This window comes from Mesoplodon mirus (genome assembly GCF_964341445.2).
Source record: "Mesoplodon mirus genome assembly, chromosome: 5".
NCBI classification, from domain to species: domain Eukaryota; kingdom Metazoa; phylum Chordata; class Mammalia; order Artiodactyla; family Ziphiidae; genus Mesoplodon; species Mesoplodon mirus.
In genome coordinates, this window is record NC_138980.1 from 102,501,402 (window position 1) to 102,645,580 (window position 144,179).

The window sequence follows — 144,179 nt, forward strand, 5'->3', positions numbered from 1 at the left end:
GAATAAAGACGCAGACGTAGAGAATGGACTTGAGGACACGGGGAGGGGGAAGGGTTAGCTGGGAGGAAGTAAGAGAGTGGCATGGACATATATACACTACCAAATGTAAAATAGAATAGCTAGTGGGAAGCAGCCACATGGCACAGGGAGATCAGCTTGGTGCTTTGTGTCCACCCAGAGGGGTGGGATAGGGAGTGTGGGAGGGAGATGCAAGAGGGAAGAGATATGGGGATATATGTATATGTATAACTGATTCAGTTTGTTATACAGCAGAAACTAACACACCATTGTAAAACAATTATACTCCAATAAAAATGTTAAGAAAAACTTAATTGTTCAAATATGGGAAGGGGAATCTCTTGAGTTCCACTGAACCATTATCAGTCATTCAGAAGTGTTCACCTCTATGTATCAATAAAATGTGCTATACTTAACAAATTCAGAAGCAGCAGCATTATACAACTGGAGAGGTTTTTTTTTTTTTTTCCTAGGCATTTAAATCTGTCATGTATTCCTATAACTAGTTCTTGGTTTGCTTTAGTTTTGCTGTTGGTGGATTTGTTTTGTTTTGTTTGGGCCATGTGAACCGTTTCGCCAAACTTAAAGCTTAATACATGAATTAAACCCACTTTGCTCTTGAAGATTTTCATGTTGCAACTTTCCCATTAGAGAAGACAATTTGACATTGTGGAGCTTTAGATTATTATGGTCACACTGAAGACTTATGTCCACTACTTTCCTTTCCCATTTCCTGTTCCAACAGTACTGATCTACCCCAAAGCTCCTGCATTTTATTCCTCTCTGTGTATACATACTCTTTCCTGTGCTTGCAGTGTTCTACCCTCCCTCTGCCTGGCTTACCCCTCAGTTTTGCAAACCCCAGTTTATGTGTGCCCTTTCCTAGGAAACTCACCTTCCTTGCTCCCCAAGACTTAAACACTCTATCTGCTTCCATCCAGTAGCTTACCCAGATACAGGATACGTACTTCAAATGCTGCTGTTAGTTCATGGTGCCGTACTGCAACTTATTTTTATTTATTTATTTTTCACAATCTGTCCCCCTCTGAGTGCGTGATCTTTCTGTCTGGTTAGATGCTGTATTTTATTCATCTCTATGTTCCCATGCCCACATGTATTTTCTGTCCCATAGTAATTGCTTAAGAAATGCTGGATGAATTTAATTAAGTGATACATATTACTCCATCAGCAGCAGCAGGTAATGTTTTATTTGAAATCCAGAATATATTTGTTTACTGCTTAAAAATCAAAAGTTAACCTAGAGAAGTTAGCATCCTAACCATGCATTGCCCACCCCCCCTACACCCCAGTACCCTTTTCACTTAAATAAAAAGCTGTTTTATTCTTGCAGTTTCTGCTAAATGAGAAGGCAGTGTGATCGAGCTGAATTAATACAAGTGGGATTTGCCTAGACATCAATAAACTCGAAACGCTCCCGGTAGGCCACTTGTAGTGTCAATAAAGGTTCATAATTACTTGCTCCTTTGAGTATTTTAGACCCAACCTCCTATTCGCTCTGCTGTGAGCAGAGACCTGAGAGGTTCTTAACTTTCTACATCTTAGAGGAAGAATGGCAAACATTGCCAGGGCTCTCGGGTTTTCAAGCAAAGGTGTTGGCTGTTATCCTTGTTATTTTAAGCTGTCAAGGAACTGGAAATCGGAATAGCCACTCTTGCGCCCCTCCAGCAGAGGACTGGGGGTGAACCTCACCGTTTCTGGGTTTAGGAAGGTGTAAACCCCAGGGGCCAAGAGTGGATGACAGCTGGAGACACCGCTCAACCCGAAAGAACAAGAAATTGAATTGAGAGGCTCTGGGGGAAGGGGTGGAGGTGGAGAGCTTGGGACCCGCTCAAATAGATGGGGGAAATCCTGGCTTCCAGGCACTATGTCACCCGAGAAGTGGCTCCCGACCCACCTCCACCACCCCTCAGTAAAAGCCAAGCCAAGGCATGGTACAACCTGAGTTGCAAGCTTCTCTCTGGGTGAGGGCGGAGATCCAAGACTTGGAGAAGGACTCTGAAGTCTAGAACCTAGGACGGGAAAAGTGCCCCTGCCACACAATACAATAGAACTAAAAAACAAAACAAAGAGTAAAGGGGAGGAGAGGGTGAAAACCAGGCTAAATGCACATTACTAAGACTTTCAGAGAAAAGCTTGCTCTTCTATTTTTTTTCCTTCTTTTCTTCCTTCCTCTCTTCCTTCATTTCTTTTCTCCTTCCTTTCTTCGTGTGTGTGTGTGTGTGTGTGTGTGTGTGCTGTGCGTGTGTATAGGTGTACTTGCATTTGAAAAGGAGGTCCTACTTTTCTCAGAATCCTGTCTCTCAGCAGGGAAGTTCAAGTGGGATTGGAGTTTCCTTGACTCCTGCGTGAGGAGTTTCCAAATGGCAATGAACGAGTCACATAAATATCCATGAAGTCCCTAATGACACCTCTGTCATCAGTTGTTTCCTGCAGAATCCTGAGTCGGGGTCGTCATCCACCACCCACGCTGAGTGGGCGATCGGCTGATCTGCTCGCGTGTGTATTTGTACTTTCCGGATTGAGCGGTGCACGGAATATAAAAGGTCCTCCAACTCCTTCCCCCTCCCTCCCCGCATTCACTCCACTTCAGAGGGCGTGCGTTTGTGTGTGTGCGCGCGCCCGTGTGCGTGCGCGCGTGTGTGTATATTTAGCAAAGACGCTCGGAAGAAAGTACCCCTCTTGCTACCCACCACCAGCTCTATCCGATAGAGCAGGCGTCTCCGATCTGTCCCCAGCTGAGGTGTCCTCTCCACGCTGGTGCGGACTATCTCGGTGCTTCCTTGTCCACAGAGCTAACGCTTTGGTGTCCCGAGAGGGCGACCTGACTTCTTAGTGCGCTGCTCTCTTCCCACGGTGTGCGAGCACTGGTGCGTGCGTGTGTATGTGCGTGTGTGTGTACACGGCTGTGAGCTTGTGAGCTTCCTCTCTCTGCACAGTTCAGGCGAGGCCGGCGACGTTACTCTCCAAGCAGCCGCCAGCGACGAAAAGCAACAGCAGCCTCCGCCCCTGAGTCCCGTGATTGGCTGGTTTTGTTCATCATTTCCATGCTAGGAAAAGGGAAGGGCCAGTGACGCCCCCGAACCCGGCTGCAGAAGCGGCCGCCACCTCCAATGTACAAGGTGTCTCTTCGGAAAAAAACCTGAGCCCCAGGGAGGCGGCGAGGAGCGAGTTAGGGCTGGCGGGAACCGCGAGAGAGTGCGCTGGGCAGCGCTCGAGGACCAGCGGGAGCTTGGCCGCAGAGGACCCTCGAGACCTGCTTCTGAGATCCCAGCTCCACGCTCTCCTCCCATTTTACAGATCCCCCCCCCCTCCCCGCGACTACATCTCCCCAAAACGGAGCCTTTATATGAAGAGAAGGTGAGGGAGCTGGGGCAACCAGGACTTTCCCGGGCACCCAAGATGCGCTCCATTAGGAAGAGGTGGACGATCTGCACGATAAGTCTGCTCCTGATCTTTTATAAAACAAAAGAAATAGCAAGAACTGAGGAGCACCAGGAGACGCAACTCATCGGGTAAATGCAAAGCTTCATTTTAGGATATGATAAAAAGTCAAGCCATAAATGAAATGTGAATATAGACGACAGAGTGAGGGTTGGGGTAGTATTTGTGTTGGTGTCAGCTTGTGTTTAGCCTCGTGAATTAAATAACAAAGGCTGTTGTTGAGGTGTGTGTGATTCTCTACAGCGGGTTCTCAGTACGAGTTCAACTTGCCCTGTGCGGTGATAGTGACAGTTGTGTTGGTGCTGGGGCTCGCACGCCAAAGAAGTCACTGCAGAAGTGTCAACAAAGAATGGGTGCCCTTGTCCTTTTAGTCCCAGGGCAGAACTCAATCTAGATTTTCTTTATTCACCATCTGGTTGCCCTTCCTTCTTTCTCTGCCCTATCACTCTAGGGAGGTACTAGAGAAATCTGGCTTACTGAAAGGCTGAAGTTAAAGCTCAGAAAGCAGGAAATGTGTCTCCTCTGTTTCTTTACAATTCTTTGGCGTCGGGTAGATCTGTGTATCATAATTTGATTAGAAACTCCAGGTCAGCCAACGGTACCTCCTTATTTGCTGTCCGTGGGTAAAACCCATGGGCGTCATGGTTACAGTTTTGGAAACTGGGTGCTGTAGCTTCACACAGACTATATTTCTGCTCTTTAGTTTGTCTAGATGAGTTTAGAATCTTCCTCCACCCCAGTAAGTTCTCTAAATATCACACTTCCTTCCTCCCTCCCCCCTGGCCTCTGTGTCTTTGAAGTTTACCCAGGAGGTGGTGGCAACTTTGTGTTGCTTACATAGATTGGAAGCGTTTTCTGAGGATGTGAACCTGGTTGTCAACTCTGTTCAAAGTCCTGTTTCGGAAATCCTGCCTCATCCGGAGGCGTCTGCTATCGTTATCGGAAACTCCACACTGGCAGAGATGCCAGCCTGGTTTTTATTTTCCCTAAGATTTATGAAAACCAAGATAGAACCCTTGCCGTTGGGGCGGGAGGGGTCGGGGGTGGGCGGTGGACAGGACTGCTAAAACGTGTGCGCGCGTGCACACACACACAAACTTAATTCACTCCGTTACTTAATATTCCTGCTCCTCCCTAAGTAATGAGAATTTAAGGGAGCAAGACGCCGGCTTATCTTTACAGAAGAAATTGTTATTTTATAGAAAATTAACATAGAAGTACAGTCGAAAGGGACGGGAAGGGAATGAAAAAGCTAATAAGGGATGGGCTGGCTGATTGTTATGCATCAACAAATCTCTAAATGGTCTATGTTGGGGGGAAAAACGCCGAACTGTATGATGTTAACATAGGAAGTGGGTGGGTTGAAAATTCAGCCTAGCTCGATTGTCAGAAAAGAAGGACTCTGGGCGGGGGTGTGGGCACCCCCGGTAGACCTGTGCTTCCCAGGCAGACAAAGGGGTCTTCAGGAAGGTGGTGAACCGGCGCGTGGGGGAGAGGCGGAGGCTGGGGCGTGGGGGTCGAGGCTCTTTGTTCCCTTCCCGGCTGGTGGGCTCCGAAGATATGCCTGAGCCCAGACAAAGCGGCCAAGCCTCGCCAGGACTCTGAGGTTCGGGCCCTTGGCTGGCAACCCTGGAGAGTGAGAGTGGGAGGGACGAGGGAGGCGAGAGGAGGCGCCCCCGCCCCCCAGGCGTCCTCTCCGGGCCTCCCTTAGCCGCCGGCAGGAAGGAGGAGCGCATCCCGAGTCCTCCGGGTCAAATAACCGACCTGGGATGCGCCTCATTTCCCGGGCGACGGTCCTCCCGTGGCCTTTCCTGGACGCCGCCAGCCGGTGGGCGCTGCCCAGGGCGCCGAGGAGGAGTAGGAGGCGGGCGCAGGCAGGGGCGCGGCGGTCGGGCCAGCTGGGGGTGAGGGGTTTCTCTTGCACCTTTTTCGGGCTGAGCCAGCTTTCCCTGCTCCTTCGAGATTGCGCGGGGCGGGCGCGGGTTGATCAAACAGAAGGAGAAGTGCGTGGCGGAGCAGCTGCTGCTCCGCGAGAGCTGGCCGCGAGGGTGGAAGAATGGTGAGGAGACGCGGAAGCCTTTACTGCAGAAATCAGGCCCCCTTTAAAATTAAAAAAATATATAATAACTGCTGCTCAATCGGCAACCGGGCTCCTCCTTCCTAATTAAATCCCGCAATTACGGCCGTGCAGGGCGAGGCGGCGCGCGTCTCCCGGTGCCCCGCAGCGTCGGGACTGCCGCCGCCAGCTCTTCCCTGAGCCCTTGGGGTCGGCGCTGCCGGGGGCAACGTGAGGACAGCTAGTTCCCCCTGAGCGCTGTTTCGCTTTTCCCTCACATGAAACGTTCAGAGGAAAAGCTTGTGATACCAGTTTATCATTTCGTTTCAACTCCAGAATAGTGCTTCTGGTGGAGGAGTTGACTCATCAAACGGCCTTCTTCTCCTTGACTCTCTTTCTACCCAAGCCACGTGGAGGAACTCGTTTTGAGATGAGTAAACTAGAGTGGCGGTTTGGCCCCAGAACCCAGGCCAGTAATCAGCAGTGACGTAAACGGCAGTCCCTGACCTTTTGGGTCAGCCACTGCGTGCCTTGCGAGTGGGCAGCGGATTCAATTGAGGACAGTTCCACAGTCCATGTATCTTAGAACATCCTCCTAGATTCATATTTAGCTTCCCTGCTACCATTTGCAGTAGGCAGCAGTTTCTTTATCTATTCGACCTGCCTCCCGTTTTAACGCTGGAGGTCCCATCTAGAGGCAGTGTAGCAAGGTTCTTGTATGCAATATGGAGCAGTCATTCCACAGAGAAGGAAAAAGAACAGCAGCCCAGCTTTCCTACCAACCATCCACATTCTCGTATCTCCAGAGGAATACTAGCAGCATGTTTGTAATAAGGAATTATTGGAGAATAGGTCAAGTAATAATTGGACATTTAAAACTGTTTCCTTCGAAGCTAACCTATCAATTGCCTGGTCTGTTGACTAGTGAAGTTTAACTGAAAGGGCATTAGGGGTATGAAGTGGTCTATTCTTAATTGATATTTTTTTCTTAATGGGAAAAATGGCACTTGCCTCACAACTGGCCTGTAATTTTACTGGCTCTGTGTGCTCTTTGGTATAATTAGAAATATGTTCACTTAAGGGTCCTACAGGTAAAAATATGTGGGTATATGCATTTAATGAAATAATGTATTTAAAAGTGTAACAAACTTTAATACCAAATAGACGTTTGCTTTGATTATTATTCCTTAAAACTTGCTACATACTCTTTTCCTGGGTGACTTTAAATGACACTTTAACTTACTTTTCTTACTATCTACAGATTTCCTTTTTAATTTGTGTACTTTAGGTTGTCTCACTAGATGATCAGCAGTATTAGTTCTGAAACTTATGATAGAAGTGACAGTGGAGATAAGCATTCATACTTAAAGTATTATCACTGTTAGCAATGTTAGTTCCAGTTTGTTCTAGGGTGGAACACACTCTTGTAACTCAGGAAACCAGAATCTGCATGTTACTTCATATGTTATATTTGGAATTCTACTAAAAGTCTAGGCTGTAAGTTAAGGTAGTACATCGCATCTTTATTTTTAGTTGTTTGGCACTTAAGGAATGAAAACACAAAATTGCCTGCTGTTTGTGTTCAGGCTTAATTTGATGCAAGTTCTTTTCATTTAAATGACTTAAATTTTAATATTAAAGAGAAAATTTAACCTAAGGGAACACATTTATTCAAAAGCCAAGTCAAGAAGAGCTTACAGTGGGGTTCATTCCTGGGCTTTGGGGGACCTAATTTCATGAATGAAAATTAATCTTGTGTGTTATGTACTGCAGAATTAATAGAATAAATTGTAGTGATGCCTGGCAACTCATATTTCAAAGAAAAATATTTGTAAAGACTAGTAATATAACTGCTGATTAGCTTCTGTCACTGGTATCGCATAGATGACCATCTAACTGGGTTTTTCTTAGCTCGATATAAGCAGGGATACTTTATAATATATGTTGCTTTATTTCTTTTATATGTTGTGTAATTATCCCTTTAGAAGTACGTGTTGAATCTTCCTGTATACACCCCATCCGAGAAATGTTTTCAGTGCAGCTGTTTAGCACTCGTGTCTGATCTGGGATGAGAAACTAGTAGGGGGTGGCAACATCCTCCATGCCTTGCATTCACAGGAAGGAAAAGCCTATTCCAGACCGAGTACTACCAAGGTCACAAGCAGAAAAACCCCTTGGGACTCATTTAACCTTATACAAAGAAATTTGCTCCAGAGCCTCAGGTTGCTGGCAGCCTGGCCTTCTCACACATGAATTCCATTGACTTCAAGAAGTGTGACTCGTTGTAGCTATTTTCATTCAAAATTCTTTCCAGTGGTAAAAGTTTGAAGTTTGACTTATCACCAGTTCAATGAAAACAATTCAAATAGCAGAGTAATGTGGTAGCATTTCATTAATATAAAACTGATTTAAACTTTTAAAGCACTTTTTTTAAATCTTAGAGGTTTTGAAAAGCCTCCATACAATATCATAGCAATCATTCTGCCTTATAAAAATGTATCTTTATCTACCTGTCAGTAAAGCAATCTCCCACAGATATTTAAAATGCCAGCTTACTTCTTCTGTAAAAGTTTATTGGTGGTGAAAATAATTATTTTAATTGTAGCAATCTGTGGTTAGAAAAAGATGATATTGACAGGACAGTTAATTATTAATAAGATGAAGATGGGGAAGGTCCCTACCCCTAGAAATGGTGAGAATTTGTGTCCATACTCTTGAAGGCGTATCTCCAAAAGTGTGAAGGTTAACTCTGTATATCCACATTTTCATTCATATGTAATAGTTATTATCATTAGACGTGTAATATAAAAATTGACTCGGGGCTACTGAGTAGTAATGGCACCCTATGTTTCCTTGCATCCTAAATGACCTCTATAAAATGACTATGATTAGCCATGCATAGGCATGCAAATGTATCATTTTCATCAGTAGGACAGTTTAAAATATTAATTTTTATAGAGTTCTAAATTTCACAGGGAGTAGTTGCATTTGATGCTTTGAGTTGCTTCAAATTGGAACTACATGTTTAAAAAAGAATGCAAACCAAAATACCAAACTATCAGCCTCCAATTACAGAATTCATCCAGCAGCTGTTGCACAGGCAATGTTTCCATTGATAGTAGGGGAGGATTGCCTACATAATAAACACAGATTTAGACTTTGTGACTGAGCAAATAGTCATGTTACTTTTTAACTATGTTTTTGAGATTCTAAAAAATTGAGGTGACATGTAAAGAAATACAGATATTGAAAGGGCTATGCCATAGAGAGGTGGCTATTTTATTCTCTGAATCCGGGTTTACATGTATAAAGTACCAAGGAATAGTCTACTGAACAATGAAGAGGTTCGTCTATAAAGGTCCTAATGGTATAAATGCGATCATAGGTGTCTGTCGCCTACCACCAACACCCCTGCTAGTAGCATGCAGCATGATACACTTGCCTGTTGCTATTAATTGGTGGGGATAAGCATAGTTAATTATTTGATATAACAGAAAATACCAGTAATAATGGCTACTGAATGAGTTTCCCCCCCATTGCAATCTCTATCTCCTCACCACCGACTATCAGGGAAGCATCTCATTGTTGAGATGTTTTGAGACCGATGTAATTTTAGAATTAGCACTTCAATTGTGTTTTATAAATTACTTTCACATGCAGAGCTCCACTTCTCACAAAGTCAAAGCATATTAGATAATGTTTTTGCAATTTTCAAGGTAAGGTAAAGTCACAGTGGCTTTACCACCGTGAAAGAGAATATTGTCAAAAGACATATGGGCTAGCAAGTGATAGAATCACAAACATGCCCAGATCACCTGATATTCAAAGTCTTCTTACTCCAAAACAAAAGCTCTTTCCATTATGTCTGTATGTCTTCTGTGACAATCTTAGGAGTCACAGTTACACAGATGCAGGAGAACTGGCCAAACATCCTGTCTCTATTGTTAAACACAGCAGGGGAGGGAGGGGCTAAAGGGGAACAGAACTTCGATGAGAATTTTTTTCCTAAATACTGCAAAGGTCTTTTCTTTATATAAAAATAGTTTTATTTCAAAAATAATAAGTAAAATAATAAGTGTAAATGATTCTCCTGATAAAGTTATATTCACCTAATCTTTATAATACCTTTCATCATGCTCATACTTCTTCTAACAGGTAGAAAAAGTTGTATCTACAAGTTGTCACCAGTAATCTAAATCAAATTATGTATTATGCTGTTTATACAAAATGCTTCTTACTTTCACAAAGCTGGCATTGTGATTTGTTTCAGAGATGGTGAGCTGTGTTTGAGTCGATCACTTGTCAATAGTTCGGATAAAATCATTCGAAAGGCTGGCTCTTCAGTCTTCCAGCATTCTGTAGAAGGTTGGAAAATCAATTCCTCTTTGGTCCTAGAGATAAGGTGAGTTTCTTTAATAAGACATAATAAATTTCATATCATGTTCTAGAATACATTGGGCTTGGCAAACTTATATTGAATGCTTGATTTATAGTTTAAGTATGAATACTTCAGTAAGGGTGAACAGGCTCTTAATGTTTCTCACTGAAGGATGTGAAACTATAAAACTGAAATCATTATACAGCCAGAAATATAAGGATGAATATGTGAGTTTTTAATATACTGTCTTTATACTAATGAAATAAAATGTTCGACAGAATCCTAATGTTTAACACACTTTTCTTTATTACTCAGGATGGACGTATATTTTGAGAATTATCTTTAACTTCTCTAAAGTCTTCATACTGATCTTGTGTTTTCTCACACTGGATATAAGTAGAGCCTATTCAACTGCCATTTAGCCAACAATTATAAATAAATTTGACTTATTCTATGAAGGGGTATTTCTATGTGTGCTCCTGTAATAAAAGTCTCAATAATTATACCTTAAATAGGTAACAATTAGCAAATAAGGCTTCTAGAGTACAGGTTTATTCTCTGTAAGATTCTGATATTTTTGCTTAGATAAGCTCTTGAAATCAAACTCAATGCCTACATATATCCATTATATCTTGTTTTCTTCAATTATAATTCTCTAATAAGAAAGTTATGGCCAGACCTTCCTAATTATGGAGGAAGCAAGCAGATCATTTTCTCTATAGTTACGTTGCTGCATTGGTTGGTATGTTTAAATCAGCATTTCAGTAAATCAGAACTCTTTAAAAAAGCTCAAGAGAACAACTGTCCTTTACGTAATAAAATCATTGCATTTTTCTAGTATTGGCAAAATGCTAATTACTCCATGACTGGATATGAACACACAGATTTTGTAAGAGTAGGTTAGTGGTTAAGAGGGTAAGCTGCTGATCTGCTGGAGTTTCTACCTCCTCACTTCTTGGATCACATGTACGTATAATATAGATTATAAGCCCCTTTTAGGAAGAGTCTACTGTCTTCATCTTTAGAGTATGCATCGCAATTCATAGAATGCATTGCAGCAAAAGCAGTCACTACATGTTGAAATATAGTTGAAAGAATGTCTGGAAATTAAAAAGAAATGGGCGCCATGGAAATGCAGGAATGGTTAGACTACTTTGTTTTAAAGCTTTCAAAGTGACTGGAATGGAGACAGGAATCAAACCATGGCAATGTCAAGTGGTGTATGTTTGGCTGTTTTTAGTTTAGGGTGAACTTTATCTATTTGTAGGCAGAGTGCAAGAACAGTGAGATGAGTAGCGTGTGATGTAGTGCAACTCTGACAGAGTTTATAAATTGGTGTCTTTTGTGTAGAATATGTTCAGCAAGCAATATTTATTTCAACTGGGTAAAAAGAAACTTAAAGCAGTACTAAAAAATTAGCAGATTTCTTATAAAAGTACAGATTTTCATATACTCTTAAGAAATTTTAAAATGTGACAACTCTGGACCTGTGTTCCTCCTGAGAACTCTTTGGCTGAAGCCAACACGAACCACGAGCTCTCCAGTTTGACAGTTTTACAGCTGGAGCTCCCTTTTCTCATGATACCTACCTAGTGTCTTCCTCACTAACTCATACTCCTATACCTACATTTGAATTTAGAAACCCTGTAAGAGATGAGATAATTATGAGGAAAAAGCTATAGGATATGGAACTAGATGGGGCCATAAATACAGTGTGGTTGAGCTTAGCAGAGAGTAAGGATTTATGTTTCTTAGAAGTAGATTGGAAAAAGAGAAATATGGGTGATTAAAAAAGAAAATATTTGATCTCTGAGGATGCCTAGAAAGAGAACTTTCAAGTTTGAATGATTTGGCAAGGAAGTTGTCAATTATGTAAGGCTCTGTGGATCAGGTAAAGGAAAGTAATAGAAGAAAATAAAGTAAAATAAGAAATTGTAACAGTTTAATATACCTAGCCATGCTAAATAATGTATCAGATAAGTCTAATAAATAAATTAAATACATAATTAACAATAGTTTAATCAATATATCTGGCCATGCCTTCCTAGTATCTATGAAAAAATGAATACTATAGATGTGCATGAGGCTATATCTATTGCTATTTTTAAGATATTCAAGCTAAGGGTATTTAACATAAACTGACCCAAGCAATTTATTATTGCAACTTTACAAATTAATGAGGGTTGCATTCATATCTTTGAGGGTGATTTATTTTCAATTATAACAGCTAATAATATGAGTGAAATGTTAGTACTCTTCATTTGGTTCTCCTTAACACATAAGTAAACAATAAAACAGTGAGCAAATATTGAATAAGACATACAAAGTTGTCATTTCCTTACAAGGAAATAATAATTTGTAAAACCATTACCGTACAATGTACAAACAGTTCATAAAAATTATAATTGCCTGTAGCTGTAGTGACTAGTAAGTATCAATCAAGTTGACACCTATAATAAAAATATAGAATATAAAAATACCTGATTATTGGCTTAGCTTTCTTTTTAAGTCATACCTGAAACTAATCTTAAAGTATTTTGGTTATTTTCCTTTGTTTTTTCCCCACATCTATAGCATTTATGAAGAACCACATTACTTTGTGTCTTTGAGGGGGTGTGGGCATATTTTACAAGTGTTTTCAAAATTCTACTTTGAAGCTTTTGATTAAGATGTTACAACCAATCATTTTTGATCTTACATTATTGAACTATGCTTACAAATCTTTCTCATTTAAAAAATCTCATTAAACTTAATGCACTTGTGATATTCCTAATAAATTATTTATCTGTTTGCATTAAAATGTGAAACAGTCACTGAAGATAAATTGTTTTTCCCTACATTTGTAGACATGATTTTCTTTCTTATTACTGATTCTTCCAGCCCTATATGCACTCTGCCGCTTTCATAAGCACATCAAGAATTGACTCATATATATTCATCAAACAACTGTACCTCTGGGGAGTTGTCTGAGAGAGACAATTTCATGTATTAGTTCATTGTACTTTGAAAATTCATCAAGATTTAGGGAAGTTCATGCATTCCACAGCTAACTTCACAATTAAACTAATTAGCTTGGTTAAAGGCTTGATGTTATTGGTAGTAGTTCTTTATTATTGTAAGCTAAGAAATGATACATTTAAGATGTATCAGATGTTGTGAGTATATCTGTGAACATTGTACTGAGAAATTATCTAGTCATGTCCAACACTTGTGACTTGACCTTTTTTCATCTTTGGGTTGTTTGTTTCTTTCCCCCTCATTTTTCATATGTTGGATAGAAAAACCTAAAGAATTACGTACAGTACCAGATATGGATGTATAGAAATGTATGAGCTCAGCTACTCATCAGGACCAGAATAAGCACATCATAATTAGTCAGTAAAAATATTTTCAACTCTTAGTGTTATCATATATCGAAGTTCTTAACCAAATAAGGTTTGCAGGTTGACTAAACATAATTGCAAATTTATATGTGCTTCACCTGTCAAAAAGAATTTGCTGTTGCATGCATTGATTTACTTTAGAAAAAGGTCCACATACACTTCAATAGCACACGTCATGGGTCACACAGCTTGTTAGTCCCAGAGTCAAGCTTCAAAGCCAGGCCTGACAGTGGAGCCAGAACTCTTATTATGAGATAAATCTTCTGGAAGACTATTGTTTAATACTAAAAATGCATACTATTAAAATGCGTCTTTATGAAGTACAGAGAAGTTGAGTTTTTTACTCTAAAATAATATAAGATAGTATTCATCCAATATTACCAAATGCTGGGCCAAATATCAAATGTCTATCTGAGGTGTAAATTAAACTAAAAAGTACTTTTCTTCAAGCTTTTTTTTGAGACAATTTTGCCTTTTCATTTGGTTGTGTTCAGGGTTTTTCTTTTAATACTAACTAGAATATTTTTCCTATAACAGCTAAGACCCTTAGCTCAGAAGCCCTAACAAGCTATAGGTTATGTTTTTTTTCAGAGCTTCGAGGCATGTTGTCTTGCAGAAATAATCTTTTGAGGACAAAAAATTGTGTTCTGTCTGCTTTTTGTAGGCATAATGAAACACTTGGCATTTCTTAAACTTTTTTTTTTTTCTTTTTAGTAAACTATGTCACTAACAACTGAATTGATTCACTGATTTTTGTCTGGAGTCAAAAGTTTGCAAAAACTGATTCCTAATATATGTATCACTACCTAATTTGTTTCTCAACTTGTGATGCATTCCAGCTGTAAGATTTGCTTCACAATACTTGCTGATGGAGTCAACAATGTCATTTAGATTAATTTTAGTTGCCACAGCACATGTGCTTGTTGTTGACAGGAAACCTACAGAGAAGAAAGAGTGGCACCTGGTGATAGGTTAGCTATACGTAACATTTCACAAGTGAAAACAATGTTTAGAAAATTAATTCCCCAGGACTCTGCAGCTGCTATTTCAAGTGGTGGGTGATGTTGAAAGGGAAGTTCTACCTGAAAATTCAGCTGAAAAGTTTCTGTATAGAATCTATTCCTGTCAGTTTCACAGTCTAAACCAGTCTTTCAGTTTAAGCCAGCATCGCCTAACAAAAAATATAATCATTATGACTAATTTTTTAGTCTTACCAAAAGTGAAGCATATTTCCTGATTTCTATCAGTTATCTTTATCGTTAAAACAGTTGCTGAACTTAGGTGTTTGCTTTTCGAATAGGGTTTCAAAAGTTACATTATGCTTAACAGAATGACAGAGACCTGTAAGGAATCTTTTGTTGTTAATGTTCTTTTAAGTCACACACAGAAAACACAATCCTCTGCTTTAAAAATCTGGTAGTAACTCGACCACATATTACAAAAACTTATACTGGTACAGCCTGCATATTAAACATCGGCTTTTGTTGATTTATGCTTCCTTAGAGCCCAGAAGTTAGAGTTTTCTTTCTATCTCTCTCATTCTGAAGTAATTTTGTTTAACTTGCTGTTTTCATTCATATCAAGTACCTTTTGAGCAAAGCGTATATGTTCTCCTTGGTAGTACTTAACGTGTTGTTTCAGTTCAGCATAAGTATAAGAGTTTTTCAGGCTTCCAGTGATATTTAGTTAATTACATTTAAGCTCTAGTTTTCTTCTTTCTGTTTTTTTTAAAAATAGATTTACAGTCTGAACAACAGTTAGACTTAGCAAATCCATAGAACTTTTACAGTCCATTAAATCTATAATCTAAAAATACCTACAGCCTACTAGGGAGAAAAAAAAAAAACTAACTTTACTGTTACCAGAAAATATTAAGCATTTTATCAGTATATTCACTCATAGTAATTACTTTCAGTCTTTCTTGCATCCTACACCAGGAATCTTAGCTCAGATAGTTTTCCATGTGTAGATTTAAGCCCTAGAATAGAAATGAAAGTTTGGTTCAATGCAGGAAAAAGAACAAACTAGAGACATTCAAGCCCCCCCCCCCACCGCCGCCTTTACAGTTTAAAAAAGCAAATTCAACACTAACAATTGTTCTGAGTTTTCTCTAAGAAACTTACATTTTATACTTTGATTAGTCTGTGTGAATTGGTATTTTGTATTCTGTCTTGGAAAATACTTTTACTATTTTTTACTGCTTCCATTTAAAAAATAAACTACTGTTGAGCCTGTAAGACAGCATTGGAGTAATACATGCAATAGTATCATCTGTACTTAATAATTATTTATCACATTTAGCATTATTTTCTTCCTGAACCCTTACAGTCCACTTTTTAAATATCAATTTTCCCTAAGAATGAATAAATTAAAGGTGTTCTCTTATACTCAGATTTAAAAGATGTATGTTTGCAAATATTTTTGCTGCTAACTTTCTATAACACAGCAAATGTTCTGTGATTGCAAAGTCCCTCTTGCTATCAGTTGACAAGCGTTTAAGTGTTAACTTTATGAGTAAGGGGATTTTCCTTTTTGGATTTCCAAGCTAAAGAGTCTTCTTTGAAATCTGGACCTCTGTTCACTTCATGCTTGCAAACATGCCACTACTTGTGAGTTGCATCTTCAAATACTTACAGCAACCCCTTTAAATTATGTTCAAAGGAAAATGATAACACCATCTAGTTTGGCGATCTGACCACATCCGTGCAGTCTTCATTTTAGAGTCAAGCTTGTCATTTTCACAGGAAATGAAAAAAAAATTTTTGTTGAAATACAGGTGTCAGGCATTATTTAATTTTTTCACCAAACAAGTAAGTGGTAGTTAATTTGTACAAACGTTGATTGCTGCTCTTGGTGCTAGCTGTTAACTTTTGTGAAGAATCGCATGTGCTTAACATAATGAAAGAGTTCTCAATTTTCTGCAATTCATATGCTCTATGGTTGCTGATTTCACCAGCAATTCTCTTCTTAGGTAGTCTGTACTTTGTTAAGATGATTATTATAATGCCTGATAATTTCTATTAATTTTAAAATTTCATTTGTAGGGCATTTATATAGATTTTCCTGTACAAATTTTACTCCTTGCAAACCTGATAATCCAAATATTTGAGAAAAAAAAATTTTAAATGGTCTCTTTTTCAGAGAGCTGATGGGTGTATTCCTTGTGTATAAAATCTGGCCAAATAAAGTATTCAATCATCTGCTTTCCTAATTAGGTTACACGTTAAAGTGGGACCTATTTAAAGCAAACCAAAATAAAGAAAACAAAAGGAAAGATGAGTTAGTTATTTTACATTCCTCCTTGCTAGTCATGCTTCTGGCTTATGAGTATGATTTGGGGAATTGCTCTTTTTTTCTTTTTTTTTTTTTTTTGCGGTCGCGGGCCTCTCACTGCTGTGGCCTCTCCCGCTGCGGAGCACAAGCTCCGGACGTGCAGGCTCAGCAGCCATGGCTCACGGGCCCAGCCGCTCCGCGGCATGTGGGATCTTCCCGGACCCGGGCACGAATCCGTGTCTCCTGCGTCGGCAGGCGGACTCTCACCCACTGCGCCACCAGGGAAGCCCGGAATTGTCCTTTTGATGGAGTGATAGGAAGAGATCATATTTTGTGCTTAATAATAAAATTTATAAATAGTGATGGAGCTTAAACAATAATAGTCTTAGAGGAAAATGTCTATCCTATCATGAATGTTATAATAATGACATTGTTTTGAGCATTCTGAAAATTCAAGCTTGCAGTTAAGAGCCCTTCAGTAAGTAATATCCAAATTCCAACCCAGAAGACTGCTTTCTCAGATTGCTTCTGGGTGGTATATGTTTGGTAGCTTGAGGATCAAGCAATCCCAAACTTTTGTAAGCCAGATTCATAGATTTCTTTGTCAATATAATTCTCTCAAAAACGTATTAGGCTTCTGAGCTATTTCTTTGGAGTTTGTTCCTGGTATGAATAACCCCACCTAAAGATTGCTTCTGAACACAGTTCTTTAGCCTTCTGATTCTCCCCTAATTATTCTGACCTAACCCTACTTCTCTTCAGTTTATTGGCAACTACTCTTAAGACGTTTGAATCTATAGACTTAGGGGAGAAGACAATATCCTTGCTGCTGGCATGGTTCTGATTTATAGTTGTATCTCTTGCTAATTGGATTATTGGAGTCATTTAGGAGGTCCCAGTTACTGGACTCTCACACAGTTTAGATTATAGGCCGTTGCCAGAGATATTCTCCTCCACTCAACTTGCAACTTGGCTATTTCATGTCTGACTTTGGCTCTTAGTTCCTTGCTAAAAGGAGTAACCAACATAAAACAACATACTAGCACCTTTTAACCAATTATCCAAGAGCAACAAGCTTATTACATAAGGGTATGACTCCTAAGTTATTATAGACCACAGTTTTATAAGGTGCTATTCTGTATCATGCCAAGAGTCACCAGCTTTCCAGGCAGCCATATCTATTTTCTTATTTTCCATCATCTAACTTAGCATGTGCGTATACGTGTATGTAGTATCTCATATCTTTTATCAATTTCTTTATTAGTTATGGGATAGGCTAAGCTTCCATAAAAAAGGAGACTTTAAAATACAGTGAATCAAACAAATCAGAAGTTTATTTCTTTCTCCTATAGTGATACACTTGATCCACTCATATCCTGTTTAAGAAAACTAATTCATGTGACCACACCCAGCTGCACTTGGGTTTGGAAACTTGGAAATGTTCTAGCTGAGTATCAGTGTGGCCAAGTAAAACTTAGAAGATTCAAATAGGAAAAGAAAGAAGGGAAGAAAGAACACTGAGGAACAGTTAGCTATCTCTGCCCTGTAAGGTCCAATGTTTTATCTGTCCATCTTTTCCTCTAATATAGCCATCTTATTTCCTGGATTCTTGAGCTTGGAAGAAAACTTTCATATATATATATATATATATATATATATATATATATATATATATATATATATATACACATATACATATATATATACACATATATATAGTGCTATAGTTTAACTTTACTTCAAATAATTATAATATACACATGATTTCGATAAATGTTAATAATTTTATTGGAACATTCAATCCTTTTAATAGAGTTAACTAAATTATGATTCTTAACAATTTCAAGTTTTTCTATTCACCTTAACTAGACACCACTGAACAAAATAGATGATTATAGATAATTAAGTCTGGCAGAATACTATCTAGCTAAGGAAAGTCAAGTCATGGCAATAATATTTCATTTAATAAACTTTTCTATAAATTTTGATAGGGGGTCTTTTTCACTCCACAGATAGGTGTGTATACTATATATCTATTTACAAAATCATTGAAAAACTATGTGCAAATGACGTTTTAAAAATATATTTTATTTCCTTTAGCATCTACTTAATTGGTTGGTTTAGTTACCACCTGAATATTAAATGTTAGTGATTTACCAATTTATATCTTATCATATGTTACTTTGTAAATGATATTACCAGTCCTTGGACATGTTGTCATTAATGGAAAACTTTGCTTGTATCTCAAATATAGGAAGAACATTCTTCGTTTCCTAGATGCAGAACGAGATGTCTCAGTGGTCAAGAGCAGTTTTAAGCCTGGTGATGTCATACACTATGTGCTGGACAGACGCCGGACACTAAATATTTCTCAGGATCTGCATAGCCTCCTACCTGAAGTTTCACCAATGAAAAATCGAAGATTTAAGACCTGTGCGGTTGTTGGAAATTCTGGCATTCTACTAGATAGTGAATGTGGAAAAGAGATTGACAGTCACAATTTTGTAATAAGGTGAGCTTTCTTTTGTTCCTAAAGATTATAATTTCTTCAAAGACCCTTAGGAGTAGAACACTGGCAGAAATGTTTAAATCTAATATTAATATTATGAATTATTGAAATCTCAAACGAATATTTATCTTTTATGTCTTTATCTGTGTAGTATCCAAACTTACACTTACCCTGGAATGTAAAATTAAAATTATTATATCATTGAAAGAAAAGATGATCTCATAGCAATAAGATTCACACCATCTTTCCTTTTTGGCCAAATTACAATTTTATTAAATATAATACACAGAAAAACTATTTTATTCACTAATAGAAATAATTATTTATTTCTATTAGTGAATGAATTAATTCACTTAATTAATTATATTCATAATCCTATTTATAGTCAATAAATTATATTATTTTATTTATTCATAAAATTATGAACATTATTATACAATGATGTAACATATAAGGTAATATTACTTTTTTAATGTCAACTAGTTAGTGTAGTCTAAGAACATAATTTAACAAGTTTATATTTGATACCTTGGACCAAATTGCTTTCATCACTCTTTATACATGGTACTTGTGTATGGTAGTATATTTTAGTCTTTTAGTTTTCTCGCAAAATTAAACATAGCTATTTGTTTTTCATTGATGGTCAGCAGATATTTGATGAGTCATGTGTTTAGTTAGCTTTTGATTAACTGAAAAAAAGACAACAGTAGACTTAAGGTTGTAATGACAACAGATATTAATTAGCACTTTTTAATTCTCAGTATATCTAAATAGATTTTTTGGCTTGTTTTAGTTCTTCAGAAATATTTGCTGAATAAATGAAATGTGTATTTTGAAATATGAAATACTGCAATATAAAGATAGATAGGAAAGTATGCTGATTTGCCATGTTGACAAATAACTTGAAGCCTTGAAGCTATGCTGGAATCCAGCCTTTGAAAGTATAGATCTTGAAAAAATTCTTTTTAACTATAGTATTAAAAATAAATACAATTATATAAGTATTAATCATAAATAGGCAACAGTTTTTTATAAAAGAATAATAACCGTGAAAAATCATAAGAGAATACTCTCAGGGAATACAATTCATAACAATGAATATGACTACAAACATTTTGCCATACTATCTTTTCTCAGTTGGATGCAGGATCAGAGATTGATTTGACATCAGTTGAGCCTTTAAAAACCTGAACTTTTAAATTGATTGAACTGAAAGAAAAACCTTGTCAATATGTAGATATACCAAGAAAATTGTGTCCAAAGAGGAGACAAAAATATTTGATGAGGGAATGACAGTGGAAGTGGAAGTAACGAGCTTCAAACTTTGAAGTCTGTGTGAAGTATGGCTATGACGGAAGAGTAAGGCTTCTAGAATTTCTGAAGAGATTAAAATCAGGGGGCAGATTAAGTGAAGAGGAAAAGATTTTAGAGCACAGTAGAAATTGTTGCAAGGTGAAGAAGAGAATTTGTAAGGTTGATTAATCCAGGAGGGCTACAGGATCCGAATGTGACTGACTCCTTGTTCCTACACCCCTTTAAGCTTTAGCATTGGGATCTACATAACCCACTAGATTCAGCCTCACCTTTAACTCTGAAATTAAGATTGTAGTGTCAGTTAACACCTCAATCAGATCACATAATTATCTCCTCTCTTTTTTTGTGGTGAGAACAGTTAAGATCTAGTATTCTAGCAACTTTAAAGTTGATAATACAGTATTGTTGGCTATAATCATTAGGCAGTGCATTAGATCTCCAGAAGTTATCTGTTTGTTGTTAAGTCACTCACTGGTGTTTGAGCATAATCGAACTTCAAGAGGTTCTTTATACTTTTCTAAGCTATGATTATCTTAAAAACTTATTTAACAAGAGCACAATAGTGACCAATCCTGAGTCTATAATTGTTATGCTCTTACCAAGAAGTATAAAAAAATGAGGATAAGCATCTTAATGAAGGCATGAAAATTATTGCCGTAATTGTCTTTTTCTTCTTTTCCTCCTATTTTTACTGCTTTCCAAAATTAGAAGTTGGAATGTTCTAGATTAAAGTATATATTAGGGAAGTGTAGCCCAGAATTGGGATTCTGATTTTCCAGGTAAACTTTGGCAGGAATACATTTTGCATTAGAAACAAATAATCCCTGGAGAAAAACCTTTTTCTTTTGTAATAATATCCAGTTTGGAAATTCATCCCTTTGAGTCTCATGGACAAAAGGGACATCAATGACATATCACTACCAGACCTCCATCCTTCCTAAAATTCTAATCTTTCTCATGGCATCTGACTCATCATCTGTGTGTCAAATATCTTTTTCTTCCCCAAGAGTATATGACCTTTTGTTACTGTACATGTGTCTATTCTACTCTAGAACATCAAAGAGGACTTTTGCATTAAACCTCAATCAAAGCCCTATTTCTTGAAATAGTTTGCCATGCATGTCAAACTGATTAATATTGTTACAAATTTTAGTAACAATCTTTAAAAATCTTTCAAATTTCCCACCTTCCCAGAGCTGTATTATGTGTATGCATATCAGCATAGGTATAGATAGTTTTGGTTGGTTGGTTGCATGTGTAACCTGTTGTTCCCAGTTTGTTTGTTTGTTTCCCATTTTTCTTGTTAGATAGTAAGTTTGTTATGAGAGAGATAACTTATACCTGATCTGCTTGCAGAGGGCACTGTTAGTTCAGTGACCCCCTCGAGGATCAGATTCACCCAGGTATATGTTCAAGTTGACCTCTAACTTTATAAAGCAAAGCATTATTTTTATATAATATCTTCATTCAGCATTAGTTAGATTTTAAACTTTATTTTTTCTGAAAGTACTTTAAAGAAATAAAATGCTATCTTCTTTGTTTAATGATGTACAGAATGCATTATCATATGCAAACAGGAATCTCTTGCTCCAAACAGTTGTGCTATTGAGGAGGAGGGCAAGGTGCAGATACATGGCATTATTGTCCTGTGAAGTGTAGTTCTGGAGAAAGTTATTTTTAATATCCCACAATATTTTTAAATAAGCCAGTGAAAAGTGCTCACGTTGTATTTTTGCCCATGTAATGGTAACTATACACAAATGCAGACACACACACAGTGTCATGCATTTCCTCTCCTAGAAGAGATATTCCCTCAGTGGCTGTTTGTATCATAAGTTAATCAATTAAATTAAATGCTGCGTTTTGTAGGATATCATACAAAATAGGAGCTTAAAGGAAAAAAATGAGGATAAGAAAATCAATTAAAGCCTTACTTCGATTCTCTAATTACTGATTAAATATTGAACTGATTTGTAAAATCTAGGTTTCATATGTACCTAAATAACAGAAAACTGGACGTAAGAGAAATAATTTTATTTCTTAATAAAAAAATGCCTAAAATCATAATTAAATAATAGTGTTATGTCCACTTGATCAGTGATTTTTATATGTGCAACCCTCAAGACAGTTAGTCTATAGTTCCTCAATCAGTGAGTGAGTGCCATGTTGTAAGGAAGAGGCCAGGATAGAGAAACATGGGTGGTCAGTCACTCACTCAGGTTGAAAATATCATGCTTTTCTTGACTTACAATCCTGTCTGATAGGGAAAATTCATAAAGGATAATAAAGTTCTTGTGATGTTAAAGATCTTGTCATACAGCTCCAGATAAGCAAAAATTTAGTTTAATCTGACATTGATGTGTCAGTTATAAACCTTCTCTCACCTGGTAAGCATTAGAGACACTGTCCTATTGATATTAAATTCTATATTTTATATTTGGATGGCCTGACGTATGCTAAATATTGGAAGGAGATGGAGTCAATGCTGCAGAGGAAAACCATCACCCAATATAGGTTCCAGGGGTCCGAGGAGAGTTCATTGTAGGTGATATTGGATGAAATTGTACGCCTTGCTATACTTTAGTTTTAGAAACTGAGATTATTGTATGAACTATTCCTATCTTCCTTAGAGTGTTACAACTTACCTACTCACAGAAACCACAGAATTGCCTCTACGAAATCTCAGCCCTAAGTTTACCCCATGTATAATTACTTATCTAAAGTTTTGCTATAATATTTCAAGAATCTAGAGTTTTGAAGACATAATGTGTCCTTTATATATCACTGTAGGTAAAGGAAAACAGGGTTAAAAACTCCCTTCGTGCAATCTGTTTAAAAGTATCTTTGAATCCTTTCTTGGGTCTTTTTTTTTTTTTTTTTTTTTTTTACTTGGTGTTAGGTGTAAAATTATTGTAACAGTGCATATGTTACATTAAAGAATACAACTATTTAGTGGTGAAAATTGTTTTGGATTTTGCAAAATGATATATAAAGTGCTTTTCAATTTTCCTGCCTTTATTTTTCACATTTTTTGGATATTTTAGTCCCATATATATTTACAAAAACGTACATTCTAATATCTGTATTGTCTATACTCAAGAATTTCATAAACTTAACAATTGTGGTTTTCTAATGAGAACCAAAAAAATCAGATATTTCCTAATTTTAATGCTGAAAGGTGGTGGAGAACAAATCCTCATTCCACCTTCCCTGCTCTTCTCTTCCCCCCAGGTAAGGATGATGGGGCATTCTTTCCATTCTCTGGGCTGTCTGTGGATAGTAGGAAATGTCAGGCAGCCTGTCAGTACTGGTTTTCCATAGAAGAGGGATCTTGTCCAGCCTCATCTAAAGTAAACCTGGTCCCACAGTGTACTAGCTTTGATGTTATATAGAGAACATTGGGGGAGGGGAGGGGTTGGTTAACAGTTACAATTGGCAACTGATATTTTTTGACCATCAAATGCCACTCCTCACTGTGCTTAAACAGAGATACTAGAAATAATGAGTATGACTTGAATGACTCAGAAATGGTTAACTAAGAGCTGCAAAACACTTTGTGTTGTTGTTCTGGCTGGTTGGAATTCCAAATTTAATTTTGTTTGTTTATTTCTCTCTTTCTACCTCCCTTTCCTGCATTCTGTCTTGTCCCCATCTTCTTCTAGCCTAGACAACTTTGCTCGTTTTTCCTTTGTTAATCAACATCTTCAGTTCCTGCAGTGCTTGACCAATTCCCTTCTAATTTCCTCTTGGTTCATATTTTTTTTTCTTAAAATATAGGAACAGCAATGAAAGATCACTTAAAATATCCATTTAAATATATACATATTTATATAAGTAAATCCTTGCTATTCAGATTGTGGCTCTGAACTACCAGCATTAACATCACTTGGAAGCTTGTTAGAAATACAGAATGTGAGGACTTGCACCAGTCCTGCTGAGTCAGAATGTGCATTTGGTCACAGCGCCCAGGTGATTCTTATGTGCATTAAGGTTTGTAATGTTCTGGAATTCTCAATATGCCTAAACAGTATGGTCTAGGGAAGCTGGGACTCCTCACCATGTCTGATTTAGTTAGCCTGTATCTTTAGGACCTAGTACCAAATTTGATACATTAAGGTATGTGCTATTTATTTATTGAATGAAAGAATTAATGTAGGAATTGAGAAAATTTTGGTTTGTGTCCATATATTCTTGCCTTAGACACTGAATACAACACTGAATTCCAAAATTAATATGTAAGAGGAGTCATATATAAGGTGATTTATGGTCATTTAAACCCTTAAAATTAAAAAGAAAATATAGAAATATGATGAGTAGTATAGTGAAATGTCCTAGATATTGGGAATCAGAAAAGCTGGGTTCCTGACAATTATTAGAATCACTATGTTGTACACCTGAAACTAATATAACATTGTAAATCAACTATACTTCAATAAAAAATAAAATGAAAAAAAAAATAAAGCCAGGAAATGTAGTATTGGACAAATACGTTAGGTTCTAAACATGATTATTTCCAACATCCAATGATATTAATAATAATAATAATAATAAGCCTATCATTTCAAAGTGATTTTCTAAGTATCAGTTGGGAAATATAAATAGTAAAGAAATGCATAAACCGTAAATCTAAACTAATGTCGACTGATATTAAAGCACACCTTGCTTGAGTCAAATGTTGTAGTTGAAAGTTAAATTTATTACCACTTTTTCTAATAGCCATGACCATTGGCTAGAAATGCAAATTCTCTTTGTCTTATATAGACAAGAAGTCAAACCTTCCTCAAATTTATCAAATATATCAAAAGTGTATATAGTTGACACTGAATAACATATTAGATAATATGAAATGTGAAGACACAGGAACACTACTCAGATAGGAGTGTCTATAAAATCTGAGTATATAAAATTAGAAAGAATTGTAGTGAAGAGATATATTTCTTCAGGAAACCAAAGTAATAAGATAAAAATGTTTTACTTTATGATGATCTAGCTTCCTAAGAGAAGGGATGAGATGTTTCACAAGAGAAAAAGATGGAAGAATTTACTTACCTTGACTGATACAATACATTTTTATAACTCAGTGTTTAATTCTCCACTGGTGGATAATTTATGGCAAACTTTAAATCATCTTTTTTGACCTTCTATGAATGCTAACTCTTTTATAGCAAAATGGACTCTTCTCTGGGAGAGAAAAAATATGCCTACTTTTCTACGTGTTCACAAAAATGGCCTTATTTTTTTTCCCTTGCACTCTCACTGAGAACGTTTGTCCTTAAATAAAATGTTTTAACTGCAAACAACTAAGTTTCTGGTAGGGAGACTGGTGCAGGCATTAGAAAGATATTTTAAAATTCTTATTAATTAAAATAACCACTTTAGGGCTTCCCTGGTGGCACAGTGGTTGAGAGTCCGCCTGCCGATGCAGGGGACATGGGGTCGTGCCCCGGTCTGGGAAGATCCCACATGCCGTGGAGCGGCTGGGCCCGTGAGCCATGGCCGCTGAGCCTGCGCATCTGGAGCCTGTGCTCCGTAATGGGGGAGGACACAACAGTGGGAGGCCAGCGTACCGCCAAAAAAAACAAAAACAAAAACAAAAACCACTTTATATTTTAGAAATACCAACATTGCTTATGTGATATTTGCTACATATATTTTCTACCTTATTTTTACTTAATGGTTTATTCATATTTTTAATCTGAAATTTTATAGTTTTAAAAAAACTAATTATCTTTGTTATTTCTATTGATTTTAACCATAAAATACATATTCTGGGTAGAAATCAGAATTTCTATTTTATTCTAATTATTTATGGTTTTTAAAATTCTACTGTAAACTAAATATGGAATTCGTTATGGATTGTGATGTGAGGTAAAGCTCTAACTTTTTTTTCCAATCATGTCACTCCTTGGATAAAAAGATTTTATCTACAAGAGATACTTTTTTTTAAAATGGAAATGACAATGACTTGACAAACTATTTTAAATTTTAAAACATTGTTTTAAAATGACTATCCCATTTTCTAATTTTATTGATTTGAGTCCTCTTCCCTTTTTTCTTGATGAGTCTGGCTAAAAGTTTGTCAACTTTGTTTACCTTTTCGAAGAACCAGCTGTTAGTTTCATTGATCTTTGCTATTGTTTTCTTTGTCTCTATTTTTTTCTGCACTGATTTTTATGATTTCTTTCTTTCTACTAACTGTAGGTTTTGTTTGTTCTTCTTTCTCTAGTTGCTTTAGGTGTAAGGTTAGGTTGTTTATTTGAGATATTTCTTGTTTCCTGAGGTAAGATTGTATTGTTATTAACTTCCCTCTCAGAACTGCTGTTGCTGTATCCCATAGGTTTTGGATTGTTGTGGTTTCATTTTCACTTGTCTCTAAGTATTTTTTGATTTCCTCTTTTATTTCTTCGGTGATCCGTTGGTTGTTTGGTAGCATATTGTTTAGTCTCCACATGTTTGTGGGTTTTTTAGTTTTTTTCTTGTAGTTTATTTCTAATCTCATAGCATTATGATTGGAAAAGATGCTTGATACGATTTCAATTTTCTTAAATTTATGGAGGCTTGCTTTGTTGCCCAGCATTTGGTCAATCCTGGAGAATGTTCCATGTGCACTTGAGAAGAATGTGTATTCTGCTGCTTTTGGATGGAATGCTCTTTAAACCTCAATTAAGTCCATCTGATCTAATGTGTCATTTAAGGCCTGTGTTTCCTTATTGATTTTCTGTCTGGATGGTCTGTCCATTGATGAAAGTGGGGTGTTAAAGTCCCCCACTATTATTGTGTTACTGCTGACTTCCCCTTTTATGGCTGTTAGTATTTGCCTCATATATTGAGATGCTCCTGTGTTGAGTGCATATATATTTACAATTGTTATATCTTCTTCTTTGACTGATCCCTTGATCATTATGTAGTGACCTTCTTTGTGTCTTATAACAGTCTTTATTTTTAAAATCTATTTTGTCTGATATGAGTATTGGTATTCCAGCTTTGTTTTGATTTCAATTTGCATGGAATACCTTCATCTGTCCCCTCACTTTCAGTCTGTATGTGTCCCTAGGTCTGAGGTGGGTCTCTTGTAGACAGCATATACACAGGTCTTGTTTTTGTATTCATTCATCCAGTCTATGTCTTTTGGTTGGAGCATTTAATCCATTTACATTTAAGGTAATTATCAGTATATGTGTTCCAATTGTCATTTCTTAATTGTCTTGGGTTTGTTTTTGTACATTTTTTTTCTTCCCTTCCTCTTTTATTCTCTTCTCCTGTGGTTTGATGACCATCTTTAGTGTTGTGTTTGGGTTGCTTTTTCTTTTTTGTGCATGTATCTATTGTAGTTTTTGGGTTTGCTGTTCCCGTGAGGTTTGTTTTTTTTTTTTTTTTTTTGGCCGTACTAGGGCCTCTCACTGTTGTGGCCTCTCCCATTGCGGAGCACAGGCTCCAGACGCGCAGGCTCAGTGGCCATGGCTCATGGGCCCAGCCGCTCCGCGGCATATGGGATCCTCCCGGACCGGGGCACAAACCCGCATCCCCTGCATTGGCAGGCGGACTCTCAACCACTGCGCCACCAGGGAAGCCCCCCATGAGGTTTTGATATAGCAGTCTATGTATGTACCAGGTTGTTTTAAGTTGCTAGTCTCTTTCCTGCCTAGAGGAGTTCCTTTAGCATTTGTTTCAAAGCTGGTCTGGTGGTGCTGAATTCTCTTAGCTTTTGCTTGTCTGTAAAGCTTTTGATTTCTCCATCAAATCTGAATGAGAGCCTTGCTGGGTAGAGTATTCTTGGTTGTAGGTTCTTCCCTTTCATCACTTTAAATATATCATGCCGCTCCCTTCTGGCTTGCAGAGTTTCTGCTGAGAAATCAGCTGATAATCTTATGGGAGTTCCCTTGTATGTTATTTGTCATTTTTCCCTTGTTGCTTTTAGTATTTTTTGTTTGTTTTTAATTTTTGTCAGTTTGATTACTATGTCTCTTGGCGTGTTCCTCCTTGCGCTTCCTGACTGGGACTCTCTGCACTTCCTGGACTTGGGTGACTGTTTTCTAAAAATGCAGTATTATAAAAAAAACTACAGTTTTTCATCTATCAATCTAACAAGGATATTTAAAATTCTTAGTATTCAGCATAAAGTTATACTGATGTTGGCACTCCTTTGAAATGCTTTTAAAAATATAGATTGATACAACTTTTCCAAAAATCAGGTTTATAATGTCCCCCAACCCTTAAAAATAGTAGATTCCTTTATTTACTATTTCCAGTTCTAGGAATCTACCCAAATGTGAACGATTGTTGAAGTATAAATGCATTTTCTAACACACAGCAAGAAAGGATGAGTAAATCATTGTACATCTGGATGATTAGTCATTCAACACATGGAAAAGAGGAATCTCAGGCAAAGGGTCCAGTAAGCACAAAGACAAATGCTTTCAATGGTCTTATGGTAAGGCAGTGTTTGGGACTACTCTACTATTAGGTTCATATTGAAGGACAATATGGAAGGGGAAATGACAGGGTATGTTGGCCTTAAATAATGAAGGATTGTTTCACCATGTTAAGGATTTACATGGTATCCTGTAGTCCAAGAGAGGTCCTTACAGTTTGTTGGCTTATTTGTTTGTTCTTGTTGGAGTTTTGTTGTTGTTCTTATTATAAGCGTAAGAGGAATGTAAAGGTATAGAAGCATGAGCATATTTGCAGATGGAAGGACCATGGTAATAAATAAATCAAAGGTAAGAAAGAGAAAGAACACTCAATAAGGAAGATACTAGAGGAGGCAAATGTGATGAAACCCAAATCATAGGACAGAGTAAGATGATAAACTTCAATGATAAGATTCATACTAATGTAAAATATGGTAGAGATCATCCTTTCCTTACATCAAAGGAGCATTAGCAAATGGGCAGTTGGTCATTCCATAGATTTTCAAAATATACCTTCAGTTTTGGGTTTAAAGCATTTGTTATTTGTCTACTATTAAATTCATCTGTGAGTGGACATCAGCCCAAAATATGTACTCCAAAGCCAAACACAATTGAACTTTTCAGTACCTATTGTTTTCAGGTGATACATAGCATAGCTTTGATCTTTCTTATAATTTTTTCATTAATTCCTTCATTCTTTTATTCACCTATTTATCAGGAAGATACAAAAATGCAGATCAATTCTTTACATCTGAGATGATTTTAGTCCTGTAAAGAAAATAAAGTAATGAACTGATAATGCACAAATTGCTTTATTAGAGGTACTCACAGAACTAGGCACTGATATTGAGGCAGAGAGGATACATAAGCTGGATGATCAAGGATGATTTCCTGAGAGAAGCAACACGAGTTAAATTATGATGAAAACTGAAGAAATAAGGAAAGGAGAGAAAAGAGAGTGAGACCTAGTCCAAACTGGATCTATGATGCACCAAGGAACCTGGGTGTAGGAATGAGTGGCTTTTCTGGGCCTGTGAATAGTTTCAGTATGATGGAATAGAAGGTTGTGTGGCTCAAAAGAAGCAGGTAAGGCTGGAGAGGGAAGCTGACAGGTTATGCAGGGTCCATTGTATTTTGCTAAGGAGATTGGATTTAATTTATCAAGTAGTCTGTGGAGCCACTCAGGAGAGGAATGTCATGATCACATTTAAATTTCAGGAAGATTTTTAGGTGATCAATTACAGGGGGACAAAGATGGGAATACTGAAAATAGTCTAAGGATGGAGATAATGAGGGGCAAAGTAAGATAGAGACAGTGGGGATAGACGGTGGAAGGCAATTTAAGAAAACCAAGGACTTTATGAATTATATAATACATGGAAAGGGCAAATGATAGTGAATATAAATATGCCACATTTTTTGGATGACAGAAAATGAATCTTGAATAATCCAAATTGGTTCCCATTGGTTCCTCTGAAGAAGTTAGGCTTAGGTTAACAAACCACATTTTTCCATAGAACAGAGAGTCTAAGTGACTTTCCCGAGTGTACACGGTAATTTGGAGAAGGAAGCAACAACAGAAGTTTTTTCTCTCATACTCAAAGTCCAATACTTTATTTTCAAATGAAGATTGAAAACACTTATCTTTTAAAATTAGAAATAGCAGTCAGTGCTGCACTAGAGTGTGAAGTTTTTAGTTGTATGTTTATTCTGAAATGTGAAGACCAGTGAGAAATGGTCTTAATTAGTGTACATTTCAAATTTTTGTGACTTAGCATGAAAGACAGAAGAGGGAAGGCCATTTTAATGTCTGACATTTCCACAAACTACCAGCCATTCTTCAAAGTCTAGGCTAACAAAACAAATTGAACAACAAATAAAATCGAACACACACAAAAACTGGTAACTGTGTGAATGGTAACTATGTGTGGCAATGATTTCACAATATGTACATATATAATATAATCATGTTGTATACCTTAAACATACATAATGTTATATGTCAATTACATCTCAATAAAGCTAGGGAAAAAACAGTAAAAAATTAAATAAACACCAAGCTGACTTTATAATGTTTAGCATTTTCTCCAGTCATGGTCTGTGGACCATCCTGTGAGAATTCCTTTCTTTTATTAAGCACTTACTATGTGCCAAAAATATATGTCAAAATATTCCAGAGACAGATCATCAAGCAGGAGACTCATGACCTTTTCTCTCATAGGAGCTAACATCTTAATCAAATGTGATAAACCTTTAAGTCAGGTAAATCTAGTTTCAAGTTCCATCTTTTCCATCTAATTTATATTCAGTCTTAAGTGATTTATTTACTTCTCTAAGCCCCAGTTTCTTTATATATAATATGAGGGAAATAATCTCTATCTTCCCTTTTTTGTGAGTATAGAAGTAAATGAGATAATGTGTGTGAAATTGTCTAGAATAAATCCAAGTACAAATTAGTTATTCAATAAATGTAATTTTTTCTTCCTTCTGATGGTTTAGGATTAATGTATTGGTGGTATTGTATATTCATGGTAGTAAAATTATATCTGTGACCCAGACACACAGAAGATGTAAATATTTGCACTAAAATGGTCATTGTTGCTAAGCAGTATATATTCTCCCAAAGAGTGTAGTTGAAATAATTCTCATGAAAGAGTTCAGAAACTTGGATTCTCTTGCTGGTATTGCCACTAAATATAGCTGTGTGACTTTGAACAAGTAATATAAACCATTTTGAGCTTCAGTGTTCCTGATATGCCAAATCTAGCCATTGAACTAGATGGACTCATAAATTCCTTTCTGGCTCTGAAACTCTATGACTCTATTTTCTTATGATTCAGTAGACAACTTTGGAATAGAGCCTGTCAACTTGCATTGTTGTGTGATTTTTTTTTCCTTCTGGTTGCCATGTTCTATGAATAAATTTCCTTTTCATCAGTCAACTTGTGGAAATAGCATTCTCTACTTAATACTTAATACTGTATCCTCTAATCTGGCTTTTTTTTTCCTTTGGTCCAGGAGTGTTGTCTTTCCTCCTGATGTATGCAAGCCAATGTTAAGACTTAAAATCAGGGGAAGGGTATTACTTCTTAGCCAAAGAAAAACAAGACTAAGTTTTTGTCTGTTTGTTTATTTTTAATTTTGGTTGAAATATAGTTGATTTACAATGTTGTGTTAGTTTCAGGTGTACAGCAAAGTGAATCAGATATATATATATATATATATATATATATATATATATATATTCTTTTTTTTACATTCTCTTCCACTCGAGGTTATTACAAGATATTGAGTAGAGTTCCCTGTGCTATACAGTAGGTCCTTGTTGGTTATCTATTTTATATATAGTAGTGTGTATATGTCAATCCCAAACTCCTAATTTATCCCTCCCCCCCTTTCCCCTTTGGTAACCATAAGCTTGTTTTCTATGGAACAAGACTACATTTTAATGATTCATACGAATTATTGTAAGTGTGATGAGGTCAGGGCCTTGGGAAGTCACCATATGTACAAAATATATAAAGAAGAACCAGTGAATACAAACATTATCAAAAGGGAGGGAAATTGTTTTATACCAGCATCATTTAGTATAGTTTTGGGGAAAGGACCTTGACATTTTTCTGGGAGATAAGATCTCCTACTTCCCATATCTATTTCACTGGCATCCACCAAAATTCTTGGAACCACAGCTTCACTTATGCCATTACTGGAAACTTTTATTTAACATATTAGAAGTCAGTATGGTACCAAATGTTAATAGTGATTATATTTTAGAGGGAGATGTACAAGTGTTCTATGTTTGAAGAGTATTTTAACTTCTCTTTTTGTTAGTGTTTGTATGTGAACACAAATACTGTTTTTAAATTGGAAATGAAGACAATTTTAATTTTGAAAATTATGTTAAAATTCTGGAGTATAGATGAGAAGAGTGATATATATGGGAGTTAGGAGGTTTGGGGTCATGTTACAGCTCTAACACTACCTGAGTGATATTAAGCAGGAAATATATTTTTTGTTTAAACAAACACATAAAAATGCAACTTGTAGTTTTGCAGTCTAGTTCTGAGTATTCTGTCATTAGTGTCAAGTGTAGTGTATGTGTGCATGGGCGGGGGGAGAGGGAGAAAATGAATATGTATTTTGGACAATGAAAATCATTTGAACCTGCGGTATCGTGCAGTAACTTTTGGATTCATAGTGTTTTAGATACAAAGTTGGATTTAAATCCCAGCTCTGAGGATTTGTAAACTGAATTCTTTTCCCCTCATTTGTAGAATATGATTACTTATACTTAATTATATGGATGTTCTTTAAAGTTTGAATAACTTAGATATGTATAGTATCTTGCATAAGGTAGTAACTGATAGCTCTTATTATGTTTAGTGAATTATATAAATGATCAGACTGAACAACATGGTCTTGAGTCAAAAGCATGTGATCCTATAAAGAATTGAGAGGGATTTTTCTATTGTGATTCAGAATTGTTTAGAAAAGCAGTTCAAAATTAGGGTTCCATAGTATTTCTTAAGTACTAGTATCCTTTGGCATAAATGTATGGCTCCTAAATATGACGATTTTAAAAAATAAAAACATTTATTTGAAGTTTAAAAATGGAAGCAGTGGTTCCATTAATTTGTAGTCACATTAATTCAACAAGTATTTCTTTTTTTTTTTCTTTTTTTTTTTTTTTCAATAAGCGGGCCTCTCAGTGTTGTGGCCTCTCCTGTTGTGGTCAGCAGCCATGGCTCACGGGCCTAGCTGCTCCGCAGCATGTGGGATCTTCCCGGACCGGGGCAGGAACCCGTGTCCCCTGCATCGGTAGGCGGACTCTCAACCACTGCGCCACCAGGGAAGCCCCAACAAGTATTTCTTCATTCAACAAACAATTATCAAGCAGCCGCTAGATGACAAGTTCTGAGGGGCTCCATTGGGTATTAAGGATATAAGGATAAATTACATGGTCTGTTCTGTTTGGAGTTTGCAGTCTGATGGAGGAGACAGACATGAAGAGAGGAATAACAAACTAGTACAGTGACAGTAATAAGAGAACTAAGAAAAAAACATTGCTGCCAGAGAGACAGAAGGAACTAATTATAAAAATGAGTGAAACTAAGTTTTAAGGCAGTTCAGTTTGGGACAGGAAAATAATTCCCTTTCCAGGAATGTTGTATTTGTATGGATATTCTTGCCCTTATTCTTGGCATACATCATTTTACTGAAGTATTGTGTGAATGTGCCTTTCATGCTTTTTAAGCTTCGATGACTGAGATCATTAACAATAATCCTACTTACCTTTTAAACATGTACATACGTTCACATTAGTGAAAAAGATTGTATTTCTTGTTGTAATTTAAATAATTCCAACCTTAAAAGGATGACTTTTTTCAATTTTTGTGTATTTTAGTTAGCACACCTTCTGAGAGTTAAATATTTTAACAACTACAGTTAAAATGCAGGTTTCAGCTTAATACATATTTATTGGTACCTTTTGTGTTCCTTAATTCACCTCCAAAAACACACACTGGATCAACTTTCTAATGAAACATGTTTAACATGTTTAATAGAACATACATGTTAAAAATAAAAATTGAACTGTTTGTACAGGGAATCAGAAGATTTAGTGCAGAGCTCACAAACTGACAGCCTCAGGGCCCAAACCAGGTGGTAGATATGTTTTCTTTGGCATTTATCATCAAGCCCATGAGAGCCTGTCCCCTTTAAATGGGGAAATAGCCCAGCAAAATTGCCCATTTTTCAGAGTTACGTTAACCTGTGGCCCATGGGCCTGTGAATTTTCAGGACTTGATTTAAATGCTCAGCAGCACTCCTAGAAGACTGAGAGATCAAATACCATTGTAAACAGGTTCTCAATTCACCTACGCAGAGTAACCGTCATTATTATTATGGTTAGCTTGACTAATTGCATTTTAAAGATATCAACCCTATACAAGCAACTAAATGTAATCAAGTTCCATACATTGTAGAATAAAGATATAAGTAAATATTTTAGAACAGTGCAGCAGAAACAATTAGTTCTGCCAAAGAAATCATGTGAAACATTGCAGTGGATATTAACCTTTGAGTTTTAAGAAAAAATAGGACTTTTTGAGGTTAGAGGCTAGAGTGTCTTAGAGAGGTAGTCATTTCAGGCAGAGGTATCATCATAAATAAAGGAACACAGACAGAAAAGTACATGGAGTAGTCTGATGCCATTGGGATCTAAGACAGGCAAACGTATAGAGAGAAAGTTCTGGAAAGTAAGGGTAGGGGCAAATTATGAAAGCCCTTGGACTGATATCACTGAAGGTTTTTGGTTAGGATAGTATCATGGTCAAATGTGCATATTAATAAGATGATACCATCCTTGAAACAGAGAATGATCAAGCTGGAGTCCTTGTGTTACAGAACTGGTTAGAGCAATGTTTTTCAGTACTGTTAAAAAAAATGCATAGCAAGAAATACAACTTATATCATGATATACTCCTGCTATTGCTTCCTCAGCTACTATTACTACACACACACGTAAATCTGAAATAAATTTCCATAAAATTATGTGCATGGAACACTGTCATTTTCTACTATAGACAGTTTTGTTCTTTTTCATTCTTTAAAAATTGCAGATCAATTCATGATCCACCAATTGTTCCAGCTAACAGTTTGAAAAATAATTAATTAGGAAATTATTCCAATGATAGTTCAAAAAAACATGGTGGTACCTAAGCTGAGAAAATATCAATAGAAATAGAGAAGAGAGAATATATTCATGAGGAAGTTTCTGAGATGAATTTTTAGGGCTTTGTGATGAACCAGATATGGAAGATAAAAGAATTATGGAGATCAAGGGCTTTCCACCAGTCAAAATGTTATTTTCTACTAAACAGAGTATGAGAAAAATCCACTTAGAATAAATATGATGTAATGAATGTGAAGCTGCCTTAGCCTACCTTGTGATATTAGAAAATGAAACATTCATTTTTATCCACTCATGATATGATACTTTTCTGAATGCTTGATGGTATCAGAATACCTAACTCCTCTGAACATTATACCAACTGTCTTTCCAGGACCAAGTGTCAAGTAAATTATATATACTAAATTAGAAATCATTTTTCAATGATTCAGATTATACTTTCCAAAAAATGAAAAGAAAAAATATATTTATAGTTTAGAGTGACAAATTAAAAATATTTTTGTTTTCTTAAACAAGAAAGTTAAATGTCAATGCACTGTTACTATGACAGGTTTGCTGGTGTAATCACTGAAAGTTAGAAAACTCAAGTATGTTTCCCACAGCCACTGTGATGACCGCATTGTACTTAGTTTATTAACACCATGAATTGCGAAGAGAAAATGTTATAGTTCTTCTGCCTTGGTTTTCTGGCATGGATAATTAAAGTATCAGCCATAATATTTCATGAATGCTGTTTCTTTCCTTTTAAAGTACAACTTACTTTTTAAGAACATAAATTCCATGCTAAATCAGTTCTCTTCCCTCTGTAAAACAGTACTAACTGCTCAGCAACCACTGATCAATGGAGTAGTCCAGTTCCCTGACTAGGACAAGAGTACTTGAAAATACATTCTAAGATATTGCTTGGTTTCCCACCCCCTTGTCTGAAATATCCCAATAATGAATTTTTACCCGAGACAATGAACAGGGAATTTCTCAACAGCTGCCAGAATTTTCTCTTCATACCCTCTTCAGAAAAGTTAAAACGATCCTTCATTTTTAATTACAAAGGAAAGATTTAGAGGGTATCCTTAATATTCCTTTATTTGAATTTTCCAGAAACTTGAAATTTATAATAAGTTAAATAAATATTAGTCTTGCTACTATATATATTCACTTTTGTGAAATAGAAAACAATCACACGCATGCAAGTTTATTTGATTTAAGCACAATATATCCATTCCTTGGCATACCTTTCCCTCTCCCCACAGAAAACTAAGTTATTGAATAATATCTGTGCAGTTGTAGCAAATTTGCCCAATGACTCTATTTTGATTTTGACTGAAGTGTGGAAATGCCATAGTCTAACATATTTCTCTGGTATTTGGATCTTCGTTTTCTAGAATGAGTTTAATTTTTTTCATTCTGTGATTTCCATAGAAATAATATGACACTGTTCTTCTCACCCTTGCCAAATATGTAAACAAATCTGGGTTTGTGAAAAAACATCTCTCTTCTGTTTAATCACTTAGTTATTTTCATGATATGTGTCATTTTTGTATTTATTTCTATCAACTTGAGGATTTGTTTATTTTGTTTACTACCTAATGATATACCACATATAAGTCATCTGTTAACCCTAAGCTTCATATTTCAAAAAGTCACATCAATTAGATATTCAATCCTTTTACCAGCATTTTTTGAAAATCCTTTCCCTCAAGAGATCTGAAATATAAGTATTATTTTTATGTGTTAGATACCTAAAAGCCCTTTGTTTAATAACTGCTCAGGATTTGGGGAATGTCGTGGCTGAATGGCCTTGTATAATATGCTTAAGACCAAATGATAAGGCATTCTTTCTCTTACAGGAAGGTTGGGGTGAAACATGAACATACAGACATTTTTCGCTGATTCTGAAAGAAATCAATGTATAAGTAGATTTTCGCTGATTCTGAAAGAAATCAATGTATAAGTAGTGTCAATTAAAACTCCTGTCCTGGAGTCATTTTTAAATAGTTATGCTTTTATTTTATATGTGCTATGTCCTTGGACATGTTTCCTAATTACCTTGACCCAGTTCCTTACCTCTAAGTGGAGATAATACTACTCCTTACCTCAAAGTATTGCAAAATTATTGTTTCGGGTCTATTATCCTCACCTCAAGAAAGTCAAAGAGGCTCATAGGTGGCATGTTTCAGCTTCCCCTAGAAGTTTTGAGAGGGTAACCACAAAGCCTAAAACAAAACCAGGTATTAGAGATTCTTTGTTCTCTTTCTTGGCTCTTCAAGCTCAAAAACAGGATGGGAGCAGATAGGAACCATATGCTTCCTCTGAGGGCAGAAAAGAGAAGAGGTTATCTCTCACTTCATAGTCATTTGACAAATGTGGTTCCATTGACAACGATGGTTTGGGCTGAGGGATTTCAGTGTTAGTACAGATAAATACACAATGAGATTGGCCAACAAAAAAAAAAGGATGTGTTTGGAAAATTGTGTGATGGGAACTTGTCTGAACATTAACTAATGGTGAGAAAGAACAGAGGTAAGGCTGTAGTGCACTCAGTATTGTTCCCTTCTCATGTAATCTATGTTGTATGTGTAAAGAAGTAATTAACCACCTCCTAAATCACAGTACATGCTGTCGTACCTCAGTATCTCAGATGACTAGTTCTGTAGGTAGCACAAATGTGGGATACATAAACATGTAGCTAATTGAATGAGTATTATCTTATTGCTATTACTAATAATAATTGTCAAGATCATATTTTGGCCAGGTTATATCATTGTAAACTAGCACAAATAGTAAGATAGCTGGAAAAAGAGTTCTGAGTACTGTGTAGTATTTGCACAATGAACTCTCAAAGCATATCTGTTGAGCTATTGAAAGAGGGACCTCCTAGTTACTTAGACTGTTGAGCCATGACTTCAGGGACATGCAGAGAATACTAACAAATCTAAGAGATATGTCTTGCTAGAGAACTGAGTGGTCTTGAGCTATTATACATGAAATAAACACATCTTTCCTTAAATAATTAAGTGAATTAAAATTTATTAAAAACATTTTATATGGCTGTGAAATAAATGAAAGTGCCTCAGTTCTGCATAAAAGGAATGCTGAGAGGCAATCACATCTAGTTTGAGATCACAGAAGAAATTTCAGAGGTCTAGAGCAGGGGTCCCCAACCCCTGGGCCGTAGACCGCTACTGGTCCACGGCCTGTTAGGAACTGGGCCACACAGCAGGAGGTGAGTGGCAGTCGAGCAAGCAAAGCTTCATCTGCAGCTCCCTATCTCTCCCTGTCGCTCCCCATCACTCTCATTACCGCCTGAAACATCCTGCCCCCCCCACCCCATCTGTGGAAAAATTATCTTCTACGAAACCAGTCCCTGGTGCCAAAAAGGTTGGGGACCACTGGTCTAGAGTACAAGTGGAGCTAGCTGCCTTCCCAAGGATTTTTAATCAGTGATGGAAAATAAAAACAAACAAATTGAAAATCGGGCCGCTTAGAGTAAACAGGGAGTTTGGCCAACAGACCTAATTCTGTGTATATGTTCTCATGTTTTTGATATGTCAAAATAATTGGTCAGTACAAAAATTTAATTTGGCTAAAGAAACAGAACTTGAGTGTATTAAATATTCTCGTGCCCTCGGTAGTTTTGACTCACAGATATCCATCGTTTAAAAATTGGGCACTTCACTTTTATGAGATTAAGAATAACATGTGAAATAATGCTTCGTAAATGCTTGCTACACATTCTGGATACTTTTGATGACTGTAATCCCTGAGAAGATTTTTTAAAAAGGAAAGTTAAGAATGTGTGATTGCAAATCTATTTATAATCTTGCTCAATCAGCAGTATTGCTACTAGTAACGCTGTGAAGTTCACAACAAGTCTACTGAATTGCTGGAGTGTAACACAGCTGGTTGGTTATTTTGGCTTCCTTAATGCTTGCCCTGATTATGTGACATTCAGCTAATTATATGACTAGATATCTAACTCAACTACAAAGAAGTTAATTTGCTGGCCACATGTGGACATGATGTTAATCTTTCCTTCCAGTGAAAAATTAGACATAGTCACTCCAGGGAAAATGAACAAGCAGGCTGTGGAGGCAGCATAGTTCATATTTTACAGTGTGTCCTTCTGTCATGCTATTTCCAGTACCTCTGTTTCCATCCCTCACAAAGTCTGGTTGGGCTGTGCTTAGGTCATAAAAACTTTACAGTAAAGCTCAGGTGGATTGATTACTCTTTGATCTCCTGGTGCTCTTTCAGTTTATATCACAGCCATTTAGCATTCTTTGACTACATCAAATATATTGGTTCCTCTCCTAGAACCAACCCTATTCTCCAGAAATATTGTTATTCTGTTCGTTTCCTTTTGCTTCCAAGGTGGAAACTTCCTGTCTTTCAGCACCCAATTTTATTGATGACTATCTTATTAGCTCTTAAATGGCACATGGCCAGACAATCCTGTTTCAGAAACACGCTGAATCAGTCCTAAAAGAGTGGGTGTTAGCAAACATGGGTGTGGAGGGGCTTTTAAATATGTCATAAGAAAAAGTAATGAAAAGCATGAAGTAATTAAGTGATTTTTTTTCCTGAAAAGATAATTCAGTGGGATGTTATTTTGGCTTTCTTTAACAGGGTTGGCTCTGATTATTTTTACAATTATAGAGAAAATGAAGTATAGATTTTTTTTACTATGGTGGAAATCCTCTGAAAAGAATCGCTGAGGAATTATTACAGCAAAAAGATCTGTCTGAAGCCATCTCCCCTGACAGGAACATGTTAACTGTCATGTTAACAAGTGTTGTTTATTTTTTACCTGAGGAAGGAGAAGTGTTTGTACCAATGTTGTTCAGAAACCATTTCCTCACAGTATCCAAATTCATCTTCTAATCAGCTTGCTTAGAATTTTAGACTATTTTTAACTGGTATGGAGCACATTTTAGGACTTCAAAAATTATCATATCCTCAGTCTTCCATGAGTTCCACTGTAAGATGTTCAGTTTGCTTCTGTTCACATGTAGCTGTTCTTTCCCAGGGCAGTCCCATTCCTAATATTCTTACTGTGAGGGGAGTGAATAATAACTAATCTCCAGTAGTGCATGGATCATGGATAGAGACAAATAAATACTCTATCATGTAATATAGTGGGTATAATTAAAGCTATATAACTTGAAATGATTGTTTCTAAATAATATGTGTTAACTTTTATTTGTTTTCTCTCAGTAGGTTATCCTAGATAACATAGATTTTGCTTAATTGTGTGAGATGAAAGATACTTGTTGCATTAGATAAATGTTGTCAGAGATCTAGGAAGTAATAAGATATATTAATTAAGAGAGATAAGGAAGGATATATAAACCAGTAATTTTAATAGCAGAGCACACACTTTACTTTCTAATTAAATTTAACTTGTTTGAGAATTTAATTAATGTGGCAAAATGCACAAGGAAGAGAAATGTGAGAAACTTTCATAATGCAGTCAAACCTGCAAAAATGCAGAAAGAGGAAATTAGTTTCTCTTCCCTTCCCTTGAAAGGCTGATATAAACAATGAAAAAGAAAAGAAAGAAATCTGTGTGTGTGTGAGTGTTTTCATGAATGTATAGATTCAATTGATTTTTTTCCAAATTAGTAAACTCTTGTTTGTTAAAAATCTAATTTTTCACTTATCAACTAATTAAAATGTGCCCTTTTTAGCAACTTAAAATATTGTAAAATTAAAAAAGCTATTTTTTAAGTTACATCAAATCCAAAGGTCTATGTGACAGAATCAAAGAAGCATCACAAATTGGTTGAAGGCAAAATTCAAGGTGCTTTCCAAAGCTTTCTTGTAATACAGGAATGAAATCAGGTTACAAGAATAAAATCTGACCCAGGTACTTTCTGAGGCCCTGGAGCTTTGGTAGTGAGAACAGGGCAACAAATTCTGTCCCTCCTCCACAAAGGCACATGGCCTTTTAGTAGGGAAAACAGGCATTTTGAAGAACAGAAAGATATTTGATCCTATAGTAGAGGCTTTTCTGCATTAGTTAACATCTCAAAAAGGCATATTAAATGTGATAACTCCATTTTTCTAACTTTTCCTTCACATTTAGGCCTATAGAAGGCAATTACAAATATGTCTGTGGAAAACGTCATAAGGAGTTATATTTTTCCCTTAACCTCAGGGTACAGAAAAGCCATCTCCACTTACTTATGTTCATAAGCTTGTCGAAATGACTTAAGCTTGACAAGTGGTGCAGATTGGAGTATCAGGTCAAATGTGTTTTACTTACTAACGGAACAGCATGTGGTTTAGACTGCCTACTACATGGCAGAGCTCTTGTGAATTTACCATCATAAATTCACCTATTAGGAATTCATATCATGTGGTTTTATGAAGATAACAGCAATGAGTATTCTTCGACAGCAGAGTGAATTAATATAAATGAGAATTTGAGCCCCATTACTAGAAGTGCACATCTTTATTGAAGACAGCATTCCTGAATGTGTGGTGACTTACTGAAAATGTAATTTTACCAGGCAGATTATCTTTCTTTTTTTTCCACCTGGTGAAAAAAAAAATGCTCATTCCCCATTCTTCTTTTCATGCACACCATTTTAGGAGTGACTGTTTCATATTTACTTTTCATTTGTCCATTAATTTTTTCCTCTTCAGGTGTAATCTAGCCCCTGTGGTGGAGTTTGCTGCAGATGTGGGAACTAAATCAGATTTTATTACCATGAATCCATCAGTTGTACAAAGAGCATTTGGAGGCTTTCGGAATGAGAGTGACAGAGAAAAATTTGTGCATAGACTTTCCATGCTGAATGACAGTGTCCTTTGGATCCCTGCTTTCATGGTCAAAGGAGGAGAGAAGCACGTGGAGTGGGTTAATGCGTTAATCCTTAAGAATAAACTGAAAGTGCGAACTGCCTATCCATCACTGAGACTCATTCATGCTGTCAGAGGGTAAGTGTCTGGAAAGGACCAGTCTGTCCTTGGCACATGGTACACATAACTACACATTTTCCCCTAGACAGGAAGGAACCTCAGTAATTTCCCAATGGATATATGTTTCCATTGTTTTATAATGGCTGCTCTGTTTACTAACTTGAATCTCGTTTACGTGCTGTATTATTTTAGCTCATTCTCTTTCTTGAAAAAGCAAATATTTGAACTTGGCACTTATTTATATCTGCTCATGAAGAAACTACTGATTTTTATATTTTGCTGTGTTAAAGAGTAATAAGAAGTCATAGTATAATTCATGAATTTGGGGTAAAAACTACCAACAGAAGTGCTAAATGGCTAGTGGGCAATATTGTGGAAGCTTAAACGTTAGATGTATTTAAGGAGCAATTAAGTCCCAACTATAGTTAAGAGGCCAACTAGTGGTAGAGAAGGCTGGCTGAGATAATATGTCTTATTGCTTCCCCCCAGAAGTCATAGATGACATTTTTATGAATTAAGTCAACATTTCCCTTTTATTAATACAAGCTCAAAAGAAAGACCTAACAAGCAGACTCTTGCTTAAAAGTGGTAAATGACCAAAAGGCTAAGTTCAGTCATGCATACATATAAGTGTGTGTGATATGTAACACAAAGATAAGCAATACTGTATATTTATTAGATATCTACTTAATGTCAAATGCTGTAGATTCACAATGGAAGAGCTGATCACTGCTTTAAAGGAATGCATAGGCTTTATGGTAGAACCAGAGGCATGTATAGCTAGGTAAAGTATAAACAAATGGTAAGGGGGTATATTGTCTGAAGTGTAGAATTTGTTCCTCAGGTTAGCAAAGAAGTCCTAAAAATCTGAAATTTGAACTAAACTTTTAAAGCAGAAAATGATTTTAAAGAACTTTAAAGCGATTCTCAGGGGGAAGAGACAAGGAGAGAGAGAAGAAACAAGAAGGAAATGTATTGCATCATGAGAGGAAACTGAGGCAAGAAAATAATTAAATACACTGTACACTTGTGGAATAATGGAGTCCATTGTAGTGCATTGGAATACAAAGTTGGAAAAATAACTTGTGATCTGGTTGGGAAGATAATCATGAAGCACAATTAGATATGTGAATTTAGGAGAGTAAATCTTGTAACTACAGATTCTGTTGACAAGCAGAGGTGCTAGAGATATGAAGGCCATTTAGGCTTTTGATTAATTTACTCATAAGATGATAAAGACATAGGGCAAAATCAGTGGACCTAAAAAGGATGGGCAAGTTCAGGGGACCAAGTAAATACAATGGCTAGAAGTCCTAAAAGAAAAAGCTTTCAAAACCCAGAGTTAAAAATAGTTTGTTTTATATACTGTCACTGGGACTGGGCTAAGGTGTTTTCATTTTGTTTTGTTTTGTTATTGAGATATTTTCCTTCAAGGATTTACCATTTCCTTGTTTAAACCTTGAGACAGTTTTTTGAATTGTTATTCTGCACGCAACTAAATTGCATTCTTATAATTAGATCCTGGTTATTCAACATTCATTCTCTTGACATTTGGCATGAATTTCCAACAAAGGAACATAAAATAATGCATTTGGAAAATAAGCAATTTTTTTAAGCAACGGAGTCCTGAAATTACAATTTGCGTCTGAAAAAAAAAAAGATGCATTCTTGATAGAGAGCAGCTTCATAAAGTGTTGTTCTAAGAACACATCTTTTTAATTTTTTAAAGTTTTTATTGATTACATGTACTGCAGATATTTTTCCCAGTCTGTGGTGTGCCTTTTCACTCTTGTAATGTTGTCTTTTGATGAACAAGAGTTTAATTTTAACAAAATCTAATTTGTCTATAGTTTTTCTTCTTTAAAAATTGTGGTAAAATTTACACATAACATATAATTTACCATCTCAACCATTTTTAAGTGTACAATTTAGTGCTTTTAAGTACATTCATATTGTTGTTCAACGATCACTATCATCGATATCCAGAACTCTTTTCCTTTTGCAAAACCGAAACTCTATACTACCTGTTAAACAATTACTTCCCATTCCCTTCTCCCCCTAGTCATTGGAAATCACGATTCTACTATCTGTCTTTAAGATTTTGACTACTTTAAGTTCCTTATATAAGTGGAAACATACGGTATTTGTCTTTTTATGATTGGCTTATTTCACTTAGCATAATGTACATTGTTTCTTGTGATTTTTTTTAATTTAAATTTTATTTTGTTTGACATTAGTATAGCCACTCCTGTTCATGTATTACCATCATTTTTTATTTTATTTTTTTGGTTTTGTGTATGTGTATGTGTATGGTGAAACATTTGAATTTCTTTCTTTTTAAAAAAGAAATATACTTTTTGAGATATTTATTGTATAACAAATTGTTTTATTATTATGGTGAACCTAAAAAATAACATATCTGACATAGTGAAGTGTTTATTTTTATGTTTCTTTTTTCTTTTTCTTATTAGTCATCCATTTAATACACATTAGTGTATACATTTCAATTCCAATCTCCCAATTCATCACACCACCACCACCACTACCACCCCCACTGCTTTCCCCCCTTGGTGTCCATACATTTGTTCTCTACATCTGTGTCTTAATTTCTGTCCTGCAAACCGGTTCATATATACCATTTTTCTAGCTTCCATATATATGCGTTAATATACAATATTTGTTTTTCTCTTTCTGACTTACTTCACTTTGTATGACACTCTCTAGATCTATCCACGTCTCTGCAAATCACCCAATTTCGTTCCTTTTTATGGCTGAGTAATATTCCATTGTATATATGTACCATATCTTCTTTATCCATTCATCTGTCGATGGGCATTTAGGTTGCTTCCATGTCCTAGCTATTGTAAATAGTGCTGAAATGAACATTGGGGTGCATGTGTCTTTTTGAATTATGATTTTCTCTGGGTATAGCCCAGTAGTGGGATTGCTGCATCATATGGTAATTCTATTTTTAGTTCTTTAAGGAACCTCCATACTGTTCTCCATAGTGGCTGTATCAATTTACATTCCCAACAACAGTGCAAGAGAGTTCCCTTTTCTCCACACCATCTCCAGCATTTGTTGTTTGTAGATTTTCTGATGATGCCCATTCTAACTGGTGTGAGGTGATACCTCATTGTAGTTTTGATTTACATTTCTCTATTAATTAGTGATGTTGAACAGCTTTTCATGTGCTTCTTGGCCATCTGTTTGTCTTCTTTGGAGAAATGTCTATTTAGGTCTTCTGCCCATTTTTGGATTGGGTTGTTTGTTTTTTTTAATATTGAGCTGCATGAGCTGTTTATATATTTTGGAGAGTAATCCTTTATCTGATGATTCATTTGCAAATATTTTCTCCCATTCTGAGGGTTGTCTTTTTGTCCTGTTTATGGTTTCCTTTGCTGTACAAAAGCTTTTAAGTTTCATTAGGTCCCATTTCTTTCTTTTTGTTTTATTTCCATTACACTAAGAGGTGGATAAAAAAATATCATCCTGGGCTTCCCTGGTGGCACAGTGGTTGAGAGTCCACCTGCCGTTGCAGGAGACACGGGTTCGTGGCCCGGTCTGGGAAGATCCCACATGCCGCGGAGCGGCTAGGCCCGTGAGACATGGCCGCTGAGCCTGCGTGTCCGGAGCCTGTGCTCCACAATGGTAGAGGCCACAGCAGTGAGAGGCCCGCATAACACACACACACAAATATATATATATATATATATATATATCTTCCTGTGATTTATGTCAAAGAGTGTTCTTCCTATGTTTTCCACTAAGAGTTTTATAGTGTCCAGTCTTACATTTAGGTCTCTAATCCATTTTGAGTTTATTTTTGTGTATGGTGTTAGGGAGTGTTCTAATTTCATTCTTTTACATGTAGCTGTCCAGTTTTCCCAGCACCACTTATTAAAGAGACTGTCTTTTCTCCATTGAATATCCTTGCCTCCTTTGTCATAGATTAGTTGACCATAGGTGCGTGGGTTTTTCTCTGGGCTTTCTATCTTGTTCCATTGATCGATGTTTCTGTTTTTGGGCTGGTACAATACTGTCTTGATTACTGTAGCTTTGTAGTATAGTCTGATGTCAGGGAGTCTGATTCCTCCAGCTCCGTTTTTTTCCCTCAAGACTGCTTTGGCTATTTGGGGTCTTTTGTGTCTCCATACAAATTGTAAGACTTTTTGTTCTAGTTCTGTAAAAAAAATGCCATTGGTAATTTGATAGGTATTGCACTGAATCTGTAGATTGCTTTGGGTAGCATAGTCATTTCCACAATATTGATTCTTCCAATCCAAGAACATGGTATATCTCTCCATCTATTGGTATCGTCTTTAATTTCTTTCATCAGTGTCTTATAGTTTTCTTCATACAGGTCTTTTGTCTCCCTAGGTAGGTTTATTCCTAGATATTTTATTCTTTCTGTTGCAGTGGGAAATGGGAGTGTTTCCTTAATTTCTCTTTCAGATTTTTCATCATTAGTGTATAGGAATGCAAGAGATTTCTGTGTATTAATTTTGTATCATGCAAATTTACCAAATTCATTGATTAGCTCTAGTAGTTTTCTGGTGGCATCTTTAGGATTCTTTATATATAGTACCATGTCATCTTCAAACAGTGACAGTTTTACTTCTTCCTTTCCAATTTGTATTTCTTTTTCTTCTCTCACTGCCATGGCCAGGACTTCGAAAACTATGTTGAATAATAGTGGTGAGAGTGGACATTCTTGTCTTGTTCCTGATCTTAGAGGAAATGCTTTCAGTTTTTCACTGTTGAGAATGATGTTTGCTGTGGGTTTGTCTTATATGGCCTTTATCATGTTAAAGTAGGTTCCCTCTATGCCCACTTTCTGGAGAGTTTTTATCATAAATGGGTGCTGAATTTTGTCAAAATCTTTTTCTGCATCTATTGAGATGATCATATGGTTTTTCTTCTTCAATTTGTTAATATGGTGTATCACATTGGTTGATTTGCATATATTGAAGAATCCTCGCATCCCTGGGATAAATTCCACTTGATCATGGTGTATGAGCCTTTTAATGTGTTGTTGGATTCTGTTTGCTAGTATTTTGTTGAGGATTTTTACATCTATATTCATCAGTGATATTGGTCTGTAATTTTCTTTTTTTGTAGTATCCTTGTCTGGTTTATGTATCAGGATGATGGTGGTGTCTTAGAATGAGTTTGGGAATTTTCCTTCCTCTGCAACTTTTTGGAAGAGCTTGAGAAGGATGGGTGTTAGCTCTTCTCTAAATGTTTGATAGGATTCACCTGTGAAGCCATCTGGTCCTGGACTTTTGTTTGTTGGAAGATATTTAATCACAGTTTCAATTTCATTACTTGTGATTCATCTGTTCATATTTTCTATTTCTTCCTGTTTCAGTCTTGGAAGGTTATACCTTTCTAAGAATTTGTCCATTTCTTCCAGGTTGTCCATTTTATTGACATACAGTTGCTTGTAGTAGTCTCTTAGGATGCTTTCTACTTCTGCAGTGTCTGTTGTAACTTCTCCTTTTTCATTTCTAATTTTGTTGATTTGAGTCCTCTCCCTCTTTTTCTTGAGGAGTCTGGCTAAAGGTTTATCAATTTTGTTTATCTTCTCAAAGAACCATCTTTTAGTTTTATTGATCTTTGCTATTGTTTTCTTTGTTTCTATTTCATTTATTTCTGCTCTGATCTTTATGATTTCTTTGCTTCTACTATCTTTGGGTTTTGTTTGTTCTTCTTTCTCTAGTTTCTTTAGGTGTAATGTTAGATTGTTTATTTGAGATTTTTCTTGTTTCTTCAGGTAGGCTTGTATAGCTATAAACGTCCCTCTTAGAACTGCTTTTGCTGCATCCCATAGGTTTTGGCTCATCGTGTTTTCATTGTCATTCATGTCTAGGTATTTTTGACTTCCTCTTTGATTTCTTCAGTGATCTCTTGGTTATTTAGTAACGTATTGTTTAGCCTCCATGTGTTTGTGTTTTTTACGTTTTTTTCCCGGTAATTGATTTCTAATCTCATAGCGTTGTGGTCAGAAAAGATGCTTGATATGATTTCAATTTTCTTAAATTTACTGAGGCTTGATTTGTGACCCAAGATGTGATCTATCCTGGAGAATGTTCCGTGCACACTTGAGAAGAAAGTGTAATCTGCTGTTTCTGGATGGAATGTCCTATAAATATGAATTAAATCTATCTGGTCTGTTGTGTCACTTAAAGCTTGTGTTTCCTTGTTAATTTTCTGTTTGGATGATCTGTCCATTGGTGTAAGTGAGGTGTAATGTCCCCCACTATTATTGTGTTACTGTCAACTTCCTCTTTTATAGCTGTTAGCAGTTGCCTTATGTATTGAGGTGCTCCTATGTTGGTTGCATATGTATTTATAATTGTTATGTCTTCTTCTTGGATTGATCCCTTGATCATTATGTAGTGTCCTTTCTTGTCTCCTGTAACATTCTTTATTTTCAAGTCTATTTTATCTGATAGGAGTACTGCTACTCCAGCTTTCTTTTGATTTCCATTTGCATGGAATATCTTTTTCCATCCCCTCACTTTCAGTCTGTATATGTCCCTAGGTCTGAAGTGGGTGTCTTGTAGACAGCATATATATGGGTCTTGTTTTTGTATCCATTCAGCAAGCCTGTGTCTTATGGTTGGAGCATTTAATCCATTCATGTTTAAGGTAATTATTGATATGTATGTTCCTATTACCATTTTCTTAATTGTTTTGGGTTTGTTTTTGTAGGTCCTTTTCTTCTCTTGTGTTTCCCACTTAGAGAAGTTCCTTTAGCATTTGTTGTAGAGCTGGTTTGGTGGTGCTGAATTCTTTTAGTTTTTGCTTGTCTGTAAAGCTTTTGATTTCTCCATTGAATCTGAATGAGATCCTTGCTGGGTTGAGTAATCTTGGTGGTAGTTTCTTCCCTTTCATCACTTTAAGTATATCATGCCTCTCCCTTCTGGCTTGTAGAGTTTCTGCTGAGAAATCAGCTGTTAACCTTGTGGTAGTTCCCTTGTATGTTATTTGTCATTTTTCCCTTGCTTCTTTCAATAATTTTTCTTTGTCTTTAATTTTTGCCAGTTTGAGTACGATGTGTCTTGGCATGTTTCTCCTTGGATTTATCCTGTATGGCACTCTCTGCTCTTCCTGGACTTGGGTGGCTATTTCCTTTCCCATGTTAGGGAAATTTTCGACTATAATCTCTTCAAATATTTTCTGTGGTCCTTTCTCTCTCTCCTCCTTCTGGGACCCCTATAATGCAAATGTTGTTACGTTTAATGTTGTCCCAGAGGTCTCTTAGGCTGTCTTCATTTCTTTTCATTCTTTTTTCTTTATTCTGTTCCGCAACAGTGAATTCCACCATTCTGTCTTCCAGGTCACGTATCCATTCTTCTGCCTCAGTTATTCTGCTATTGATTCCTTCTGGTGTAGTTTTCATTTCTGTTATTGTACTGTTCATCTCTCTTTGTTTGTCCTTTAATTCTTTTACATCTTTGTTAAACATTTCTTGCATCTTATCGATCTTTCCATCCATTCTTTTTCCGAGGTCCTGGATCATCTTCACTATCATTATTCTGAATTCTTTTTCTGGATGATTGCCTGTCTCCATTTCACTTAGTTGTTTTTCTGGGGTTTTATCTTGTTCCTTCATCTGGTACATAGCCCTCTGCCTTTTCATCTTGTCTATCCTTCTGTGAATGTGGTTTTTGTTCCATAGGCTGCAGGATTGTAGTTCTTCTTGCTTCTGCTGTCTGCCCTCTAGTAGATGAGGCTATGTAAGAGGCTTGTGGAAGTTTCCTGATGGGTGTTGGGTAGAGCTGGCTGTTGCTCTGGTGGGCACAGCTTAGTAAAACTTTAATCTGCTTGTCTGCTCTGGATGGGGCTGGGTTCCCTTCCTGTTGGTTTTTTGGCCTGAGGTGATGCAACACTTGAGCCTACCCAGGGCTCTTTTTTGGGGCTAATGGCAGACTCTGAGAGGGCTCATGCCAAGGAGTACTTCCCAGAACTTCTCCTGCCAGTGTCCTTGTCCCTTGGTGAACCACAGCTGCCCCCTCCCTCTGCAGGAGACCCTCCAACAGTAGCAGGTAGGTCTGGCTCAGTCTCCTAAGGCGTCACTGCTCCTTCCCCTGGGTCCCGACGCGCACACTACTTTGTGTGTGCCCTCCAAGAGTCGAGTCTCTGTTTCCCCCAGTCCTGCTGAAGTCCTGCAGTCAGATCCCACTAGCCTTCAAAGTCTGATTCTCTAGGAATTCCTCCTCCCGTTGCCAGACCCCCAGTTTGGGAAGCCTGATGTGTGGCTCAGAACCTTCACTCCAGTGGGTGGACTTCTGTGGTGTAAGTGTTCTCCAGGTTGTGAGTCACCCACACAGCAGTTATGAGATTTGCTTTTGTTGTGATAGCACCCCTCCTACTGTCTCATCGTGGCTTCTCCTTTGTCTTTGCACGTGGGGTATCTTTTTTGGCGAATTCCAATGTTTTTCTGTCGATGATTGTTCAGCAGCCAGTTGTGATTCCAGTGTTCTCGAAAGAGGGAGTGAGAGCATGTCCTTCTACTCTGCCATCTTGAACCAATCTCAAAACATTTGAATTTCTTTCTCATTTCCTTTGTGTGTATTGTAGAGCTGTTTTCTTTGTGTTTACCTTGGGGATTTCATTTAAAATCCTAAAGTTATAACACTCTTATTTGAATTTACACCAGCTTAACTTCAATGACATACAAAATGTTCTTTCCCCACCCCTTTCCATTGTTGACATCACAAAATTATGTATGTATATATAGTGTGTCCCAAAACATAAATTAATAATTTTTTAATACATTAGTGTCCTAAATTATGTAGAAAACAAGATTTGGAGTTATAAACCAAAGTTACAGTAATACTAGATTTTACACTAACAATTTTTTAATGTATTTGTCTCTTAAATTATGTAGAAATAAATGAAAAATAGTTATGAATCCTTGTTACAGTAATACTAGCTTTTATAATTGCCCATGAATTTACCTTTAGTGAGATGTTTATTTTTCCACACATCTTCTTTTTTGATATGTTAAAAGTTGATTATCATTGATTCATAGAAATATAAAGAAGTCACTCTGTCCTATCTTACACATACACACACTCACTCTAACACACACATACAAATATATACACACACATATGCACACACTCCAGTGATATCTTATTAAGGTTGAAAAAAAATATTTTGAAGTACTCCTTGACTATAGGAAACTAATAAGAAAATTTAAGATTACTGTAGATTAGTACTTTTTTAATAGACTATTTTTAGAACAGTTTTATGTTAACAAAAAAATTGAGAAGATGGTGCAGAGATTTTCCATATATTCCCTGCCCCCACACATGCATAGTCTCCCACATTGTCAACATCTTCCACCAGAGACCTACATTTGTTACAATTAATGAACCTACACTGATACATTATTATCACCCAAAGTCCATAATTTACACTACAGTTCACTCTTAGTTGTACATTCCATGTGTTTTGACAGATGTTAAATGACATGTATCCACCGTTATAGTATCTTATAAAGTAGTTTCACTGCTTTAAAAATCCTCTGTGCTCAGATTCTTCATCTCTCTCTCCTCATTAACCCATAGCAGGCATTGATCCTTTTACTGTCTCCATAGTTTTGCCTTTTCGCAAATGTTGTATTGTTGGAATCATACAGTATATAGCCTTTTCACATTGGTTTCTTTCACTTAGTAATATATGTTTAAGTTTCTTCCATGTCTTTTCATGGCTTGATTGCTCATTCCTTTTTAGAGTTTAATAATATTCCATTGTTTGGATGTACCAGTTTGTTTATCTGTTCACCTGTTTCTTCCAAGTTTTGGCAATTATGAATAAAGCTGCTGAAAACATCTGTGTGCAGGTTTTTTGGGTGGACATAGTTTTCAACTCATTAGATTGCTGGACCTTATTATGAGTATGTTTAGTGTTTTAAGAAATTGATAAACTGTCTTCCAGTGTGGCTGTACCATTTTACACTCACACTAGTAATGATTGAGAGTTCCTGTTGCTCTACATCCTCACTGGCACTTGGTGTTTTCACTGTCATTTTGGTGATTTGGTCATTCTAATAGGTATATAGTGATATTTAATTGTTTTAATTTGCATTTCTTTTATGACATATGATGTGGAACATCTTTTTTTTTTTTTTTTTTTTTTTTCTTTTTGCGGTATGCGGGCCTCTCACTGTTGTGGCCTCTCCCATTGCGGAGCACAGGCTCCGGATGCGCAGGCCCAGTGGCCATGGCTCACGGGCCCAGCCACTCCGCGGCATATGGGATCCTCCCAGACCGGGGCACGAACCCGTATCCCCTGCATCGGCAGGCGGACTCTCAACCACTGCGCCACCAGGGAGGCCCTGGAACATCTTTTAATATGCTTATTTGCCATCTGTATCTCTTCTTTAGTGAGATATATGTTGAAGTCTTTGGCTCATGTTTTTAGTCAGGTTGTTAGTTTTCTTACTGGAGAGTTTCTTTTATATTTTAGATGACTGTCCTTTATCAGATATGTCTTTTGCAAATATTTTCTCCCATACCATTGCTTGTCTTTTCATTCTGTTCACACTGTCTTAATGAAGTCCAGCTTATCAATGATTTCTTTCATTGATTGCACCGTTAGTATTGTATCTAAAAAGTCATCACCTAACCCAGAGATATCTAGACTGTCTTATATATTATCTTCTAAGTGTTTTATAGTTTTGCACTCTACATTAAATCTGTGATCCATTTTGAGTTAATTTTTGTGAAAGTTATAAAGTTCTTTGTCAAGATTCATTTTTTTAATGGGAATGGACAATAGTTCCAGCACCTTTGTTAAAAAGACTGCCTTTTCTTCATTGTATTACCTTTGCTTCTTTCTCAAACATCAATTGACTATATTTATGGGGGTCTATTTCTGGGCTCTTCATGTGTCATTTGATCTATTTGTCTGCTCTTTGCCAGCACCATATTGTCCTGATTCCTGTAGCTTTATAGTAAGTCTTGAAGTTGGGTAGTGTCAGTCCTCTGATTTTGTTCCTCCCTCAATATCGTGTTGAGTATTCTGGGTCTTTGCATCTCTGCATAAATGTTGAAATAAGTACTTTTGTTCCTTAGATTCTGGTTTATATTTCTCCATTTACTACCAACAGCAAAACAATAAGAAGCATGGTTGAAATAGAGCATTTTCAGTAAATTAGAATCTAGATAGGATTATATATGATTAACAACCATGAATTCATATCGCCCTTTTACATTTATTTTAAATATAGAAAGTGCAGAACCTTTTACTAATTAGTTCATCAGTACTCTCTTATGTTTTGTCTTATTTACTTTTCTTCCATAAACATTATAAATATAAACTATTTCACTATTTCCTAAACAGTTTATTCCAAAGAACAACAGGGCCAAACTTCTGACTACTGGTGAAGTTAATGGTATGCTTTCTTTTGATTACTGTATTTTAGGTATTTTTGAGAATACTTATTTTGAATTCTCCAGAAAAAACTTAACTTGCCACTTTCCTGCTTACACATCTACATCTTTCCCCTCAAGGTCAAGTGATTGAGTTCTAAACTGTAGCCCAGGGTATAAAAAGTAGCTCTAAATTTGCCTTTCACCTTTCAAATACGTTGGAAATTTGTACTCATTATGTATGTGAAAGGTCATTTCATTTATGGAACTAGTGAATTTAACACATTAATGCATGCAAATGTAGCATTTCAACATAATGTTTATACTCCACAAAGCTACTAAAACTCAGAAAGAAAATAAGGAAGTGGGAAAACTGATGAAACAAAGAAGATTCACATGATATGAAAGCAAGAGCAAAATCCCCAAAGATCTATTCTTTAAGTATCTTTTTTACATGTCTCCGAAACCCTGTGGTTAATACAATTCAGGAAAATAGTTTAGAGAGTTTCATATCCTCTGTTGATTAGTAGAGTTTGTTGTCTCTCGTGACATGTTTATGCAGTCCGTGCGTTTTACAGCGCACGTAATCACAATGTTAAAATGCAAAGGTCCTTCCAAATACTGCAGTTACAAGTAGGAAGTTTAAGTGATTTGGAAAGCAAAAAAGTCAAATCCTATAGTTTTCATGTCGTCAGGCCTCATCATTTAAACTTTTCCTCTCTGAAAATTTTGATGGCTTACCAACTTTAAGCATCCATTTAATTGTAGATTTTTTCAAGCTCTGAAAATATAACCATCAATCACAAAACTCAATGATGTTTTTTAATGTATGGTCATTCTTCCCAAGCCATGTTAAGGGAAACAGGAAGGGAAGATATTGCAAGATTCTAATTTTAAAACAATCTTACCAAATAATGAAAGAGTAGTCTAATGGGGACAAATTTTAAAAACTATAGTTACAAATTAAAGTGAATACACCAATGTATTACACTGGTTTAGGATTGCAAGCTTTTCATTTGTATTTATTCAGAAGCCCCACATGTCCAATATTAATATTATTATTTTGTAATTTTCTTGTGAAGAATGGAACAATTTTCATAAGACTTTAAGAGTGAAGAGGGGATTTTGAAACATTAAAATGATTTGTTGAAATTTTAAAAATGTGTGACTACAAGATACAAAAATCAAGGTTTTTTCTTTATACGTTGATAACAAAATTATCAACGTATAACCTAAAATCTGAAAAAACATTTAACCCAATGATGTAATTTAATATGCAATTAAATTATTATATAAGACATATTAAAATATATTTTTACAAAATATATAATGTTAGACAAAAAATTATAGTTACTATAATTTGATTCATAATAGTCAAGTGCTGTTTTTCATAATGGGATGGTTATATTTTATTTTCTCATTTTTTTAACATGATGTAAAAAAATTAAACACTGCACAAAGTAGATCATCAGTTCCACTACGAACTACCATAGATAATTTCTTAAGAATTCTTCCAGGGGTCACCTTATCTTTGATAAAGGAGGCAAGAATATACAGTGGAGAAAAGACAGCCTCTTCAATAAGTGGTGCTGGGAAAACTGGGCAGGTACATATGAAAGTATGAAATTAGAACACTCACTAACACCATACACAAAAATAAACTCAAAATGGATTAAAGACCTAAATGTAAGGCCAGAAGACACTATCAAGCTCTTAGAGGAAAACATAGGCAGAACACTCTATGACATAAATCACAGCAAGGTCCTTTTTGACCCACCTCCTAGAGAAATGGAAATAAAAACAAAAATAAACAAATGGGACCTAATGAAACTTAAAAGCTTTTGCACAGCAAAGGAAACCATAAACAAGACCAAAAGACAGCCCTCAGAATGGGAGAAAATATTTGCAAATGAAGCAACTGACAAAGGATTAATCTCCAAAATTTACAAGCAGCTCATGCAGCTCAATAACAAAAAAAACAAACAATCCAAAAATGGGCAGAAGACCTAAATAGACATTTCTCCAAAGAAGATATACAGATTGCCAACAAACACATGAAAGAATGCTCAACATCATTAATCATTAGAGAAGTGCAAATCAAAACTACAATGAGATATCATCTCACACCAGTCAGAATGGCCATCATCAAAAAATCTACAAACAATAAATGCTGGAGAGGGTGTGGAGAAAAGGGAACTCTATTGCACTGTTGGTGGGAATGTAAATTGATACAGCCACTATGGAGAACAGTATGGAGGTTCCTTAAAAAACTACACATAGAACTACCATACGACCCAGGAATCCCACTACTGGGCATATACCCTGAGAAAACCATAATTCAAAAAGAGTCATGTACCAAAATGTTCATTGCAGCTCTATTTACAATAGCCAGGACATGGAAGCAACATAAGTGTCTGTCAACAGATGAATGGATAAAGAAGATGTGGCACATATATACAATGGAATATTACTCAGCCATAAAAAGAAACGAAACTGAGTCATTTGTAGTGAGGTGGATGGACTTAAGAGTCTGTCATACAGAGTGAAGTAAGTCAGAAAGAGAAAAACAAATATCGTATGCTGACACATATATATGCAATCTAAAAAACCCAAAATGGTTCTGAAGAACCTAGGGGCAGGACAGGAATAAAGATGCAGATGTGGAGCTTCCCTGGTGGCACAGTGGCTGGGAGTCCGCCTGCCGATGCAGGGAACACGGGTTCGTTCCCCGGTCCGGGAAGATCCCACATGCCGTGGAGCGGCTGGGCCCGTGAGCCATGGCTGCTGAGCCTGCGCGTCCAGAGCCTGTGCTCTGCAACGGGAGAGGCCACAACAGTGAGAGGCCCGCATACCGCAAAAAAAAAAAAAAAAAAAAATAGATGCAGACGTGGAATATGGACTTGAGGACACGGGGAGGGGGAAGGGTAAGCTGGGACGAAGTGAGAGAGTGGTATGGACATATATACACTACCAAATGTAAAATAGATAGCTAGTGAGAAGCAGCCGCATAGCACAGGGAGATCAGCTCGGTGCTTTGTGACCACCTAGAGGGGTGGGATAGAGAGGGTGGGAGGGAGGGAGATGCAAGAGGGAAGAGATATGGGAACATATGTATATGTATAACTGATTCACTTTGTTATAAAGCAGAAACTAACACACCATTGTAAAGCAATTATACTGCAATAAAGATGTTAAAAAAATTCTTCCAGGAAATAGACAAATAAATAAGCATTTTTTAAATTATATTTTACAGGCATAAATATATTATTTGTAAACTGTTCTAGATTAGAATCATGTGTACTCTTCTGCATTTTTTTTGAAGTTTGTACTTTGGGGAGTTTGCTCTTGTAGTTCTCATCTCTATTCCCTTATATTATAATGCTCTTATCTCTACTCAGATATCTATACTAGAGCTTAGTTGATTTAAACTTTAGATTTCTTTATAATTAGTTCTGGAAAAAATATTCAAACAATTCTATTTGAAATCTTTGCCCCTTGGCAAATATTATGAACATTATTAAAGTATTTAAACCAAAGATAAAATATCTCCCTTAATTATTTTATAAAGTTTTATGATCCATTAGTTTTATTATTTTAATTCTACTGTAACAAAAATGATGTCTTTGCCCTATTTTGTCACCACATTCTAATTATTAATTTGTTTTAATATAAATATTCCTATAATAGGAACTATACTCATTAAAATGACAAGATAATACTTTGTATTAATCAGGATAAATACTTGGATTGAGAATTCACTGGTGATCATTGAGATTGATAAAAATACATAGTGTTCAGTGATGTCACCTCCTTCATAGTTAATAATTCTAGAGTTATCCAACAATTTTGTAAACAAACATCTTCACCAAAATGATTTTTAAGGAAAAGATAAATTCAATTCATATAGATTTAAAATTTTTCTATATGAGTTCTACTTCTGACTTTCTTCTTTATCTTTTAGTTTAGAATACATATGCTACCCTTGTATTTGACAAATCTTCCAAATGTTTTTTTATTAGAGGGATAATTTTACAACTACAAAAGAAATGTGCAAGTGTGAGATAAGTTGACTATATGACTGCTTTAAATTTGTTTGGAATTAAGAATTTCATTTGAAATGCTTGATATAACCCTCATGACCTACAGCAATGTCTCTCAAATTGGAGTCACAGACGTATTTTGCCGGTTTTGAGAAAAAATATTCTTACTCCCTTTAAAACGTGTTTTTACAGTGATCCAAGCTGAGAACACTGGCGTACAGAATTTTTAAGAATTACTTAGGAGTTCGATCAAAGAAGGTCAAAACAAACCCTTCTTATTCTGACCATAGACAAGACTATTTACAATCTTGAGTCTCAGATTTGTAGCCTTTGAATTGTGGGTATTGACATAAATAATCATTTAGATCCCTTGGGCTTTGAGTTTCACTGGTTCTGTACTTTAGTTGTTCTTACTGACATGAATATTCAAAATGCCACAAACATTTGTACTTCATCTTCATAAACATCCTCAGGAATATCTTCTCTATAACCTAAGGAGGTTCATTTAACTTTTGATCGTCACTAACTGAGGTAGCTTACTAAAATATTCCTGCTTTAAAGTCTGGAATTTAAATATTGTCTAGGAATTTGAATATTCTTTGCGTTCTTCAAGACCATAATTAAGCTAACCCACCCTCATCTAAATGTTTCCTGTTTGCAGTAAAAGATACACACAGGCAAACACACACACATACACACACACAAATATGTATATGTGCATATGTATATATATGTATATAAGTAGGTATAGAAGAGATAAGTATGTATCTTTGTTATGGGGCCATTTATTCTATTGAAGTTATTCTTTCTTTGGATTTCTACAATTATTAAATTTTTAAAAAACATAAATCTTTCTATAAATGCAAATTATGGAAAATTATTTCTGGAGAAGTGTTTATTTGTTGCATATATGAAAAGTAAAAGCATACACATATGCTATATATTACTCACAAAATACAATATTTAATATACTATTAGGATCTTACATATATTTACAAACTATATGATGTATAATACACAGTTATATAATACAGTATACTAGTGATATATATATAACAACTTATTCCATGCAAGTTGCTCTGCTAGACCTTGAGTGTATCAAACAATATTCAATAATACATTGTCTTTTTTTATAATGATGATACATTGTTGATTTATATTCAACATGTCCTCGCTTGGATTTTCAAAAATTGATTTGCCATGCTTAATATACAACAAGTCTCCCACTCTATATTTATGTTGTTGGCTATCTTGAATTTATTATTTCTAGTAATTTCATCTTGTATTGGGAGACTAAATATTCTTTTATACTATTACTGTGTCTAAATAACTTGAATTTTTTCCTCTTATTCAGAATATAAGATAATATTCTAATTAATCTGAATATTTCATGTCCGGTGTACTCATTTCTTCATTTTTGTTATTAAATAAAATTATGTTGAGCAATGGGATATCACTTAATGTAACCTCCTAAGTTTCCCATGGTTTTACTGAATCACTGATGTTTTCTTTTATCATTCAGCCTGTAAACTAGCTGAGTATTTGATTCTCAATGTAATGATCAAGTTCATAGTTCCTAGCTTGTAGATTTCAATGTAGGAAGGAATAACAAGCCTTACAGAAATTATATCAAGTGACATCTCTAGCTCACCTCCTATCTGTGTAGCTGTCAGTCTGTTGTAAAATATTTTATTGGTCAAGTATACTTTTCTTTTAAAAGAAAAGAAGCACACATTAGTTTCTTTGTTACAGAGCATGATTTTCTATATGGTTCTTACAAATAAACAGGTTGTATTTTTGTACATCTTTCAGCATCAACTTTTATTCCAGTTTTAAGACTAGCACAAAAATACCGTATCTCAGACTTTAGTTTCTGAACTTACATTTCAGATGTGAAAATCTGCCACTTTTAAATGAGTATAGAGATAAAAGGCTGTATAAAATTAGGTTGATCCTCTGCAGGCTAAATTCATATGAATGGCATGTACTTGCAGAAGAAGTTGAATCAGACCAGGCTTCCAGTAGAATCCCTGGTAAAAATATAAGCTGAAACAGACCATTAGTAGACTTCAGGAAATTTGGGTAAATTACCTCTGTTATTCAAGTGGATTATTTTAGAGTATTGAATCAACTCAAAGTTGCATAAGGAAAAGCAATTTTAAAAAACAACTTTGAAAATGGAGAGATTCACTCCAAATGCTTTCTGAAAATGGCTTACTTGTTTTAAATTTAGTCTTATTCCAAAAACATTTCCATATGGTTTCCATTTTGACTAATGAGCAACACAGCTGTAATACTTCTTTATAAAACATGTGTCCTTCATTAATGCTTTTGAGTAACTAGAAACTGCTTAATAGGTATTTTAAACCTCATGATATTTCCATGATGGAATATTTCTTCCCTCACTGTGGACTCTGATATCCGCCCTCTGCACTGCAATGTTTCTTGATGTCTTAATCTAGTTACCCTTGAGTCATGGTATTACTTTCTAGCAGCTCCCATCATTCATATTTCATTGTGGAATATGAAAATATAAATGGCTTGTATCTGATAAGTCATTCATAGGTGTATGGCCCAAACAGGACCCTGTGGGAAACAGAGCTGCCACGCTGCCCTTAGCCAACATGTTTCCCAATTCTTGGTTCTCTCTCATTGAGATGAAAAGCTTTTGCTAAGTATTTAGAGTGTCTTCTGAGGAGTGGGGAAGCCTTCATGGCCCTCAGTGATATTGACATATCCTGGGGTTTCTCCTTGGTATGCGTTATTTTCTCTTCTCTACCTAGATCATTTCTACTTCTTCAATTTAAAGATTAGTTCCAGTTGGGCACAGTTCCTCACTCTCATTCCTGTCTCTGAAATTAACCTAGGTATCCTTTCTCTGTATTCTCTTCACAAGGGATGTATGTTTCAAACAGAACAGTCATCAAAATGTATGATTATTTTTTTCTCTATCTTTTTATATTGTATATTTCATGAGAGAAAAGGTTGATTTATTCATCCTTTTATATACCTAAGAAAAAGTATGAAAGCCCTGTGTTTGCTATGGTAGGGCCTGGGGCCCAGGTGCAAGGGGGTAGAGAATGGAGTCATGAAAAAAGGGCAAAATTGTGCTGGAAAAAGACTTTGAAGTTTGGTTTAGGGTTAGTTATTGAGAGCAATCAAAGAAGCAAGGCAGCGAGCAAAAGGGAGGAAAGGGTTTTTTAATATAAATCTGGGTACCACTGGAAATCACATTAACCATTCAGCTTATGTTGAAACAGAAGGAAACCATGCCAGTAAGGAGGCTTGAATCTCAAATAATGAGGATAGAATGTGAATAACTTGTCTTTACAGCAATTTACTAATTAATCAACTGGTATATATCGAGAACCAACTTGTGCCCAGTATTCACAACACTGTGAAAGCAATGCTTACTAAATTTTACCTACCTAAGTTGTTAGAATCAAAATATGTTCTAATTAAAAAGTAAATGGATCATAATAATGAAGTGTGACACTTGGGAACATCCAGACTGAACATCTATAGGCTCATACTGGCCACCTGAGAAAATTGCCTTTGTTCCATAATTTAATAACTTAATGTTATTCAATTATTATCTTTCAAAATCTCTCTCTATATATATTTATTTATTATTATTTATTTATTTATGATGATGCTTTCTAGAAGAAAATGGTTATTTCAAACATGTTAGCCGAGGAAAGAAATATATTTTCATCATTTTTTTAAATTCATATACTGACATTTAGTATTCAGAACAAAGGTTTATACTGCTATATTTAAGAGCTACAGGAAAAATTCATGAATTTACTTCATGGATTGTATTCATTACATGCTTTTTGTTCTTTTATTGCCTTTCTACTCTCAAGACCCAATCTTGTAATGAGTGGTAGAAAGTACATAAATAACTAGAAATTCCCTTGTTTCTCTGACCTTTAAGGAAAAAAGAGTAACACTGATCAGTATGCAAAATATCTTGAGCTGAATTCAATATGAATGTCTTGAATTAATCTGCATAAAGCTATTGTAATTTAAATCCAAGTGATCTGGCAATGACCACATTCAGAGATTTCTTATATACATTAAAATAATTCGTTGTGAATTTAAAATAAAAGGCAAATATATAATAATAAATTTTTAAACAGTACGTATGACTAGATACAGTCTAAGTTGGCTGAGGAATTGTTATTGAATCAGGTATCCCAAAAATCTTTTAAAATTTACAGTTTCTTAGCTCCTCAGAATAATTTAGATGTGGTTTAGCTTGAAGGAAATAGTTTAGGTTAAGTGTTTCCATTTGTTTGATCTAACTCTAGCTCCTCATATGATTGATCACATGATCACAGCCTCAAGCTACAACTTCCAAATTATGGCTATAGATCTTTGAAATGACACCAGGTAACAGTAATGTATATAAGGAGAATAAGGCAAAAGACTTGGGCTTGACCACTAGAATTATCATGTGGGAAACAACTTATTGAGAGAGTCTTTTGCATATTTCAAAGGCCCGTGCACCAGCACACCATGATTCCTATTGGCAAGAGATCAAGGAAAAGGCCATCTCTTCTTTTTCTCTCTTCTCAGCCTTACCCCCAAATCATGTAAAAATTCGGGTGAATAAGTAAGGATGTTGTACAAGAATAAGGACTTTTGATTGTATTTTTAAAGTCCCTTTAACAATTCTTTCTGGTTTTGTGTTTATATACAAACCAAGAATTGGAAAGCACATAGGCCAGGGGCAGACTGGAAGCTCTGTTTCCTACGGATTCCAGTTGGAGCCAGATACCTGGGATTGACTTCTCAGAAGTGACATTTACATTTTCACACCTCATGGATGAAATAAGTGAAGAAGAGTGCTCAGAGGGACAAGAGAAAAATCAAAACCTAAGAACCCTAGTAACAACCCATATTCAGTGGTAGGAAGGGAAACCACATGGCAGTGATCTGAGTCTGATACCTCTGCCAGCTTGTCCTCATCAATGCATATCCCAAAAAGCCAGGGATGTTCTTTGTTCCCCACTAATATGCTGAATGGTGTTCCTTTTTATGTATTAATAAGTGAGTGTGCTTTCCCTTGAAGGTAGGGCATTCGTGGTTCAATATGATTTTCTGAAGACTGTATTTAAACACAATGTATATTTGTTGATAGATGTGGGAAATATTGTTCAGTAGTTTATTTTGAAAACCAATCAAATCACATTATATAAGTTGCAAATTCTTACAGTTATTTTTTCAGATCAGTGTTCATTGTCACAGTCCTTTCCCCCAAATGGTATTATACTGGGACTCTCACTTCATGGGCCTAAGTGAAGGTAAAATCCTAAAGTATTTTCTCCATTCTTAAGAATGGATAGTTTTTATCATATCTTAAGAACTTTAGCCTTCTAATATACCATTGTTACGCCTTGTCCATAAATTAAGTTTCCGTCTATATGGTAGAATTTTTGTATATGCCATGAAAGATTCCTGATTCCTCAAAAGACTTTACTTCTGTACAATATGAACAGATTTTTGTCTCAATGAGAAATAGCCACCTAAACTTCACATATTAGGAGAGAGAGCAGCTTCAATAAGCAGTAAGGTACACATAACTGATAAGTAATTTTTACTTAATGGCAAATAGGTTGTTGGGATTAAAAGAAAGTAATTGTAAAGGCCCAATGAATATACATTGGGAGCAGCAGTACTGCTGATTTCTGTGCTAATGTTGTTCTTACCCTGTCTGTGTGTCTTTATCCAGCTGGATCATGAAGTTAGGTCTCTCAGATAAGGTCAGTACCAAAAATCTGTAGGTGACAAGTCACTGCTCTGTGTTGGTTAAATGCCTGCTGTATTCTTGCTTTTACATGAGTTTTCAGAACAAGATCTCATTGCCACAGCAGTGGTATTATTTAGCTATATTCCCTGATTAAATGTTCCTGGAGAGAATATCAGTCGAATGTTAGTGTATTAAGAACTCAGTTACAATCACTCAATCCTACCCTGCTTTAACTTTTATCCTCCAAACTGTCATCCAGTGGCCATGTTGGCAGTCAAATGAAATGTGTTAGAGGGAGATTGGGCTGGCAGTTGCTATCTTATCATTAATTCCTTACCAAAACGAAACAGGTTTTACTTCAGGCAGTATACATTTTCATTGTCAACACCAAATTGTTTTCATAATGAAAGTATGGGTCATATTGCTTGTCCTAATCTCTAATTACTCATTGAAAGCATGCTTTTGAAGAAAATATTGTCCTTTGATGTCACTCTAGAGATAGCAAAATCAGTGGGAGAATTCATTTCTTCTTCTTTAAAAAATAAAATGTAATAAAGTAATAGTGCAATAAAGTAATTAGGAATTCTTGGATACTTAGCTTGTATAGATTCCACTGAATGAATTATATGGACTTAGTTTCCTTGGCCTTTGCAATAAGATCAGAGAAATTGGCCAGAATTAATAAAGCTGTAGCACGAAGCAACTGAGTTCAGATTTAAAGCTTCCTTGTTTCACATATCCAATGATATTTGTGCCAGTCTCAAACTTGGATGAAATTAAATAGCTAAAATAATCATGTGACATCTGGATATTCTTACATGATCTAAAATGCAAGGGATTCTGTATTACACTACTAATATTTTTTGATGATTTAGTCTAATAGAATTTAACTTCATTTTTTTCCCTTTGTTCCAATGGATCTTACTTAAAGTAAAATTATTACTTACAGCTAAAGTTATAATTTTGCATTTTATTCCATTGATCATCTTACTCTTCTCAAGAGGATTATGCATACTTTCTGCAGAAATTATTTTATAGCCATATATAAAATTTTTGCAATATGACAACCTGATCTTGCATTAAAATATCTGTTTCTCTGTAGTGCTTGGGAAAATTGTACAGTCATAAGTATTTGATAGCATCTATTTTAAAATAATAAAAATTAAAGGAACAGTGTTGGGGTGGAATATGGGCACTTTCCCAAAACTCTCATGTTTGTTTTTGCTCCTTGGTAGTCACCATTAATGAAAAAGAAATTGATACTTTGTGAATTCACAGTGTTGTAGTCATATAATCCGTCAGCAGGTCTCCATTAATAAAAGTCACTTCTAGGCAGAATCAGTGCTGCTAAGCACTTTTTGTAGTTTATTCAGCTGGCAAATACTGTCTCTCTTTTTTCCCTAGAACAGATGCCTACAACAGTGTTGCTGTCAGTTTCCAAATTAGTAAGCTAATTATTTTATGGGAAATAATTAACACAGAATATGTTTCATACAAATATTTTAGTAATGCAGAAAGCATGGCATTCCTATCAGAGTGCACAAAAAAATGAAATACAAAGATTTTCATTAAAAAGTTTATACTGAAGAGGCAAAATACTTTAAATTACATAATTCCACATTTGGAAAATATGAATAGATGTGTTTCTGCATATTTACCCCTTCAACACTTATAGATGCATCCTGTGCCAGGAGCTGGGCTAGGTCTGAAGCTGCAGAGAAAGTAACAAAAGCATAGGCTTCCTCAAGTGATGGAATCCCCTCCTTCATAATCCAGAGATTCATATAAGGAAGAGACAAGGTAATTTGGAAATGCTATCCCAAGGGATTTGGCAGATGCCTGGAATATCTCCAGTGGGATATATGAGCTGAGCGGGATCACTGAGCAGAGATGCACAAAACAGTTTCCAAGCTGGATTAAAGCTTAGCTAGGAGTATAGACCAAGAACTCACAGTAGTATCTGTTCTCTAATTGTATCATAGCTAAATACTGCATAATAGCCCTCTTTTTTTTTTTTTTTTTTTTTTTTTTTGTGGTACGTGGGCCTCTCACTGTTGTGGCCTTCCCCATTGTGGAGCACAGGCTCCGGACACGCAGGCTCAGCGACCATGGCTCACGGGCCCAGCCACTCTGCAGCATGTGGGATCTTCCTGGACCGGGGCACGAACCCGTGGCCCCTGCATCGGCAGGCGGACTCTCAACCACTGTGCCACCAGGGAAGCCCAATAGTCCTCTTTTGAAAGAACTAAAGAGAATGACTTCAATACCTTATGGCTTGATTTTTAATAAAAGGCTATTCATCAGAATCCCAATTTACAAAAAGCTTCAAGATCTTAACAGTGATTCCACATGCTCAAATTTATTCTAGAAAGGGATGGAAGGTGATAAAAGGAAACAAGTATACAACTACTAAAATGAGTACCCTGTTTAGAAATAATTCAAGGTAACAGAACAAAATTTTATTCAGATGGATTTATGAATCTCTCTTCTTTGTCCACCATGATATATGGTGGGTTTGACATTTCCCTTGTTCTGGTTTTCTCATTTTACTTGGTGTGCACAGGAACTAAGTCCTTGGATTTTTCACAGTGTGTGAGACACTGAATATGATGAGGAGGAGGCATACTGGGACTGCAAATAGATTAGGTGGATGGCAGGGATGCACTGGAGAATAGAAGAGGAAGAAACAATTACAAAAGAAAAAAAAAAGGTGACACACCACTATTTTCATTCACTTTATTCTTTTGGATCTATATAATAAGAAAACTTTGGAGACTGGCTTTCTTATATCCTTAAGAAACCTGGGGAGAGGAAAGTCACAAGAGCAAGCATAGGCTTTCTGGGAAGGAGACTGAAAGGCAGACCAGACTATTCAAATGTGATGCTGCCCTGACTGGCCAGGAGATGATGGAGACATGCAGTTTCCTCTCCAGCAGTTAGTGTGCTAGGAAATGACTGCATTGCTCAAGCCTTGTGACTCACGATGAAATGAACTGCTTGGGGAATTTGGCATCCTCACTCAGTGTTCTGGGCCTTTTAACACGTAGGTTTGATTGGGGACTTTCTAAACAAGCTGATGGTTGATGATATTAGGGAACATTTTCATAGCTTGTTCTTCATTTCACTGTAGTAATACATTGAAAACAAGTTTTGTAGTTTCTTTGAAAATCCCCCATCTTTAACCCTAAAGGAACCTCTAAAATCGCCATGTATTTATGTATGTTCGTCAAGCAACTATATCCTTTGCTTTGGATTTCTTTAAAAATAGCACTATATTCCTCCCTAAAATAAGTAGAAAATATTTGAAAATGTTAAAAAAAAAAGTGCAAGGAAGTTCATAACTGCTTAGAGAATTTTAACCCATTTGAAAAGCATTGAAGATTGCCATTTCACACATCAGAAAATTTTGCTGTGTCTCACTGATAAAACCATATATAATATAAAGTTCTGGATCAGGAATAGTTAAAAAAAGATTTGAGGTGTAGTGAAAATATTTAAAGGGTATAATTTTTAAAATATATATATATGTTATGCATAGCTAATTAATATAACTTGAAGAGACTGTAGTGATCCTTTGACATAATTGAGCTAAACCCCTTATTTTACAAAGCAGGCTATTGAGAGCCAGTCTGATCCAAGACTAGACATGCAGATAGTAGCAGAGGCAGAATTGCTGATGCCAGCAGCTCACTTTCCACCCATATCTCTATAGAAAAGTGTAGCTTTATATTAGTATGATAATATTTGTGCCATTTTATCATTCCTTTTGGATGTATGATTTTTCAATATAATAAAACCTATTAATTTATGTAGCTTTGTACTCTTTACCAAAATGATATTCAGAAAGTGAATTCATTCCTGTTTATATGTTATCACAGATCTTGAGCTGTTTCTAGCCTGTGTTTCCTGGCAGGAGATAAAAGAAAATTATTTTTCATAGACAAGAAGAGGAAACAACCAAATAAACTGTGTGTCTAGCTAAGGATTTATACCCCAAACTTCAGGCACGAGTTTTTAAGTAATTCTAAAATAGAATTCCATTTTTTTTCCAACTCCAAAAGAGATAACACAAATCTTATAGGAGGGTTCTGAAGCATTTCATTAAATTTAAGTTCATTTATCTGCTCAGGCTTTCAGCTGACATCTGCAGAGCAAAATCAAGATCTCTTCTAGAAAGTTGATTGATGGTTTGCCATATTATTTGTAAAACTCAAACCATCTAAATTTGAAATATTTTATTTTAAGTGAAATTTGAAATACCATAAGGAACTTTAAAATTATTTGTCCAGAGAACCAGTGAAATTTGTATTATAACTAAATACCAATTCTTACACATTCTAAGTTGGTGAAAGTCTATAGGGATAAAAAATAATCTGTTTTAAGAACTAGCTTTGTCAACATAGTTTAAACGGTTTTGCTGGGAAGCTTAATGTGGATGACATTGTTTCACAATTTGCTGAAATTACCTAGTGACAATTATGTTTTCTATCGTACATGTTTATTAGTCCATACAAAGCAAATGTTCATGAAGATATACCTGAGAAAAGTACCAGAGAATATATTCTAACTAGCTACAATGTTGATGACTTAGACTTGAATCTCTGGACTCAAGTCTTTATTTTAAGTATTTATTTTAAATTCAGATTAAACTAATTGCATCCTTATAGGTAAATAAGCAAACAACTTGTTATACTGTTTTATTTTAGTATTTAATTTAACAGGTTTTTTTCTCTAGTGGTCCCTGTAATATTCCCAACATAATCAGGTACTAATGTTTGGACTGGAATGAGAAAAGTATAATTTAGATATTATTTCTGGTCAAGACAGATTCTTTTAAATATATTGTTTTCAGCGTCTATTCGGCACTCATCTCTCTTTGTTAGTGGTATAAGTAGTATAATGTTGGTTTTCATTAAAATACCTGATTTCTTTCATTTCTCTTGTAGAAACACCCTATTGCTGTTTCTGTTCCTCTTCCTGATTATGGAATAGGGATATCAAACTTATGACTGACCAGTCCACTGACTTGTTTAACAACACAGATATTTAAAAATGAAATTTTTTGCTAATATTTAAGAGCCATGAGCTTTCAAATAAAAATTGCAATTTCTGTTGATTCTTTAAATATCAGAAGATCTGGCAATACTGGACCTTCCTTTCTTCAAGATAACTGTGAGCCAGAGCTGAGTTGTCCTGTCTTCTGTGTCTAGGCGTTGTTATCCAGTCTTCACCAGACACACACCCCTTTGTTTCTTCCATCCTAACAATTACCCTAATTAACTTATCTTGGTTCTCTGCTTTATCCAGCTCTTAACCATTAGTTTCATTGTTCTACTCTTGGGGAGGAGAATGAGGTATAAACATATATGGCAATTGATTCAGACAGTCTTAGAACCGGAGAAAACTTTGCATATTATCTAATCAAAGGTCTCACTAAAAATAATGACATTAATGCATATTTGGGCAGGTTAAGTGACTTACTGAGACTGTACATACAGTAGCTTAGTCTCAGACATCCATCTTTTGATACCAAATGTCATGTTCTTTTCACTGTCTTAAGAAACTGGTTGTGGAATAGTTGCAGAAAATTACTCAGCATTTCACCAACAGAGGTTCTTTTCAGGCAGTGTGTGCTGATAAAGGTTTAATAATCAGCTCTCTAGGAAAACAGACGAACCTGGATTATAGCATTTGCTGATTTCCATAGTGTAAACACTCCCGCCATGTCCAAATTTCAGGCTACTTATGAGACGTCAACCAGCTCATAAAATTCAAGAAAATTTAACAATGGCTCTTGTGAATCATTAAGAGCCACCTCCAGCAAACCAGAATACATGTATGATTCAAGGAGAATCTTGTGTATATTACAGAGAAATTCAGGCCACTAGCAATACATGCTTATTAAACAAAATCCTTTCTTTCACACTGGCAACTCTATCAGGAATGTCTATCTCACTTACTAGAATATTTTCTTTTTATTGTATCTGTCATCATTGTTTAGATCAGCTAATGCAAATGCACTGACAGCACTGATATATATAAAAGAAAAATCAGTCACTTTTATATAATTCATCTCTTTGGTTTATTATTCTAATCAAATAAAAGCATACATAATGGATCACTTATATGATAATTTCTAAAGTGGAGTCTCTGAATGTTACTGATTAAAGAAAAAGTACTCAACTTCTTTTCCCTGCTATTGAGTTTGGCTTGGCTAAATGCTTTGAATGGCATTCAATTTTATGATGTTTCTCAGAAATGAATATGTACTCTAAACTTATTATTTACCTACATATTGTTCTTTTTCTAAAATATAAGAACTCCTAATCTTATTAATGATAGTTATGATATGGCAAAATTCTTATGTTCTAATTTCTCTATTATAAAAGCTTGAAAGCATTTTGACAAGAGTTAAAATTTTCCATTTTATCCTAGAAACTTGGTAGCTTTGACATTGATTCTCACAGGTAAGAAATATGTTTACTTACATAATTGGAAAATTTTGATTTCTTAATGACATAACTTAAAAACAAAAGTAATATGTAAAAATGGCAATAACCTATCTGAGAAAGTAAAATTTTATTGTCATTTCCTTTACTCATAACTAAAAATATAGGAAGAAAAAATAATTTTTGGTAAAAGTGTTATAAAGAAAACAGAAATAAGTTTTAATACTTATAACACATGATTAAAATACTATAACAAATTTATATATTTACACGTTTGTATATATGTGTGTGTTAATGTGCATCCAATTCTATATTAGGTACTAGATATTCCAGAACTCTAATGGAGTTTTCTATTGAACTAATTGAATTAATTGTTATTACAGATTAAGATTCATTTCTAAATAGAAAAAAAGTATGTGTGCAAAGTAGCAGTTCAGATTTTAGGAAAAATATTTCATTTACTCTGCGTTTTACTATAACTCTTAGTTATTTAATTCCGAGATGTTTTAGGTTAAGAAACTGAAATATTGTTTCCTCCTTATTCCATAAAAAAGCATCTCAGCAAAGAGAATTAGAACCAAACCTTTTACAGCAATACTTGAGATCATACAGAATTCATCATTACTCTGTTTTTTAGCAGTTTTAATCTTATAATTGAGGAGGATGATTTTGTCAAGAAAACTGATTTTATAGAGCTGTACAGACAAAATAGTATAGTGGACATTGCATCTAAAATCTCTTAAATTCATTCCATTGTTGAATGTCGTTCCATTGTAACCATTGCATCTACGATATTTCACCACTGGTGCTGGGAGATGGCTAGTCCAATGCCACAGAACCAGTAAGTGTTATAGACAGCAAATCTATGCCATTCGTTTCCATTAATTGTCTTACCTGATTGAGAGAAGCAATAAGAAACAGGAAATATAGTATTTGATTTAGGAAAAGCAAGAAAAATAAGTTTTGGATTTGAACAATTAAATCCTAGTGAAAGGTTCCTGCTGCTTACAGGACCTGTGAACACCATTTATTTTGTTTTGTCTGTGAGAACACTGGCAAAATGGAAGAACATGTGTGTGCATGCACGTGTGTGTATGTATGTGTGTGTGTTGTGCTGGGAGAATCACTTGGCACAGTTGTTGAACTCTATCTTCTGTTATTTATAGTTTTTCACCTATCACATAAAGGAAATCATCTCTTTTTCCCAGTGGTTTGGAGGAGGTTAGGACTTTGAGTTTGGAGTGAGCAGTGAAAAAATAAAAGAGCATAAAAGTAAAATTTCCTATGTTTTAATATTTTAGAATTATCCTCAAGACAGAATTTGGGTATAGAAATGGGTGCATAAGACTAAGATATAAATTGGCTTATGATTTTGTTTTATGTGTTCTCCCCAAATTTGAAGAAAATATGGAAAATAAAGCTGCAGGAATCTATCTACTGCCTACCTACCTGTCTATCATATATCTATGTATCTATCTGTGTATCTACCTATCTATCATATATCTGTCCTATATTTTTTCTTTCTTTCTTTGTAAACCAATTCAGCATTGACTCCCGAAGTACCTCTGACACTTACGATGACTCGGATTTTACAAGTGAAAGTAGAGCTAATAATCAGAATGGCCTCTTATTTCCCTCAGGTATAATGAGTATGTATGTGTGTGTGTGTGTGTGTGTGTGTGTGTGTGTGTGTGTTTTAGCACTAATGAGAAAATTCCCTAAACTTCCATTGGAGCTCCTGTGAGTAAAGTGAATAGTGATAATAACTGACATAGGAGTGTTTTTACCTGGGAATTGGAAAGTTGGTCTCCAAAGTATTCCATTTTAACGTCAGCACAGAACAGTAGCAATTTTCTCTGATGGATTTTATTCTTTCCCAAGTATCCATGTTATTTCTGCCAAATCTAAGTAGAAACAGAATCCAGATGTGATAAAATACTTTCTAGAAATGTTTTTTCTAATCATGCACAATTCAAGTTGATTATTTAAATTATTTTTTATTCCTAAAATTTTTTGTCTCCTTCAGAGATAGAGAATGATAACTTTGACAAGTTAAGAAGTCAACTTGGGATTTAACATTTGCCATAGAAAAGTGAAAGTTGTTTAATTTCAGGTTATACTTAATAAGGAGTACCATCGATTTAACTGAGAAAAGCATGTTAACCTTTTTTTCTACTTTAGATTTTAGAAGTATTTCTACTTCTCTGCAATATTTATTAGTTAATGCAACATGCCTAATAACTAATCTCAGAATAATGCCCATGAAAATTACAACATGGAGTATTGGACCCTCAGTCACATTTTATTTTTAGTAATTTATTTTTTTAATTTCAAATTGAATTCATGTACTAAAAACATCCAACTAAAAATGGCGTGGCCAAATTAATAGCATTACTAAGATTCAGCTCAACATAATTTTTAGGGCACAGACTCTGGAGGGAGATCATTTATTATTTCCCAGTTCCACAGCTTACCAATTCTTACTTTGGGCCAGTTCTTCATGCTCATCATGCTTTAGGTTTCTGATCTGTAAAATGGGCTTATTAAGAATATTTACTTCATAGGGTTGCTGAGAGGATCATTTGAGTTATATATAAAGCATAGAGATTAGTGCCTGACACATTATAAGTGCTCAACAAGGCTTGGCTGTCATTAATGCATCACTGAAAAACAGGTTCAATAAATTACCCTTTGGGTAATTAAGAAAAGCTTATTTCTTTTTTTATTGAAGTATAGTTGATTTACAATATTATGTTAATTTCTGCTGTATAGCAAAGTGATTCAGTTATACATATATATACATTCTTCTTCTATATTCTTTTCCATCATGGTTTATCATAGGATACTGAATATAGTTCTCTGTACTATACAGTAGGACCTTGTTGTTTATCCATTCCATATATAATAGCTTACATCTGCTGACCCCAACCTCCCCCTCCCTCCCTCTCCCAGCCCCCTCCCACTTGGCAACCACAAGTCTGCTCTCTATTTCCATGAGTCTGTTTCTGTATTGTTGATAGGTTCATTTGTGTCATATTTTAGACTCCACATATAAGGGATACATATGGTATTTGTCTTTCTCATTCTGACTTACTTCACTTAATATAATAATCTCTAGTGCATCCATGTTGCTGCAAATGGCATTATTTCATTCTTTTTAATGGCTGAGTAGTATTCCATTGTATATATGTACCACATCTTCTTTATCCATTCATCTGTCGATGGACATTTAGGTTGTTTCCATGTCTTAGCTATTGTAGATAGTACTGCTGTGAAGATAGGGGTGCATGTATCTTTTTGGATTAGACTTTTGTCTGGATACATGCCCAGGAGTGGGATTGCTGGATCATATGGTAGTTCTATTTCTAGTTTTCTGAGGAACCTCCATACTGTTTTCCACAGTTGCTATACCAATTTACATTCCCACAAACAGCGTAAGAGTGTTCCTTTTTCTCCACATCCTTTCCAGCATTTGTTATTTGTAGAGATTTTTTGTTTGTTTGTTTGTTTTTGTGGTACACGGGCCTCTCACTGTTGTGGCCTCTCCCGTTGTGGAGCACAGGCTCTGGACACACAGGCTCAGCGGCCATGGCTCACGGGCCCAGCCGCTCTGTGGCATGTGGGATCTTCCCAGACTGGGGCACAAACCCGTGTCCCCTGCATCGGCAGGCGGACATCCAACCATTGCGCCACCAGGGAAGCCCTGTAGAGTTTTTAATGATGACCATTCTGACCGGTGTGAGGTGGTATCTCATTGTACTTTTGATTTGCATTTCTCTAATAATTAGTGATGTTGAGTATCTTTTCATGTGCTTATTGGCTATCTGTATTTCTTCTTTGGAGAAATGTCTATTTAGGTCTTGTGCGTGTGTGTGTGTGTGTGTGTGTGTGTGTGTGGTTGAGTTGTATGAGCTGTTTGTATACGTATTTTGGAAATTAAGACCTTGTTGGTCGCATCGTTCGCAAATGTTTTCTCCCATTCTGTAGGTTGTCTTTTTGCTTTGTTTATGGTTTCCTTTGCTGTGCAGAAAAGCTTATTTCTCTCTTCAGATAGTCCCCCTCTCTCCTGGCAACCTCCCCTTCTTTCTGTTGGTTTATTTAAATTAAGAGCACGCACTTCTAATAAAATATATTGACATAGATAAAACCTTTGGCTAAAAAAAATCCAATAGGAGACCAGTAATTACATCTTATGCCTTACCCTGATGTCAGCATGTACTGTACTCCAGATGTGTGAGTTTATCTTCCTCTTCATTTCTATATCTCCATCAATTTGGTTTGAAGTTAACTGATGTTTATCTTTCCATTCTGGTGAATATTAATAATGGATAAATATGTCTACTGCATACTAAAAGGGGAAATATGTCTATTCTAAACTTGGCAGGTGCAACAGCTCTGCATTAATTGTTGGTAAATCTCTATTGTCTTTTACTACGTTATTTCTGAAATACTATTTGGCAACCACAGCATCCATAATGTCTTTTTCCATTTTAAACTTTATCTTAAACGTTTCACATGAGTGACAAGTAAAATTTCTGGTGCAAAATTTGGTAAGAATAAATATGAAATATATTTCAACTACCAGTAATTTCAATACTGCATGAAGCAAATTTTCGAGTGTTTACCTTCTGTAACATACATGTTCCGATTTCAGCTGACCACATTAATTGTGACTGAAAGACATTTTTTTTAAATTAATGTTTTTCCCATGTATTTTCCTATTTCTTCAACCACATAATCTGGTTATGTTTGGGGGAAATGGCAACATCTTTCAAAATAAATAGAATATCTAACATTGGCTGTCAGAATATCTAACATTTCCATAAACAACTGACTAACTCCTCACACAATAATCTCTGGAGCGTTTTATGATACCAAGGACCAATCTCTAATTCTCTGGACGCCAACTGTGTGTCCAACAATTCAATTCAGTTTTGACAAAATCTACCCAGAGTTAGCATCAGATCCCTCAAGTTGAACGGCCCAGTTCCACACGCCTCCCCACTACAGACACCAATTACAAGTCTCTGGCCTTGTGTATTTCTGACAGACTGGCTGTAAATCAAGGGTTCCCACAACCCCTTCCTTGGGCTTGATAATTTGCTAAGACAACTTATATAACTCAGGAAAGCACTTTACTTACTAGTACTGGTTTACTATGAGGGATGTAACTCAGGAACTGCCAAATAGAAGAGATACATATGGCAAGGTATGGCGTGAGGAGTGGGAAAACTGGGATGACTGGGAGCTTTCAGCACTTTGGACTGTATAGCAGCCAGGGAGCTCTCTGAATAGCCTTGTTCAGGACATTTTATACCCCAGTGCAGCCCCACTCCCCTTTCTAGAGGTCAGGGGTGGGCAGAAATGTTTCACCCTCTAATGAATTGGCCTTTTGAATCACCACTACTAGTCCTGAGGTATCTAGGGGCCTCACCTTAAGTTACCTCATTAGTACAAACTTAGTACTAATGTTAGTAACCTTTATTTAGAACAAAAGACACTCCTGTCACTCAGGAAATTCCAAGGTTTAGGAGGTCTGTGCCAGGAACTGGGAGACAAAGACCCAATATAGTTCTTATTGTAACACATAATCTAAGAGAGAAATGTCACTTTGTATAGTTAATGAAATGACCACTTGCTAATAGATCTAAACCTATGGGTCTCATAGAATTTGTGATGAGAACTTTGTGTACAAATTGAAGAGACCAAGTTAGTATCTTTAGTATCCCTTTGGGGATGCAAAAGTGCTATAGCTATAAGTGTAAGAATATAAATTGGAAGACTTCTTCCCATTTTCTTTGTCTTATGGCTTTGAAAAAATTAATTCAAGAAAGGTCAATTTCATTAAGCATGACAACTTGAGAAGGGGAAAATAAATTTTTAAGCATTCAGAAATTCAAAACTATCAAATTAAAGTAAGTCACAATAATTCCTTCCAGCAAATATGTTTTAATGTCCCCGTTAGATACCAAATTACAGGCGTTGTCAAAAGGAAAGACATTTCTTTTCTATGTGAGATAGACAACCATGAGGTTACTGTGTTTAATATCCAAGTGAAGTTTTAAGAAATGCTAAATCCTAAACTATTCTACTCTTTCTAATCCCCACAAATTAACAGTTCCTCCTTTTGTCACTGTAGGATTTCATGTTTTATTTCTACTTACTATTCTTTCCTTTTTCAACTTCTCTAATTCTATTAAAAATAGACCTCAATATTATATTCACATATACATTTTGTATATGTTTATATATTTAGATTGCATTTTATACTAATATCCCTTATTATTATATTAATACTCACTTGACTAAGATGATTTCCTAAACTTCAGTTTTCTTTACTAATTTCACCCATTCATTCAAGTTTTATTGAACATATGCTATGTGCCAGGTACTTTGCAGGTCTGGGGTTCCAACTTGGACTAAAGACACGTTTCTCACCTTCACTTGGATGATTATATTAGTAGCAGGAAATTACAGGACAGTATAACAAATGCTATGATAGGGGGAGGTAAAGATGCTGTGGGAGGATCACTTCTAAAAGAAATGAGAATGGGAGCTCGGTTAAAAGAAAAAGACCTGCTGGAGAAATGGGTGTTTTAGTTAATGTAAGGAATGGGGGGGAAGTGCTTCAGGCAGAGGAAATGACATGTGTAAAGACAGATGCCTTTTTGCAATCATTTCATTGTATGATATTATAACACTCATGTACCAGTCACTATAACAAGTGATTTTCACACTTTGTAAACAACCCACTAAGCTAGTTCTGTTGTTTCTTTCATTTTCCACATAAGGAAATTGAGGAAGTAAGTAACTTGACCAAGTTTACACAACTAGTAAAAGGCAGAGCCAGAATCCAAGCCATGCAGCTTGATTTCATAATCTGTACTCTCTAGTGCCTTTTACACTAGAAATGCATTAAAATAAAATTTTAATTTAGTATGCTAGGTATTCACTTTGGAGTCTAATAAAACCAGTAAATTATTTTAGAGACCACTCACCAGGGCTATAGTAATATGAATCACCAAGAAACCCATGTGTCATTTATCATGAATCAGAAGTCCATAACAGACTAGGAATTCACTTCACTTCAACAAAGATCTACTGCCTTCCTCCAAATGCAAGTTCCCTGTTAGGACCCAGGGATATAAAGATCAATTCGTTTGATCTCTGCCCTCCAGGGGTTCTCAATTTTGCTGGGTAAGGTGAGATATTAACCAAAAACAGTATATAAAACTTACAACAAATACAACCAAATAGACGCCTGTGTAATATGAGGGCAGAGAATTTGCCTTATTCACCTTTGAATTCATCACACAATGTTTAAATACAGAATGAATGCATGCATATACAATGTGTTGTAAAGGGAAGAATTACTTTCCTCAATGTAAATCATGAGCTATTTCATTAAAAGGGGGCATTTTGGGCCCTGAAATGTGGATTGGATTTCCCTAATTGAAGATGGTAGATTAGCAGGGTAAAAGAAAATTGCTTGACACAGAGAGGCGATGAACAAAATCATTAGAGTAGAAATAACTGAGTAAGAACAGTGAGAGAATAATTGAGTAAGAGAGTGAGACAGTTTACTAAAGAGTTTGACTAGTGTAAGACTCTAGAAAGCTTTGAACCGTGTAACAGGGAACTTTATTCTTTTGAAAGTTGAGGATCAGGAGAGGTTTGTGAGCAAGAAGTGATAAGATCAGAGCTGTATTTTCATAAAATTAGTCTTGTATTGGGTAAGGAGAGCCTATAAGATTATTTTAAAGGCTAATTTGTTAAACTGTGTGCAAATTACTGATGGTCTAAAGCAGGCCAATAAAAACAAGAAGAGAAGGAAACAGAAAGATGTGGAAGTTAGCTAAGGGTATATTATATTTCAGAACACTGTGATACGTTTTAGTGCACTAACCTACATTAACTGAAAAGGGCGAGTCACACTCTGACAGTAAGAACAATTTCCTTCACTTCATTGATGGGAATAGCAAATCTTTCTTCTCATTATTATAGTTGCTGTGGTCCAAAGCATATTTGAAAATGAAACATCTGTGATACTGAAATGTCTTTAGTAATGAAACATCTGTGATACAGAAATATCCTCAATATTTTTTAAGAATTGGGAAGGCTTCCCTCAGACATATGACCCAGATATACAGTAGCACATTTTGAGTCTAATTGCAAAAACTGTGTTATACCTACAGAGCCTCGAAAGGAAAAACTAGTCCATGTGGAGTTAATTTTTTTAAAAAATGATAAAACCTAAAACATGGACTGATTTGTATCTGAGCTCTTACTTCAAGTATGAATGAACACAACATACTTATCTAGATATGAAGTCCCTTGTTATTGGTAATTGGTATCTATTTAGACCAATATGAATAGTGTTGTATTTAAACAAAACTAGTTTCTGTTTAGAACTCAGAGATAAATGCTGAGTGTTTTCAAGAATCAGTGTTTTAGACCAAATTATGGTACAAGATCCTGAGAGTATACTACAATATTTTTCACTTGCATATACAGATTCCTATTATGTATATAGGAATCCCTTGCTCAATTAGGGAGTGCTATTAACCAAAGGCCTTAACCTCTGTTGACTTGAATTGGCACCTGCCAACTAAGGATCTTCCACACGCCATGCAAATTGCTGATCCTCCTCTATTAGATGCTGGAATCTTTTACCTAGATTTTCCACAGGCGAACTGCAGGTGTAATCATGAAATATGGCCCTAGATGTCTCTGGAGTCCTGCCAGTGAGAAAATCTAGGGCACAGTCTAGGCTTTTGGCCTGAAAGGAGTCTTTTTGCAAAGATGTGCTTAGAAATCTGAAATTCAACCTATGTTCCCATCTAACAGAAAAATGTTTGACTCCATTACAAGCTGCTTTCAGAAAGGTTTTCAAAGAGGTGCTGCTTTTTGAGGTCTCAGGGAGTGAAAAGTGGAGCTCCAAGTGTGCAAAAGGTGTAGCAGAGATTTGCTCTCTCATGTGCTCTGGGCGAATGCCCTGAAAAGCTGCCTGTCTGGCACAACAGGGGGGCCTGAAAAGCTGAGGGAGATACTCCTTACTTCAGCACATATTAAATGTATCAGCTCATTAGGATTTTGCACCGTGGTTAGTTTATTCAGGCCCCAGTTGGTAATGAACTCAATGAGTGAACACTCACCCCCAGAAGGAAGCAAGGACTCACCTACGACAGGTAATTCACCTTCCAGTGAATGGGAGTGGACTCATGTTTTGTTGTTACGATCACAGATTTGCACTGGTTGGTAAAGTATCCCAGAATTAAATTAAGATTTTTTTATTTCAGTTTATACATCTGTATAGACACAGATAAATAGATGTAGATATAGATTTCAGCTTGAAACTTGAACCACTTAACCAGTGTTTACCAACAGTGTGCATGGGGCTGATGCTGCATGTGGCATCAGGGAAAAGTGCTACAAGGGGACGTGGGAAATCTGTGATCTTAAAAGGCACTTAGCATGGTTCTTACAGAGCTGCAGAAATTGCTGCTGTGGATGTCACTGCTATTTAGGGAGTGACAAAGGTACATCTTGAACTTATCAGAATGGCCTGTAGCCACACGTGCAGCTTGTCACTGAAGCCAGGGAGGGCCTGATTAAATACAGGGCCTACCCATTGTGAGAAAACTCTCTGGTATCCCAGCTGCCATTCAGAATGTGAAATCCAGGATATGACCTGTCAAGATGAGCCACTTCAGCATATTGTGGCAATGCAGCTGTCACTGAGATACATAAGTCTCCAGAGAAAAGCATTCAAACTGTTTCCATGGTGGAATGAATACAAATGCACAGCTCAGTCACATTTGAATGTGATTTTTTCCAAAAGGATGGTCTACACTAAATATGCAGATGACTGGAAGTGACCCCAGTACCTCTTCTCATCTTTGATTGCTGAGCATTTTCTGGAGGCAAACTTGTTCAGTATTTCTCTTGGTCTGTATTTGAGGGGGGCAGGGAGTATTTGGAAGGCAGACATTTAAAATATGCATTGTTGTCCTTCTCTTTCCTCAATGAAGATAAAATTGCTATGGATCCCCCAAGGTGTTTTAAAGAAATGTTTGAAGGAGAGATGGTTCTATAACCCAGATTTAAAAGAATTATTTCATATTTATTCCTTGATACTGAACTTATTCTAGTCAACATTTTTATCTATTTATAACACTAAAACCAAAATGTGTAATAGGATTTGAAAACTTCTAACTTGTACCATTAATGTCAACAGAAGCTCAGAGAGTAAGATTTGTGATTATATAAGCATTTTCTTAATAGGAAATTAACATACATGGTCCCTCAGGTGTGTCCAAATAGGTGGCAGTAAATCAACAGTAGAGCAAATTTCTTTTCTTTTTTTCATTTTTAAAGCTTCTGAAAATTAGGAAATAAAGTCAGGTACCAAATTCAACTATGAATTCTTGATAAAACTGGCTGAAACAAGTCTCATAGCAAAAATGCCAAAGTTTTATCTGGAATTATACAGATCTGTATTGTCAGCCAACTAACTTCATTCTAATAGCAAAAAGGAAAGGAGAGAAACATTTGATTCAACTAACACTACAGTTCAAAAAACTTGTTATTCCAAACTATTTTTGATTTTAAGGCAATATTGTCAACTATGTATTCTGAATTTAATATACCTGTGAGATATTTGTGTGTGTACATATTTGCATACCAAACTAGTGATAATTACATATATTTATGTATATATGTATGTATGTTTATTTACATGTACATTTCTACATATTAATATATTATATATAATTACATATGTAAATGTAATGTGCAGCATATAACTATATATATTATATAGCCATACTTAATATTATACTTATAGAGAGATTTGCTTCATTAAGTAGAATGAAATGTCCTATTTCCCAATCATAACCTATAGTCATTTGTTTCACTTGTTTATTTCAGAAGCTCTTGCTTCCAATAACTCACTATTTTATTTAACAAGTATGTCCATGCTTACTATGTAAAATTGTTTAGTAGATAAATGTTTGTAGTTTGTGTGTATATAAATTCAGGGCTGAAAGTCATCACTGAACTATGAGGTAACCTTGAGACTTTCATACATGTCATTTCTTCACTGCACTGTGACGGATTTTTTTCCCCCAAATACCTGTCATATTCCCCAGAGGGCTTAGCCATCATCACTGGCAGATTATGAATAATGTTTTAGGTTAAACAGATGTAAGAAGTTTGTAAGTTTTCCCCTTTCTGAACCAGCTTCGTTTTGATGAATCAGCTGGAAATTGAAACTTAATGTAGAACTTTAGTTTGAAAAGGAACAGTGTTTTCCCACATTGGAGTATGTAGTCAGCTCTTAAATATGGACAAGAGACAGTCAACAGGGAAACTGGCCAGTGTGTGACTGAAAACTGGAAGATCATCACTTAGCATTGCAGTGGAGTTCCAATTTCTTTAATCTGTAGAACCACATATAAAAAAATAGGTTTAAGTCATTCCAAACCAACCAAACTTCCATTGCATTTTGAAAAGAGCGTTTTTAACTAGTGTAAAAATTGCCTGTTTTTCTCTCTCATCAAAATACTCTTCAAAGAACTAAAGTTCTAGAAATACAGAAAGTGCTGAGGAAATGTTAATAGAAAAGGAAATGAATTATTCTTCTGGCAAGGATTTGTTTATTCTGCCAAATTATATTTTAAGTAAACTATACAAATTAAAATTATATTTTTGAACTTCATACAGTCAACTTAAATTGAGCCTTACTGGCAATTCAGTTTCAGGGAAAGCTATCTACAGGCTATAAATTAGTTAAATACACTTTTGTTTTAAAAAATGATTTTAAAAATCTACCTAAGACAGATAGCTCTTAATTCGATAGCTCTAAAAAGCACATTTATCTATACATTGATAATCTACTTGCAAACAATATAATAATCAGTTGCCAGGCCTAAAAAGCCCTTTTAATGTCTAGAATTCAGTCACTGACTTGTACTTCCGAAGCCTGTCTCTGACCTGATAGCTCTTTCCAAAAGAACAATCATAATGAGTATTTTTAGCTTTCTTTAAAGTCTGTGAGACTAAATTAATTAAAAATTGGTCTAGATTAGAAAATTGAAAATATTTAAACACTTAAGAATTGGGGAGCTTCACATGCTACAGACAGAATTTAATAACCAAAATGTGAACTATTAAAGACAGTCATCAATGCACTTTTTGTGTCTGTGCTTATTACTACATTTCAACATCACTGACTTAGAAAGCTTAATGTTAATATTATAAAATATTTTAGGTAGGGCTTCCCTGGTGGCACAGTGGTTGAGAGTCCGCCTGCCAATGCAGGGGACACGGGTTCGTGCCCCAGTCCGGGAAGATCCCACATGCCACGGAGTGGCTGGGCCCGTGAGCCATGGCCGCTGAGCCTGCGTGTCCGGAGCCTGTGCTCCGCAACGGGAGAGGCCACAACAGTGAGAGGCCCGCTTACTGCAAAAAAAAAAAAAAAAAAAAAATTTAGGTAGAATTTACAGACCATCCTCAAAGCATTTTTAAACTTTGTCACCTTTGAAAACCCCAAACTTCCATGCCCTTTAATTATATTTGCAATTTCAAAATAAATTAAATAGTATGACTTACACCCAGTCAATAAAACTATAGTATTTATTAATCTTCTTCTATTTCCACTTCACTCCAGAAATCTACCTGTTTCCCCTTCTTCAGTGAATAATCACTGGTTCTAATAAGCTGGGTAAAGATCTTATTGACCGAGTCTCTCATGTAGGCAGCCATTTTAAAGAACTCATTAGGTATGTTTTCTTACTTCATTGGGGAACTCTCCAGAATGGCTTACATTGGCTCCTTTTTTTCACTTAAGGTCTATAATTTAATGCTCCTCAGATATATCGCTCTGTCCCTGAGTTCCTGAGTTTGCTTTCATACACAATTGTTAGACCAAAAATGAAAAGGCTTGTTTTTATGCCTCTACAAAATGAGGGACCCTCTGGACAGCTCTTTCAGAGTGCCCACGAACTTTAATGATTTGCAGCCTTTTTGGTATTTCATTTCATTTATCCTCTGTATTTGAAAGGATGAATAGTAAGATAGCAACTGAGATATTTCAGAGATGTTTTATTTGTTAAGCAAGACCATTAGAAATTCAGTGTGAGATTTCTCAATATTTTAAGCCTGATCACTCCTATTCCAAAATTTAAATGTAATTTATTCTCAAGTAGTGCATACTCCTTTTCCAAACCTGTATATTCCCCAGATTCATCTCTTGCTTTCTGCACTCTATGTGTGTTTCATGCATTATGGAAGTTTATAAATGAAATTCAAGTCAGCATACAAAACAATATTACATGAATGTTCTAACACAAAGAAAAGCAGGTGGTCAAGAATACTGTACACATGCTTTGTAAGCCAACTCCCACAGATTGCTTATCTTCAGATTTTTTTTCCCAAGTAGAATCAATCATCAGACAAGTGATTTAAGATGCTTTATTATGGAAATATTCCTCTTGAGAAAAACAACAACAAAAAGCCATTTCTATTACATTTTCATTTTAAAGAGAGTTATGTTTCACCCTCTTGATAAGTTTATTGTTATGAAGTCTGAGCTAATTATCTCCATCAACTTATATTCTTCTTCAAAGAGTCTGGAAAGAAAGTTTTGTGACTCTCATTCCTGAATTTCTATTATATCAGTATGGCTAAAAGAAAACAAATCATATGAAATAAATGTTTGTCTTAGGCAGTGCCTCTAAATTTTGTGAATTTCATGATTGCTATATTCAGTCGAATTTTATAGTTCATATTCTAGATGGAAACCTAATGCTCATTGCTCCCTGCCTCTTAAAATTTATCAGGTGTAAAAGAAGTAACTATTGGGTTTTTTGTTTGTGTGTTCATTTGTTTTATTTTGTTTTGCTAGATGATTTTTAAGCCCTAGTTGCATATCGCAGGCAATAGTTCAACAAGTTCTTTAAACAAAGAAAGAACTAAACTAAACTGAACTCAGATTCACTAGTTGAGTGTGACATAGGTGTGTGCATAGGTAATGTGACTGATCTTACCTAATGAAATTGCATCAACATAATATATTAAAATTTATTTATATGTAAATTAATAGTTCACAGTGAACTCTTATTTGTATCATATTCAATTCCTCCAGTATTCCCAGAAGGTAAGATGTTTTAGCCCAAATTTAGAATAGGAAACAGAAACAGAAATGACAAGGAACAACCAAGTCTCACAAAGGAAATTCTAATTTGAGCAGAGCTCACTCTGATAGCTGACTCCATTCTGAGTCCTAGGATTTTCCATTGTACCAAAGCTGCTCAGTTGTACAACATAATAAGGCCAGTTTCATACTTGCTTCTGCATTTTTTTTCCATTTCTTGTTTTGATAAATGCTATAATATTGAAGAAATGGTTCATACAACTGATGTATATAATAGATGACAGATAGATGATAGATAAATAGATGATAGATAACCTAATCTTAAATAACTTGTTGTTTAGGTCCTGTGGGGTTATAATTCTCTATCCTTTAATTTTTGAGAGTTGTGAATAATTTATAACATTAAAGGAAAGTAACATGTTTGACTTAGGAGTTTATTTCCTTACCAATGTGAGGTATAAAGGATTGGTATTACCTTTTCTTTAATATAACAGCTTTACTGCTATGTAATTCACATACCATATAATGCACTCTCTAAAGTATACAGTTAAATCAGTATTTTGACAGAGCTGGGCAACTATTATCACAATCAACATTGGGACATTTTCTTCACCCGAAAAGAAACCCCAGCATTAGCAGTCAATCCTTATTCCCCACCAAGCCCTCAACTCCAGTTCTTGGCAACCACTCGTCTACTTCTTGTCCCTATGGATTAGTCTATTCCAGATATTTCCTATAAATGGAATCATGTAATATTTGCTCTTATGTAACTGGCTCCTTTCACTTACCATAATGTATTCAAGTTCATCCTTGTGGCATGTATTGGTATTTCATTTTAATTGTCAGGTAATGTTCCATTGTATAGATATATCCACATTTTACTTATCCATTAATCAGTTGATGAAAATGTGGGTTGTTTTCACTTTTTGTCTATAATGAATAATGCTGCTATAAATATCTGTGTACAAGTTTTTGTATGATCGTATGTTTTCAGTACTCTTGATAATTATGAAGGAGAAACAGATCCAGACACTGGCCAAAAGTGGTAATGACAGATTTTAATCAGAAACTATTGCAGCAAGGGAAAAGAGACTTCAGTGTAGAACTGAGTTCAATTCTGAATACAGCAAAAAACAAGTAGAGATCTATGGCCAACGAGCAGAGTAAGGGATGGAAAATTCTAAGTGAAGACATGGGGGTGGGGGAGGTGATTCTTACTGAACAGGCTTAACGAGATTCTGCTAAAGATAGGCCAAGAACTTGGACATCAAAGTTGGGGTATGAGAAATTTGATTAGGTATCAATGGTGGTCAAATATGAAGGATAGAGGGATACTCATTAAACTAACTTGGCAGGATTTTTGCTGAAACTGGACTCAGAAAGGATGGACACAGAAGGCCAAAAAGTAGAGGCCTAGTTGAGAGAAGGGCTCTGAGGAATCTAACTAAAGTTTGGTTGAGGAGAGAAACATTTACCTAGGAGTGCAGTTGCTGGGTCATAGGATAACTCTATGTTTAACCTTTTGAGGAACTTGCAGACTGTTTTCCAAAGGGGCTACCCCATTTTACTCTCAGACACAGGCACCAGCAATGTACGAGGGTTCCAGTTGTTCACATTTTCACCAACAGTTATCATCATTTGTCTTTTTTATTATAACCATTCTAGTTGCTGCAAAAATTATCTCACATTTCCATAATGGATAGTGATGTTTGATGTTCACTGTCTTTTCAGGTGCATGTTGGCCATTTGTATATCTTCTTTGGAAAAATGTCTATCCCTTTGCCCATTTTTTAAACCGAGTTTTTGTCTTTATGATTGAGTCCTAGAAGTTATTTATGTATTTTAGATGCAAGTCTCTCATCAGATATATGACTTGCAAATATTTTCTCCCATTCTGTGGGTTTTTTTTTTTAACTGTCATGGCTTCATTTGAAGCACAAAAATTTTTAATTTTGATTAAAAATTAAATTTTGAAGTCCAATTTATTTTTTCTTTTGTCGCTTGAGCTTTGCTTGAGCTTTTTGTATCATACCTAACAAGGCCTTGTCTAAGGTCATGGCATTTTACTCCTGTATTTCTTCTAAGAGTTTTAGATATTTAGGTCTATGATCCATTTTGAGTTGTTTTTTTCTGTTTTTGTATGTAGTATGATGGAGGGGTCCAACTTCACTTTTTCAACATTGCATTTTAGCTGAATATTATGACAAACATCATAATAGGGGCAAGTCTTAGGCAAAATACAATTTTGTTACATAATAGCCTGATTTTGTAGTACTATTTTCACTTCCATACTTTTCCATTGCAAAGAATAGTATTTACATAATGTAATTGTCTTTACAGCTGGGTTTCTGATTGTTTTATTTCCTCAGAAGAACATTATTTTTTAAAATATCTACTAATGGTCTTCCATTTAGCAACGATTTAATAAATGTGATTTATAAATTGATTCTGCCTACAAATACATTGAAGGGATCAGCATTAAGTGAGACTGAAAAAAAGAAAAGGGAGGAAAATTCGCATTGATTCTATTAGATTGGATTTTCATCAACTGCACATTGATGACTGGAGGGAAAAAAAAGCCCAAATATTTATTAAGATTTGACATAATGAAAAATATTATTTACCACCCATTGGCCTTCAAAGTTTTAAAGATAAAAATTTTAAATTATCCCCTAATTAACCTTGTGGAACAGAATTACAGCAATAATATATCTAATGACAGGTAGCTTTAATATATGATACAGATCCCAATGCCTGCATCTGTGGCATTGTCTCGGCAATATTCCTTAATGGGGCTTTTCTCTCAGCTGGAAGCCCCTTTCTCGACTTATATGCTCATAGAAAGCCCTTACTGAGTGATAAATTCATGGCAAGGACAAGACAGTTTTCTAAATGGGCAGTCTCTTCAGCATCACACACTTTTTGACAAGAATAAAAATAGGGAATAATCTATATTTGACTAACCTCCCCAAATGTTGTTTTGATAATTGCTGAGAAAGCTTAAAATAACTACTTTGAACTTGTTTATGATTGTCTTGATTCTGTTTCTTCATGGGCTTTCAGGAGAACTCTGATCTTTGGCTGATGTTTAGTTTGTACACTTTGCTAGCAAGCATTTTTCATTATTGAGTGGATAAATCACATTATTAGTGAATGGATTATAGATCGCATTTGCTGGTCCTTACTCCTCTTGAACTAGATTTTAGCACAACTCCTATCTGGAAGGTTAATGTAACCTGACTTATTGATGTAAACTGGGCATATCCATTTGTAAATAGTCCAGATGAAGCTAAAATAAGATCATCAGGCCATTAGAAGGGTCGTTTACATTTTGTTATTATAGTAAAATGGACTTCTATTGAGAAACTGCCCTTATGTTGGCTGGGGAGTGTGGAAGTATAATCTCTAAGTGCCTCCTTAGAATAAATGTTTATGTAAAGGGAAAAGTTACATAGATAAAATACTGCTAATATTTTCATCTGCCAATATCTAAGCCATTCTTGATAAGCATTAGGATTACCTACTCTACTTGCTCTTAATTCCTCTTTCTTTTCTTGTAAGACTCCATGTCTTATGATAAATGATTTCACTGCTTCCTTTTAATTTTAATAGGAAAAATGTAAGGTTTCCATATTTTTTTATTTTCAAAAAGTAACCTAATCTCATAAAAAGGATCGTTCACAAAGCTCTTTAGCATTAACCTCATTTAATTCCTTCATCATGCTTCAAAAGACCCATCCCCCTTCTATGTTGCCAATATCTGGACATCACCACTTCTTCATTCTGGCAGTTTAGATTATACATTTCAGTTGTCTTTCAGAATTCAATTGGGTTAAAAGAGAAACTCATTAAAGCCTATGGCATTATGTCTGTTTTTTTGCCATAGCTTTCATGTGCCAGTTCAAGTTTTTAAGCATTATCTTCAAGAAGTCCCCAAAGGGGCTTCCCTGGTGGCTCAGTGGTTGAGAGTCCACCTGCCGATGCAGGGGACACCGGTTCGTGCCCCGGTCCGGGAAGATCCCACATGCCGCGGAGCGGCTGGGTCTGTGAGCCATGGCCGCTGAGCCTGCGCGTCCGGAGCCTGTGCTCCGCAACGGGAGAGGCCACAACAGTGAAAGGCCCGCGTACCGCAAAAAAAAAAAAAGAAAAAAAAAAGAAAGGTGAATTCAGAGTTAAGGTCAAAGCCTGATTCCTATAGTAGACATCAAGTAACATAAATAGGTACCAAATAGAATGTAGAGATTTTTAGGCCTAAAGTAGTATCTCTGTTCCTTTTCCCATGCTGTGAGTCCTCTATGCCTCTGATAAATTAGGCTTATGAAGGTGGATAAAACATTTTCTGTATGTAGACTACGAAGGGCTTCAGCAGAAAGAATTTTCTGTCTTCTTTTTGTCACCTACTTCATACAGAGCTCTGCATATAAAGGACACACAGAAAAAAATATTGATAGATTCGACCTTTTGAGGTTACAAATTCCTGCTTTCATTTTAATGACACTTCAAAATACTTTAAGAAGCCTTATTCAAATCTGCATGGAAATCCCTACCCTTTGATTCAATATCATTGCCTCTGGCATTTGCAATGTGGTTAAGATACATGTTGAAACTACAAAATCATCTTCTGACTTCAAACACTTTTGAGAGTGTTCATGGGAAAAGTGGGTCCTTTATACTGGTCAGCTCTTATTTACCTTTGAAAAAAACAAAGAAAACCGAGAAAGCTCTGTGCATAAAACACATCATTATTGACACTAGACTGTTAATCACCGAACACAATACAGATGTTTATTTTTTCCCCATGTGAACTCTGTGTTGCAAATAGTCCTGAGGACTTGCTATTCCTAGCTGAATGCTCTGTAGAAGCTAAGGAATCCAATTCTTTTTTAGTTAAAACTGAAATAATCATAACCAGATAGATGCGGGCTTAAATCCTGGTCCCATCATCTACAAATTCCATGACCTTAATCTGTTTATTTAGCCTCCCCAGGCCTTGGTGTCCTCATCTGTGAAATAACATCTATTCAGAGGTTTGTGGTGAGGATTAAATGAAAAAAACTACATGCGTAGAGTTCTTAACACTACCATTTAATAAATTACTTATGTTTTTACTCCTGGGTTTACTCCTAGCTTGCCAAATCACATTAAATATGCTATTCTGTCCTTTTGTTTCCTCACACAAGAATTGGATGTAAGATCTATCACTTTTTGCTTCTCTGGAGTAATAGAATAACTCATGGTGGACTGAATTATTCTCAGTGAATACAGTGCTGGAAGTTCTTTTTTTTTTAAAGAAATTATCACCAACCCTAGTTTTGTGACAAGATAAGCCATCTCATAATCTTAAAAGGTGTCATGAATGTTACCACAACAGTTTTTTTTAAAAAGTAAGTTTTATGCAATTTAAAAATTTTTTTAAATTTTAAAATTAAAAACTTTTTAAAATGAATTCATGTTTTGTAGTATACCACAGACTGGGAATACAATGAAAGGACGATTTGAACAGTTGAAAATAAAACAGCAGAGATATTCCATTCCATTCCAGGGATGATTGCTTTTAAGTTTTACATTTTATAACCTGTACACACATTCTCTTCCTAACAGTGAACCAACATATTGACAAATGTGGAAGACAAAATCCCAGAATATAATACTCATATATAATATTCAGATATTATAAAAGAATTAGTTTTGGGGGGTGGAGTGTAGAATTGGGAAGATGCAAACATCTTCTGCAAAGATGTATTATAGAAAGCTAATTCTTTTATAATATCTCAAATTTCTGTAGCTATTTTACAACCAGAAGCCATGTTATTTACCTTTAACAGACTCTTCCTCTGGAGCCAAGCACAAAGCTCAGTTGTGGGAAGATAAATATGGGAGGAGAAATAGAGAAGACTCCCTCGGAAGTAAGAATGCACAGGCACAAAATGCTGTGTGCTCCATCTCCCATCCCAGAGAACAGAATTTCTGGACTCATGAATGGAAACTTTTCATATAGTATAAATACTAAATGAAAACTCTTGGCACAGTGGGATTTCATACTCTGTATTCAAATTCTTCTAGACATTTTCATGGTTGATTTTAAGAAGAATAATAATGTTTTAAGAGGAAAAACTATTATATTACTTCTAAACATTTTGGCTTCTCTGTTTAAACATAAATACAAATTAATATTCCTTGTTTGCCAATGTGTTGAGTGTGAGCTGTCATCAGTATATTAATTACTACTTTTGAATATAACATTTCTTGCTTTTATTTCTAAAACATGGGTTTCTTGAAATAATCATTTATTTTGGCTCATAAGGTGATTATTTAATTTATTATGAGATAAAATTGAACATATTGCAGGCTTTAAAATTAAAAAGCACCTATTAAGTATGTTAAGCAAAATGTTAGAAATGGAGACCTGTTTGAAATAAAAAGGTGTTTATTTGGGGTTTGTTAGGATTGTGGCCCAGGAGACATACATTCAAGAAGCACTTGAATTGTGTTCCACAGGGCTATACAATAGGGGAGGCTTATAAAGGCAAAAAACACAAGGTTGCAGTTAGTTACATGAGTTGTTTATCAGTAATTATAATTGGAGCTGGGAAGAAGTAAGGGTGTTTGTTAAGTAAAGAGATTGGTTGGAATCCGAAATGGTTGCATAGTTACAGGGAGAGACCTTGAGATCGTAAGGCTGCAGCTGGCAGGTGTTGTTCTGAATACGGCTGGTGGTGTGCTTGGGCCTGGTACAGTTCAAAGAGGGTTCAGGTTTTCAGTGGTACAGAGATGTGTCTGAGACCAGATTCTCAATAGCCTTCCAACTCCATTTTGTATGCCTGCCTGTGATTACCCATTATAATATCAATTTGTCACCAAGTACCTTTGCTTTACAATATATTAAAAACTAAAAGAAGGTAAAAGGAACAGAATGGGGAGGAGGGAATGGAGCAGTAGCAAGAGAGTTTCACACAGCTTCAGGGAGCGTGCAGTTTCATGGAGAGATTTGAAACAGCAATAGAATCTTATAGATAGAGGAAGCCCCAAAGCCATACAGTCAGATGGTTCTGTTTCTCACCTAAGGAAACAGACCACTGAGGTGAAATGACATGACCACAGTTGTCCAACCAGTATGTAGTTATAGACGGTGCCAGGAGAGATGTAGGATGTGTGAGTGGGATTGAAGAATGGGTTGTGTGGGGTATGTTGAAGTTCAACTACTGTTACTATGTGTCAAGCTTTATGCTATGGTCTTACATACTTACAATCTCTTTTACTTTATCATAACAATCTTGTATGTTAAATATTATTAACCAAGTTCCAAGGAAGTGAAGTAGTTTTCCCAATGACTCATGAGCATTATATTACAGATTCACACCCACATCTTGTGACCATATATATGGCCTTCTATAGCTCACCGATTTGGTGAGTAAAGGTATTCCAAGTTGAGTTTGTTTGAAATAAGAAATGGGACTGATATGCTGGAGGAAGAGTAGATAAGACACCTTGTTGGGAAGCAGAGAGACCTAGGGAGAGTATTGCATCTATAAAAAGAAATGTTCAAAAACTTATATAGCAAATCCAGGGTGAGTTTGCTTCATACAACAAGACAGACTATTAGAGTATTAAAGCAGAAAGGAAGGGAGGGAGAGAGGGAATTAATAATATCTGAAGTAAAACTGAGCCTAGCTGATGAAAAATATTCTATGTATGTCTATGAATGATTGTAATATATATTAAGATCCAAAACAGCTAGGAAAACAAAAGGATGCAGCACACTGTGGCAGTAATTATCTCTATGTGGTTGGATTTTGGGTAATAGTTTTCTTGCTCATTCATTTCCTTTTGCTTCAAATCTTCTACAGGGAGCCTGCATGGATTTTATAATTTTAAAACATCGATTTCTATAAAAAGAAATACATACAATGGAAACTAGATTATGTGCTAAATTGAAAACATTGCTAAATTTTAAACTGTAACAGATATGAACTTGAAATAAAAATTAGAACAGATTGTACTGAATTAGAGTATGAATAGTTCATTATTTTATCAGTGCATTGTTTTCCATCTTTTTCTCCTAATTAGGGTTAAAAATTTAATAGTCTATTTTTTTTATTATTATTATTTATTTTTATTAGTTTCTGCTTTATAACAAAGTGAATCAGTCATACATATACATCTGTTCCCACATCCCTTCCCTCATGCATCTCCCTCCCTCCCACCCTCCCCATCCCACCCCTCCAGGCGGTCACAAAGCACCGAGCTGATCTCCCTGTGCTCTGCGGCTGCTTCCCACTATCTATCTACCTTACGTTTGGTAGTGTATATATGTCCATGCCTCTCTTTCGCTTTGTCACAGCTTACCCTTCCCCCTCCCCATATCCACAAGACCATTCTCAAGTAGGTCTGTGTCTTTATTCCCGTTTTACCCCTAGGTTCTTCATGACATTTTTTTTTTAATTCCATATATATGTGTTAGCATACGGTATTTGTCTTTCTCTTTCTGACTTACTTCACTCTGTATGACAGACTCTAGGTCTATCCACCTCATTACAAATAGGTCAGTTTCGTTTCTTTTTATGGCTGAGTAATATTCCATTGTATATATGTGCCACATCTTCTTTATCCATTCATCCGATGATGGACACTTAGGTTGTTTCCATCTCCGGGCTATTGTGAATAGAGCTGCAATGAACATTTTGGTACATGTCTCTTTTGGAATTATGGTTTTCTCAGGGTATATGCCTAGTAGTGGGATTGCTGGGTCATATGGTAGTTCTATTTTTAGTTTTTTAAGGAACCTCCATACTGTTCTCCATAGTGGCTGTACCAATTCACATTCCCACCAGCAGTGCAAGAGTGTTCCCTTTTCTCCACACCCTCTCCAGCATTTATTGTTTCTAGATTTCTTGATGATGGCCATTCTGATTGGTGTGAGATGATATCTCATTGTAGTTTTGATTTGCATTTCTCTAATGATTAATGATGTTGAGCATTCTTTCATGTGTTTGTTGGCAGTCTGTATGTCTTCTTTGGAGAAATGCCTATTTAAGTCTTCTGTCCATTTTTGGATTGGGTTGTTTGTTTTTTTGCTATTGAGCTGCATGAGCTGTTTATAAATTTTGGAGATTAATCCTTTGTCAGTTGCTTCATTTGCAAATATTTTCTCCCATTCTGAGGATTGTCTTTTGGTCTTGTTTATGGTTTCCTTTGCTGTGCAAAAGCTTTGAAGTTTCATTAGGTCCCATCTGTTTATCTTTGTTTTTATTTCCATTTCTCTAGGAGGTGGGTCCAAAAGGATCTTGCTGTGATTTATGTCATAGAGTGTTCTGCCTATGTTTTCCTCTAAGAGTTTGATAGTTTCTGGCCTTACATTTAAGTCTTTAATCCATTTTGAGCTTATTTTTGTGTATGGTGTTAGAGAATGATCTAATCTCAAACTTTTACATGTCCCTGTCCAGTTTTCCCAGCACCACTTATTGAAGAGGCTGTCCTTTCTCCACTGTACATTCCTGCCTCCTTTATCAAAGATAAGTTGGCCATATGTGCGTGGGTTTATCTCTGGGCTTTCTATCCTGATCCACTGATCTATCTTTCTGTTTTTATGCCAGTACCACACTGTCTTGATTACTGTAGCTTTGTAGTATAGTCTGAAGTCAGGGAGCCTGATTCCTCCAGCTCCATTTTTCGTTCTCAAGATTGCTTTGGCTATTCGGGGTCTTTTGTTTTTCCAAACAAATTTTGAAATTTTTTGGTCTAGTTCTGTGAAAAATGCCAGTGGTAGTTTGTTAGGGATTGCATTGAATCTGTAGATTGCTTTGGGTAGTAGAGTCATTTTCACAATATTGATTCTTCCAATCCAGGAGCATGGTATATCTCTCCATCTATTTGTATCATCTTTAATTTCTTTCATCAGTGTCTTATAATTTTCTGCATACAGGTCTTTTGTCTCTTTAGGTAGGTTTATTCCTAGATATTTTATTCTTTTTGTTGCAATGGTAAATGGGAGTGTTTTCTTGATTTCATTTTCAGATTTTTCATCATTAGTGTACAGGAATGCCAGAGATTTCTGTACATTAATTTTGTATCCTGCTACTTTACCAAATTCATTGATTAGCTCTAGTAGTTTTTCGGTAGCATCTTTAGGATTCTCTGTGTATAGTATCATGTCATCTGCAAACAGTGACAGCTTTACTTCTTCTTTTCCAATTTGGATTCCTTTTATTTCCTTTTCTTCTCTGATTGCTGTGGCTAAAACTTCCAAAACTACGTTGAATAAGAGTGGTGAGAGTGGGCAGCCTTGTCTTGTTCCTGATCTTAGTGGAAATGGTTTCAGTTTTTCACCATTGAGGACAATGTTGGCTGTGGGTTTGTCATATATGGCCTTTATTATGTTGAGGAAAGTTCCCTCTATGCCTCCTTTCTGCAGGGTTTTTATCATAAATGGGTGTTGAATTTTGTCGAAAGCTTTCTCTGCATCTATTGAGATGATCATATGTTTTTTCTCCTTCAACTTGTTAATATGGTGTATCACATTGATTGATTTGCGTATATTGAAGAATCCTTGCATTCCTGGAATAAACCCCACTTGATCATGGTGTATGATCCTTTTAATGTGCTGTTGGATTCTGTTTGCTAGTATTTTGTTGAGGATTTTTGCATCTATGTTCATCAGTGATATTGGCCTGTAGTTTTCTTTCTTTGTGACATCCTTGCCTGGTTTTGGTATCAAGGTGATGGTGGCCTCGTAGAATGAGTTTGGGAGTGTTCCTTCCTCTGATATTGTTTGGAAGAGTTTGAGAAGGATGGGTGTTAGCTCTTCTCTAAATGTTTGATAGAATTCGCCTGTGAAGCCATCTGGTCCTGGGCTTTTGTTTGATGGAAGATTTTTAATCACAGTTTCAATTTCAGTGCTTGTGATTGGTCTATTCATATTTTCTATTTCTTCCTGAGTCAGTCTTGGCAGGTTGTGCATTTCTAAGAATTTGTCCATCTCTTCCAGTTTGTCCATTTTATGGGCATAGAGTTGCTTATAGTAATCTCTCATGATCTTTTGTATTTCTGCAGTGTCAGTTGTTACTTCTCCTTTTTCATTTCTAATTCTATTGATTTGAGTCTTCTCCCTTCTTTTCTTGATGAGTCTGGCTAATGGTTTATCAATTTTGTTTATCTTCTCAAAGAACCAGCTTTTAGTTTTATTGATCTTTGCTATCGTTTCCTTCATTTCTTTTTCATTTATTTCTGATCTGATTTTTATGATTTCTTTCCTTCTGCTAACTTTGGGATGTTTTTGTTCTTCTTTCTCTAATTGCTTTAGGTGCAAGGTTAGGTTGTTTATTCGAGATGTTTCCTGTTTCTTAAGGTGGGATTGTATTGCTATAAACTTCCCTCTTAGAACTGGTTTTGCTGCATCCCATAGGTTTTGGGTCGTCGTGTCTCCATTGTCATTTGTTTCTAGGTATTTTTTAAAAAATTTAATAGTCTATTTTTGATGAACTCTTCACAAGAAATTTATAGTATTTAAATGTCAGCTTGTATACAACTGGACACTCTCAGATACTTTAAAATTGTACTATGTTCCTAGGGAAATACTGAATCTTGATAGTTTAAGTTGGCCTAAACTATTTCAAGCATGACATTAAAGTTATATAAGCACATAGCAGACTCTTACTGATGGCATTTGGATTACCTCCTTATGGTTTTTTGGGGGGGGGTTCTGTATTTTTAAAAAAAAAAATTTTAACATCTTTATTGGAGTATAATTGCTTTACAATGGTGTGTTAGTTTCTGCTTTATAACAAAGTGAATCAGTTATACATATACATAGGTTCCCATATCTCCTCCCTCTTACGCCGCCCTCCCTCCCACCGTCCCTATCCCACCTATCTAGGTGGTCACAAAGCACCGAGCTGATCTGCCTGTGCTATGAAGCTGCTTCCCACTAGATATCTATTTTATGTTTGGTAGTGTATATATGTCCATGCCACTCTCTCACTTTGTCAGAGCTTACCCTTCCCCCTCCCCATATCCTCAGGTCCATTCTCTAGTAGGTCGTTGTCTTTACTCCCATCTTGCCCCTAGGTTCTTCATGAACTTTTTTTTTTTTTTAGATTCCATATATATGTGTTAGCATACAGTATTTGTTTTTCTCTTTCTGAGTTACTTCACTCTGTATGACAGAATCTAGGTCCATCCACCTCACTACAAATAACTCAATTTTATTTCTTTTTATGGCTGAGTAATATTCCATTGTATATATGTGCCATATCTTCCTTATCAATTCATCTGTCGATGGACACTTAGGCTGCTTCCATGTCCAGGCTATTGTAAATAGAGCTGCAATGAACATTTTGGTACATGACTCTTTTGGAATTATGGTTTTCTCAGGGTATATGCCCAGTAGTGGGATTGCTGGGTCATATGGTAGTTCTATGTGTAGTTTTTAAGGAACCTCCATACTGTTCTCCATAGTGGCTATATCAATTTACATTCCCACCAACAGTGCAAGAGAGTTCCGTTTTCTCCACACCCTCTCCAGCATTTATTGTTTGTAGATTTTTTGATGATGGCCATTCTGACTGGTGTGAGATGATATCTCATTGTAGTTTTGATTTGCATTTCTCTAATGATTAATGATGTTGAACATCCTTTCATGTGTTTGTTGGCAATCTGTATATCTTCTTTGGAGAAATGTCTATTTAGGTCTTCTGCCCATTTTTGGATTGGGTTGTTTGTTTTTTGATATTGAGCTGCATGAGCTGCTTATAAATTTTGGAGATTAATCCTTTGTCAATTGCTTCATTTGCAAATATTTTCTCCCATTCTGAGGGTTGTCTTTTGGTCTTGTTTATGGTCCTTTGCTGTGCAAAAGCTTTGAAGTTTCATTATGTCCCATTTGTTTATTTTTGTTTTTATTTCCATTTCTCTAGGAGGTGGGTCAAAAATGATCTTGCTGTGATTTATGTCATTGAGTGTTCTGCTTATGATTTCCTCTAAGAGTTTGATAGTGTATGACCTTACATTTAGGTCTTTAATCCATTTTGAGTTTATTTTTGTGTATGGTGTTAGGGAGTGTTCTAATTTCATACTTTTACATGTCCCTGTCCAGTTTTCCCAGCACCACTTATTGAAGAGGCTGTCTTTCCCCTACTCTATATTCTTGCCTCCTTTATCAAAGATAAGGTGACCATATGTGAGTGGGTTTATCTCTGGGATTTCTATCCTGTTCTATTCATCTATATTTCTGTTTTTGAGCCAGTACCATACTGTCTTGATTACTGTAGCTTTGTAGTATAGTCTGAAGTCAGGGAGCCTGATTCCTACAGCTCCATTTTTCGTTCTCAGCATTGCTTTGGCTATTCGGGGTCTTTTGTGTTTCCATACAAATTATGAAATTTTTTGTTCTAGTTCTGTGAAAAATGCCAGTGATAGTTTGATAGAGATTGCACTGAATCTGTAGATTGCTTTGGGTAGTAGAGTCATCACAATGTTGATTCTTCCAATCCAAGAATGTGGTATATTTCTCCTTCTATTTGTATCATCTTTAATTTCTTTCATCAGTGTCTTATAATTTTCTGCATAGAGGTCTTTTGTCTCCTTAGGTAAGTTTATTCCTAGATATTTTATTCTTTTTGTTGCAGTGGTAAATGGGAGTGTTTCCTTAATCTCACTTTCAGATTTTTCATCATTAGCCTATAGGAATGCTAGAGATTTCTGTGCATTAATTTTGTTTCCTGCTACTTTACCAAATTCATTGATTAGCTCTAGTAGTTTTCTGGTAACATCTTTAGGATTCTCTATGTATAGTATCACGTCATCCGCAAACAGTGACAGCTTTACTTCTTCTTTTCCGATTTGGATTTCTTTTTCTTCTATGATTTATGTGGCTAAAACTTCCAAAACTTTGTTCAATAATATTTGTGAGAGCGGGCGACCTTGTCTTGTTCCTGATCTTAGGGGAAATGGTTTTAGTTTTTTACCATTGAGGACAATGTTGGCTGTGGGTTTGTCATATGTGGCCTTTATTATGTTGAGGAAAGTTCCCTCTATGCCTGCTTTCTGGAGCGTTTTTATCATAAATCGGTGTTGAATTTTTTGAAAGCTTTTTCTGCATCTATTGAGATGATCATATATTTTTTCTCCTTCAATTTGTTAATATGGTGTATCACATGGATTGATTTGCATATATTGAAGAATACTTGCATTCCTGGAATAAACCCCACTTGATCATGGTGTATGATCTTTTTAATGTGCTGTTGGATTCTGTTTGCTAGTATTTTTTTTTTTTTTTGCGGTACACGGGCCTCTCACTGTTGTGGCCTCTCCCGCTGCGGAGCACAAGCTCTGGACATGCAAGCTCAGCGGCCATGGCTCACGGGCCCAGCCGCTCTGCTGCATGTGGGATCTTCCTAGACCGGGGCACGAACCCGTGTCCCCTGCGTCGGCAGGCTGACTCTCAACCACTGCGCCACCAGGGAAGCCCTGTTTGCTAGTATTTTGTTGAGGATTTTTGCATCTATGTTCATCAGCGATATTGGCCTGTAGTTTTCTTTCTTTGTGACATCTTTGTTGGGTTTTGGTATCAGGATGATCGTGGCCTCATAGAATGAGTTTGGCAGTGTTCCTCCCTCTGGTATATTTTGGAAGAGTTTGAGAAGGATAGGTGTTAGCTCTTCTCGAAATATTTGATAGAATTCTCCTGTGAATCCATCTGGTCCTGGGCTTTTGTTTGTTGCAAGATTTTTAATCACAGTTTCAATTTCAGTGCTTGTGATTGGTCTATTCATATTTTCTATCCCTGGTTCAATCTGGGAAGGTTGTGCATTTCTAAGAATTTGTCCATTTCTTCCAGGTTTTCCATTTTATGGGCATAGAGTTACCTGTAGTAATCTCTCATGATCCTTTGTATTTCTGCAGCGTCAGTTGTTACTCCTCCTTCTTCATTTCTAATTCTATTGATTTGAGTCTTCTCCCTTTTTTTCTTGATGAGTCTGGCTAATGGTTTATCAATTTTGTTTATCTTCTCAAAGAACCAGCTTTTAGTTTTATTGATCCTTGCTATTGTTCCCTTTATTTCTTTTTCATTTATTTCTGATCTGATTTTTATGATTTCTTTCCTTCTGCTAACTTTGGGGGTTTTTTGTTCTTCTTTCTCTAATTGCTTTAGGTGTAAGGTTAGGTTGTTTATTTGAGATGTTTACTGTTTCTTAAGATAGGATTGTATTGCTATAAACTTCCCTCTTAGAACTGCTTTTGCTGCATCCCAAAGGTTTTGGGTCGTCGTGTTTTCATTCTCATTTGTTTCTAGGTATTTTTTAATTTCCTCTTTGATTTCTTCAGTGATCTCTTGGTTATTAAGTAGTGTATTTTTTAGCCTCCATGTGTTTGTATTTTGTACAGATTTTTTCCTGTAATTGATATCTAGTCTCATAGCATTGTTGTCAGAAAAGATACTTGATATGATTTAAATTTTCTTAAATTTACCAAGGCTTGATTTGTGACCCAAGATATGATCTATCCTGGAGAATGTGTCATGAGCACTTGAGAAGAATTTGTATTCTGTTGTTTTTGGATGGAATGTCCTATAAATATCAATTAAGTTCATCTTGTTTAATGTATCATTTAAAGCTTGTGTTTCCTTATTTATTTTCATATTGGATGATCTGTCCATTGGTGAAAGTGGGGTGTTCAAGTCCCCTACTATGATTGTGTTACTGTCAATCTCCCCTTTTATGGATGTTAGCATTTGCCTTATGTATTGATGTGCTTCTATGTTGGGTGCATAAATATTTACAATTGTTATATTTTCTTCTTGGATCAATCCCTTGATCATTATTTAGTGTCCTTCTTTGTCTCTTGTAATAGTTTTTATTTTAAAGTCTATTTTGTCTGATATGAGAATTGCTACTCCAGCTTTCTTTTGATTTCCGTTTGCATGGAATATCTTTTTCCATCCCCTCACTTTCAGTCTGTATGTTTCCCTAGGTCTGAAGTGGGTCTCTTGTAGACGGCATTTATATGGGTCTTGTTTTTGTATCCATTCAGCCAGTCTATGTCTTTTGGTTTGAGCATTTAATCCATTTACATTTAAGGTAATTATTGATATGTATGTTCCTATTACCATTTTCTTAATTGTTTTGGGTTTGTTTTTGTAGGTCTTTTCCTTCTCTTGTGTTTCTTGCCTAGAAAAGTTCCTTTAGCATTTGTTGTAAAGCTGAGTGGTGGTGCTAAATTTTGTTTTTGTTTGGCATAGGGTGTCCAGCACTGTAGCTTGTTGGTCGTTGAGTGAAGCTCGGTCTTGGCATTGAGATGGAGATATCTGGGAGATTTTTGCCATTGATATTATGTGGAGCTGGGAGGTCTCTTGTGGACCAGTGTCCTGAAGTTGGCTCTCCCACCTCAGAAGCACAGCCCTGGTGCCTAGCTGGAGCACCAAGAGCCTTTCATCCACATGGCTCAGATTAAAAGGGAGAAAAAATACAAAGAAAGAAAGAAAGAAAGAAGATAAAATAAAATAAAATAAAGTAAAATAAAGTCATTAAACTAAAAAATAATTATTAATAAAAAATTTTTTAAAGTTAAACAAAAAAACGGACAGACAGAACCCTAGGACAAATGGTAAAAGTAAAGCTATAAAGACAAAATCACACACAGTAGCATACACATACACACTCACAAAAAGAGAAAAAGGGAAAAATATATATATATCTTTGCTCCCAAAGTCCACCTCCTCAGTTTGGGATGATTCATTGTCTATTCAGGTATTCCACAGATGCAGGGTACATCAAGTTGATAGTGGATATTTAATCCTCTGCTCCCGAGGCTGCTGAGAGAAATTTCCCTTTCTCTTCTTTGTTCACACAGCTCCTGGGGTGAACCCCGGATTTGGATTTGGCCCTGCCTCTGTGTGTAGGCCGCCTGAGGGTGTCAGTTCCTCTCTCAGCCAGGACGGTGTTAAAGGAGCAGATTCAGGGGCTCTGGCTCACTCAGGCCGGGGGAATGGAGGGGTATGGATGCGGGGTGAGCCTGCGGTGGCAGAGGCTGGCATGATGTTGCACCAGCCTGAGGTGCGCCCTGTATTCTCCCGGGGAAGTTGTCCCTGGATCACGGGACCCTGGCAGTGGCGGGCTGCACAGGCTCCCCGGAAGGGAGGTGTGGAGAGTGACCTGTGCTCGCACACAGTCTTCTTGGTGGCAGCAGCAGCAGCCTTAGCGACTCATGCCCGTTTCTGGGGTCCGTGCTGACAGCCGTGGCTCGCACCCGTCTCTGGAACTCCTTCAAGCTGCACTCTTAATCCCCTCTCCTCACGCACCAAGAAAAAGTCTCTTGCCTCTTCGGCAGTTCCAGACCTTTCCCAGACTCCCTCCCGGCTATCTGTGGCGCACTAACCCCTTCAGGCTGTGTTCACGCTGCCAACCCCAGTCCTCTCCCTGCGATCAGACCTCTGAAGCTGGACCCTCAGCTCCCAGCCCTGCCCGCCCCGGTGGGTGAGCCGACAAGCCTCTCGGACTGGTGAGTGCCGGTCGGCACCGATCCTCTGTGCGGGAATCTCTCCGCTTTGCCCTCCGCACCCCTGCTGCTGCGCTCGCCTCCGTGGCTCCGAATCTTACCCGCCTCGTCTCCCCGCTGTCTCCGCCCATGAAGGGGCTTCTAGTGTGTGGAAACCTTTCCTCCTTCACAGCTCCCTCCCACTGGTACGGGTCCCGTCCCTATTCTTTTGTCTCTGTTTTTTCTTTTTTCTTTTGCCCTACCCAGTTACGTGGGGAGTTTCTTGCCTTTTGGGAGGTCTGAGGTCTTCTGCCAGTGTTCAGTAGGTGTTCTGTAGGAGTTGTTCCACATGTAGATGTATTTTTGATGTATCTGTGGAGAGGAAGGTGATCTCTGCGTCTTACTCTTCCGCCATCTTGAAGCTCCTCTCTCCTTATGTATTTTTAATTTCACAGAAAGTTACTACTTATGACGGTAGTTCTTGACCTGCTTTAAGGTTTTATTTCAATTTATCTGTTAAATATTGATGCCATTTGTTAAGGCCTATTTCCCTCTGATTTCTTTTTAGAAATCAATAAGAGCCATTTGTTTTGCATTGTTTCTCCAAAAACGTCCTGACAAATCGGTAGTTTATTTTTCTTTGAAATTATTCAAACTGTTATAAGCCAAACATCACAAAGCTTATTTATAATGTGATCTTGTAATTACATATAATGTGACCTTGGAGTACCATACAAATGATATAGCATTACATTATATTCTCCTAGCTATTTTTCCCCGCTTTAGAAATAAGATAATTCAGCATGACCTTCATACTACCAAACTATTTCCAATAATTGACATTCCCTGATGGAAATAATCATTTTTTTGACTGAGTATGGATTTGCTTCAGTCACTTTAAAAATTTATAAATAAATGCACTTTTTTAATCTAACCAACTGCCTCAGCTGGCATTTGTAACCACACACAAATCATGATCACCAAACTTTCCTATAATAACCATTTCATGTTAGAACACCTGCTTTCTCAGAGCTGAGAGAGCTTCAGGCTGTTTCAAAGTTTCTTCAAAGCCTTCAGACTGTGGTTTTACTATTCTCCTTGCATGAAATCTATGTCTGTGATTTCTTCAAGATGTAAACAATATACGTACTATGGCTTTTGCTCATACCTTTGGGTTATGAGAAAATTCTTAGATGTTCTTCTCTAACAATTCCTTATGAATCCTCTTTACTGAGAATATGCTTTCTCAAAACACTTGTGATAACAAAAGGCTCGTAATGCATTTCACATTGCTCACAACATTCAGCACATGGCCTTCACCCAACAGGAAAAATTAAAAATGTGAAAGGTCAAACCTGGTTCAAAGGAAGGGTGAAAAAGAAGGAAAAAAAAAAACAGGAATAATAATGGTTAAGTATATTTTTCCCTTTTTTGGATGTTTGTAGTGAGGTTTGAATATTTCTTTAACCAATATTTCTTTAACCAAATGAAATAAAACAAAATTGGGCTTTTTTCATATTCAGTAGTCTACATGTATTTGATCCAGCCTGGAAAGCTTCATAAATTATTTTTTTAAAGAAAAAGAAAATAATATTATGTAAAATCAGAGGCAAATATTTAAGCACAGCAACGGCCAGAATTGAACAATCTCCCCCTCATATTTGGATCACCAGGTATATATTTCCCTGAATAGGAGATAATAAAAAGAAAAATTAAAAAAACAAACAATTTATTAACTTTATTTATAACTATACAACTTTGAATGTCAGAGAAAATCCACGCTCTTTCTTAACTTTTAGCTGATTCCACATAAGATAATGAATGTGCCAAGAAGTATTGGCACCTCCTTCCCTGCCAGAGGTAATGATTAACTTGTGAGTGTGCAGGTGAAGAAAGTCTGGCAACAGTGGTGGATCAAACATTTTGGAGTATTTTATTGCCTTTTTTTTTTGTGTGTGTGTGGTACGCGGGCCTCTCACTGTTGCGGCCCCTCCCGTTGCGGAGCACAGGCTCCGGACGCGCAGGCCCAGCAGCCACGGCTCACTGGCCCGGCCACTCCGCAGCATGTGGGACCTTCCTGGACAGGGGCACGAACCTGCGTCCCCTGCATCGGCAGGCGGACTCTCAACCACTGCGCCACCAGGGAAGCCCTATTGCCTTTTTTTTTTTTTTTTTTTGCGGTATGCGGGCCGCTCACTGTTGTGGCCTCTCCCGTTGCGGAGCACAGGCTCCAGATGCACAGGCTCAGCGGCCATGGCTCACGGGCCCAGCCGCTCCACGGCATATGGGATCCTCCCAGACCGGGACACAAACCCGTATCCCCTGAATCGGCAGGCAGACTCTCAACCACTGCGCCACCAGGGAGGCCCCTATTGCCTTTTTTAACGAATAGTATAAAATACTTATCAGCACTGAAATATGTTTGCTTATCTAACAAAATTTTAAATGGCATAAGTGGTGAACTATTTACAAATATTTGTTATTTGTGTTATGTTGTTCTGTGGGTTGAGGCAATATTCTTAATTAGGTTTTGTAAAATGTGACTTAGAAATTGGAGTTGAATAAGTCAGTTAGTATAATACAGGCAAAGCATTTATTTGTTTGGATTTTTATCTAGAAACAACAATTTTTTTTTTTTGCGGTACGCGGGCCTCTCACTGCTGTGGCCTCTCCCATTGCGGAGCACAGGCTCCGGACGCGTAGGCTCAGCGGCCATGGCTCACGGGCCCAGCTGCTCCACGGCATGTGGGATCTTCCCGGACCGGGGCACGAACCCGCGCCCCCTGCATCAGCAGGCGGACTCTCAACCACTGCGCCACCAGGGAAGCCCTTGTTTGGATTTTTAATTGAAAAATTAAAGATTATGAAAACCTATAGGCATAGTTTCAAATCTTCTTTTTCTAGGAAAATTACTTAATCGCTGCCCAATTACTGTGCCTTTTGCAGTCATATTTAACCCTTTCTGAGAAGATTCTACTCTGTAGGTTATACAAATGTTTTGTTCTAGTTCTTTTTGAATACAAGATTCCACAGTAATATTTACCCACATTCCAGGTCCCTTGGCTATTCATATGACCTCAAAATAAGCAAGAAAATAAAGGATAAGAAAGCTAAAATAAATGCATTCAACTTTCTAAATGCTTAAGAAATATATTATTTCTTCAGCAGTCTTTTGAATGTCATTCATACAGTTACTTTTCAAACTTCATTTACTTTGATTATACACAGTGTACTCGCTATAGGGTATGTTGAACGTTTCTCTAAATTCTTCTCTTGTGTGTATGTTTTTTTCCCCAGTTACTGGCTGACAAACAAAGTTCCCATCAAAAGACCCAGCACAGGTCTGCTCATGTATACCCTAGCCACGAGATTCTGTGATGAAATTCACCTGTACGGATTCTGGCCATTCCCTAAGGATCTGAATGGAAAAGCTGTCAAATATCATTACTATGATGACTTAAAATACAGGTACTTTTCCAATGCAAGCCCTCATAGAATGCCATTAGAATTCAAAACATTAAATGTGCTACATAATAGAGGAGCTCTGAAACTGACAACAGGAAAGTGCATAAAGCAATAAAGCACATCTGAAACATACAAACAGACTGAATATGCACTTCTATTCTGAAGATGCTTCCTAAGATTTGAAAACAGGATCCAAAACAAGACTGGGTTTCAGCATCCACCACTTATCTGAAAGGTGATAAAGGACGTTCATGAGAAATGCACTACCAACTGATGAAATACCTGCAAAGTGCTCTGAAAATTAAGTATTTTGACTTCAAGGGTCCTAGTAAGTGCCACTTCCACTAAGAACACAGTTTGAATGTATAATCAGTAGTGTTTACAAGATCCAACAATGCACTTGTCATTAGTTAATGAAGCAAAAATGTTCATCACTGTTGGGCTGCCACTGCAATGCCAAGCACATGAGAAGAGGAATCCAGGAACACAACTCAGCCTTTGGGGAAACTGAACCGTCCTGTCAGCAGAAATCAAGATGGAAACAGTTTGAGCAGTGAAATCCATAAGATTAAATAACTCAAGTAAATGCCTTCAGTCAGGATTCTGAGTCCGATCATGAACTTTGTTTTTGTTTCTGTTCCGTTTGCCTTCTGGAATCTCTTTTGGTTTGGGTATTGGGGTGCTTCAAAAATCCTTCTGAGATAAAAATGAATGAGATAAATAACCCTCAAGTGATCATTTTTAAAGTTCTTATATTTTTAAAGTGTTATCACACAATGACTTTGTAAAAAATAGTTTTATTTTGCACAGCTCTAAACCTCCAGGTTTTTTCCCAACGGTGTAGAAGGTACCAGATAACCTGTATCACTCAGTAATTTTGAGCCATTCTAAAGGAAAGATAAACTCTGTCATTTGAGATGGTAAAATTAGCAGGAAAAAAATGTTCTTTTGGTACCAAAGATTATACTGATGTATCTACAAAACAAACCATTTTCCTTTCATGAAAATAACATATTAATATATTATTATGCTACTAAAGAGAAAGTTGTCTCTAGGTATTTTAAATTTTCCAAATTCAAACTTTATTTTTATTTGAAGGAAGTTTCCACAGCTTTTACACTTCATAATGATTTTTTGGAAGCATTTTGCCCATTAGAATAAATGTTTGATGGGGCTGAAATGCGACTTTTCTTTGATATCCCCCTTGTTATTCAGATGGAAAGATTGGCATGCTCTCTATATTATTGTTAAATTTTCTTAGTGCAGAAATAATATGATTAATAGAGTATTGTTTTCATCACGGAGATGATTAATTTTAAGAGGTTTAACAATGAAACTGTACATCAGTATTTTGCACTTCAGATTAATTAAATTGACCAATATTTTTTCTATAGTTAAATTTATTCACATTATCACATTAATGTGTTTTCAGAGGAACACATGAAATTGTTTATAAAGTGATTTTTAAACATTTTAACACATAACAGAATTGACCAATAGGCCAATTTCTGGTAATTACTATGCTGGTAGGTAATTCTGATGGTAAATTGTTTCTTTAGAAAGCAGAAATACTGCGTTCCCATTTCTACTCTTGATCTGAAACAACATAGATTACTTCTTGTTTCTTAGGGAAGGCAGCCTGAAAAAAGAAGAAATAGCATGAGGAATATGTATGTTTTGTTTCTTAGGGAAGACCGTCTGAAAAAGAATGAATAGCATAAAGAATATGTATATATATGTTATCAAGAAAAAAGATATTCACAGTACTACAGTTCTCAATATATTAATAATATGTGGTATTCTTTTTAAAAATATTATAGAACCTTGAGATACAGAAGATTATATTTGCTGAGAATTTGTGTCTCTAAGAAAACAAAATAGAATCCATAAAATAGAATCCATAAAGACACATAGCTTAAAATGGATAGAATATGATGTACTTTTATCATTGAACCTCTTACCTCTTGGAAGTTTTTAAAGTACTAGATACATATTTTGAATGTAAAGTTGAAAAGTCTGATTTACCCAATGAATCAAAAGTAGGTAATTACTTAATTTGGACTATTTGCAGACAAGTTGTTTGAGTAGCCTTTAATTTGAATTCAATAAAAATTTTGAAGTCACAAGTAAATTCTTGTAGATAAAATACATGTCAGAACTCATTAAAAGTATGTCTTAAAAAGCAGCAGCAAGGTACCTTGCCATTTTTACTGCATTTTCAACAAATGTGTTTAAACAATTTTAAGCCCACAGCAAAAGCATCCCAGATATTCACTGTTCTGTGCATTGTTTATCTCATAGATGCATTGAGTAGTGCCTTTTTAGCTTCACATTGCTTTGTTACCCTATGCTTTGTGTTCTCTAAATACAGTGCCCAGTTCTGAAAATGCTCAGCATATAAAAAGGGCTTCAGTATCGACTGAGACTACTTTTGTTCATCTCAGGGAACTTTCAATACTCAAGAATGAATTCAATTAAAGGCATTTAGTGTTCAAAGAAGACAAACTGTACAAGACCAATTCATTCCCTGTTGTATACGTTTCCATCTCCCCTTCCCCTTCGCGATCCACTGTGGCCTTCTTGCGGGGATAGGGCAAGGAAATCACTGAAGGCTAACAGCAAGAATAAGAAAAAGAATTGAGATTTAACCCATCAGAGGGCAAAAGGGATGATGATGAAATCAAATTACACATACTTGAAATATCTGGGGTCTTTTTTCTTTTGAGACTATCATACGTTCACTTCTTTAATATTTTATTTCCTTTTCACGATTTAAACCTGTACCTGGCAATGCTCAGGCAGCTGATTGTGAAATATTCCTGTCCTTTAGAGAACATGGTTGTTACTGTGCTGTTGACATGAAGAGGCCATGGAAGCATTTTCATCATTATTACCCAGCCTGTTCTATACTTAAAATTAAGTTGCTGGAATAAAAATAATAAATCAGTAACAGACTTCTCTGGGCAGATCTAATGATTCAGCCCACAGGACTGATGAAATGACTGTGGAAGTTTTTCTGTCTGAAAGAAGGTGCTGGGCATTCAAATGTCTTTGTGTATTGTATATCATATGAAATATATATCAGTTGCTAATGGGAATTTCTATGTATATGCTTACAGAAACAATTTATTTAAATAATGCTATAGGTAGTGTACATACCAACTAGTTATTAAGCTACTACACAGGAAAAGGGTGAACAAAGTAATTTATTTCTAATTGAGCCAGTTAGTCATAATGCACACAGTGTGGTATTTGGTTCATAAAAAAATTGTTTTCGTGTGGTTATTGTTGGAGTATATATAGTTGTGGAAGGGGTGTAGGAAGAGTTATGTATAGTTAGTTGTTACCTCTACAAGTTTGAGGGTTTCCCCATCAGACATCAATATACCAACATTTGACAGATGGAGCGAGAGTTATTGTTCCTATTTGATGGAAGAAAATCCAAATAAAGCCCACCTAGAAATAGATATTTTATTATATATGTGTTATAGATATATCTGCATAGTACAAATAGACATGTGTGATGCATATATACAATGTTATATATGTGTGTCTGTGTGTATACACACTTAGTCTGTAATATACACACACTAGATTTGTGTTATGCTAATGTCTTCGGGGCCTGCACTGTGAAGCACTCTGGAGATAAGACCACTTTAGAATAAAGAAGTTCTTTTGAAACTTCAGTTGCTAACCTGCTTTAAAGGGATCTATTTATAACTGAATTCTACATTGTTCATACCTAGAGTTACAATAAGGGTCTAGTGTATCCAAATCTTTAAAAAAAAAAATTAAAAAAAGTCTTCAAGCTGGCAATGTATTTGAATTGCAGTTTTCAGATTGTGGCTGCAGACTCTGTGTCTCCCCATTTAAGTAGCACTTTTTAATAAATACTGTTTCTTTGTGTAGGCAAAAGCACAAGTGTTTCAAATGTATATAGCAGGGGGGAAAAAAGAGTTTACAGAGATAGTATTGCTGCACAGGATAATTGCTACTGAGTATTTCTTACATCATTTGTGGAATTGAAAGATGAGGTTTATTCTGTCAAGTTCATTCTGTTCAACACTGTTTCCCTTTTGTTTATGTATAGCAATTGGGTGTTACTGTTTTATCATTTGTAAAACTGTAAAATAAATTAAACCCCCATTTTTTTTCAATTTTTCTCTCATCTCTTATATCTAAGACCTCTGTTCCACTTTACATGTCAACATAAGGTAGTGTAAAGCTTTAACAAGCTTTAGCTAGTGCTTCTGTTTTCCCTCCCCCTCAGCCCCAGCCATTGGCAATTTGGCAAACCATTTATTTAAAGTGTATACCTGGAAATATGAACAATATCAAAAGCCCATGAACATCAGGAGATCCTTGACAGTTTTCTGTGTAGTGCATTCTGTTTGTGGTTGAGGGAATGGAGTGTTACACAAGTTACAGTCATTTATATCCAATTTGTATTCCCACTGACTGTTGTCAGTGTGTCACTCCAGCTTCGTGGCTGAAGAAGCCAGTGGCTCCTTACACATTGCACATTCATATGGCTTCCCTGTGACTTGTGATGTTGACTGCTCTTACACTCACTTGCTGCTGTTTGCAGTTCACCTTCCAGGGGATGATTCTGAAAACCGCATATTTAAATCTTCCATGGCTTTCTAGAACTGGCTAGTCTATGTTTTCAGACTGCACTATTGTCTCCAGAAATTATTAACTTTGTTTTCATGAGGTCACTTTTAACCTTTTGTAATTTTGAAACATTTGCTAGAGACCAACAATGAACTATTAACAATGGTTGATGAATATCAATCTTATTTTCATTTGCATAATTAACTTTTACTTTCAAAAATCCATATACAGTGGGGAATCCCTTTGTATTCTTGGGATATAATCAGACCTCATCATGATCCTGTGAGATGTGAGCTGTAATATCCCATTTTTATAGATGTGAGATTATGTGATTTGCTGAAGGTCACAAAGCTCAGAAGTGAGAAAACAAGGATTTGAATCCAAGTGGTCTGTCTGACTTCAGCGTCCACCTTCTTAATGATCAGACTTTGATGCCAATACTTTTTAACTGTCAAGAAGTTTCCTGGGAAACTTAGTTTGCAAATAAGTCATTATTTATGGAGCACAGATTAAAAGTTGAGGTAAGTCTATAGGCAGGGTATATAATATAGACTTTGGGACAGTCTAATAAGTGAAAAATAAATGATTATCTCTAATAACAAGAAGAACTGTGCCTTCCAGGGGAGTGTCTCCTGGATGGTGCTGCATAAACACTGATAATTCTTGCTCCAAACTCTTCCTGTATTTTTTTATGCAAGCTGGATTACTGTTATGTTAGAATCTGACTTTATGTACCACAAAATTTATCATACTGCAGTTATTCTAGAGTCTAATTATGAGATTTCTATACAAACATTTTAATTCAATCTGGGTGTTTCATCTCCATTAGCAATTTAGCATTAGATGATATTTACAGAAATATCTTAAGGTTGAAATTCTGCAGATGACTAAGTTCATCCATTTTATATTGATTTTTTTTTTACTAGTTTCCTTCTTTTCCTGAGAATGGAAGTAACCTAATCTCCAAATTAAGGAGCAGTTTAATGATTTCCCCTATATACTGGCTTCATCGTGCATGAGTTCATGAAAGCAAAACAAATAAATAAATAAATACACTCAGATAGAAGACTATAAGTATTATTCAATCCATTCTTAAAAGATAGATTTCTGTCACTTAGGTACTTAATTTCTGGAATCTCAATCAATAAATTATGTGAAAGAATCTAATGCTAACATAAATATCTCTTTTTAAAATATTTTTGCTTCCAGATTGCTGATTTCTGATTCAGTCCCCAAAGTGGAATTTCTCAAGTGAACACAAGAGAACACTGGTCCAGGACATGCTCCACAAAAATGTGCTCAGTGGATGACAACTCTGTATATCTCTTCCTTGGTGATTCAGAAAATACATTAACATAGAAAAAGATCAGAGAAATCTTGAGATAAAGAGAGATATTTCTATTGTTTAAAAAGTCATGGATAATTTTCTATATAACTTCCATTAAGTATGAAATTATGTTCTTCAGAACAGATTTTGGATAACACTTCTGAATACAGCAAACAACACAAAAGAAGAGAACAGATAAGAAGCTTCAGTTAGAAAGGTCGATGCTTACTTTATTCAGTGTTTTCTTTTCCCACAGGCCAAAATATTTTTTGAATAATATTTTCAAATAGGAAAATATTTAAAACATATATTTATTCTCTAAACTTTTTACATTAATTTTTACAGTAACAATTACTCTCTTTTCTAAAATAGTAATCATACCATGACTACATTCCTAAGAGCAGTCCCAAACCTAAACTTTATTGCTTATACTGGGCAATACACAAATTAGTTAGCTTTAAAACATTAATAGCACAGGAAGGAAAAAACATGCTATCAGGTGCTAATTTGCATTTTCTGGAACAACTCAGTGTTATTATAGTAAGCTGTGTCTCTGCTGTCTGTCCAGCCCAGCTTCCTTCGCTCCAGCCTCCATCACCACACAGATGGGCTGTCTATGAGCACATCTGCCAGTGCTGCCAAAATGTAAACACACTCAGCTGGTAGCAGATGTTTTCCAGGAAAGGTCACTACCACCAGAGTTGTGCTGCTTTGGATTCTATGTTCATCCATCTCCGTCATTTGGTCAGATGGTCATTGTGTTCAAATAGATCGTTTGTCTCTCAAGTAGAGAACAATAACAGGGTAGATGCAGGCTCCAATGTGTAATATTTACCATGTACATATATGAAGAAATGTTTCTGAAGGCTCTCCTAATAAGTCAAGGTTTTTCTTCTTTAAAATACGGGCTTTTATTTTAAGACTATTTGCTGAGCTCTCAAAGGTAAAACATAGGCTTAGTAAAAGAAAAGTACAAATACTTTCTGCTTTTCTACAGACATTGTAATTGTTAGTGTTCTTGTGAGTTGTTAGAATAATCATCTGTATTCATGGTTCACAGTCCTACTCTTTATCAATATACTGGGCATTCATTTATGGGGTAATTTTATTTAATTCTATAGACACTAATGGCATGTTTTCTTATGTGAGTTTATCAACTCTTTAAATATGTATGTGCAAATCTTGATGGCATGTAAAATCTAAAAATAATTTATCTTATAAAATGGTTACATTTATTCAACATTTGTAAAGTAATACTACCTATTAGGCATTCTATGAAACATGAGGAATACCTTTTCTAGTGGTTATAAAATTTTAGATGAAAGAGACAAACATGAAAATAAATAATTCTATCCTTTGGTGACAAGTGTTCTATTCCTAGGGTGCCCAGAGAGTTAGGGCAGCACAGGAAGGGCCAGGCAGAGAACACAGGCTACTTTGAAGGTGATTTGTAGTCAGGTGGTAAAATCAAGACAAACAACACTCCATTAACACAGAAGACCCAGTGGGGTTTTTTTGTTGTTGTTTCTTTTTTTGTTTTTATAATCTAATGAGTAGGGTTTGAGAAATTATTATCCTAAAAAACTGAAATATTCAACAATCCCTGCTTATGGAATTTACACCCCGCTCCTAACCATACTTCCCCAGAATCATTGTTGAATTACAAGTTTTAATAAAGCTGAAATTCACCCTAAACAAAGCACTTACTACCAAGACCAAGTAACTGCAGACCTATTGAAATTATCCACTATACAAAACCCTCCACTTCCAAATGTCTCTGTCTTAATATTTACTTTGTATTTCCAACTTGAAGGAATGCACATAAAAGAAAGCATCTTGTGCTTGCTTCCAAGTAATGACTTTTTTAAGTGATTTATTTCTGTCACTTCAATACATGTTTCCAAATTACCATGACTTTTAAGTTTGATTTTGTGATGATTCCAGAATATGAAAATCCATATGCCCAAACTTTCCAAGATGTGGAATGGGAGCCTTCTAATACTACTTCTCATTCAATGACCATGCCTTCTCTCTTCTCTGTGGGCTCCTTTTTTTATGTCCTTACCTAAAATGTGTTTCGGTAAGATTTTTCTTGTCTTCTTTTATCACCACACCTCTAGAGATCTTGTCAATTCCAATGCTTTGTAAAGTGGCAGATGTATGGCCATGTGGAGATAATAAAATTAAGGAATCTATTCATAGAAAAATGTGCATATGTACGTCATATTCACAGTATAGGTTCCTTTTAAAACACAACTCAAAGGGGTTTTAATGTAAATAGTCTATTGAGCAAATGCTCCCAGGAAGCAGAAGTGTGGAACCAGGGTACCATAGACTGAATATATGTGTCCCTCCAAAATTCCTATGTTGAAACCCAATCCCCAATGTCATGGTATGTGGAGGGCCTCTGGGAGTTGATGAGGTCATGGGGGTAGAGTCCTCATAAATGAGATTTGTGTCCTAATAGAAGAGACCCAAGAGAGCTCCCTCACCTCCTACATCACGTGAGGACACAGCAAGAAGATGGCTGTTTTTGAACCAGGAAGCAGACCCTCAAACCACACACCAATCTGCTGGTGGTTTAATCTTGGACTTCCCAGTCTCCAGAACTGTGAGAAATAAATGTCTGTTGTTTATAAGCCACCTAGTCTATTATATTTTGTTATAGCATATTGAGTGGGTTAAGACATGGGGAAAGTGTAACAGTAAAGGAGAGAACGCCTATATAAAGACATGTTTTCAAATTGACAGCTTCTGTGAATACTGAGTGTGCAATTCCACTTGGACTATCTGAGGAAATTTATGATAAGGATCTCAGGATTCAAGGGGTGTAAAGAGGAAGCAATTACCCATCAGATCCTACCTTCCACTGAGAGTTTCTTTATGAGTCATAAATTCCCTGAACTTCTGAGTTGCACATATGAATTTTAAGCTAACTCCCACAGGTGTCCCAAAGCATATGCTAGAAAAGCACCCAAGGAACATGCAAGGTGGACAATGCACACTTGACATGTCTGCACAATATGGTTTGCTGAATTAGTGACTGAAATGAGAGGTGAGGCAGAGAAGAAATGAGATACTACACAAGGTGTTTACTATAGTCCTTCCAGGGCACCATTTGCATGGGCTTGGGCCCTCCATTAATTCCAATCCATAACCAACTCTCCAAATTGTTAGTTGACTGTAGTAAACTTTACAGAAGAATTTATACATGAGGATTAGTTTGGCAGCTATAGTCCCATCATCTGTAAATCATTCCACGTCATAATTGGTATTCATCATCTTCTTTCCCAGAGCTTCCTCACTACAGCTAGTGTGGGTTTCTTGCCCAAGATGTGACCCAAATCTTCAAGGAGTCTGAGCACTTAGTTGACTTGTCTGTGGCAGACCCTGATTGCTGCAATCATCCACACAGATTTATTTCTGGGCCCTGAAGCACCAAGACACACCCAGTGAATCTTCCTGGTCCCAGATATATCCTCCCCCTTCCCCATCAAATAGCACCCACTCTAACTCTTTGTCATGATCAGTGTCAATACCCTGCCAGCATCAGAACCTCTTTCCTTCCTATTGGTTCATTGGCATGAGCAGCCCAATTTGATAAGGCAGTAATTCTAGCTTCCAGTTCATTGAGACCTTTACTGTGTCCCCTGGAAAAAAACATTCCCACAGTAGAAATCAAGGCTTATAAGCTAAAAGAGTCTAAACTGTGAGTACATGAAACACAATTTTCAAAATGGATTGACAAGGGTAATGGGAAGAGAAGCCAATTGTACCTTTATTAGTTGGTTACAAAACTGATGTTCTAGATATTAGGGACACAGCACCAAATATTGGACATTAGTTTAATGGATATTGCACATCTTAAAGAACAGCATACCAAACCTGCTCTGGCTCTGAGTTGTCATTTTACTGAACAGTTAAGAGGTAGTTCCGTTATCACATTAGTCTGGCACTTTGTGGTGATAAGGTGTGTAATGAGACAAGTAGATTCCATGGTAAGTCACCCGTTGCCTCACCTTTTTTTGCCATAAAATTGTCTTGTTCATCTGAGGAAATTTGCAGGATCCCATCCCAATGAATTAGGTATTTTGTAAGAGCCTGGATGGTAGGGTTAGCAGAAGTACTGTATGTAGGAATTCATATCCAAAATTGTGTCAATTCTGGTGGGATTAAATCACTGCCTCCTCCAAGGTTGAAAGGGTCTAATTTCAACATGCTTCCAAATTGTTCAACTTGAGGGCCTGCACTGGTTGCTGCCATTGACAGGTTATCCATCCAGCAGTGACAATAACTAATCAGCCATAGGGAGAGGGAACCCACAGTGTTGGGTCCATGCACAGTTCCATCTCAGCCACCATGGACAATCTGTTCATTGGCCCATTGCACAGACATTGTGCTGGCTGAGAAATGAGCTTACTGACATCAGCAGGATGGGCCATCTTGTCCACCTAGCAGTCGAACATCTCTTCTGTGATAGAGGCTTTATGTCTCTATCAGACATTAATATGAGATGCACAATAATCCACAAACTTTGTGCCTTCCCCAAATCCATCTGCATATAATACTCCAGACTTCCTTTTTTCTGTCTTCCAGTCTTTGTCTGTCTAGGTCCCAATTCAACAAAGTGAATGACCAAGGATACTACTCCCAACTCTGCTCACTGGAAGGATTTTCTCTCACCACTGTCCTGTAGGACCATACCTAGACTGGCTGAAGTGCAGCAGGTGTACATTTTCAGATTACATCAAGCTATTAAGCTGACCCATCTGAGAACCAGACCAGAATTTTCCCTCTCTGTCACTGGGTCATAGGGAACTCCCTAAGAGGCCATAGATGTGAGCTGAGGGATAAACAACAGTTCATTAGAAGTAGTTGATATGGGACTTCCCTAGCGGTCCAGTGGTTAAGACTCCGCCCTCCCACTTTAGGGGGCTCGAGTTCCATCCCTGGTTGGTGAACTAAGATCCCATATGCTGAGTGGCAAGGCCAAAAAATAAATAAATTAAAATAAAGTAGTTGATATGGAATTCTGGGCCACCCAGTGAATTCAGATGGTATACAAACTCCAGTAACAGGTAAAGGGGAAATGGTCATTTTAAGGACAATGGGATTGAATGGCTATTGTTAAGCACCATAACTGATGCCCTAGAAAAACATAATAAAAAGCTACTACTAATTGACAGGCAACTGAAAAGTAATACAAAAGATAAAGAAAGGGACTCCCTGGGAGATCACACAGATGCCTTCTTCTTTTGAAGTCAGAGAAAGCTGAGGACCTGGTCCAAAACTTAATCATCTGACTACCCCAGCTGCAAAGACGGTAAAACTCTCAACCAAGGAACCTTGTTTTTATCAAAATCAGGGCCCTGGTTGGGAAAAACATCAGGGACACATAGGTTGACTTCTCCCAACATATTGAACTCATAGATTTTCCTGAACCACTTTTAAAGTGTTCAATAGCAACATAGAGCTAATGACTATTGACTTGGAGAGCACAGCTCCCCACAGTCCTTCTTTGATAACTTGTGGGGGACTTTCACAGTCAATAATCGGGTTGTGTCTATTCAGGAAGGATCCCAAGGCTACAGACAAAAGGCCTGGCATGACCTGGCCTGGCTCTTGCACTTGCTGTGAAATCTCTGCTTTTCAAACTATCTGTTAACCAGAGAGAATAATCATACCCTCGTATAGTCAGACACCTAGATATGCTAAGATGTGATAATTAATAGAAAATAATTTTACTGGCAAGAAGAATTTGTGATGTACTGTGTACTGAGCGCACTAGATATTAGAAATGTTGCCAAGGAACTAGTTTCTCATAACAAATAACCTTATTTGTTAATAGAAACCTTAACATATATATTAACGAATGTTCATAACAAAATAGAATATAGAACCCTTGATTTCCCATGATAATTTTACTGCATATTTATATCACTAAATCATATATGGTTTATTGTGCATGTTTTTTTTTTTTTTTTTTTTTTTTTTTTGCGGTATGCGGGCCTCTCACTGTTGTGGCCTCTCCCGTTGCGGAGCACAGGCTCCGGATGCGCAGGCCCAGCGGCCATGGCTCACGGGCCCAGCCGCTCCGCGGCATATGGGATCCTCCCAGACCAGGGCACGAACCCGTATCCCCTGCATCGGCAGGCAGACTCTCAACCACTGCGCCACCAGGGAGGCCCTGTGCATGGTTTTAATCTGAGTAAAAGTAGAATCATACTTTATCAACTTAACAATGGATTTTTCTCTAAGCATGATAGGTATGGGCTATATTTATGTTGATGCAAGTAGGCACTATTATGAGTTATTTTCACTACTATTTAGTGTTCTATTGTATGAATGTAAATTTTAAAAATCCTATCTGTTGGAATACTCCAATGAAAGAATAACTTTCAGATGACATCCTCCCTCCAGCTTTCCAGATGCAAAGCCGAAATTTCTCTGCCTGTGTCAAGATGTACTCCACATGCCCATCTGTAAGTCTCAAGTCAAAAAGTTCGTTTAACTGCAGGTTGATCCTCCATGTAAACATTCCTCTTACCAAAAACATTTAATTCCATTCACTCCAAGGAAAAGGGGTATCTCAAGGAGAAGATGCCCTTGGAGTGACTAGGAGCCTGACTGCATGAAATGATACCTACTATAGATCTAAATGTGGTTTTCCATCCCTCTTTCCTTATCAACCCTTCAGGAATTTGTATTTTTTTTTTCTCTTTAATTGCATTCTCCACACTTAAACTTCATGGGCCAAACAGTATGTTCTAGCCATACTACATTTTTTCAGGACCATTCTTTTTTTCTATTTCCACTCGTCTATTACTTTTATCTAGAACCCCCTTCCTGGCACCCACTACATATTCTCTGACTAGCATCTGTTTTTCATTTGGGCCTCAGTTCAAACATCAAGCTATATTTCCCATACCAAAGCACTGTCCAAACTTTATTATTATTACTTATTGAAAGCTGTCAAAACTGTTGACAGCTTGGGGACAGAGATTGTTTTGTATCAGTTCTGTGTGTTATGACTAGAATGCCTCTCACATTACCTGGCACATAGTAGGTCTGTGATACTTTTACTTGGATGAATTATTTAATTACTGTGTTTCCTTGATTCCAAGCCACCCACATTTTAATATTCTAAATCTCTAAAGTCAGGGTGTTTTTTAGCATTGGTAGTGTTTACAGATGAATTGTAAGATTTGTTTTATTTTGTTTTACTTTCACTTAAAATTACAGTTTTACAATTGAGGATGTATTTGATTCTACAAAAAGATGGCAATTAATGACGGAAATTCTTGAAGTTTGAAATTATTTTCTCACTGTAGTGTTTGATGAATAATAAATAGTAAGTACACTAATAATGTGAAAATGAGTTAATTATTATCCATCAATTAGTACTGACCAGATCCTTTCTGTTATCTTGGTATTCTCAAGAGAAGTTGATTAACTGTTTCTTTCATGCAGCATTAGCTTGTTCTCATACCACCAATTGCTGCAACTCAAAATTTGATCAACTCAAGATCTCAAATTTTTTTGCTGGTATGTGTTATATGTTAATATCACCAGGTTATCCACAAAGAAAATCTTTGTAGCTTGAGAGAGGAACATAAGTTAACTCTAGCCAGGCAAGAAGTACATTCTTTAGAGAACTTACCCCTAAAAATGTATAGCGTCCTTACATATAGAATAAAAAATAGAAACACTACTATGTAGTAAAAAGTTGTAAGAAAGCAAAATAAGTCTCCAAGATGAGTTAATATTTTTTTAATCAGTCATCAAATCCTTTTAACAAAATTGTGTTCACATGAGGCTGGTTGTTTTCATACTGAGTAATCTAGCATAGGCCATAAACACTATGTCCTTTCTGTCTGGACCAAAAATATTTCACCATATATTTAAATCTAAGTTCTTTTATTTGCAATTTTGAGTAAGAAAAACACTAGAAACAACCTGCAGATGACCCAGAAGGCATATCATTTCATCTAAAGGGAAGGGATTGTGGACTCCTTTTAAGGCAGAAGCTGCTTGTGCATATTGACTCTGCAGCTGCACCAGGACACAGGGGTCCCTGGCAGTGTCTCATTCTAAAACCTGGCCCTCCAGGGCTCGGTGGGAGAGGATGCTGGTCTCCTTGCTCTGCAACTTCAAAGCTAAGCAAGTGCTCCCTCTCCTTGGACTCCAGACTTTCCTGAAAAGTCAGATACCAGGTGTTCAACCTTGATTCCAGCTCTGGGAAGAAGACCTGGACACATGGACATTAGCTGCTGCCTTCATCTCTACCCCACCCTTGTGATGAGCCTCCTGCACCAAGGAACCTGGCCTGTCTTGGGATTTGCAGGATGATCTGAAGTATGAGAAATACATCTAGGTCATCTGGTTCCAATTTAGACCTAAAAGACATTGCATTAATCCCAGTGCCTGGCATCAAATGTTCATACTCCTATAGATTTTGACAATATGGACAATTATGTGAAAAAAATACAGTAAGACCCTCCTTCCTAAATCAGGGGACAAGCTGAAGTCATGGGGATTAGCCTTATTTTGAACTCAGGATCCAAAAGAGTAACTTTCAAATGAATCTTGAAGCTAAAATAAAATGTATATATCCAAGTAGTGGAGATTGTAGAGTGAAAGTACCAATCTTCCCATCTCACTGAGATGCAAAGTCAGTCCTAACAGTTGCCCCATGCAGTCTGCAGCACTGAACCTCTCACATACTACTATTTCTCTTCCTCACTTTGCACCAGTCACACTGACCTCGTAACACCCATGCATGTTTCTGCCTCAGAGCCTTCCTACTACTTAATGTACCCTCTCCCTCGTGTTCCCTCTCCCCCGGATATCTCCATGCTTCACTTCCTCTTCACCTTTTGTTCTTTTCCCAAATGTCACAGTCTCAGTGGGCATTTCCTATTTACATTATGTTAATTTATACCCATCTCCCTTTCCCGCTTTATGTTTTTCCCCAACACTCATCACTATCTGATATCTATATGTTACTTCTTACTTATGGCCTACTTCCCTTTACTATAATGTTAGCTTTGAGACTTTTATCTTGCTTCTATTATTCACTTCTCTATTCATAGCATTAGACAGTGTCTAGCATGTGGTAGTTGCTCAAAAATATTTTTTTGAGAAAAGGAAACATTTAAAAAATATTTGAAGGTTTAGGGTTACCATGAAGGTTACCATACTCAGGTCCGTAATTTTGCTTGCTGAAAAGAGATTAAAGTGGAAAAACATCCTATGTCTAATTCCGTAAACCCATTATCTATGAATAAAACTAATAATTTTGTCCATTGGAATTCAGTGTAACATTGAGTATTGATTTTTAAAAGTACCTAAATCTATAGATTTTTTTTAAATTTATGTATTTATTTATTTATTTTTGGCTGCATTGGGTCTTCGTTGCTGCGCACGGGCTTTCTCTAGTTGTGGTGAGGGGGGGCTACTCTTCGTTTTGGTGCACGAGCTTCTCATTGTGGTGGCTTCTCTTGTTGCAGAGCACGGGCTCTAGGCACGCGGGCTTTAGTAGTTGTGTCACACGGGCTCAGTAGTTGTGGTGCCCGGGCTTAGTTGCTCTGCAGCATGTGGGATCTTCCTGGACCAGGGCTCAAAACTGTGTCCCCTGCATTGGCAGGCGGCTAAATCTATAGATTTTACAGTGTTGAGCTCACGTTTCTCATTTTCATAAATTTCTCATACATTAAGTTCAAGGTATCCTTCATTCACTTGTTCACCTTTTAAATAAAAGGTTATAAAATGCCTTCTCTGTGGCAAGCATTCTCAACAACTTCATAGTATTACAAGTCATTTTGGCCTGTGATGGGTGACTTTTTAAAACAAAACAGCAACAAACAATAAACATAGACTTACTGATCTTACAGAACTTGACTATGCAAATAAGACAAAATAAAATTTGTTTACCTTAGCAGTGCCTATTTTCTCTTCATTCATAATGTCAGATATGCTCCTGTAAGAATGTCTAAGACATAAGGAGTCTTCCAACTTTTGAAAATAGGCCTTCTACTAAAGGATAGAACATAAGTGTGCTTCTTAGGTTGGGGGAGAGAGTGCTACATTTCTACATGGATAGACACCTGTGCACCCAGTGATGTTTTTGGCTGTGTTTCTCTAGTTTTAATTTTGTCTTTCTGGATTTTAATTTTTCACTATGAAAAGACCTTCATATGTTTTCAACTAATATAGATAAAAGCAAACTTTTTAAACCAGATCCAATTATGGATATAATTTTCATGGCACAATTGAATTTAAGTTACAGTGTGTCTTAAAATAGGGAAAAATAAAGTATGAAGAGGAAAGGAAAATTTATTTTTTATTTTTTCTAAAAACCTCCTTTTCTTCAGACAATGCTTAGTTTCAGGGAGGCTCCAGTAGGTTTTAGGGGAGGGGGGTTTACTAGTTTCAGGTGAGTAGAGAATAGTTTAAATTTAATCAAGCTTGTTCAGCCATCCCTGGCTAGATGCTAAGTGATTCTGTGAATCATTAGAAAGAGAGAGCAGGAGTAGGGTAGGAGGTCGATTTTACTACAATAGGTAAGTCCCAGACAAGCACATCCACATGGAAGATATATATGTTTCACCAATTTATGAAAATCCTTTTAATATTAAGCTGCACAGAATTTAACTGAGGCTTTTATTCAGGGGTAATAGATTCAAAAGAACTTACCTGACTCAGTTCTTCAAGCTTGCTTTGCCATTTGCACATGGAATTCACTCATAGGAAGTAGTTGCATAGTAAACTTCATAAAATATAAAACCAGCTGGTCAAATAGATAGATATGGGATTGTAATTACTACCAGTTAGGTTGAGATGCTGTTCCAGTTCAGAGTCAAGAAATCAGTGTGATGCTATTAATGGTCAGGACAGTCAAGGTGGCTGTTCCCTTGCTCTCTGTGCATCCCCTGCTCGACCAGTGCCTGCTTTGCCTATACCCTACTCACCTGACTGACCTTCCTACATATTTGCCCCAGGCCCAGCTAGTGATTTTTCTGATTGTTCTTATCAAAGGGACGGTGAGGGCTGTGCCCCTCTGCTGGTTTCCCTGGTAACCAATGAGCCCACCTGCCATCACTTTCCCCTATAACTGGTAACCTCCCATTCCCCCAGGAGCGAAGCCTGCAGCCATGTCTTGCCCGCCTTTTGCTGCACACAGTGGAGTGTTACTCTAGGACCTTGCTTCAGATGTGTAAGTTCCCCCATCCATTAAACCACTGATGTCTCTGTCACTGACTTGGGGCTCTTTCTTGGGTCTTGAAGCTGGGCAAGTGCAGGCCTTGGAGGCCTCTGGGCTGCAGCCCAGTGTGCTCTTTATGTTCTCCAGAACATATGATGCAATCGTGTTTTTCTATCATCTGTTGATCTTGGAAGGCAATTAGTTCCAGGAGCTGTGCAGTTAGTAGGGAAAAATTAAAATGCCCCTATCTATTCCTAATTAAAATTAAGAGAAATCCTTGTCATGTTGAGTGTATTTAGGCATAAAATTACAATCATTGTGACATTAAATTCTCATTACTCTATTTCCCCAGTGTGCTCTCTTTACATATATCTGTTGAAATGCTGACTGCTAACAATCTTTCTTTAAATGCCATTCCCTTGTTTACTTTCTCTTCTTACCTCTGCTTCATGTGTCCCAACACCAACACCGCATCTCTTCTCTGTTATGAAGTTTGAAATTCAAGAAAGAACTAAAAACAAGAGAAGCCCAAAGCCAAGACGAGAAAGAACTGGTAAAATCACTCTCATACTAACCAGCTTTCTGAGAGCCCATTTCAAGCGTCAGGAGGCCGCAGTGACAGTGGAAGAGGCGTGTGCATTGCTGATGGGCAGTTAGTTACTCTAGAGCCGCTCTGTGCAGCCCCAGCAGGGGGAATATAGGAAAGGACCCAGAAGTATAGACCGTCCAGCCTCCCACCGGCAGTTCAGGTGAGCGCTGATGCCTGTGAGTGCTGCACAAGACCTCCTGAGCGGCTGAGGCCAGCTTCCTGACAATGTCCTGAGAACTCGCTCCTTTCGGTTACACACAATGTCCCTGAACTTTGCTGCCCTTTGCTCTCCGGAAAAGCTGAGTTGTGCAACCTTGGACAATGGAGCCCAACAGGGGGCATGCTGGCCTCATTATCTCTTTAAAAAGTCCCTTTTGGGGCTTCCCTGGTGGCGCAGTGGTTGGGAATCTGCCTGCTAATGCAGGGGACACGGGTTCGGGCCCTGGTCTGGGGGGATCCCACGTGCCGCGGGGCGGCTGGGCCCGTGGGCCACGGCTGCTGAGCCTGCGCGTCTGGAGCCTGTGCTCCAGCAACAAAAGAGGCCTTGATAGTGAGAGGCCCGCGCGCCGTGATGAAGAGTGACCCCCCGCTTGCCACAACTAGAGAAAGCCCTCGCACAGAAGTGAAGAACCAACATAGCCAAAAATAAATAAATAAACAAATGTGGGTTTAAAAAAAAAAAAAAAAAGTCCCTTTTGAAGGAAGTCGGTCCACAATATCATTATCACTCCCTCTAGGACCGTACTGCAAGGTCAGCACTGCAAATGAGTCCTGCACTGGAGACAGGAGAAAGAGATAATAATATTTGACTTCAAACCTCCCAGCGATTTTCATTAAAAGATAAATCTACCTGAATCTATTTTGAGCCTGGGTTTTTATAACACAATAATAAAAGGGACAGTGTGAAAAAGACTTCATTTCATCCACCACATTTTTCCTAGTGCTCCTTCTCAGTCTATAAATGCATTTGGCAAGTCTGAAGGCAATTGGAAAGTGTGTAGCATATGGTTGCTTTGCAGCCAGGTGAAATATTGCTCAATCAAGTTAGAAAATTCAAGACCTGACTCTCCCAGAGAAAGCTGCTTTGTTCATTTCTGAGAAGACAGCAGAAGTCAACTTGTTCTCCATCTGAGTCTCTTCATGTGAAGTGACAACATGATCAAGGGCTGCATTGTGTGAAAACACAGTAAGTGGCAAAATGTCACCTACTATTTCAAAGCTATACTTCGGGGCACCTGAGAGTCTGAGAACAGGTGATTCAGTGTGGAAACCTGCCTTCAGTAAGTGATGTGTCTCTGATCACACTGCTTAGTGATCCTTTAGGGACAGACTTCTTGAAGGAGGTCTTCTGCTGCATAGAGTCAGGTCAGAAAAAATAAAATCACATGGGAAGGCGTAATTCTGATGGAATAATAGGCCACACATTTCCTGGGTTGACATATAAAACCTGACAGCATTTAAATATTAATGTGTTTCTAACATTTTAAAAGACTTTAATATATAGGTAATAAGAATTATGGTTAAAATGAATGTGCCGTGAAACATTGGATTCCAACTAAATAAATATTTGTTAGAATAATGATATCAATATCACTAAAATATGGATAGTCTCAAAGGCACTCTGGATAGGTCAACCACTAATGACAAACTGACAGCATAGGCATACTAACTGCTCCGGACATACTGGTTATTTATTTTTAACATAATAGCTACTCATTAAGCATGGATTGTTTGACCATCGAGGATATGCTGAACTTCCCAGACGGATTCACAGCTCCAGATATAACAACTTCTTGGGACTAATTTATAGCCCCTGCTTGAGCTTAGTACCCATTTGTTCTGTCCCGGGGGCAAAGGGTTAAGGAGAAAGAGCTTAGGTCATTCAGAATATCCAGCAGACCATGTCATACCCTCATATTTTCCCCAAGTTTAACAGTTGCGGGTTTTTTTGGTTTTGGTTTGTTTTTTTTTTGCGGTACGTGGGCCTCTCACTGTTGTGGCCTCTCCCGTTGCGGAGCACAGGCTCCCGACGCGCAGGCTCAGTGGTCATGGCTCACGGGCCCAGCCGCTCTGCGGTATGTGGGATCTTCCCGGACCGGGGTACGAACCCTGCATCGGCAGGCGGACTCTCAACCACTGCGCCGCCAGGGAAGCCCACAGGTGTGGTTTTTATTGAACATTTGCGTCACTGACCCCACGCCTACCTTCTATTAATCAGGTGAAAACTCTGTCTACTATACCACAAATATCAATATTTGTTTACATAATCTCTTCTGAACTCAGCCTGTGAATTACTACTTTGAACTTTATATAATATTTTAAAGGGTATATAAAAATTGGCTGCACCTCTGGGTATTGTATAGGGGTATTTCTTTGAAAGAAAGTGTTTTTATCTTCCAAAACCTGAATTATATCTTGGGCAACTATAATTTACTTTTATGAGATTCCAATAACTAGACTCATGAAGTCCTATATCTGCTGAAGATTATTAATAGTATTAAAATAAAAATAGAGCATATTCATAGTTTATTAATAATTATTAAGATCTTCTGAAACAGTATATATTGTGTGAGAGACAGATATTTTTAAATCTGACATGTCAGCACCGTATTCCTAAATCCTCATGTTGTACCAGTTATATCATAGACAAAAGCATTTATTAAGTGAATGAATAAAGCAATGGTTCCTCTCTCAAGAAGGTTCTATACCAGGTGGGAATATGAAAGAATGGAAGCACAAGATAGGTGTCATGTTAATAACACTAATGTGTTAGAGAAAGACAATTTTGAGGGAGGTGGTATTGCAGACAAAGACGAGTTTTAAGTCACATACACCTGATTTGAAAGCCCACCTCTGTTACTGACAGGTTTGGTGACTTTGGGCATGTCATTTTTCTTTTTGAGCCTTAGATTTCACATCTGAGAGATGGGTATAATCAAAGCCCATAGCTTGCCATCACATGGCTACTTTAAAAACTAAAATAAAACTTGAAGGCTAGTGGAAATCAGGGAAGAGTTGAAGAAGATGTGGACTATAAGCTGAGATTTTAAGAATGGATAAAATTTTAGATAAACGAAGAAAAAAATGAAGTTTGATTCCAGTTGCAGTTGCAAAAAAAGAGTAGAGAAGAAAAGTGCTTATGTGGTAAAAACAGTTAGGAAGCTATGGGGTTGTTTGGGGAAACACAATGGTATCTTTGAATAAATCACAGTGATGATTGGATTGCATTGCATGTGGGTGAGTCATGGTCTGTGAAATGAGATGGAGAGGGATACAATTCATTGAGACAAAGAACACCAGCAAAGGATCAGACTGGGAGGGTGGTAAATGAAGAGCTCTGTGTATAAGTTGAATTGCTAGAGCTTTTTGACTTTAACATGGAGCTATTAAGGAATCAGTTGAATACAAAAAATGTATTGAGCTGGGGCCTAGAGGTTTTAGTTAGAGAGGTGATTGGTATTTAGGAGCATAATATGGAAGCAAATACACCAAGGAAGAGATATTCCCCAAGCCCTACATGATCAGAAAGGTCTGGATGCCAGAAATATTACATAGGATACATATGTGAAGTTTATGAATGGGGAGCTGAAATTAGAACTAGAACCATAAGACAGGTCTGTTGCTAAAGAAATGCATTAAAATTTTTCAACTTAGTAAAATTTGAAGCCATAGGAGTATATAAAAAGTATGAGGGAGAAAGCATAGAAAGAGAATGGAAACCTGGCAGAAGTCCCCATTTACATAGCAGAAGGGGAAGCAGGAGCTGAAACAGGAAATGAAGAAGGCATGAGTCAGTGGAAGAAAACTAAGTATAACTTCACAGGGATTGAAGGAAAAGAGTTTTTAGAAAAGTCTGTGAACAGTTACAAGAGAAACCAAAGAGAAGAGACATAGCCCACGAAATTGACAATTTTTCACGATTGAAGGCAGTGATGGAGGCTAGAGTCAACTTGGCAGGAATTTTTAAAGTCTTTAGATACTTTTCAAAATGTTTACTCTTTTCTGAAGGATCCAAAATCTTTCTAATAATCAATATTTCTTTATCTTTGGGTTCAACATGAGAATATTAGAAAAACAAAATATTTTCTTTTTACTTTTACCATTACAATGTACACATGAAAATATGTTACAAACATAAATGATATTAGTCATATATGTTAACAATTCTCTGATTTACATCAAAATTAGCATCTCCATTTCCAGCTATTCTACCACCAAGGAGATATCAAGTGACTTGACATATTTCTTCCAGTAAATAAGAGACAAAATGGGTCTATCACTTTATATGAATAACATTTGGAATGCCTTCCAATTTGCCTAAAATAGGATTTTCATTTTTATTGCATTATTTCATGATTTATTTTAAAATAAATTACAGCAAAGAACAACTGTGGCATAAGTATAACCACATGCAAAAAATTGCTTCCAAACTTATTTAAAGCATTCTTTTCTCCTTTATTTTTATTTTTGGCCATGCTGTGTGGCTTGCAGGATCTTAGTTCCCCGACCAGGGATTGAACCTGCACCCTCGGCAGTGAAAGTGCAGAGTCCTAACCACTGGACTGCCAGGGAATTCCCCTCTTTTCTTCTTTAAATCAATGCTGACATATGATTCAGTAAAGGAGACAAAGTTCTTTCTTGTATTCTGGTACCATGTGACTCAGAATAAACACTTTGTCATTCAGCATCTCCTGTGTGAATCTTAGTTTATAGATGTATAAACACGTATATATATGCATGGTTTGTTTATATATACATATATAAAACCTATATATACATATATAAACATATATACATCTTTATTAATATACGTATACATGGTTTTATATATGTGTGTATATATATATACACACAATATAAATATAATTATAAACAAGCAGGTTTTTATAATTTAAGCCATAGGGTAGAATTATGATAGGGAAAAACCTGTATTTCATTACCTAGGTCATTACATCTGAAGAAAAACATAACCTAAATATGAATGTGAAAAGAAAATATGTCACATGAGTTGACCTAATTTCCTCATCCCCATGCTTATCTCTGAATGGATTGTTGTCTGATGAAAAAATAGTGGACTTCTACCTTGGGAATTTTTGCAGTATTTAAGAAGAGCAATGTTCAATTTAAAAAGAATTCTCTTTGAATTTAGAGAATGTTTTAAACAGTAAGCACGCCCATTCTTACATGCATCTGTAAGTAAATATCAAATTTTCAGGCGTCAGCATCCTTTGGCCTCTACCTTAGCCCAAGATGTCACTCTGCAAGCCTCAGGGACCTTGCAGAAGTGAGCCTACTGGGCAAGTAACTTGAAGTGAGGGCCTGTTCACCATGACAAGCCAAGTGTTTCACTCCTGGTTCTAGCAATAATATTTCCTTTGTTACCAAGCACTTTGCAAATTTTAAGATTAGTCAATAAAATATAATACTGTTTGTTGCAAAAATGCAGTATTTTTTTTTTTTTTTTTTGCTGTACGTGGGCCTCTCACTGTTGTGGCCTCTCCCTTTGTGGAGCACAGGCTCTGGAAGCGCAGGCTCGGCGGCCATGGCTCACGGGACCAGCCACTCCGCGGCATGTGGGATCTTCCCGGACCCGGGCACGAACCCATGTCCCCTGCATCGGCAGGCGGACTCTTAACCACTGCGCCACCAGGCAAGCCCTGCAGTAATTTTTATACTGGATTTTCTTGGATCACCTTCACCTTACTGCCATCTTATGTCTCCTATTTAGTTCATTTCTCTGAACTCAGCAATTCTTTGTTGTGCTATCCTTCTTGGGTACCCTTTTCTTCATCTTCCTTTCCTGTACAAATAAGTGCCATCCTGACTTCTCACCTCACCATCATACACATCCCCTAAAATTCGATTAGCTGTGCTTTACACATCATTCTCAGAAACTTCCCTCATCACGCCTCATCTAAGAGACAAAGTAGCAGGCCATAACACTAAAAAAAACCCAATCTTTTCAGATGTTCCACTTTTTTGTAGTAAAATGTTCTAATACTGATTTCTAACATCTTCTTGAAGACACAAAAGAAATTCCTTTATCTCCATATCTCCATGGTACAAACTGCTTCCTTTCTACAGTACAATTTCCAGGCAATAAACAGGAACTAGAGGGCTCTTTGTCTCCTCTTTGACTCCATCTCCTCACCCCCACCCTGACCTCAGAAGGCTAAGCTGATACTGCATGACCTGTTATGAGAACAGAAGTGAATTATTCAATATATTTCATCAAGGCCACTTAAAGAAAAATTTCTACCTTGGTGTCAGTGTAATGGGGTTGATATTTGTATGCTACTTTCCAATTTTCTCTCCATGGACTTTGTACTCTTTAAACTGCATGAGATGTAAAGTATAAGAAAAATAAGAAATTATACTTCATACAAATAGAAATAAGTGTAAAAATATCATCACCCATAAGGTGGTCCTAGCATAAATGAATCCTAAAAAGGTGTGGATGCCTCTGTAAATGATGGAACCATAACTGGTAGTGAAGAGAAGGTGTGAGTGTTGTACCATATCTTTAAGTGTGACCCACGCGAACAGGCATATTCTCTGTGGTAAGACCCTCAGAGACGCTCTTGGCAGCAGGACATGGAACAAGATGGCAGATGAAAATGGCCCTTCACTGGCTACCCACTTTCACTGCACTGCCTTGGTGAAAACAGACTTGCCAAATCACTTGGGGACAATCACTTACTTCCATCCTGATCAAATTTTGCAGGTCTGTGATTCAAATTATTCCACGTTGTCAGCTGCAAGACTTCATCAGGAATGAATTTGTTCTGCTTGGAATCCTTAGTTAGCATTGGAGGCAGACCTCTGTGGTTAGCCAAATCGAAACCTTTCCGCCGCAGCTACATTCAGACTAAATCTCTGCAGCTAACTTCTCTAACAAAACAGCATCCTCTTTCTAATCAAGTGCTAAAACACATAATTTTGTTTCTAACTTTCAGTAAATAATTGAACTGTGAGCTAACTGCAAAATCCAGAGGAGCTAAGAGTCACATCCCACCCTCCCCAGGTGAGCGAGGTGCCCCCGTTTAAAGCCACTCCTATAAAGCCTCTGGGTCCTCTCATCCTAGTTGGACACTCAGAACAACATCAGTGAGACCTTTCAGAATCCTTTTGCCAAGGGGAGCAGTTGAGGCCAAGCAACTGAAATTTGCATGAAAAATCCCAACAGGAGCACAAGAGGGAAGTCTTTGCCTGACCAAACAAATGCGCGTCTACCCCACTTAGCAGCTGAATCTGCTTTAGGTTAATTGCCCTGCTTATTTCAGGAAGCTCATTTCCCAGAGCCTCCAAGAGCCATAGCTTCCCTCCATTATGTAAAGCACTGGGCACGTTTCCCTAGGTCTTGATGAAGATTGTAAATGCCATCTTGCAGTTGCCTCAGCCTTTTTTTTTTTTTTTTTTTTTTTAAAGCTCATTGACTGGCATCTCTCCTAGCTTAAGCATGCATACAAGTAGAAAATTCTGATTTCTTGTTTCATGCATGGTTAGCTGTTTATTGTTATCATTTGCTGGTCGGCTAAGCTCTTTGATAACTTTAAAAGGCAAGTAAGTACCTCCAGTTTACAGCTGAGTACCTTGGCTGGCATGGAGCTGTGCTGGATGCAGGCTTATTTGAGACTGGTGTTTGTTCACGGTTTTGTGACACTATTACTTCTGCTTCGAAACAGCAATTAATCAAGACATCGGACCAGTCCTCCAGGATTGCTATAGAACATCTTATGGCCCAGAATCACCTGTCCCCAGTCCCAAAGAGAGTACTATTCACTAATATTGAAGGAGATGAATTTTGAGGATGACCCTCATGGCAACTCTACTCGTAACTGATATTTTGTTCACTAAACCTTCATATTCTCTGCCTGATTCTTCTTGTAACAAACAGCCATCAGGTAACTAGATGTCAAAGGTGAAGTCTTTGACCATCAGAAAGTATAATAATGATACTAGTTAAGTGCTGTTTATTCATTCTTATTTAATCTTTATACTAACCATGACAGATAGGTACAACTATCCTTATTTTATTAATGAGAAACTAAAACACAAAGAGGCTAAATAGAGCTGAGAAGAGTGCAACATTATTAGAATTTTTTTCTTCCTGTTATTTCCACCTTAGTCTTTCAAACCAAGCAGTGTGTTCATCATCATAGGATGGGATCTGAGAAAAGGAAAGAAATAGCCAGGCTCTGGCCTTTGTATATCCTTAAACCCAAGTTTAGTGATGTATTGTTTGAGGAAAATATCGCATTAGAAATTGTACCTTTGAAGAGAAATAGCAATATTAGGGAGTAGTAGGAGGCCCTACCCTCCAGATTAGAGAAAAAAATTCTGCCAGTTTGGCTATCCGTGTTTGTGTGGTAGAGTGAGAAATGAAGAAAAAATAAAAGTGATCGTGAACTGAAGATCTTGCTTCTTGTAGAAAACCTAAGGAAACCTTAATTGGTAACAATCCTGTGCTGCACATGGGACCATGCACAGCCCAGCTGAGTGTATGGTCAGGCCACTCATGATGGCTGTTCTCTTGCTTTCTGTGCATCCCCTGCCCGACCAGTGCCTGCTTTATCTACACTCTACTCACCTGACTGACCTTTCTACAGACTTGCCCCAGGCCCAGCTAGTGATTGTTCTTATAAAAGGGGCCGTAAGGGGCGTGCGCCTCTGCTGGTTTCCCTGGTAACCGCGGGGAGCCCACCTGAAGTCAATTCCTCCTATAACTGGTAACCTCCCCCTGCTTTCAGGAGAAAAGCCTGCCGCCATGTCTTGTTCATCGGTCTGCAGCACACAGTGGGGTGTGACTCCAGGACCTTGCTTCAGACAGGTAAGCTCCCCGTTCATTAAACCATTGCTGGCTCTGTCGCTTTCAAGACTCTTTCTTCAGTCTTGAAGCTGGGCAAGCCCAGGCCTTGCAGACCTGCTGGGTACAGCCTAACAATGAGGTTCCCGCATCAGAGGTGACAGGCAAAAATGCCTCCGGAAGTTATATATTTGAAAGAGTAGATGGATGATTTTGCATGAACAAGATGTATGTTAGATGCTCGTTGCATGTTTGTTTGTAAAATTAGTGATGTAGAGTTGGAGGGAAAGTGAATTTTAATTTAGAAATATTGAGTTTGTGGTGGCAGCAGGGCATCCAGGATGAGACATGAAGAAAGCAAATTGGAAATGTGGTGTAACCAAGTCCAAGCTTGTGGTGCTCGCTGCATGACAAGCCAGTAAAGCGGGAGACAAGTTGTTAGGGCAGGGAATAATGACTTTATTTGGAAAACTGGGAGTCCAAGAAGGAGTCAGACTAATGTCCTAGAGAACCCAGCTTACCAGGGTCTGGGGTCTGCATACTGGTTTCTTTTATAGAACAAAGAACAGGGGAGGCGAGGAGGCAAAGTAAAAAGGCTCTAAGTTGTTGCAAAAATCTCTCGGTTTTGACTTGACTCCCGGAGGGAACGTGTGAATTTCTTTTTTCCTGTAGCCATTCATAGGTGGACCCCGTCAGGATGTTTCCTGTGAGCTGAATAAAGGTATTTTAGTTTTACATTCAGGCACAGGGGACAGGGTCCTCAAAAATGGGCCATTATGTTTACTTTAAGCTGTAGGCAACATCTCTTTAGTGATTAACTTCTAGCCAAAGCAATAGAATACAAAGGTTAAAGTCAAAGAAAGAGATGGAGTCAGATTTGTTCTTCCCTGTTACAGGAGTACTGAGAATTAGGAGAGATCTGGTCTAGGGATGTAAGTCAGGAGTTAAGCATAAAGATGTGTGGTTGTAGGCATGAAATGTGATCATTGAACAGGCATTTCATACAAGCAGCAGTCATGTTCCAGTCATTTTTGAATTCCCAATTTCTTAACACCTGGCACGTTACTGATTGGACTGAGGCACGAAAAGAGTAGATGGAGAGACAGGGAAGGTAGTCAGATACCTGGGGAGAAGAACCACATGTGCCATCTGCCAAGAAATTGAAACCTTTCAAAAGGATTGAAATCTCATTGAATATCAAGATAATCTTTAAATGAAAGGATCCAGATTATTTTAGAGGTTTTAAACCTGGCTGTGTATTCATATCACCTGGGGAACTTTAAAAAATAATAAAAGAGTGTCTGGCCAGACCACTTAAATTCAAATCCCTTGCCATGGATGACAAATATCAAGATTTTCAAAATACTGCTCTCATCTAATTCTAAGATTCAACCAGAGTCAAGAACTGCTGGATTAGATGATTCTTATGATCTCTTAAACTATGAACATTCCAACTTTTAGCAAAACTACATTTTTTATCTTGACTTTGCCAAACCTTCTCAGTCTACACCTTGTTTAAATGTATCATTATCCTTCCAGTCTCCAAAGTCATTTTGACACTTGTTTCTCCCTCATCCTCTACATCCCACCAGATCAGATCCCACTGTTGCTTTCCCACAATTTATCCCTTGCATTATATTTTCTTTGCCAGCTGTGGTTCACCTCGACACTTTCTCTTGCCTTAGTGTCAATTTGTGACATTATCTCTTACTAGAATTTCTTGACTCTGCATTCTATCACTTTCTTTGCCACCAAACACCTTCCCAAGCACAGGTCAGGTGGTGCCACTACCTGGCTTAGAATGCTTTTGTGAATTTCTATTACTTACAGGATAGAGTCCAGACTCCTTAAGCTTGCATCCAAAGTCCTCCATGGACTAACATCAGCTTCACATTGCAGCCTCATCTCCTGCTGCGTCCTCACTCTCTCTCAGTGTTCGAACCTCCAGAATACTCTGTGCTCAAGTCTCTCTGTACACCTTTATGTCTTCAAGTTTACTTCTTTCCCTTACCTATCAAACTCTGAATTTTTAAAAAAGAATTCACCCCCAAAGCTCTTTGAGTAATCTTTTTCCTTCCCTAGCTAGAATTAATTCTTCCTTTGCTCTACTTTCCTATCACGTAGTAACTATATTACAGCACTTAATACATGGTGTCTTACTTTATGGTTAATTGCTTTAAACTGCTTTCTCCCACACTAGATTGTGATCCCTCAGAGGCCAACTGACAAGCCTTAGTCTCTTCATCTCCCACATTTCATCTAGCACTGCGTGTTATAAAGAGTTCTTAATACAGGCTTATTGCTCTGGCTTGAACTGAATCAACTAGAACTATGCTAAAAGCATAATATTTTTACCTAAAAGTTTTTAAAAAGGCCCTAGTAACCTAGTAAAAACACTTTACCATAAGAGGAATGCATTGAACTTTAATACAACTAATGTGATTCAGTTTTAAGCATTTATTATTGTTTTACAGTTATGAGAAGGTCTAATAAACAAATCCATCAGTTTTTTTATTTTTAAATTTGACCCTGTTTATCTCTGTTAAAAGAGAAGCAATTAACAAAATAGATCTGAGAGAAAGAACAGTTCATCTAACAAAATTGCCTTTGTTCTTTCAGGACTTAAGGTAAATTGTGTTTGTGAAGTAATCAGTTTGGATTTAGCCCATCTCTTTGTTAGCTAATGGATTTCTTTTTCTATTTAATAATTATGGTAATTCTGCTACTTCTGAATAACTATGGGATTATATATTTTTTAAAAAATGACAGCTCTTAAAGCCTTTCTTTTTTCCCCCATTTTTATAAAATGAAAGTCAAAATTGCTCCCATTGTGCTGCCTAGGCTGTACCATGCATTAAGGCAACATTCTACCAGAAAAAAATAGTAAATGACTTTCCTAGTCACATGCCTTCTGCTTAACTAATGACCCATTTAGAGGAGCCCTAATCAGTTCTACCTTCCCTAGACATATAGGTGACATAATGCATGTATGGAAGCTATAGTTATAGCATTCATTTTTTATTTTTCCAATGACTTACAGAAAATCACCTTTCTAACTTGCCCACAAAAATACTTACTGAGGCTCTCTAAAGCCATATTATAATCTGTATTAAAGAAAAAAGTCAAGCAATGCCTTATTTTTCCTTCTGTATTAGAGTTCTTTACTGGTTTGCTCATTTCTCTGTTACTTTGTCCAAGGACATCCATGCTGTTTGAATACAATAACTAAAAAGTAACTTAGCATTACTGCCTGTGAATGAATATGTACCTCTTTTAGTAAATCAAACATTCAAACATATGCTGCCATTTTAGAAAATAGAAATGTATTTTTTAATATGAATTATAACTGATCATAGCAAATCATACAGTGTTTTGTTTTTGGTGGTGGTAGGAGAGAGGGATCTTGAAATATAATAATGTCTGCAGAAAGGGCATTATTTTTCTGTGGCTAAAAGCTGCAAACCAGAGATGAAAGGCTGTATGAACAGTCATACTTATTCATAGACCTATTCCTATAAAAGTCTAAAATTTTATATTAAACAAAATAATGTAACATTGGTCATATTTGTCTGTTTTTTGTGGGGAGGGGGTTATTTGTAGTATGCTTGTCCATTACTGCCCTAAGTAGCTATAAAAATAAGACTTGTATCAAGGACATTTCTCTTAGTCTGTTTGAAGTGTGCTCACACATCTGTCTTTCCTATGTATTCACCTATTTCAGAACAACTTCATTAATAGCCTCTCTACCCCATCAAGGAACCATTTTCATGATCATCCTAATGTAAAACAGTGCCTTTTCTCTACTATATTACCTTGCTTTATTTTTCTTCCTGCCACTTATCATTATCTGACCTTATATTATATATTTTAAACTTTATTTGTTTATTCTCCACCCAAATTACATAAAAGTAAGACTTTTTTCAGTCATATTCACCACTGGATCCCCTGTACCTAGAACAGTGCCTGATACAGTGTAGGTGCTATTTAAATATATATGGGTTTTTGAATGAATTAATGCTATGTATTACTTTCAACTCTGGGGAAAAAAAACGGTCAGAAGTTCAACTAATTTGGTAAACTCTAAAAAGTTTCAACTTTCAAAAAGAAAATGGCTAATATTCCAAGAAAACATTGTTAACAAATAAGAAACATTAATGTTAGAGATGATAATAAGGATTAGGCAGCACCTCTGCATGTCTATTAAATTCAAAAGCATTATGGGTGCCTATTATGGTCATATTTTGCACTAGATTCTAGACATAAATGGTAAAAATGTATCTAATTTCTTCTTGTGAAGAATATATCTCCTCAAGAAAATCATATTCTAATGAAGAAGTAAGATAAGTAAAAATTCTCAGTCCTGTGATTAAAGAAGTAAACAAAAATATGAACCAAAAGTTATGGTGTGTGGTACAGTGGGAGGCATGATAGCCTGTTCTGGGGAGGTTATCAGAGAAGCATAACAGAGTAGGCAAGGCTAAGCTGGAACTTAGCATATAGTTTCCACTTTTATTTCTTCTGGAACTCTTTCTGATGAGAGAATTTAAAAAAAAAAAGGATTTTTATTTTTCAATTTACTGTGAGTGAAACCACTGATGCTGAAAGTGAATCTTGCCTATGCTGACTGAGAGTTCATCCAGGGATTTAAAACCTTTACTTAAAATTAATGAGTCCACCTATAGAAAAACATTGTATCAATAATTCTGATCAATATCATAATATTGAGTAGATTCCTATATGACTACCACTTAGCCGTGGACAGTTTAAAAATTTTTCATCAGCTGAAACTGAGTATGTTAAAGTTATTGCTACAATATAATGAGCAAGGTTTCAGGCTGCTATCTGCTCAATAAATAACTGGTTATGTTTTCAGCCAATTAGATTCCATGTACCTTTATTTGGTCCAGACTGTGGCCATGGCTGCCACTGCAGGCAAATGGGTAGCCAGGCACTTCAGAGACTCTATTTTTTCCATTAATCTACTATGAATGCTTAGAAAAAAACAGTAATATCTATATATTCTATTTACCTGTGCAGGGGAAGGAGGCGAGCAGTCTTCTCCCCGTAAGATTATTCTCCATGACAACCAGAACTCATATTCTTCCCATTCCCATGATGAAGGATATTACTACAACACCATCTTTGCCCTAGTACTGCATCTTGGCTAAACAACACCTATTTAATTTTAAAACATTTAAAATAATGCAAGTATATATTGGATTTTTTTGTTCTTTATGATGAAAATAACTATTCTCTGAAATTTTCTCTATTCAGATGATTTTTGGTATCTAATAGACAGTATATATTTTAATAATGAGGATAGATGATTAATTTCCAGGATCTTGTGACCACTATTTCGCATTGACAATGGGAAGTCACTTAAGGGTTTTTATCAGGGTAATGAAGTTAAGACTAAATCAGAGAGGGCCAAACTAAGGCAGGATGAGTCAAGTTTAGAGTGTGCAGAAATACAGCTGATAGCAACAATGGTTTGGACTAGGGGATTGGTAGAAGAAATTAAGAGGCATAATGGATTTGAGAAATAAATTACAGGTAGCTTTGACAGGAATCTGAAATTCATTAAGCAGGGTAAAGAGAGAAGGGAGAGGGAGAAATCAAGAATACCCTACTGGCTGACTTGAGGGCTAGAAACATTTTCCATAGGGAAACTTGAGGGAAAACTGGTTTGAAGCGAGAAACAATGATTTAAATTTTGAAGGTGTTAAACATTAGCTATCTAAGAGTCATTCAAGTGGGAGTAGTTAGTAGATAATGAATAGATGGCTCTAGAGCTCAGCTGTGTTAAAGATACAATTTAGGAAATCAATACATGTGATACTATGTGAAACCTTGGGAAATGATAAGTGATCTAGAATAGAAAGCATCCAATTGGAGGAGAGATCACCTGCAAAATAACCCTAAAGAACACTCTCACACAAGTATAAAAATGGAAAGAAAAATTGCTAAAGGTTATTGAGGAGTGGAGGGCAGGCAAAAAAAATTCAGGAGAAAGGAATGTTTTAAAAAACTGGGAGCATTCAACAGCATTGTAAGCTATTGGGAGGTCAAATAAATATGGATTTGAAAACGTGTTACATTCAGCAACAAGAAGACAGTAACCATGGAATTTCTGTGTCCATGGGGACCTGAGCAGTGAAGATAAAGGCAGACTGAGGAAGGTTCATGTAACAGTGAGAGTCCCAGCTCTTTTGTGGAATTTGACTGTATGTGGAAAGAGAGAAGATTGCTGAGAAAGGAAAAGTTGGCACATCATTTGTTACCTTGGATTAAAAAGACTAGGGCATGTCACTGTGTCAGTAGAAATGAGAAGCTAGAGAGGAGGGTTGGGGTGGTAATATTCTTATGATAATGTTCCTGGATTCATATTTTAAGTTTGAATAATGCTACATACTCTGTTCCCCTTTGAAACATTCATTATATATAATGGTATTTTAATAAAGCCTTTATGAGTTTTGTGGTAAAGCTATTTGAATTTATGTATCCCAGAATTTCCCCAAACTAATTTGATCAAACAGCATTTTTTCTTATACAGTACCTGTTAATTATCTAAAAAAAACAGAATTCCTTAGGAGCTTTGTAGTAAGATAGGGTTCCTAGGGGAAAGAAAGTAATGAGATTCTGTGCTCAGATGGAGGGATTCATCTTAGCAGTAGGAGGAACCCTCCTAGTGTGACAAGATGAAAAAAGTATGGATATGCCAGGTTTATAAGCTTGATGGCAATAAGTTGATAGCTTCTATTTCCTCAAAAGTTTAGTATCAGAGCAACACACACAGAAATAAGCTCACAAACATACAAATTGAACTAAACACATGGAAACCCACACAAACATGTGCATAAATATCTGCAACATGATATGAATTCAAAAACACTGCACTTAAATATATACGAATTCAAATAAATGGAGATAGCATAATGCTCACATATAGTAAGATTGTAGTTAATGAAAAGGAGAGGGGTAGTGAAACAGTTGCTGAAACCAATGTCAGAGAAAGCTGAGTAGTTTCTCAGTATCACTGGGTGCCAGGTGACATAGAAATAATCATTTATATTGACACTCATTTAATTAATATTATACTTCCTCCAGCTTTAAACAGTCTCTTTGCAGAGAAAGAGAATGCATAATTGGGACTGCTCCATGATTAGGGTTTCCCAGGTGGTATGATGGAGGAAATAGGGTAAAAGAATTAGACATGTTGGGAAAAGAGATTGACATATTAGACAGTAAATATAACTGTATAAACATACTAGTAATAATTATGATAGAAGATCATCAGATCTGGGACTCTAAATCAGATAATCTGGCTCCAGATATTATGCTGTAGAAAGGGCTGGTCAGACAGTAGAGAGATAAAAGATCTGGCTGTCTTGAAGGAAGCAAAGATCAGGTGTAAGAATGAACTTTGAGTAAGAAAGAGATGGAGTTGAGGTGATAAGATCTTGGGCCCTAGAAATTTCGTGGAAGGGAGATGAATATCAACTAAGGATGAGGTTAAAAGTTTGTAAAGCTAGGATACTGATTGGATCTTTCATGTGGCTACTGAAGTTATCTACCATTAGAAACAGAGGCAGTAAAGGAGATGGGGATCCAGGTTCTAGAGTCCTCAAGGAATTGTGGTGGCTAGTGGCAAGGTAGTAAACATGTAGAACATGGTATAATGGAAAAGCATAAACTAGACATGAGCTGGAAACTCTTTCATGTAAAAATTCTTTTGAGAGTGATATCACCAAATGGAGACATAGGAGACCCAAACCTCAGTCTCCCAACAAAGATGGGAGACAGCTATCCATAAAGAACAACATCTCTGGGAGAGCTCCGGAGTCCACTTAAGAAATCTGAGCAACACAGTGAACAAAAAACTTGAGAATAACCACATAAGAAGAGGAGGAACATAGCTTCACTTTGCCTGCATCATCCCATCCCCAAACTGGCACTGCTCAGGGCCAAGAGGGCACTTCCCAGATGGAAAGAATTCCCCTCACCAGGAAAGGAAGAGCAGGTATGCTACCAACTTTTCCATCCTTTTGGGGCACCAATAGGTCCCTCTTTGGTTTCACTGCATCCAGACCAGCAAAGCTGAGACTTATAAAGACAGCTAGGCCATTCTCTCAGTTTGTCACAGCTTACCCTTCCCCCTCCCCATATCCTCAAGTCCATGCTGTAGTAGGTCTGTGTCTTTATTTCCATCTTACCCCTAGGTTCTTCATGACATTTTTTCCCCTTAGATTCCATATATATGTGTTAGCATACAGTATTTGTTTTTCTCTTTCTGACTTACTTCACTCTGTATGACAGACTCTAGGTCTATCCACCTCACTACAAATAACTCAATTTCATTTATTTTTATGGCTGAGTAATATTCCATTGTATATATGTGCCACATCTTCTTTATTTTATTTTAATGGCTGAGTAATATTCCATTGTATATATGTGCCACATCTTCTTTATTTTATTTTAATGGCTGAGTAATATTCCATTGTATATATGTGCCACATCTTCTTTATCCATTCATCTGTTGATGGACACTTAGGTTGCTTCCATGTCCTGGCTATTGTAAATAGAGCTGCAATGAACATTTTGGTACATGACTCTTTTTGAATTATGGTTTTCTCAGGGTATATGCCCAGTAGTGGGAGTGGCATGGACATATATACACTATGTATATATACAAACATAAAATAGATAGCTAGTGGGAAGCAGCCGCATAGCACAGGGAGAGCAGCTAAGTGGTTTGTGACCTCCTAGAGGGGTGGGATAGGGAGGGTGGGAGGGAGGGAGATGCAAGAGGGAAGAGGTATGGGAATGTATGTATATGTATAACTGATTCACTTTGTTATAAAGCAGAAACTAACACACCATTGTAAAGCAATTATACTCCAATAAAGATGTTAAAAAAAAAAAAAAGACAGCTATGAACAAGGAAGAAAAGCAGGGACTACCATTTGCAAGCCACACAATGGGAACAAGTGTGGTTCCCGGTGACCTATTCTCCAGACGAACCCAGCAGCTTCATCACTGAAGAAGGAACCAAGGGCCAACATGGCTGCCGAAAACACCCTGAAGATTTCACCAGCTTTCCCTCCACAGGTATCTGCATTTTCTGATGCCAGTTACCTGAGTCCCTCTCCACCCCCTCCTCCTCACCATAATGGGAGCCCCAGGAATTGCACTGGCAGCTCCCTCTGACCTCTGTGGTTGTGAGAGTGCAAGAAGCCAGCCTAGACGGCCCTGGCTGACTCCCACCACTATGGATGCCACTCAGGGTTAGCCCCTCCAGTGCAAAGCAATCTGCTCCCTAGTAGAGAACTATCAAGAAAGTTGTTCAGGGAAGCAGTAACCCAGGGAAGGAGTAATGTGCTCAGAACCTAGTCTTCAAATAAAAGAATAAAAAAGTACAGTATCTCCAAACCAATTAAAAATTACCTGGGCCTGGGGCTTCCCTGGTGGCACAGTGGTTAAAAATCCGCCTGCTGATGCAGGAGGCATGGGTTCGAGCCCTGGTCTGGGAAGATCCCACATGCCACAGAACAACTAACCCTGTGAGCCACAACGACTAACCCTGTGCTCTGGAGCCCATGAGCCACAACTACTGAGCCTGAGTGCCACAATTACTGAAGCCTGTGTGCCTAGAGCCCATGATCCCAGCAAGAGAGGCCACCACAATGAGAAGCCTGCATACCACAATGAAGAGTAGCCCCCACTTGCCACAACCAGAGAAAAGCCCACGTTCAGCAATGAAGACCAAACACAGACAAAAATAAAATAAATAAAATAAAATAAATTTATTAAAAAAAAACGTTGCCTGGGCTCATTGTTTATACTGACATTAGCATTTTTTATAGCTTTTAGCATATTTTATCATTAGGGAACTATACACCCAGGGGTATAAATATCTTAAAATATATTGAGAAAGGGAACATACCAAGATATGAGACATTTATTAAACACATGAATGTGATTTACATGATTTTTAAATATTTAATATACAAGATTCCTTTAATGTCACCACATAATGTCAGATGTGAAAAAAAGACTCCCTGTGTTTTTTAATTATGGTACATTTCACCAAGACACAAAGCATGACTTGGAAAAACTATAGCAATCCATCATATTCTATACCACCGGCAATATAATTGTGTCTATATAGAGAAGTTGTTCTTATGCTTTTTCTTTAGCTTTTATTTTATTTATAACCATTTATTATTGAAATATAGTTAACTTACGATGTGTTAATTTCAGATGTAGAGCAAAGTGATATATATACATATATATATACATATATATGTATATATATTCTTTTTTGGATTCTTTTCCATTATAGGTTACTACAAGATATTGAGAGGGGAGACCTTCAAGATGGTGGAAGAGGAAGACGTGGAGATCACCTTCCTCCCCACAACTACATCACAAATACATCTACATGTGGAACAACTCCTACAGAACACCTATTGAGTGCTGGCAGAAAACCTCAGACCTCCCAAAAGGCAAGAAACTCCCCACGTACCTGGATGGGGCAAAAGAAAAAAGAAAAAACAGACAAAAGAATAGGGAAGGGACCTGCACCAGTGGGAGGGAGCTGGGAAGGAAGAAAGGTTTCCACACACTAGGAGGCCCCTTCACTGGTGGAGACGGGGGTGGGAGGGGTGGGGGGATGGAGGGGGTGGGGGGCGGAAGCTTCAGAGCCAAGGAGGAGAGTGCAGCAACGGGTGCAAAGGGCAAAGCTGACAGATTCCCACGCAGAGGATCGATGCCGACTGGCACTCACAAGCCGGAGAGGCTTGTCTGCTCACCTGCCGGGGCAGGTGGGGGCTGGGAGCTGAGGCTCAGGCTTCAGAGGTCAGGCCTCAGGGAGAGGACTGGGGTTGGCGGCGGCATGAACACAGCCTGAAGGGGCTAGTGCGCCACAGCTAGCTGGGAGGGTGTCCGGGAAAAAGTCTGGACCTGCCTAAGAGGCAAGAGACCATTGTTTCAGGGTGCCGAGGAGAGGGGATCCAGAGCACCGCCTAAACGAGCTCCAGGGAAGGGTGCAAACCGCGGCTAGCAGCGCGGACCCCATGGGCATGTCTAGAGATGGGCATGAAATGCTAAGGCTGCTGCTGCGGCCACCAAGAAGCCTGTGTGCAAGCACAGGTCACTATCCACACCTCCCCTCCTGGGAGCCTGTGCAGCCCACCACTGCCAGGGTCCCGTGATCCAGCTATAAATTTCCCTCTTAGAATTTCTTTTGCTGCATCTGTCCCATACGTTTTAGATTATTGTGCTTTTATTTTCATTTGTCTCTAGGTATTATTTGATTTTCTCTGAATTTCTTCAGTGATCCTTTAGTTGTTTAATAGCATATTGTTTAGCCTCCACGTGTTTGTGTTTTTTGCAGCTCTTTTCCTGTAGGTGGTTTCTAGCTTCATAGTGTTGTGGTTGGAAAAGATGCTTGATATGATTTTAATTTTCTTAAATTTTCCAAGGCTTGCTTTGTGGCCCAACATGTGATCTATCCTGGAGAATGTTCCATGTGCACTTGAATAGAATGTGTATTCTGCTGCTTTCAGATGGAATGCCCTATAAGTATCAATTGAGTCCATCTGGTCTAATGTGTCATTTAAGGACCTCATTTCCTTTATTTTCTGTCTGGATGATCTGCCCATCGATGTAAGTGAGGTGTTAAAATCCTCCACTATTATTGTGTTACTGTCAATTTCTCCATTTATGGCTGTGAACATTTGCCTTATATATTGAGGTGCTCCTATGTTGTGTGCATATATATTTACAATTGTTATAACCTGTTCTTAGAGTGATCCTTTGATCATTATGCAGTGTCCTTTGTCTCTTGTTACAGTCTTTATTTTAAAGCCTATTTTTTCTGATAACAGTATTACTACTCCAGATGTCTTTTGATTTCCATTTGGGTGGAATACCTTTTTCCATCCCCTCACTTTCAGTCTGTATGTATCCCAGATCTGAAGTGGGTCTCTTGTAGGCAGATATATATGGGTCCTATTTTGTATCCATTCAGCCAGTCTATGTCTTTTGGTTAGAGCATTTAATCTGTTTACATTTAAGGTAATTATCAATAAGTGTGTTCCTATTGCCATTTTGTTAATTGTTTTTGTATGTCTTTTATCTTCCTTTTTCTTTGTTCTTATGATTTGATGACTGTCTTTAGTGTTATTTTTGGTTTCCTTTTTCTTTTTTGTGTCTTTATCTATTATAGACTTTTGATTTGTGGTTACCATGAGGTTTAAGTATAGCAGTCTATATATATGTATATGTTCTTAAGTTGCTGATCTCTTAATTTCGCATGCATTTTAGATACCCTGCCTTTGTACTCTCTTCCCCTCAGTTACTGTTTTTGATATTATATTTTACATTTACTTGTTTTGTGTATCCTTTAAGTACTTATTGCTGATACAGATGATTTTACTGCTTTTGTCTTTTACCCTTCCTGCTAGCTTTAAGTGTGGATAATTTCTTGCCTTTATT

At 36.7% G+C, this 144,179-nt stretch overlaps 1 protein-coding gene across 1 annotated transcript; it reads left to right on the plus strand.

Annotated features, from left to right (window-relative positions):
- The first annotated feature begins 3,102 nt into the window (after positions 1–3,102).
- ST8SIA4 (ST8 alpha-N-acetyl-neuraminide alpha-2,8-sialyltransferase 4) lies at positions 3,103–109,299 on the plus strand. Its single transcript, XM_082623125.1, has 5 exons — positions 3,103–3,551; positions 9,807–9,938; positions 18,825–19,082; positions 42,144–42,437; positions 104,975–109,299. The coding sequence occupies exons 1-5, from the start codon at positions 3,439–3,441 to the stop codon at positions 105,255–105,257; spliced, it is 1,080 nt and encodes a 359-aa protein (XP_082479251.1). The 5' UTR covers positions 3,103–3,438; the 3' UTR covers positions 105,258–109,299.
- Positions 109,300–144,179: the final 34,880 nt, after the last annotated feature.

Coding starts and splice junctions, on each gene's coding strand:
- ST8SIA4 (XM_082623125.1), top strand. CDS start 3,439: ATGCGCTCCATTAGGAAGAGGTGGACGATCTGCACGATAAGTCTGCTC. Junction 3,552..9,806: donor CAGGAGACGCAACTCATCGG/GTAAATGCAAAG, acceptor GATTTGTTTCAG/AGATGGTGAGCTGTGTTTGA. Junction 42,438..104,974: donor CTCATTCATGCTGTCAGAGG/GTAAGTGTCTGG, acceptor TTTTTTCCCCAG/TTACTGGCTGACAAACAAAG.